Source organism: Theropithecus gelada, chromosome 8 (assembly GCF_003255815.1).
Source record: "Theropithecus gelada isolate Dixy chromosome 8, Tgel_1.0, whole genome shotgun sequence".
NCBI lineage: Eukaryota > Metazoa > Chordata > Mammalia > Primates > Cercopithecidae > Theropithecus > Theropithecus gelada.
In genome coordinates, this window is record NC_037676.1 from 22,217,060 (window position 1) to 22,361,238 (window position 144,179).

At 43.2% G+C, this 144,179-nt stretch overlaps 1 protein-coding gene and 1 pseudogene across 6 annotated transcripts; one reads left to right on the top strand and one right to left on the bottom strand.

Moving 5' to 3' along the window:
* Positions 1 to 4,021: 4,021 nt before the first annotated feature.
* SLC25A37 (solute carrier family 25 member 37) lies at positions 4,022 to 49,049 on the top strand. 6 transcript variants are annotated; one of them, XM_025393782.1, is made up of 5 exons: positions 4,080 to 4,440; positions 18,811 to 18,934; positions 42,652 to 42,880; positions 44,858 to 44,914; positions 47,837 to 49,049. In XM_025393782.1, exons 3-5 carry the CDS (start codon positions 42,658 to 42,660, stop codon positions 48,355 to 48,357), a joined length of 801 nt encoding a protein of 266 aa, XP_025249567.1. In that variant the 5' UTR covers positions 4,080 to 4,440; positions 18,811 to 18,934; positions 42,652 to 42,657; the 3' UTR covers positions 48,358 to 49,049. The 6 variants fall into 6 exon arrangements, with proteins under 6 accessions (XP_025249565.1, XP_025249566.1, XP_025249567.1 ...); XM_025393783.1 differs by lacking the exon at positions 18,811 to 18,934 and adding an exon at positions 12,563 to 12,633 and having other exon boundaries at positions 4,099 to 4,440; XM_025393780.1 differs by lacking the exon at positions 18,811 to 18,934 and having other exon boundaries at positions 4,022 to 4,440.
* LOC112630135 lies at positions 48,509 to 112,381 on the bottom strand (annotated as a pseudogene).
* Positions 112,382 to 144,179: the final 31,798 nt, after the last annotated feature.

Below are 144,179 nucleotides of genomic sequence, written 5' to 3' on the forward strand. Positions count from 1 at the left end.
ACACCTGTAATCCAACGACTTCGGGAAGCTGAGGCAGGAGGATTGCTTGAGTCCAGAAGGTTGAGATCAGCCAGGGCAATATACAGTGAGACCTCGTGTCTACAGAAAAATTAAAAAATTAGCTAGGTGTGCTGACAAATGCCTGTAGTTCCAGCTACTTGGGAGGCTGAGGCAGGAGGATTGCTTAAGCCCAGGAGTTCAAGGCTGCATGAGCAGTGATCGTACCACTGCACTCCAGCCAGGGTCATAGAGCGAGACTCTGTCTCAAAAACAAACACACAAACACAAACCAGAAAAACCCACAAAACACCAAAGATCAACAAAGCCTGAAAGCACACCACACCACACCACCAGGTGCCCTAGTTGACATAATGCTAGCTGCAGTTGCTTTGTGGCCAGGAGTCTTCTCTCTGGCACAAAGCAGAGGAGTGCTGGGACCCAGGGAGAGACCCAGCACTGGCTAAATTACAACTAGGGTAGTAATGTACCTGTGTGTTGCACGGAGCAGATGGATGTCAGGGCTAGAGTAATTCTTATGAAAAAAAACCAGGATTTGGGAGAAAGCCTGAACCTCCTCCTTCTGCACCCCTCATTTTCTGTCCTCTTTTCTCCCAACTCTCCACAATTATATCTAAACCTCACCATGAGCTTCCATGGTGAAGTATATATAATTCAGATACATCCTCTTCCAAATACTGAGTCTATTTTCTCTATATTTGGTTCACCATGTGGTAGGAATGACCAAAATCTACAGAGGAGGAAGCTTGCCAGAAGCAGGCCAGAGCCACTCAGCTAGCGAACACTGGAAGCAGAGCTTGCACAGGTCCACACCTCCAAGTCAGGTGCTTCTTGCCCTGCACATTCTACAGCTTCCTCTTTCTAAGTGGAGCTTGGCTTCCAGTTAGACCAGGGCTGCATGAGGACATCTTCAGAACTACAACGTTCAGGAACTTTACGAAAGACTCTGATAGAAGTGACGAGTCATTCTGAGCTTCCTGGCCTGCCCCATGGGAGAGGACCAAATGAGCTGCCACTCCTCTGCTCCTGGTCACCATGTTCTTGCCTTTCAAAGACAGAGCTGCTCCCTTCCTGATGGCAGTGTGGCCCAAGCACTGGGTTATTCTGTCTGGGATGTTACCCTCTCCCAGCATGCCTTCCCTAGAGGTCTGGGAGCTGGACCGGTTACTGCCTTCTGACATCCGGGATGGCTCCTTCGTTACTGTGCCCTTTCGCTGCTATACACAATACTGTGGGGAGGGGTTTGGCCTCAAAGGCAAGGAATCAGAAGGCCACCTACAAAGTCATGGTGCGGGGATCAGGAGGCTGCCACTATCACTGCTGCACCCCCTACTTCCATAAATACCTGTCAGCATCCATGAATCCGGTGACCAAACACTGCCATGCTGTTGCAGTAGGGAACCCACTGCCCACCCCAACTGTTCCTGCCTCAAGTGTCTCCAACCTTGCTAGGCAGTAGAAAACATCAAAGAGCAGGAAGGGAGCTTCATCTCACGTTCACTTTCCAGATCTTTCTAATTCATCTATTGGCAGAATATAATTCATGGCTAGACCCTTGGCTGAAAGAAAGTCTGAGAAACGTGGCTTTACATGTTCTGGCCACTGCAGTCCAAGGAGGAGCCTAAGATGCTAAGCGCCAAACCACCATATCTACCATATATGGGGAGAAAAAAATATGGAATTCTTTTAAATAATCAATATTCCAAAGATTTTCAACTATTTCTAATATTTATTTAATGAAATTCAACAAAAATCATGTCTGTGAAGATTATGGGCATATTCACATTTGCTAAGAATTCTCCTAACCATCAAAAGGCAACTTCTTTCCACTGGTTTTGCTATTGCAAAGTTCGGAGGGTTTCTCATCCATTAGGAGGCGTGTGTGTGTGTGCGCATATATATATAAAACATATCTTATACATATGTATTATATATAATATAGGTATACATATAATATACATACATATATAATACAGGTGTACATATGTAGATAGATGTATATATGTATACATAGGTGTATATATCATATATAATAGGTATATATTAAATATGTATAAAATGTATAGATATATGTATATATGTGTATATATGTATAGATATAAAATATGTTATATTTTATATATGAAATGTATACATTTATACATAAAATGTACATATATATACGCATGGATACGAATGCTGAGGCTAAGTAAAAAATACATTTTATATATACACATGTCTATATATTTTATATACACGCATCAACATATTTGAGATATGTACATATCTATATATTATATATCCTATTTATGTCTTCTATATGTAAATATCTATATCCTATATGTATATACTTCTATATATAGATATGTATATGTATGTGTATATATGGTATATATATCCTAAGAAGAATGATTTTTTATTTTTAAATTACAGAAATAATATAAGTATCATTTAAAGTCTGAAAAATAAAGTCAAAGCAGTTGCCTATAATCCTCCATCACTAGCACAGTAACCATGCGACTCTTTTCCTGTGCACATTTACATTACATTGTGAATGTAATGGTTATAGAATTTTGTTGTTTTTCCATTTAACATTACATTATAATCATCATCCATGTTGTGTAACGTAAATTCCACTTTTAAAGGCTGCATAATATTTCATTAATATTATGCATGCATCATAATTTCCTTAGTCATTCCCTTCTGGTTGAACATTTAGGTTGTTTCCAATGATTAATAAGGAATGCTCTGAAGAAGAGCTTCATGTGTATTTGGGTTTTTGTCACATTCCCAGAAGTGGGGCAATGGGTTCTCAGAGACTTAATGCTTAAAGGGCATCCACTTAAAAATAAGGATCAACAGCTTCTGATCAGTATTTCTTAAAAATGACCTTTGACAAAAGTAGAGTTTTCTCTAGCCATTACAGAGATGGCTAAGTAAAAACACAAAGCCTGTTTTTAGTTATCATATTCTTAGCACTCATCTTGCCAGCTACTATCTGCAGCTACCAAAACTGGGGAAACAGTGCCCTTGGCCCTGACGCCTCTATTGATCTCTACCTATGCTCACATTACTGTATCTCAAATCCCTAAGAGCTGCTTGGGATGCTGATCACGGTGAGGGCAGAGAGCAGGCTCAGCATCATCAGGGTCTTCCCCACCCTTTCATATCTCAGGGTCCAGCCTTCCTGACGAGAAGCCTTGTCTAGATAAGGCAGGGCCCTGGTGCCTAGAAGTTGATCAGCCCAAGTCATCTTAAGCCCTGGAACATGCAATTTAGATGGACACTTCCAGAGGCAGACAGGTCCCTCCCCTACTTTCTGATTTCTCCCTTTTCCCCCAAACTGGAGCAAAACAACATTAAAACAGCCTGGGTTACACTTTACTGAAGAGGCCAGCTTAGGACGACTTGAAGAACTAGGTGACTACAGTCTTAAGACAGGCAGGGGCAAGGCTGTAAGATTTTACTCTCAGCCAGTTCGCACTTCTACTGTGAGATCAGGCCTCTACAGACTTTACGGGCATATCAGATCCAAAGAAAATTTCTTGGAAGTGCCAACTCAGAGGGGCTCCCTCCTGGTCACTCCTTATAGTCTTGCTTGGTCCAGGGCAGGGTGGGTTCAGCCTCTCGGTGAGAACAAGAGGAAGAAACGTAGCTCTGCATTATGTATTTAGGTTGAGCGAAACAATTTCGAATGAGCGGCGGTCTCTCCAACAAAGCAATCTAGAATGGGACCCTGAGTTTTAACTTCAGGCCTTAGGAATGCCAAAGCTCGCTCAGCGATTCTGTTTGCAAACCCACCCGCCCCGGGGGCGGATTTTCCCCGAGACACTGTCACCCTTGCCTCCATCTCTGGGCATACCTCCCTGCGGCCCCTCCCCAGTGACCTCCCCTGCCCCTCGCGGACCAGCCCCATCCTCAAGATAGTACAACTTTCCGGGACACCCCACGTCTCCTCTCGCCCCCGTCCGGTTGCTTGGAAATTTGCACGGGACGGTGACGTCACACAGGGAGGCGGGTCCCCACTGTCCCGCACACCAATGGCGCGGCGGCCCCCGGCCTCTTGGTTCCCGGCGATTGGTGTCTCGGGCCGCCGCGCTCCACCCCAGCCCGCCATGGCGTCAGGCGCCGCGGCCCCGGGGAGGTGGCTCCCACTTTAAGAAGTGAAGTTTTGCGCCCCCTCCCCCTCCCTGCCCACCTCCTGCAGCCTCCTGCGCCCCGCGGAGCTGGCGGATGGAGCTGCGCAGCGGGAGCGTGGGCAGCCAGGCGGTGGCGCGGAGGATGGATGGGGACAGCCGAGATGGCGGCGGCGGCAAGGACGCCACCGGGTCGGAGGACTACGAGAACCTGCCGACCAGCGCCTCCGTGTCCACCCACATGACAGCCGGAGCGATGGCCGGGATCCTGGAGCACTCGGTCATGTACCCGGTGGACTCGGTGAAGGTGAGGCGCTGGGGGACTTCGGGGACGCAAAGAGCGGAGGAGGAGCGCGCGCGCGTTTGCATCCCGCGCGCCGACAGCCTCGGGGCAGAGTCCTGAAACCGCGCTCTCCCCAGGACTGCGGCGGGCCGGGGTATCCCCGGGAGCAGCTGTGCGCAGCCTGGGCGCCGCGCCTTCCGCCGACCCAGTGAGGGTGCCCGGTCCTTGCCCCGCACCGCCCGCTGCTCCCGCTGCGTGCCGGGCCCCGGCTGCTGGCGGGGGAGGCGGAGTGGCGAGCACCGCTGGCTTCGGCGACGACGGGGCTCCCGGGGGACGCGATCGCTGCAGCTCTGCACAGTCTTACCACGCTGGCCGTTCGGGCTGGCTGGGGCCGCCCACACGTGCGCGGTTTCCGAGGGAGCTCCCCGCAGGGGAAGCCCTCACCACGCTGGCGCTGAGAAACGTGTGGCCCTGGCCGGGCCGCGCGCCCCAGGACTTGATGTGTGTGGCTGCTCCTCCCAGGTTATTTCGGGGACTTGGGGCCGGCAAGACTTCTCTCGACTCGTAGCAGCTCTTTACCGGTTCGGCATCGGCCCGTGGGATCTTTCTGAGGGTTCCTGCACTTCTTGCCCCTACTTTGGGTCGCCGAGCCGCCGGGAGGCAATGACGTTTGCCTTCTTTTGCTTGCGGGGAGGTGGATGGGCTTGTGCCTTACAGCCCTTGCTGTGGATTGTGTGATAGGCACTCAGTTTCCTTTAAACCCTGTCTGTCACTTGCCCCGGTAGTTTTAACTGCATTTCTCTGAACAGGCAGCGTTAGTAGGTGGGTTTTGCCTGGTAGACTGAGAGTTGCCCTCTGTCAGCCCGCCCAGAACACCCCAGGACCAGGATAGAATGGTGCAGGAAGTAATGCCAGTATTGACTGTTACACATTGCACTTTTATAGGCATAACTCATCTAATTCATGCAACAGCCCCGGGGGTTAACAGATGAAGAAACTGAGGCGCAGAGAGGCGAACCCAGGCTCCTACACCACCTCCAGTCCTCTGGCTGCAGCTGCAGTGTGTTTTGGGGGATTCAGAGGCCTCTCTAGGTGGCAATTATTTTGCAAGGCAGGTCCCACAGAGGCACCCCCAGCAGCTGTATCTTGTTGCTGATGCTGGTTCTGCATGAGCAGGTATGAAGGCCAGAAAGTATAACTCAGAGGGTTTTCTCGGCTCCGGGAGCCGGCAGTCAGTGTCTGGACAGGCACAAGTCCAGTGAGGAAAGACATGGACTTCCAAGGTGCTGCTGGACCTAAACCTGAGCCATCACCCATCTGTCCCTCCAGTGTTCTAGTGGGGAGTTAGAGGAATGGTTCTCATCTCCAGGAAAGACACCGGACTGATACCAGGAGGCATTTGTGTAGGAAAGAATTCCTCAAATGTAATAAAATTCTCCATGATTGGAGCTGTTGTCTCAAGTGCCCTGGGCAGAGCCTGGGGAAAGTTAGGAGCAGGGAGGTGTTATTTGAGCAGGCCTTAGTCCTGCTGGTGTCTTGAGATGACTGTTCCGTTCGGGAACCCCACTGTGAATTCACTTCAGAGCATCATTTTAGCTTATTTTTAGGATTAGAAATAATTAGTTGTGCCTTCTGAGCACCCTTTGACACTCTCAAGAGACGTTTCTCACTTGTTTAAATTGTGTAATCTGTGTTTAGTTTCTCCCTGCCCCATAGATGTTGATATGTTTTGGATTAGATGTCACCTGTGTACTTAGTATTACTTTCCATAGCAGTTTACATCTGTGGACAGGTTAACATGGTGTGAGTGATAGAAGGAGCCGGTCTGGTTTTCCTAGATAAGTCCGTAAAACAAGGCGTGGGTTAGCTAATCAGTAAAGTCTTTTAGGTTCTGGGATTCTAACTGACCCCAAAACATGACCCTTAGGGGCCCTTCCATGCTGAAGTGTGCAGGGTTGGTTTTGAGGCTGCCGCTGAGTGCCAGGATCTGCCAACATCAGCACAGCTGTCTGCCGAGCGTGAGGAGTCAGGGATGTATGCTCCATCATAGAAAGGCTTGGGGAGATCACCCTGTGTCGCTCTTAAGTATTTTGGATGATGGCAGAGACCGGGAGTAACTGAGTCAGGAGACCTGGGTTGGGCTTCAAGCTGTGCTCCTCAGTGGCTTCACACCTCGGGCACTGTTCTGTGCCTTAGTTTTGTCACCATAAAGTGGGGACAGTGGACCTATTCAGTCCCTCTCCACATTTTTAACTGATGCCCCGTTTCTCTGAACACAAAACGCCCATCGTCCTCTTTTGTTACTTGAAATAACAAAAGAATTATTACAGCTGAAAACAAATCTATGTAAATAGGACCTTGAAAGAGAGAAAGCTTTCTCCAATTTTGAAAGGCACCATTTTTAACTTCGATCTTGTAATGACAAATAAGAATGTTGAATTGGCTGGTTTTTTTTCTATCCTAGGTAGTATGGACTGTGGAACTCTGTGCTGGTCACTTGCAACCCTGAACCTGATGCTACTTATTTTGCAGTTCTAAGTGCAAAGTCGGCCTGGTGGATACTTCCCATTATAATATTAAATTTGCTTGCTCATGAAGTCACACCTCACCTCCCCAGTGTCACTTTAATAACTGGTGTATTTTACATGGTGGGCCATGACCCATTAGTGGGCTCTGCATTAAAAAAAAAAAAAAAAAAAAAAAGAAGTTATTAGTGAGAGTATAAAATACGAGTGTGCCTGACATGCAGTAGGAGAAATGTTGAAATTCTGTTTGGGTTGTGTGTGTGTGTCCCCGGATGCATTTTACAGAAGTGTAAAATGTACTTCTGGCTAGGAGTTCTGATCAAAAAAATATGAAAACCACTGAACCTGGGGAAATGTCTCTGGAGCCCCAGCAGGCGACACTGAGATTATGAAGTGGGTATTTGGAAGACCTTTGGCAATTTTCCTGCTGCTTCCTGTGTCTTCCTCTTTCACTTGGTCCTCCCACGGTGGGATGTGAGTGCTCCTTCATCCATAAAGGGCCGCTCTACTGGGACCTTTGGCTGCCCCCGTGATGACAGTGAGCAGCGAAGTGATACCCAGGGAGGGAGTATAGGGTCTCTGCAGGGCTCTCGCCAAATGGTGGCAATGACTGAGTCCTCTCCGGCGGGGCCTGGTGGCAGGTTTTCCATGAGCCTCTTTCTGGTGTTCCAGAGTGGCAAGGGGCACTTGGGGTGGACACAAGAACCCCTGGTCTGGTCAGGAGAGCTCAAGACTTGAGGAGCATGCCAGGTGGGTGGAGGAGGAAATTCCAACCAGATTAGGCACACCACTCGGAGACCATGCCGAGTCCCGCCTGGGGAAAGCAGGGGCAGAAGGAAACAGGAAAGATTTGAAGCCGGGGGACTTCCACTGACCCTTTCACAGCCCTTCTTTTGCTTTGCTTGTTGGGGGAAACCCTGCCTGTGACTCTCCTAGGATGAGCCCTCCTTCCCAGGTGGGTGCACCCCTGAGTGTTCACTCTAGGAGCCTCCTGGCTGACCTCATGGCGTGCACAGCCAGCCTGCCCAGCTCAGCACAGCATTACCTCAACTTCTGACTTCTCTCCTGAGTTTTCTCCTGGCTGCAGGAGGACTGGTAGGAAGGGTGGTGGGGGGCAGTGCAGCAGCTGCCAGAGTCCCCTCCCACCCACTTTAGCGCTTTCCAAACAAAGTGCACTTAGGTCCATGCCATTCAGCTTCAGAAGGGCGTGAAATCCCAAATTGCTCTAGTTCCTGGGACAAAATTATAATGATTTTTCTCTCTCCCTTCTTGTCTCCTCTCCTTCACATCCCCCTGCTCCCTTCTTTTCTGTCCTTTGATGAGAGGTGATTTTCTTAAAAGGTGAATTAGGAGTGAGGAATCAAAAAAGGGGATTTGTGAACTGCAGTCCTGTTCCTTGTTTCATGAACCCCCAGGCTGTGTGCCGATACCCACAGCCATGGCCTGCACCCCTCAGGCCTACCCCGCCCGAGGAGGGTGAAAACCTCATCCACTTTTCTCTGCCCTCAATTGGGGAGGGGCAGGCTGGAGCGTGGTGGTTTGAGGGCCAGGCTGGGGTGTGGTTTGAGGGCCAGGCTGGGGTGTGGTTTGGAGGCGGGTGCCCAGGAGTACTGTGAACAGCAAAGGGGGCCTCAGCTTTTTAGTAGGGAGAGGTATTTGGGGTTGAATGGGAGGATTTAATCAGCTGCTTTGCTTAAACTATACAAGGGTGTGCACCTGGGGTGGGGGATGTGTGTGTCACCTGGAAGGGAGGAATGTGCTTCCCAAACCTTTTCCTGGCTTCCACTTGGGCACATTTCAGCTGCATGTGGCCATCTCATTAAAGATGACTTTTGTCCCATCTTGGAGCAGTGACTAGTCTTGGGGAATCAGTCCCACTTTCTCCGTTTTTCAGTCTTGGGCTCCTGACCCCCTCTGACTTCAGGGAGTTTCCTTCCTCTGACTCATAGGATGAACTCACCTGCTGGTGTGGAAGCCTTCAGCACCTTTCTTGAACCCTAGAACTTTGTGGCTCTTTTGCTGTCTCCACTAGTACTGAACCTTTTCTTGTCAAAGAATTTGTGTTTTTGTTTTTGTTTTTAATCTGAAATACCAGCTGTCATGTCCCATCCGTGCTGGCAACAGACATACCCCTGTGATCATGGTGTTGGTTGGCCCACGCCAGGAGGCATGGCTTTGCCACTCCCATGCCCACCTTGAATGTTTGTGTCTGACGTTTGTCATAGGAGGGGTATATCCAATCTCTTTCTCTTTTTTTTTCTCTCTCTCTCTCTTTTTTTTTGAGACAGGGTCTCGTTCTGTCACCCAGGTTGGAGTGCAATGGTATGATCGCAGCTCACTGTAGCCTTGACCTCCCAGGGCTTGAGTGATCCTCCCAGCTCAGCCTCCTGAGTAGCTGGGACTACAGGCACATGCCACCATGCCCGGCTAATTTTTTGTATTTTTTATAGAGCTGGGGGTCTCAATTTGTTGCCAAGACTGGTCTTGAACTCCTGGGCTCAAGCGATCCTCCCACCTTGGCCTCCCAAAGTGCTGGGATTACAGGCATGAACCACCATGCCCAGCCTCTTTCTTTTTGTTGAACTGGAAATCTTCCCCCAAGTTCCCTTAACCTTCCCTCAAGTTCCCACTGAGATGGATTTCCCACCCTTAGAGAACTATCTTGGGGTTCAAATTCCAGTCTTTGACTTACTGGTTGGGCAGGACACTTAGCTTCTTCATGTCCTTACCTGTAAAATGGGGATCCTATTTTCTTCCTGCTTTCTCTTTCCTGACCCAGCTTTCCATTGCTTCTTTCCCTCTTCTCTCATTTTTCCAGTGGGCCTTGTGGAAGTTCCTTGTTAACAAGGTCCCTTACATCTTCCCCTTTTACCGAATGTTTCTTCCACTTCCCCCTTCTGATGGAAATCCAGCTCCTCTGGCTAAGGGTTGGGCTCCTGGACCCTTGAGTCCAAATCCCTGGGACCGGGTCCCATTTCCCAGTTAGGTGTGACCTTGGGCAAGTTTCTTAACCTCTCTGTGCTATTTCCTTATCTGTAAAAAGGAGAAGAGATGGTACTGATCGCCCAGGGTGGTTGTGAGGGTTAAGCCCTCGCTGCACTTCACGTACCTGGTACACGCACAGAACAGTGGATACTCTCTGATGTCTGCTCTCATCTTTATCTTCATCATTATCAGCATGCTTGCTGTCACTTTCCCTCATTCCCTGAGGACTTTGGCATCTGATGCACAGACTTCACCTCCACAGATCCTGTCCTCACCCTGAGGATGGCCCCTCTTTGTCCCCACCCGACTCAAGTCCAAATCACTCTATTCCTTACATCTCTGAGTCAATGGCCTTCACCTCCATGGTGTCTTGACCTAACTCAGAACCGTCCGCCTCTGAGATCTTAAATTCAGATGTCTGATAGCCTGGACCCCAAGATTGACTACTGCAGCTGCTGGGGCGTTCAGTTTCTCTGCCTATGGTTTTTCCAACCCTAGCTTGCCCCACCTGGGTCCTGGACAGCCCATCTGTCCCTTGGGCAGCCAAGCCCTTCAGGAACATTCACACTGCCTCCAATGCGCATGCTCCCTGGCCTCAGTTCCACGTGTCTGGGTAGCTGCTTGCATCCTTCACAGGGGTCCTGTTGCTCCTCAGCCCCCACCCTATTGTTGTCAGCCTCAGCCTGGCATCTTGCTTCCATGTCATAAGGAAACCAGTACCTCGATCAAACCCATCTTCCTGTCACCGTCCTTCCAAACTCTCTTGCCTTCCACCCCCACTGTAAGGGAACAGGTGTCTTCATTCCTTTAAGGTACATCAATGTATCAGAGAAGGGAGATGTATACAAACCACTCTGACACTTGGATATGAATCCTGGCTGCACACCTGGACACATTACCTAACCTCTCTAAGCTCAGGTTCCTTCTCTGCAAAGTGGGGATATGAATACTGTATTAGTCTGTTTTCATGCTGCTGATAAAGACATACCCGAGACTGTGTAATTGATACAGAAAGAGAGGTTTAACGGACTCACAGTTCCATGTGGCTGGTGAGGCGTCACAATCATGGTGGAAGGCAAAAGGCACATCTTACATGGTAACAGACGAGAGAGAATGAGAGAACCCAGTGAAAGGGGTTTTCCCTTTATAAAATCTTCAGATCTCGTGAGACTTATTCACTACCATGAGAACAGCGTGGGGGTAACCGCCCCCATGATTCAATTACCTCCCGCTGGGTCTCTCCCACAACACGTGGGGATTATGGGAGCTACAATTCAAGATGAGATTTAGGTGAGGACACAGCCAAACCATATCAAATGCCAAGAGCTGTTTTATAGGGTTGTTGTAAGAATTAAGAAGGAATGCCCTGAAGAGGGACACTGATTTCCTCAACTGAATTTAAAATTATTACATGTAGACGTTTTTAAAGGACATCCTTAAACTTCCACCACAAGAGGAATATAAAGAGGTCCCTCCTGCACCAGAAAGATCTGCAGATCTTTTTCATTGTTCTTGGAGGTATGGGGTGTGAGAACTTGATCAGTGTGTGTCAGCCACCTTGTTCTCTAAAGGGAAAGCCCCTCAAACCATTTTGTATTCTGTATTACACTTCAGAAAGTGTGGAAGCAAAGGCCATTTAATCTTTAAAAGCTCTTAATGTGATCCTGAAGACTTTAGTTCTACAAAATGTGAACTTCTTATGGACCATGAAATTGGGGGAGCAATCTCCTGATTTTTGTCTAACAACCCTACCTCTGATGCAGGATAATTTTTTTGTCTTTTCAAAGCTGTTGTTCTTCCTATATCTCTATGATAAAAGATATTAAAGAGGAAAAATAAAAAAGAATTAAATGATGCAACATATGTAAAGTTCTTGCCGCGGTACATGGTGCGTACGTTGTCAATAAATGGTGATGGTGATGTCATTTTTGTCCCCTCACTCAAGTGACTCAATTCCGGGATCTTTAGCCTTCCTGCGCCATTGAGTTTTCCTCAAAAATGTTTCTACAGATCCAAGCCCATCCTGTCTTAAACAAACCCGAGACTTCTCACCTTGACCCCAAATTTCTTCCCATAAACAAACTGTTGCCCCTTTTTTTGCTCCTTAAAACAACAAATGTTGTGAAAGAACTATTGACACTGGTCTCTGCTTCCTCACCTGCCACCCCTGCTTCCTGGCTTTTGCACTGGCCAGCTGCAGCCTCACCGAGGCTCCTGGCTACCCACCATCTTCCTCGCCCACCCTGCTGCCTCTGTCCCTGCCAACGGCACCTCCGAGAGGGGGTTGGCCCTGTGATACTCAGTTTTCCTCTTTGGGCATGGCTTTTCCTCAGGAGTGTGCCCTTCCACCTCATTTCTCCCCAGCACACATGCCTCAGTTTCCTCCTGGGACCTGATGGCTCCCAGATCACTATCTTGGGCCCAGACTTTCTGGAGCTGAATCTCCAGCTGCCTCAGAGCCTCCTCAGACTCAGTGTGGCCAGAATGGTGGTCCTGGCTTCCCCTCGGGCCCTCCTTCTGCACCCTGGAGTGATCGTCAGCTTTTCTCCCGCCACTACCCTCTATGCAGGGAAGGCCTGCCCGTGGCTGCATCTGTAATACTTCTTGAATGTGTTTCCTTCTCTCCCTCCCCACAGCTACTTACTGCCTTGGTTCAGGGACCTGGATGTCTCCTCTTCTTTGAGATCCCAGACTGCCCCAGTTAAAAGTGAGTTTAGGCCGAGCTCAGTGGCTCACGCCTGTAATCCCAATACCTTGAGAGGCCGAGGTGGGAGGATCACTTGAGGCCAGGAGTTGGAGACCAGCCTGGGCAACGTAGCGAGACCCCATATGTACAAAAAATAAAAACATTAGCTTGGCATAGTGGCATATGCCAGTGGTCTCAGCGTCTTGGTCTCGCTTGAGCCTGGGAGGTTGAGGCTGTAGTGAGCTATGATTGGACCACTGCACTCCAGCCTGGGCAACACAGCAAGACCCTGTCTCAAAAAGAAAAAAAAAAAAAGTGAGTTTACTCTCCCCTGCCTCACATTTCCCTTTTGCCCATCTCTACTTTGTTTTTCTCCCCAGCAGTTGTTACTTCCTAACACACACCATCGTTTATTTATATTGTTTACATATTTTACTTATATTTATAATATTATTTTATTGTTTATGGTCTCTCTTCCCTCATCAGAATGTAGGCTCCAAGTGGGCAGGGATGTATGCTCCTCTGTTCACCACTGTATTCCCATTGCCAGAAGCACAGTAGGTGCTCAGTAAGTATTTGATGGAGGAGCTTCTGCAGTTCATTCTGCACGTCAGTCATGGCGGGTCCTGCTCTTCAGTCTCCAAGCCCAGCAGCTTCCTGGTGGGCTGCAGTTTTCTCATCGGAAATAGAGAAGAGTAGCAGTGCCGATTGTGCCTCCCTTGTAGGTCTTTTTAGTGCATCTAGTTGGAAAATACAGGCAGGTTTGCAGGGGAACACAGTTTTCAAAGTATAAAGCTCAGTGCAGGTGCTAGGTCATGGTGTTTATTGTCACACTGGGATCCTGCAGGAGAGATAAGGTTAGCTGATGGGAGTGGAAGATCCAGCCCATTCTTCATGGTGCTGCAGAGCCTGCAAGCCTGCAGAAAGATGGGGAGTAGCCACGTCTTTCTGTAGTTCACGCCTTTGTCTCTTCCCACCTGATAATCCCTTAGCACTTCTGTTTGCCTTGCATTTAAAGCCCGACCTTTGCATGGCGGGCACACAGACTGAAACTCTTCCCTCCTCCAGCCTTTCTCAGACTCATCCACAGAATGACACAGAAGTATTCTGTGAATATTGGTTGAATGAAGGAAGGCACAGCTTTTTAAAAGAGATGCAAAAAAAAAATTATGAAAATCTTTAAAACTTGTTAATGGCTGGGTGTGGTGGCTCACTCCTGTAATTTCAGCACTTTGGGAGGCCGAGGCGGGCAGATCACCTGAGGTCAGGAGATTGAGACCAGCCTGGCCAACATGGTGAAACCCCGTCTCTACTAAAAATACAAAAATTAGCTGGGCACAGTGGCAGGCGCCTGTAATCCCAGCTGCTTGGGAGGCTGAGGCAGGAGAGAATCACTTGAACCTGGGAGGCGGAGGGTGCAGTGAGCCGAGATTGCGCCACTGCACTCCACCCTGAATGACAGAGCGAGACTTTGTCTCAAAGGAAAAAATAAAAGAGAGAGAGAGAAAAAACTTGCTGTTAAATGAATTCCAGTTTTGATTTTTTGTTTTGCATTGGTTTTGAATCCATGCATATTATGGCCACAAAGAAGACTTTCTTGGCTCCGTTGTTTGTGTTGTGTGTGTGTGTGTGTGTGTGTGTGTGTGTAACCCAGCAAGCAGCAGCTGTACTCCAATGAGGCAATGTCTTCATTTGGCCACTCATGTCATTCCACGTTTCCTGAGTGCCCTCTTGGCTAGGCACTGTGCTAGACACTGGGCCACAAAAATAAGAATGCCTGGTCCGCCATTCTCAAAGTAAGCATGCTTCCTATAATTAGACCCTGAGCTAAGGCGACAGAAACAGCTCCCTTTCAAGAGAAGAGTTGCCTGTCTTGACGGACTTTCAAATGGGCTGGGAGAACAAGGTCTGGGGTATTTGGACTCTGGACTGCTCAAGCTGCTGTCGTCTTGCAGGTCTGGAGCCTACAGGGTAGCATCATTCTAGTTTATTTGCTGGGCGCTTCTGAAATTGGTTCCTTCTCCTGTGAGAGACAGTGGTCCTCAGTTGTGTTCCCTCCCCGCCATCCTCGCCCTCCCTCCCTTCCACGGTGGTTAGTCATTCTGGAGGCTCAAGCTGGCTCACAGGAGGTACTCTTGAAAACATCCCCCACCCTCCTCGTAACCCCAGACAGTCAGGAAGGGCCGTTGTCGGGTACTAAGAGGTGTTATGGTTTCACATTCGTGCTTTCTCTCTGAAGAGAAAACGAAACATGTTGAAATAGGGAGAAATCCCAGCAGCAGCTTGCTTGAAGCAAAGGTTGCATAACAGGTCTAGGAAACGTCTGGCCATGTGGGTCAAGTTGAGGGACTCCAGCCTTGTGTCACTGAGGGAACTCCTCCGGGTCCACCGAGCCTCTGGATCCATCAGGTGCATCCGGAGAGCCACTTGGAAGGCTCTGGGACCCTGAGGTCTGGCTGGCCACGTGGTCTGTGATGGCTGTCGCTGGTGAAAGAGAGACCCTGGCTGTTATTTAGCCAACAGTGTTTATTCCCTGGCGTGACCAGAAAGGGTGCATTTGAGACACTGCTGTGGGTGGGGGACCTGGAGGAGCGTTTGCGTGTCAGACTTACGCTGGTGTTGAGGCCCTAGAACGGTCACCAAACTGGGGCGGGGGTGCAGGCCCCATGAATTTAAGTCCTGATCCTGCCATTAACCAGCTTGGAAACCTTGGGCTAACCATTTCTCTGGGCTGGTTTTCTCCTTGTGAACCTAGACTAGTGTCATCTACTTTACCTTTTTGACAGGGCTGTTGGGAAGCTTAGGTGAGGTAGATTTGTGAATGGCTCTTGCAAACCTTAACGTGCAAAGCTAATGACAGATTGTATCAGAGGCAAATGTGCTTAATAATTAGAGCTGTTTAGGTTAACAGCACAACCTCAGGGGCCAGACTGCCTGGAGTGGCACCTGGTCAAGTTCCTGATACCTCTCTCTGCCTTATTTTTCTCATCTATAAAATGGGGCTAATAACAGTACCCATTTCAGTGTTGCTGTGAGAATTGAGATGATACACCTAGAATGTTAAGAATAGTTCCAGGCACAGGGCAAACATTCCATTAATATCAATCAGCTCCTCTTGTTATTTCTAAAAGCATTACTTGAATGCCTGGATATGTTTGTATATTGCTGTTGCAATTGTTAATTATATTATTTTTGTATTGTTTTAACTTTTATTTGGTCATTTGATCCTCTTAGCTCTCCTTTGAAGGTGAGAAAAGGCAGGTGTTCTTTCTCATTTCATATTCGAGAAAACTGAACTTCAGAAAAATTACATGCCCTAGAACTCGGGCTTTTTTCTGCTCCAGAGCGAAGAGCGAGAGGAGAGAGGAAGGGAATCAGGCTGGAGCAAGCCAGTGTAGGATGTTGGATGCAGACTCAGCTGTTAATGGCAGCAGAGCCCTTGAGCTGGGTTCTGGAATATGAGAAAGGGCTGGGATTGATGATGGGACCCAGCTGCATTGTTGGGATGGAGGAGCCAGAGTTGAGTCGAGAGACTAACTCCAGGAAATCATGGCACCCAGAAAGTGTGGCACAGAAAGCAGGGCTCTAATGTATAGTTAGGAGTTTTTTGGCCAAATACTCCAGCAAGCAAGGAAAAAGGATGATGGCATATGGTTATTGCCACAGGATATTTTTGGCTGTGTCTGGCTTCTCTCTCTGGAACAAATTGCAGCTGCTGTGACACCTTCTCATTTCAGCAGCGAATCGAAGTTGCACTCACTGTAGTGTTTTGAATTCGGACTCGTCTTGAGGATTCCTTGCCAGATCACAGTATATGTATATAAGTGACTTACTGGGAAGAGCACTACATCATAGTTCCGTGGTCCACTAGGGCTGCAGTTTTCTTATCTGAAATAAGGAATGCTAACGGTGCCCATCCTGCCTCCCCTGGCCGATCTGCCTATTCATGTAGTGAGAAAATAGAGGCAGGCTGGCAGGGAACACCACTTTAAAAGTATAAAACTCTGTGCAGGTGCTAGGTCATGGTATTTATTATCACACTGGGATCCTGTGGGAGGGGTAAGGTTAACTCATTGGCATGGAAAATCCAGGCTCTCATTCCAGCACTAAGACTCATGCAGCTGCCTGGCCTTGGGCACTTCACCTCTCTCCTTACAGTGTCTCCCATCTGTTGAGCCAAGACAGGGTGGCTGTCTGCTGCCGACCCTTTGGCTGGCTAATGAGGAAGAGCCAGTGCTGCTCAGAGCATGCTCATTTCGTGGTAATGTAGACAGGGGATAGTAGTGGCTGCGCGTAGCAGAAACCGGCAGGGTAGGACAGGATGAGCCCACCTTCCGGGAGGTGTACTCAGGGCTGTTAGGGTGAGGACGTCTGTGGTATTCTCATTTTATATCCTTACTCTTATTTTCCAAGAAAGTCTGTCCCTTTGAGCAGCAGGCAGATGAGTCTGGGGACACTGTGGGGAGGGGTCCCCCAGGAGCAGGAAGGTGACTAATGATCCCGGAAGAATGACTGTGTGTGTTTGCAGATGCCTGGGCTCTTCCCCACTTTGGCTTTTCCCGTCACTGTTTTCCTCACTTGCTTAAGAGGAGAAGGAGGTAACACACAAGTGCCTTTGTCTCAGGGTCCCCATGGTGCCCATGTTGAGGGTTTTGTGGACGCCTTGCATTGCCCAAGGCCTGGCTTTAGAAGCAGAACATGGAGAGAGAGGTTGCAGCCTGCAGGAAGCTGGCCAGCCAGACCTGCCGGGCAGCGGGACCCGCGGGCACTGCCTCTGACTCACAGCGTGTCCTTGATGCGCAGTGCTCCTCTCCACACTTTCTCTGCCCTCCTGTGGATCACGGGTGTCCTAGCGCTGTTGGGAGCCTGGGTTAAAGTTGGCTGAGTGGCCGGCTGATAATCAGATCCAGGGAGTCAGACCAGAGATGGGGGGACATCTTTTCAAAGACAAGAAGATGCTGCCAGTGCATGTATATACATATGAGAGTGGAAGGGGTAAACCCAGGGTGTGTCTTTAACTGAAGAATCAAGAAAGCTGCTTTCCTTAGTCACCCATCTCTGTGGTTCATTTGCTAAACATTGGCTTGCGTTAGCCTGATTCACAGTAATGTGGCTCCCTAGGAAGATTCAAGTGGCGTTTGTGAACATGTAGCTTCACCCACGGCCCTTCGTTGAATGGCTGCGTTACAGTCAGCACCACATAATGATGTTTCGGTCAACTATGGACTCCATATGTGACGACAGTGATCCCATAGATTATAATGGAGCTGAAAAATTCCTATTACCCAGGGGCATCACAACACACTGCATTTCGCCCGTGTTTGGGCTGATGCTGGTGTAAACCTACTATGCTGCCAGTCATGTAAGAGCATAGCACACACAATTAGTAGGTAATGCTTGCAAATAATAATGAAAGACTCTACTACTGGTTTATGTATTTACTATACTATACTTTTTGTTATTACTTTAGAGTGTACTCCTACTTTTTTTATTTTTTGAGATGGAGTTTTGCTCTTGGCGCGTAGGCTGGAGTGCGGTGGCGCGATCTCTGCTCACTGCAACCTCCACCTCCTGGGTTCAAGCGATTCTCCTGCCTCAGCCTCCCGAGTAGCTGAGATTACAGGCATGCACCACCATGCCCGGCTAATTTTGTATTTTTGGTAGACAGGGTTTCACCGTGTTGGCCAGGTTGGTCACCAACTCCCGACCTCAGGTGACCCACACTCCTCAGCCTCCCAGAGTGCTGGGATTACAGGTGTGAGCCACTGCCCCTGGCCTTTTCTTTTTTTTAAGTTAACTGTAAAACAGGCTCAGGCAGGTCCTTCAGGAGGGATTCCAGAAGATGACATTGTGATCACAGGAGGTGCCAGCTGTATTGGGACAAGATGTAGAGGTGGAAGACAGTGATATTGATGATCCTGACCCTCTGTAAGCCTAGGCTAATGTGTGTGTTTAAGAAAAAAGTTTAAAAAGTAAAAAAAAAAAAAAAAAAGTTAAAAGGAAAAGCTTATAGAATATGGATATAGAGAAAAAATATTTTTGTACAGCTGTACAATGTGTTTTGTGTTTTAAGCCAAGTGTTATTATAAGAGTCAAAAAGTCAAAAAATTGAAATTTATAAAATAAAAACATTACAGTAAACTAAATTTAATTAATTTATGTATGTATGTATGTATGTATGTATGTATTTATTTTTAGAGACAGGGCCTTGCTTTGTCGCCTAGGCTGGAGTGCAGTGTTGCGATCATAGTTTACTGCAGCCTCGAACTCCTGGGTACAAGGAATCCTCCCTCCTCAGTCTCCTGAGTAGCTGGGATTACAGGTGTGCACGACCACACAGCTAATTTTTAAATTGTTGTAGAGATGGAGTTTCACAGTGTTGGCCAGGTGATCTCAAGCTCTTGGCCTCAATCAGTCCTCCTGCCTCGACCTCCCAAAGTGCTAGGATTACAGGTATGAGTCACCATGCCCAACCTTGAAATTTAATTTATTATTGAAGAAAGCAAAAGTTTAAAAAATAAATTTAGTGTAGCCTAAGTGAACAGTGTTTATAAAGTCTACAGTAGTGCACAGTAATGTCCTAGGCCTTCATATTCACTCACCACCACTCACTCAAACTCACCCAGAGCAACTTCCAGTTCTGTAAGCTCCATTCATGGTAAATGCCCTACACAGGTGTACCATTAAAAAAATCTTTTGGCTGGGTGCAGTGGCTCACGCCTGTAATCCCAGCACTTTGGGAGGCCAGGGCGGGCAGATCCCCTGAGGTCAGGAGTTCAAGACCAGCCTGGCCAACACGGAGAAACCCCATCTCTACTAAAAATACAAAATTAGCTGGGCATGGTGGCACATGCCTGTAATCCCAGCTACTCGGGAGGCTGAGGCAGGAGAATCACTTGAACCTGGGAGTTGGAGGTTGCGGTGAGCCGAGATCATGCCACTGCACTCCAACCTGGTCAATAAGAGTGAGACTCCGTCTCAAAAAAAAAAAGAATCGTCTCGGCTTCCCAAGGTGCTGGGGTTACAGGCGTGAGCCACCGTGCCTGGCAAAGAACAAACTTTTATATGGTATTTTCACTGTACTTTTTTTTTGAGATGGAGTTTCACTTTTGTTGCCCAGGCTGGAGTGCAGTGGTGCAGTCTTGGCTCACTGCAGCCTCTGCCTTCTGGGTTCAAGCAATTCTCCTGCCTCAGCCTCCCGAGTAGCTGGGATTACAGGTGTGCGCCACCACGCCCGGCTAGTTTTGTATTTTTAGTAGAGACTGGGTTTCACCTTGTTGGCCAGGCTGGACTCAAACTCCCAACTTCAGGTGATCCACCCGCCCCGGCCTCCCAAAGTGCTGGGATTACAGGCGTGAGCCACCACGCCCAGCCTTCACTGTACTTTTGCTATATTTAGATTGATTTAGATAACACATACCCATGGTATTCCAGTCGCCTGCAGTATTCAGTACAGAGCATACTGTACAGGTTTGTCACCTAGAAGCAACACGCTATAGCGTACAGCCTAGGTGTGCAGTAGCTATCCCCTCTCAGTTTGTGTAAGTACACTCTGTGATGTTCACACAAGGATGAAGTCACCTAACAATGCATATCTCAGAACATATCTCCATCATTTGCGATGCGTGACTGTAATTAAGGAATGGGGCTTATGGGGTATGACCGTAGGTGCTGGGCACTAGGGAGGCGGAGGCTTGACTCAACCCAGGCATTCCCCATGGGAGCCCCGATGTGGCAGGAAGGACAGATGTCCAATGAATCATTCCTTTCAGGAGTGATGAACTGTCTTCAGGGATCCTGAACCTCATGGGGAGGAAAGTGCCCCCGAGGAAGGAATATCTCAGTATCTCTCTCTAGACCTGAAGGAGATGTGGATGTTACAACTAAACTGTATGATTCTCTCTGTCCCTAAGAACGTCACGGCCTGTTCCCAAGGTGCCTGGGAATGCCATCTCCAGGATGCCTACATCCCGCTGACACTCTAATCTGGGGTTCTGCTCTGAGCTGAGAAAGTGTCTGTGGTTTGGGGTCATCAGGGGGCAGCTCTTCTCCTCTCTGTTCTGAAATCTTAATTCCCTGTTTGACTGCCTGGTGGCTTTCGGAGAAGCCCTGCTTCCTCCCGGGTGGGAACTTTCACTGCTGAACTAAGGACCCGAGGAGGATGGAAACGGGAGGAAGGAAGGCTAAGCGGTCACATTAGAGGCATTTCTGCTCATCGTTGGCTCATAATGGGTGGCAGTAGTGGCTGGTGGAGCAGTGGCCAGGTAAGTTGCTAAAAATAAAACATGCTCATGTGATGTGTGCAGGTTTAGGGTTAGCCTGAGTGACCTTTCCTGGTCCAGGTCACAACTTGTAGGGCAGAGAGAGACTTGAGGATGGTGTAGGTGACAGCTGTGCCTTCCAAAGGTCAGAGATGGACCTGGGATCTTGTAGTGCCAGGGCCTGCTCTGGAAGCTCAGACTCGTGTGTCACTTCTCTCTTTTGAAAGGTAACTAGAGAGCTGGACACTTTCCTGTCCTCTCTCTTTCCTTGTGGCCTTCCTCTGTCAGAGGTGGCCTGCTATCAAATGCCAAGGGCACAGTCAGCTGGGCTTGGTAAAGGGCCTGAGATGAGAGCTTGGGGACTTTCCCACTGGAGTCCATGATAGTCCAGGTTGTAGACGGAAGCTCTTGGATCTTGCAGCTTTGGAAACCGAGTCCTGTTTCTCCAACAGGCCGGTGCGGTGACAGGGGCACAGACCTGCTATCCTCTCTATTTGTGTCCACAGATTCCCCGGCACAGGGGTCTTTGTTACAGAATCTCTTTGCTGGGTGCTTTGAAGGAGCACGTGTGTGGGCCATTTTCAGAGTCGTTAGACAGTGCCAAGCTGTCACTCAGAAGAAATGGTCAGGATAGAAGCATAGAAAATGCCCTGTGGAAATGTAGATGAGTGTACTGGCTCACACCTGTAATCCCAGCTACTCAGGAGGCTGAGGCCAGGGGCATTGCTGGCAGACAGCAGTTCAAGACCAGTCTCAGCAACAGAGCAAGACCCTGCCTCTAAAAATAAAAATAAAGAAATGGGCCAGGCGCGGTGGCTCACGCCTGTAATTCTAGCACTTTGTGAGGCCGAGATGTGCGGATCATGAGGTCAGGAGTTCGAGACCAGCCTGGCCAACATGGTGAAATCCCGTCTCTACTAAAAATACAAAAATTAGCCAGGTGTGGTGGCGGATGCCCGTAATCTCAGCTACTCGGGAGGCTGAGGCAGGAGAATCGCTTGAACCCGGGAGGCAGAGGTTGCATTGAGCTAAGATCGTGCCATTGCACTCCAGGCTAGGCAACAAGAGCAAGACTCTGTCTCAAAAAAAAAAAAAAAAAACAAAAAAATTGGCTTTGCGTGGTGGTGCACACCTGTAGTCCCAGCTACTCAGGAGGCTGAGGTGAGAAGATCGCTTGAGCCCAGGAGTTTGAGGCTGCAGTGAGCCGTGATCATGCCACTGTACTCTAGCCTGGGTGACAGAGCAAGACCCCGTCTCTAAAAAAAAATTAAAATAAATAAATAAAAGAACAGAAAATGCCCTCTGTGGGGAGAAGGGTTATCTGTGAAAGGAGTTAGAAACCTCAAGTGTATGTAAGATTGGAGATCTCTCTGTTAATGAAATTGTGCTTAAAATGTTTTTTTCTTGAACCTTGGCTTCTCAGGCAATAACTGAATTTTAATGTGTGTGTGTGTATATGTATATGTGTGTGGATATATATGTTTGTGTGTATATATATGTATGTGTATATGTATTTGTGTATATTTATATATTTGGGCCAGGAAGGGTGAAGTGTTAAATTGCCTTACTTATAAAATTAAGGTAGATTTGTATTTAGCCCTTAGAGCTTCAAAAATATCAGCTCAGAAATGACTTTTAATTGTGCAGGTGATAAAATCACAAGAAAAAAATTCATCTACAAGTTGGAATGACTCTTAGCTACTTATTTGTTTTAATTTTTATTTTTTTTCAAATTTCGGAAGGAAGTAGAGAAGGAGTTAGAACTGCAGTTTGCAATTATGGGGGTTGGGGTGCGGTGTGTATTAGTACAATGTTAGGTTCCGGCAGGTTCCATTTATCCTTGGAATTAGCACTGCTCGCCCCACAGACTTCTAGGAGTTGGGAGCCGGCTGGTTGGTGACGCTTTGCCTGACCTTGGATAAGAATTCTTGTTTTCAAATTCCCTTGAGGTCTCTTCTAAGAATCTTTTGCACTTTTTCTGATAAATCAATCATAAGGAAGTTTCTGAAATTCTCTTTCAGATCCTACAACCCAAAAGTTACTGCAAAACTGGGTTTCTACCAGAAGTGACTTAAAATTGAAAACAGATTTCAGATATCACCTGAGCAGCTCGAGTGTAAGGAAGGGACTGGGAGAGCCACGGAGAACATTTGTCAATCCAGAACCGGCCATTCATGGTGTTGCTTGACTGGAGGGCAAGGAAGGCAAGGACTAGAAGCAAGGCAAAAGCAGATCTTTCTGTAGATATACACATAGAAGACTTGGATTTGCATTTTAGGGTGAATTGTAATTAGCTTGAGATGACCAGGGGCCCACCAATCAAACGACTCTGGGAAAAACACCTGTCTACATCTTAATTTCTTTGTCTATAAAATGGCAAGATTGAACTAACACTACATGGTTCTCTTGGAAACTCACCAGTTCTAAAATTTCCACTCCTTATTTTCACCGGGCAGTATAACTTTAACTCCCTGTTTCAACTTTGGGTGTAAAATATAGGCTCACAAGCACTTTTGCTTTGCAGCGGAAGCTGGGAAGACCCTCCCATGGAATTTTGCAGGGGGGCTGAGCAGTGGTGGGAAGGACCAGCGGCCCATGTACCATGTTGGGCCCCTGCATTCCAAATTGCCTGCCTAGAAATAAATGATAGTTTATTTAACCTACTTGGAACTTCCAACGACAACGCTTCAAGACTGCAAATCATCCATCTGGGCAATTACAGAAATGCTGAATGGCCACAGCCCCGCCCTGGAATCAAGGGGAGAAGTGTGGTAGATGCTTCTGGAAGGCTCTGTTTACAGCTCTCTGACTCCTTCCTGCCAGAACCTTTCACAAGTTCACTACCAGGAAGCTGAGTCATCCAGGGGTCAGCCAGCATGGCCAAGGTCACCCCGCACTGCCAGCAGCACAGATGGGGTTAGCCCATCATTCCAGGGGAGCATCCGTGGGAATGACGGGGCTGGGGAGCTGGGGAGCCTCCCTGCGGGGTCTCCCTGCCATGGTGTTTTGCACTTCCTGTAGATTTTGCAGTAAGGAACTGCCTCCTCTTATATTTACTTCATTTCTTCTTCTCTCTTTCTTTCTTTTTGTTTTTTGAGATGGAGTCTTTGTCACCAGGCTGGACTGCAGTGGCGTGATCTAGGCTCACTGCAACCTCCCTGCCTCCTGGGTTCAAGTGATTCTTCTGCCTTAGCCTCCCGAGTAGCTGGGACTACAGGCACGCGCCATCACACCCAGCTAAGTTTTTTAGTAGAGATTGGGTTTTACCACGTTGGTCAGGATGGTCTCGATCTCCTGACCTCGTGATCCACCTGCCTCGGCCTCCCAAAGTGCTGGGTTTATAGGCGTGAGCCACCATGCCTGGCCTTTTTTTTTTTTTTTGACCCGGAGTCTTGCTCTGTCGCCCAGGCTGGAGTGCAGTGGCCGGATCTCAGCTCACTGCAAGCTCCGCCTCCGGGGTTTAGGCCATTCTCCTGCCTCAGCCTCCCGAGTAGCTGGGACTACAGGCGCCTGCCACCACGCCCGGCTAATTTTTTATATTTTTAGTAGAGACGGGGTTTCACCATGTCAGCCAGGATGGTCTCGATCTCCTGACCTCGTGATCCACCCACCTCGGCCTCCCAAAGTGCTGGGATTACAGGCGTGAGCCACTGCGCCTGGTGCAGCTTTTTCTTTTTAGATGGAGGTTTGCTCTTGTTGCCCCTCCAGGCTGGAGTGCAGTGGCGCAATCTTGACTCACTGCAACCTCCACCTTCTGGGTTCAAGCGGTTCTCCTGCCTCGGCCTCCCAAGTAGCTGGGATTCCAGGCATGCACCACCACACCCGGCTGATTTTGTATTTTTAGTAGAGATGGGGTTTCTCCATGTTGGTCAGGCTGGTCTCAAACTCCCGACCTCAGGTGATCCGCCTGCCTCAGCCTCCCAAAGTGCTGGGATTATAGGCGTGAGCCACCGCGCCTGGCCAAAGGCAAGAGATGAGGACCACATAGATGGAAACACAGCATTAAGGGTAAAATACCCTCCCCCTGCTCTGTCTGGTGTTCAGGGCCCAGCATGGGCTGTATATCCTACACTTCGTTCCAGGCTCATCTCCTGGTACTCAGCAGGCTTCAGGTGACACCAGCCTTCTCGGAGCCTCTGTTCACATTCCACCTGTTGCTCCTTCTACCCTAGCTTCACCTTCAGTGGTCACTGCCAGGACCCCTCCCCAAACCTAAATGAAGTCCCCCTGCATTTGCCCTCATTGCACCATCTGCTTTTGCTTCATGGCATTTAGAGTTTGGGATTTTTTATCGATAGGATTTTTAGTACTTTTTCTCTCCTCTACTAGACTATAAACTCCTTGAAGGCAGAGATGACACCTGCTCCCTCAGGTCCAGCAGTCCCTAGCACTGCGCTGACATTTAGGTAGTGGCATCGTTTTCTTGCAGAACGATCCTGTAGTTTTACCAGCTGAGACTTCTGTGGTCCGAGGAGTCATTCATCTCTGGTCCCCGCTTCCTCCTCTCACTTTTGGAAACCCTTCTGGTCAGATGGCTTTGGTTTAAATTATATGCCGGAGCTCTTGGTTTCCAGGGAGAGGGTTTTAGCGTAAGAATCTCACCCATGAAGGTTCCTGCTATTACCTTTTGCATCCAGTACAACTTGAAGTGACTCCTCCAAAAGCTTCAGAAGTAATTTGTTCATATTGTCTGGCATAAATTCAGCAAGTGAGTCCCGGAGGTTGAAAGTCGAGTCTTGCGGTTGTTTCCTCTGGTGTTTCTCCCTGAGACCCTTCGAACAGCGAGCCTGGTACATCTGCTGTCCTGCCATCTTTCTCTGTGATTGTCATCAGTGTGAAAGGTGTGTGGAGAAAGAACATCCCTTCGAGCTGTGGCTTAGAGCTGTGACTTGCACCATGTGGTTAGTCGCTATCAAGTTAGTAGCCTTTGTGCGAAATCTGGCTTTGGTAGGATCTGGGAAATTTGGACCCCTCATTTGCCCCCTGGCACCCCTAAATTCCAGAGCCCAGCTTTGATGGGGCTTACATCCCCAGCTGTTAACCTGTGGGGTGGGCCCCAGACTGTGGCCAGGTGCGTTGTGCTAGGGGAGACAGATCCACAGCAGGCAGAATTTGAGGAGGACTTAAAATACCTGCTTTGGGAGGCCGAGGCGGGCAGATCACCTAAGTTCGGGAGTTTGAGACCAGCCTGACCAACATGGAGAAACCCTGTCTCTACTAAAAATACAAAATTAGTCGGGTGTGGTGGTGCATGCCTGTAATCCCAGCTACTTGGGAGGCCGAGGCAGGAGGATCTCTTGAACCTGGGAGGCGGAGGTTGCGGTGAGCCGAGATCGAGCCATTGCCCTCTAGCCTGGGCAACAAGAGTGAAACTCCGTCTCAAAAAAAAAAAAAAAAAGAAAAAACCACAAACCACAAAAAGCGAGAAAACCAAAACCTGCTTTGTTACCTGCCTGTGGGTGGAATTGAGTTCATCTCTGCATCCTTGGTCATCATTTATTGAGCGTGTGTTTTAGCGAGCATGGCACTGGCTCAGAGATGACAGTGCTGCCGCCCTCCTTCACGTTTCTCTGCACCTTTCCTGGGAGTCACGCAGACGCATCACTTGGCGTAATTATACATGAAGGAATGAGCAAGAGGAGACTGGCGACAGGGCTGCTTTAAAAATCCTTTTTTTCTGTGGATAATAGGCTAATAGCGGGGTGTGCTTTAGAAGGTGTGGCCTCCGCCAAGGGTGTGGGAACTGGATTTGTAGAAGCTAGAAGCTGGCAGGACCACACCTGGCTTGGAAGACAGCATGGGCTTCTGAGGTGCCTGGCTCCCTGGCCTGTGCAGTGTGGACAACTGACGCCCAACTAGGTGAAATGATTGCGTAGTTGCTCAGGGATTGGGTGGCAGAGCGGGACAGAATTTAGATCTTCTAACTTGGAACAGGGCTCTGTCCATCTTACCTAGGTGTACAGTGTGGGGAGCACTGATGTTTGGTCTAGTGAGACACACTCGGTGTAAATATCTGTGCCCTGTAGCACCCAGATTCCAAGGGACCAGAGAACGTGCCCGCACCCACGGGCTGGGGGGAGCCCAGGTCCTCCAGGGCTACTGTCGAGCATGGGCTTCTTGGTGCCCAGTCCTGTAGCTGAACTTGGCTGTTGCCCCCAGGGCTGGTCTCCCTATAGTTCAGAGGCTAGCAAGCTCTCAGCAACAGGGAGGGCCTTTTCCCTAGTATGAACTTGGCCACACCAGACCAGTCAGCAGTGTTGGGAATCTTGGCCCTCAAGGTCCCTGCCTAGCCCTGGCCCTGGACTTCAGCACTGGTCAAAGGTCCCCAGAGCTGCCCTTGGCTCTGAGCAGGTGAGTGAGCTTCCCAGAGCACTTTTTTCTGGGCCTCTGTGCCAGTGTAAACTGATACTAGTGATTTCCCTCCCCCACCTCTCTGCCAGCTATCTAAGTTTTCTTTGTTATGTAATCAGGCTTAATTTAAGCAGGCTAGTCCATCCATTTAGAAATGATTAGTGAAGAAAGGTGAATGGGGAGGGATCAGAGTCCCTTAGGTGGCCACCGTGTGCGAGTCCCCTCCCCTCGCTCTTTGGGGTCTTGGTTTCCCTTCCGTGAGTTGGGGCAGCTGAAGGGAAGGGCTGCTCAGGTGGTCCTGTCACATCCTAGTGTCGTGTGTAGTCAGTACAGGTGAGAGTGCTCCCAACCAGGGCAGATCCTGCTCCTAGGCAGCGTGTCTTAGGAAGGAATTGGTAAAAATGATGTCATTGCTAAGAATGACGTCTTTTTTGCTGTTTATCCAAAGCGGGGGAAAAAAAGGCAGAAATAAAAGCAGCAGGCAGCTGTCCACCAGACCCCATGCAAAGGGCTTTTCCTCGAATCCTCACGGAGACTTTAGGCAGTAGGGGCCATTAGGAGCCTCACTTACAGATAAAAAAAGGGGGCGGAGAACTGAAGTGAGTTGCCCAAGGACACATGGAAGAGGAAGCCGCAGAGCTGGGATTTAGATACAGAGGGGTCTCCAAGCCTGTCCCTCCAGGTTTGAGGTCCTGGGGCTGTAGATTCCATCGAAACTGAAAGGTGTGCTGGGGAGACCTAGGGTCAGGATGGGGTTTTATTTCTGTCCCTTCCTCGTGATGCTGCAGGGACTGTGACCTGGATTTCCCAACGCCAGTGCCCTATGACTGGTAGCCTCCACCTGGGACTCCAGGATCTATTGTTTGATTCAGTCATTTTCTTCTGTAGTCTGATAGGAGGGATTCAGTTCAAACCTGCAGTGCTGTTCTTTGGGCCAAATGGCCATTTATCAGCAAGTAGAGAAAAACACCCAGGCCTTCTAGCAAGATTAAGCTAAGTGCTGTGGTTCTTAATGACAATTCAAGCCATTTTGATTAACCTAGGTGGTGGTTTTCTCCTTACCAGGTAGGGAATATACTGGAGTCTTTCTAAAAATAGTTCCGGTGAAGATAAACATTTATTGAGTACCTACTGTACTCCACTAGATGAATAAATGGATTTCTCGTTCATCTCAGGAAGCATGGTTAGGGGATTTTACAGATGAGGGAACTGAAGTTCAGAGAAGTTAAGTTACTTATCCAAGTTCATATAGCTGAAAAATAGAAAAGGATTTCTACCTTGTGGTAGGTGGGGATGGGGTCGTCTTTGTGCTCTGAGGAATGTGGCTGGAGTGGAGTAGAAGCTCTCTATATAATGGTTGAGTGACTGGATGAACTTCAAAGCTGGTCCTTCTGGCTTTTCCTGCTGCCCAGGCCACATGCCCAGAAGGAACGCTGTCTTACCTGGGAGGTCTTTATTGACTGTTTGACACCCTTCCCATCCTATCCCAACCCTGTCCCCATGGCACCTAGTGTCCCCAACCAGAACATATGTTTCTTATGGGCAGAGACGGTCTTTGAGCATTGGGTGGGTGGTTGAAGTCGGTTTCTTTGAGATTTTGTGATTGGGATTTTCAGCAAAATATGGTAGCAGGCTGGTCAGAGGGGCGAGTCTGGCAGTGGGAGCCTGGGCAAGTCTAACTGTTTGCTCACTGGCAGAACGAAGTTGGGGAGGTTGGAGGGGTAGGGGAACTCTGAAAGCAAAAGAAAGCTCACAGGGAGCCCCATCGTGTAAAACCGATGATGGCAGAGCTGCCGGGCTGCAGCGGGGAGCCTGGCGGGAGCCTTGTGTGGAGTCTGTGAACATATTCTAGGTGCCTGGATACTCCTCTTATCTCCCCGCACATGGGTTGATGTGCATCTATGGTGTTTTGATGTGGACATTGTGTTAAATTTGTTTTTCTGTGCAGCCTTGTGACGCTTCAGTGAGTGTGTCTATATACAAAAGGAAAACAATTTTGGCTGGGTGCGGTGGCTCACGCCTGTAATCCCAGCACTTTGGGAGGCCAAAGTGGGTGGATCACCTGAGGTCAGGAGTTTGAGACCAACCTGGGCAACATGGTAAAACCCAGTCTCCACCAAAAAACACAAAAATTAGCTGTGCGTGGTGGCGGGCGCCTGTAATCCCAGCTACTCAGGAGGCTGAGGCAGGAGATCGCTTGAACCCGGGAGGTGGAGGTTGCAGTGAGCCGAGATCAGGCCATTGCACTCCAGCCTGGGCAACAGAGTGAGACTCCATCTCACAAAAGAAAAAAACCCGAAAAACAAAAAAACTAAACAATTTTGAGGATGAGGCATTTTTTCCTTCCTTATGAGTGGGATGTTTATGGACCAGTGACATTGACAAGGCTGGCAGCGTCAAGGAAAGGCCCTGGTTAGTCCAGCTTACTAGCAGTGAATTCAATTCTCTCTTGAAAGCAACCTGACGGTTGGAATATTTCAACCTTAGCCTTTGAATACTGACGGAGTGCCAGGCTTTCATCTGTCAAGATGCCCCTCTGTGACCTCAGCTAGTTAATATCTCAAGCGCTTCTTTAGGAGACAGAATGGGTTTGTATTGAACCAACCACTATTGCCCAGTCTCGTGATGACCAGGGTTGTGGAACAGATAAGTTGTGTGACCTCCGCGGGTCAGGGCTGTTGACTTTGCCTGTAAGTTACACTCTTGCAGCTGGGCATAGACAGAGCCCCCAGGGGCTCTGTGGACATGAACAGGTGAGGATTTAGGTGACTCTGACACAGGGTCTTCCCCAAGGTCAGGCACATAGGCGGTTTCCCCAAGGTCAGGCACATAGGAGGTGACATCCGTGGGACTTAGCGTGTTGCAGAAACAGAGCATATTGGGACAGAGGGGAAGTTGAAGATCACCTGGGATCCTTTAGCGTCCATCCCTTTGTGAGAGGTAGGATAGCCTAGTGGTTAACAGCATGACTCTGGCCGACCGCCTGGCTTCTTTCTAACCTTGCTTCTGTACTTTGTGACCTTGAGGCAAGTCATTTGGTCTCTCTGTGCCTCAGTTTCCCCATTTGTAGAATGGGGATAACTGGTTGCTAATATTGCTGTTTTTATTGTTATAATTATTTTGTACATAGAAGGGTTGGAGGCTCAGAGAAGCAAGTTCATTGACCTGAGGCCATACAGTGTATCAGTGCCAGATGCAGGATGAGAAAGAACTGTGACTCAGGCCCTGTCCCTCTTACCAGGGCAGGGCAGGGCAGCTGGGCAGGAGAGACTGGCAGCTCTGTTCCTCCTCCAATCCAGGATTGTCCCTTCCCTTTCCGTCTCCCAAGGTCACCAGTTGCACCCATGAAATCTTAGTCCTGTTAATCTGGCATCTTTGGAATTTGCCCCACCTGTAGGGCAGAGATAACTTAATCCTTTTGGGTGGGCCACATATGGGATATTCTGAGTGTGTTCTCGGTACGCTGGGCATGGGCCAGGCACAGACCCTTCCGTCTCACCCTCCTTCCATTGGAGGCTTTTCTGGGGAAGGGGTGGAGATCAGATTGGGCTCCTAGGGTCAGGGGATGTGGGATTGGCACCCTCGGAACCACAGGCAAGGCCAGGAGCTGCTGCCCATGGGCGGATAGGGAAATCTAACTGGTATGTGATGTTAATGGTGACCTGGCAAGCAGCTGCAGCTTTGGAGAGAGTGGCCAGCCCATCCAGGGCCCCAGTGGGAGGGCTTCTGTTGAATGGCTTGTTGCTTTCTCTCAGATATTGAAGAGCCCATCTGTCTTGCTTCCCGCATGACTTTTCATAGCTCCCATCATATTGCTGTTGGGTGCAATGCGTAGCCATGGAAGACACCTGATCATAAAGTAAATTCCACACACTCCAGCAAGATACTCAGGGCCTTGCATGGTCTAGTCCCATCCTGCCTTTCTTCCAGCAAACATTAATTGATCATCTAGGGTTGCAGCTGCTCTCCTAAGTCTGAGGCTGCCTCTCAACCCTTACCTGACTGCTGTCTTCTCTGCACACCAGACCGTGCAGCCACAGGTCCTCACTGCCCAGATGTACCAGCATGTTCACTTCCTCCTGCAGCGAGAATTGTTTTCTTCCTCTCCATGCCAAATCTGCCCTTTTCTTTTCCAGTCAAAGTAACATATGTACACAGTCACAAAATGAAATAGTGTAGGAGAGATTGTAACGACAGCTCTGATGCTTACAGCTTGACACACTCTTCCTTTTTTCTAGGTGGCTGTTCAAATGGCTTCCTTCTGGCCACCTTCTCCAGGTTGGATGTGATCTGGAGTCTGGATCTCTACCCTATAGCATGCCCTGCTGTGACCTATTCCAAGGAGAAGGGGGGTTTGGTGCTGTGGCTTCTCTCCTGGGAGGCTGAGGAACTTGGTTATTGCTGTCTTAGCAGAATTGTTATTTTCTACCAAATGTGCAACGAAAACTCTTCACTGAGTCTTTTGTCCCTAGCAACAGCAGTGCCTCCTGACGCCCCAGTACACCCCGAGTGTTTCAGGACTGTGTCTGGAGAGCATCAGTGACAGGTGGCGTGAATCCACTGTGGTCCACTTCAGAGGCGGCAGATGTCCAGGAGGTCAGACTGCGGCTGGTCTTTTCAGAGGGACAAATGTGACCCTTCTGAAAACTGGGATCATTCGGGGACATAGGTGGAAAGACAGAGGAGCCTTTATGGTTTGTTCTCACACATATGAACCCACTTTCTCCCCTCTCCAACATCAGGGTGACCTGAATGCTAAAGGAAGTCTAGGCCTTCCTGTAGGTGAGGGAGGGAAAGCCACGTAGACCTGATGTAGTTGGACAAGTGTTTTCCACCAGGTCTCAACTCTTCATTTTGTCTTGGTATAGCTTTTCTGGCTGACTTTCTAGCAAGCTGGTTGGGCTCTTTGCTTGTTCCAAAATGGTGGTTTTCACCAGAGACTCTTCAGATGAGCAGGAAGCGTTTTTCGGAATGTATGTTCCTCTAACTTTGCTTGAGTCCCCCGCCATGTGATTCTGATAGGTAATTGTTTTCCCACCCCACTCCCCCTTTTTTGAGGTGGGGGCAATGACTACTTTGAGGGGAATCATTTTTCTCTTGCTGGTTTCAAAACATTAAGAGCACCATTTTTTTTTTTTTTTTTTTTGGCGACAGTCTTTTTCTCTCACTCATGCTGAAGTGTGGTGACATGATCATAGCTCACTGCAGCCTCAGTCTCCTGGGCTCAAGTGATCCTCCCACTTTAGCCTCCCAAGTAGCTAAAGTGGCACCCACCATGCCTGGCTAATTTTTTTAAAAAATTATTTTTTGAAGAGATAGGGTCTTGCTATGTTGTCCAGACTGGCCTTGAATTCCAGGCAGCAAGTGATCCATCTGCCTTGACCTTCCAAAGTGAAAGTGCTGGGATTACAGGTGTGAGCCACTGCACCCAGCTCAAATTTTCCTTTTCATTAAAAACATACATATGTGTATATGTATGTATCTATGTATATACATATATATTCATGTATATATATGTGTGTCTATGTATATATGTGTATATATATGTGTGTTTATTTGTGTGTGTATATGTGTATACATTATATGTATATTCTCTTTGTGTATTCATTTTTGCCAGTTTGGGAGACGTTAGAAAAAGACATGATTTGGAATCTTGAAATTAGGCGTATTTCTAATTTGTGCTCTGAGAGCTGCAGTTAAAGGATTGTTTGTGCTGCTCTGCTCTTGCCTGCGGTGTGTGGGAATGATGCTGAGTGATGTCCTCCTGCTTTATTTTGCATGATTTTTTTTTTTTTTTTTGAGACAGAGTCTTGCTCTGTCACTCAGGCTGGAGTACAATGGTGCGATCTTGGCTCACTGCAACCTCTGCCTCCCGAGTTCAGGCGATTCTCCTGCCTCAGCCTCCTGAGTAGCTGGGATTACAGGCGTGTGCCATGACACCCGGCTAATTTTTATGTTTTTAGTAGAGATGGGGTTTTGCCATGTTGGCTAGGCTGGTCTCGAACTCCTGACCTCAGGTAATCCGCCTGCCTTGGCCTCCCGAAGTGCTGGAATTACAGGTGTGAGCCACCACACCTGGCCAATTTTGCATGATTTTTACATGACTTTTCAAAGGGCCAGGGTGTGACCATCCAAAGCCCTGTGAAGAGTCCCTCTTCTGTAAAGGAGCCTAGGAAGGGAGGAGGTTCGAGTGAGGAAGGCTGGTGGTTTTGGACGAGGAGCAGGTGGTTTTGGACGGGGAGTGCCGGTGGTTTTAGTGTGCGTGGTGCTCTTTGATGTGGTTTGGGTTTCTGCATTTGTAGTGTGTGCCTCCTAAGGATGCTGGAAGGTGAGACAGGGCTTTCCAAGGCATAGATGGGGTTTGTGGCTTTACTTAGGAAGACAATCCTTTCCATAAAGCACAATGCCAAAAAGGTCTTTTCCTCCTGGGCCTCGCATTGTGATTGATTTGTGGCGTGGAGTTTCAGTGAGGGAGGGCTCTGCAGGAACCAGCTCCTTGGTCTGATCCTTTCTGGACAATTGTGGATGGGAGTTGGCTTCTTGGTGTCTTGAGAGTGTCCTCAGCAGACCCCAGTAAAGCAGGAGCATGGAGCTCTGGATGGGCTCATGGTGGACATGGGAGAGCTGCTGGCCAGGGGACTGCAGGGTGAGGCTTGGAAAACAGGGAGGGCGCTGGGCTTGGCCCCACATTTTACTGTGGTTCATTTAGTGAATGTCAGTGCTAGCTGGGAACAGTTGACAGACAAGAGAAAAAACTTACCGGTTCGATTTTGAATTCTGAAGCAGACATTGGGCAGCAGAGGCTAACATTTGGCATTTATCCTAACACTTTCGAGGTGCCCGAGCCTTGTTTCGTTTCTCTGGAAGAAAGTCTGCAATAGAGATGGTGCAGAGCAGCCTCTAGGGCTCAGCCCTGCCCCCCCTCGCCAGAGTTGTGCTGCTCATGGTATCACAGCGCTTGTTTGTTTCCTGTCTGTATCCCCATTGCACCTGGCTCAAGGGAGGTGTGAAGCAAATGCTTTAGAACGGGCGAGTACTCGTAGATTTCACATGATTATTTCCTCAGTCCTAGAAATGCCACGTGAACTTCGAACATGGAAAGTTTTTTATTTTCGAGAAATTGGAGAGGTGGGAGTCACAGGCTGTCACCAGGTCAGGCAGGGAGTCAGTGGCTGCGTTTCTGATGCTACAGGGGACTGGCTTGGGTGGTATGACCTCTGCAGGACCCACAGAAGGGCCTGAGGCCCCCTACCAGGCTCAACTTGCCCCCTTCTCTTTTCTCTTTTGTCTTTTGGTCCTGGGCCTGGATCAGAGGCTCCTTACCCACAGGATCTTGGACAAGTCATTTTCCTTCTTGGGCTCCAGTTTCCCATCTGAAAAGGTGGGGGCTGGGCTGGATGCGGTCTCCCAAGGGCATTGTAGCTCCTGTTACATGATTCCGCCAGCTCACCTGGGACAGAATGTGCATTTTCCACTCTCCCTCCTCCCCACAGTGAGAGAACAGGCCAGTGAGACAGGCCTTTCCTGTTTTGTCATCTTAGGGGAGAATTGGTGTCAGGGGCTGACCCTTCACTTCGTTCTAGCCTTGCTAGGAGTTTGTGGAGCCAGTGGATGCAGAGACAGAGTTCACATCACTGGGAGTTTCACTGTCCTGGAGCAGTTAGTTCTGGGGCTGGAGGGCACTTGCTCAGGTCACACTGGGAGTGGCAGTGTCAGGCCAGAGACCCTTGTCTCTTGATTCCCCGGGCAGGACACATTTCTTCATTCTGCAGGCCGGTGCAGAGGAGGAATGCATGTTCACAGGCAGCACGCGAGGGCTCCTCTCAGCTGCTTATTTGGCACTCCCTGTCCCCTCCAGGGGCCAGCCACACAACCGCCTGTCTCGGCCCGCTCCCCACACAGTTGCCAGTGGGGTCTTTCTGACTCTCTCTGACACCTGGATGTTCTCCGTACTTGCTGCTTCAAGGGCTCAGGTTCCCATTGGCTACAGTTATTTTTTCACACGTGTGTTCGGTCAGGTGTCTCTGGTTATTAAATGAGACAAGGCTTGCCTTGCTAAAGACAGAGGTTTAGGAAGTGCCTTGGAAAACCAGGAGAAATGGGTTTCTTTCCTGAAGGATTTCCCAGAGGCTTTAGTATGCTAATGTGCTTATGAATTTCCAAGAGAGGAGAACTGAAATGCAAACATGGAAACTGATTTTACTGAACGGGAGACCGGCAGCTAGGTCTTGGGCAGGAACTGAAACCTGGACAGGAAAAGAGATTTGTGAAATTCTCTGTCTCCGGTTGTGTGTGTGTGTGTGTGTGTGTGTGTGTGCGTGTGTGTGTGTGTTTATTTTTAATCTCTGCCCTGTCTCTATGCATCCTGATTCATTCATTTCCTTTTTCCTCCTCTCCACCCTCACTTCCTTTTTTTGTATTTTTAAAAATTGTAGTAAAATATACATAACAAAATTTCTCATCTTACCCATTTGTAAGCATACAGTTAGTTCAGTGGCATTAAGTACATTCCATATTATTATGCAACCATCGTCATCATCCATCCACAGAACTCTCCTCATCTTGCAAAACTCAAACGCCTGTGCCCATAAAACAAGACCTCTCTGTCGTGTTCCCTCCTCACCCCAGCCCCTGGCTACCCCCATTCCACTTTTAGTCTACAAATTTGACTACTCTAGGCACCTCATATCAGTGGAATCATACAGTATTTGTCTTTTCGTGACTGGCTCATTTCACTTAGCATGTTGTTGTCAAGAACTATCTATGTTGTAGCCTGTGTCAGAATTTTCTTTCCTTTTTTAAGGCTGAATAATCTTCCACTGTATGGATCTATTACATTGTGTTTATGCTTTCATCCGATGATGGACACTTGAGTTGCTTCCACTCACTCCCAGACTTTTTTTCCCCTCTCTGATCCTCAGGGAATAGAAAATGCCCAGCCTTCATTTTTACGTTTTACGGGTAGTGGAGCTTTAAAAAAGAGAGTACTTTGGGAGGCCCAGATAGGAGCATCACTTGAGCCTGGGAGTTTGAGACCAGCCTGGGCAACATAGTAAGACCCAGTCTCTACAAAAATCAGCTGGGCGTGGTGGTGCGCACCTCTAGTCTGAGCTATTCAGGAGGCTGAGGTGGGAGGATTGCTTGAGCCCAGGAGGCTGAGGCTGCAGTGAGCTGTGATCGCACCACTGCACTCTAGCTTGGGTGACAGGGTGAGACCCTGTCTTAAAAAAATAAAAATAAAAAATAAGAGACTAAATTGATTATTGTCTCTCTGGCTGTGGCCACTTTGGCCTGCCTTCCTAGCCGCCTGCCTTCTGCCTCTCTTGCCTCTCCTGAGGCTGCTGCAGGGTTGATCCCTCCTGGCCTCTTGCCCTACACTACTTCGAGGCATCCTTGTGGTTCGTTTCCTCCTCCTCTTATCACACACTTACCTTGTTTTTCCCCATCGTTTTTTTCTCCTCTGTATCCTGGTGTCAAGCTCAGTGGGTGCTCCCTGCAGGCAGGTGGAAGAAATGATGGTGCTGCAGGATGAATGAGGCTCTGGCCCTAAACTTGGCTGCTGTGGCTGCAGTGGTCCCAGCAGGGGCCTGACCAGGCCCATCTCTGCACTCGTGGACCACTTGCCTCTGTCTGGGGCTTGTGTCATTAACTGTGGCCTGCCCTTGAGTAAACGACTCTGAGGGCAGAGAAGTCCACTGAGGTGTGGTGACTGAGGCAGATCTCAATCTTTTGGAGGTTTATTCTGTCAAGGTGGAGGATGCACCAGGAAAAAGAAACACAAGTTACAGTAGGATCTGTGTCCTGTGCTTTTTCCAAAGAGGGCTTTGGGAACATCAGTATTTAAAGGGGAAAAAGCAAGCAGGAGGGAGAGAAGAAAAATAAAAGGAGGAAGGGTAGGCATTGAGGCAAGTGGTACCATTCTTGTGAGGCTCTGATTAGCACTCAGTGAATCTGCATTTTACGTGTGAAAAGAAGGAAGTTAGGGAAAGTCAATCATGGTCTTGCACTGAGTAAATCTATGTTTTACATAAGATAAAGTAAGCTTATGAAATTACAGCTGTCTGTTTGGGAACAAAAAGAAGGTCAGGTTTGCATGACTCACTTCCCAAGCTTAACTTTCTTTTCCTTTGACATAGTGAGTTTGGGGCCCTGAGGTTTTATTTTTCTTTCACAGCACAAAGATACCCAGTTGACCTTTTTGTTTCATAAGAGAATGATGCATTTTGGTTCAGTAGTGTTTACTCCAACTGCCCTACCCCTAATTTAAAAAGGGGAGGGGGTGAGAAATCAGTTCCAAATGTCCCTGTAAGTCTTGGTGTGATGCCAGCCTCTAACTGGCTGACATGAGCAGTTTTTTAAAGGGGAGACCCTCTTGATGGCTTCACGTTATCACGGGGTGGGATGGGGACAGTCACTGTTGACAGCCAGCCTGTGCCGGGTGTTTCCCAGCAGCTCTGTGGGAGATTATTCCAGCCAAGGATGGCTGTGCCCTAAGGTTAAGGAACCTGCTTGAGGTCCCAGAGCTGGAATTAAGATTGACAACCTCGAACTGGGTGACTGTAAAGCCCGGGCACCCTCTGTGCCCCCTGCCTTCTCTCAGCCACTCCCTCCAGAGGTAACCAGAGGTAATTCCCTACTGCCCAGGCAGGGGGCTGGGGCTGGAAGCGGTCTAGATGGTCACTTAGTGGTTCCCCAAGCTGAGTGCTGATCGAAATCGTCTGGGAGAACTTTAAAAAGAAAAAGAAGACTTGAATCAGTGCGTGCTGGGGTGGTGTCTACGGATGGATATTTTCAAACATTTCCCGGGTAATTCTGATCATCAGTCCCTGCTCTGATCCTCCCTTTCATTTTCCAGCCAAGGACACTGGGGACCAGAGAGATGAGATGCCATGGCCAAGGCCACTGGGCTGTAGCCAGAGCCAGCATCAGGTCCAAAGTGCAATCTCAGTAGCCAGTTCTCCGTGCTCTGTGTTTGCTCAGACTGCCACCCCTGCTCAGAGGGCTCTGGAACCCAAGGAAGGCCTTTGACCATAGGCTGGGCTTGCAAAACCTTGGTAGGACCTTGCCCTAGGCTGGAAACCTCAGGGCTCCAGTCAGGGCTCATCCCCAAGAAGATGCACTGCCATTCCCAAGGTATGGGAGCCTCTCCCCTGAAGGGCACTGCCTGGAGCCACCTCTTGTTCACAGGCCCACGTTAGTCCCCCCGGGACAGGTTGCCTCTGCTCCACATGTGGTTCTGCAGATCACACCTAGGTTTGAGAAATGCAGTGACACGTGAGGTCCAAATTAAAGGTGATGGCAAGGATGGCTAAGTCCAAGAAATTGTGGCTCCTATTTAGGGGCGGTGGGCTAAGAGACAAGACACAGTACCCTTTCACCCTGGTGGGAATGAGAGACAAGACACAGTACCCTTTCACCCCGGTGGGTATTCTAAGTTGAGTTTGTTTGTTCATCAATCATTCATTCAACAAATATTTATTGGGCTCCCAATAAATCATCTTACTGGTCCTTGGAGATCTGCTGTGAACAAGACAAACACAACCCACCTCTGTGGCCTGCACAACCCTGGAAGGTCACACACTAGAACCCTATCACTTGGCTTCTGCATGAATCCCATCATGTAGCCCCTTGACAGGGGACTCTTGTGTTATTACTGACAATAATGATGGTTTTAGACACGTATTATCCCATGTAATTTTCCCAACCATTCTCTCAAGTGGGGAAACTCAAACTTAGAGAGTTTTATGACCTTGCCCAGGGTCACACCGTGAGTGATGGAATCTGAATTCAGCCCCAGTTCTCTCTGATTCAAAGCTGGGGTTCTTGACAGCCACATTGTACCACCTGGTACCCTCGCTTTTTGTCAGGGGCAAGTATAAGAAGAAGCCAGGTGACATGCGAAGCTTTGTTTGCTCTAAAACTTGAGCGATTTCATGTGTCCTAAAGGAGGAGTTTTGTCTCTTCCTTCCCAGCATGAGCACTTGGCGTGGTGTGTACTTCATTTGGTCTGGCCAACAGGCCACTCGGGAGCTGAATGAGGGGTTGTGACCGTGACCTGGGTATTCTCTTGGTTCAGATACCTTCTTGGTTGGCACATTCCCTTGCTTGTCCTTCCCTTGGTCTTTCTTGCTTATAATGTATCCCTTTTTTAATTCTTATTTTTTTTTTTTTAAGACAGGATCTCGTCTGTCACCCAGGCTAGAGTGCAGTAGCACAAACATAGCTTACTGCAGCCTCAAACTCCTGGGCTCAAGCAATTCTCCCACCTTAGCCTCCCAAATAGCCAAGACTACAGAGGTGTGCTACCATGCCTGGCTAATTTCTCTTTTTTTTTTTGTTGAAATGAGGTCTCATTATATTGTCCAGGTTGGTCTCAAACTCCTGGCCTCAAGCGATCCTCCTGCCTTGGCCTCCCAAAGTGCCAGGATTACAGGTGTGAGCCATCACACCTAGCCTAATGTATCATCTTATTAAATCAGATCAAATCCTTTTTGAAACAACTTAAAATTGAAATCACTTTAAAAAACCAAAGGGTGCAGGGCCACCCTCCTCAGGACCCTGGGGCCCAGGTGTCTTGGCAGCTGCCTTGGACTGGGCCAGAAGTTGTTTTCACCACTCTGTGGTAGGAAAAAGGGAGCAGAGTAGCGAGTTTTCAATAAAGCTAAATATGGCCGGGTGCAGAGGCTCACGCCTGTAATCCCAGCACTTTGGGAGGCCGAGGCAAGTGGATCTCGAGGTCACGAGTTTGAGACCAGCCTGGCCAACATAGTGAAACCCCATCTCTACTAAAAATATAAAAAATTAGCTGGGCATGGTGGAGGGTGCCTGTAATCCTAGCTACTCAGGAGGCTGAGGCAGGAGAATCGCTTGAACCTGGGAGGTGGAGGTTGCAGTGAGCTAAGATGGCACCACTGCGCTCCAGCCTGGGCAACAGTGTGAGACTCCGTATCAAAGAAAAAAATAAAAAATAAAGCTAAATCTAATTTAAGGTACCATTTTATAATCAGAGGTAGTCTTCCTTTTTTTTTTTTTGAGATGGAGTTTCGCTCCGTCGCCCAGGTTGAAGTGCAGTGGCGCAATCTCGGCTCATTGCAAGCTCCACCCCCTGGGTTCACGCCATTCTCCTGCCTCAGCCTCCCGACTACAGGTGCCCACCACCACGCCCAGCTAATTTTTTTTTTTTTTGTATTTTTAGTAGAGACGGGGTTTCACCGTGTTAGCCAGGATGGTCTCGATCTCCTGACCTTGTGATCCACCCGCCTCGGCCTCCCAAAGTGCTGGGATTACAGGCGTGAGCCACCGGGCCCGGCCCCTTACTTTTTTTCAAGCATTAAAAATGCCCTTTTAGGAAATGATGTTTGCGGTAGAGGGCGGTGGTGATTGTTGCTTATATTGTTATTGTTTTTGTGTCCTTTCTGGGCAAAATAAAAAGTTGGCCTTGGTGTGTCCATTTCCTTTGTGGTTTTAATAGCTGGTGAAATCTGAACTCTGAAAATGACCACTAATTCAGGTGATTGGTTTTCACTGTTCCTCCGAGCCCTGGGGTACCTGGGGCTGTCTGTCTTGGGTAGTGACAGGGAGCCCCAGAGAGTCCTTTGCCCGTCTTCAATCAGAGACGCCCTCCTTTTTTATATATAGGATTAGATTTTTTGTATGATTTTGTTTGGAGATAAAAGGATACCCCTGCCAAAAGTTGAAAAGCTTCTCCTCTAGGATGTGTGTGTGGGGGGGGAGTGGGGAGGGAAGGAGTGGGGGAGGGAGGGAGGAAGGAAGGGTGGGAGGAAGGAAAGGAGGGAGGCAGGAAAGAAGGAAGGGAGGAAGGGAGGGAGGGAGGAAGAGAGGGAGCGGGGAGGAAGAGAGGGAGGGTGGAAGAAGGAAGGAAGGAATGTGGTTACTTTGGTGGGACTGAGCCATGGTGATCTTCCACTTGGCGAGTATTTCTTACCTACTGTACTAGTCAGAGTTCTCCAGAGAAACAGATACTAGGATGTGTAAAGTCTACTTGGGTTTATAAGACCAGCCTTTGGTTGAAGACCTTCCCTAGGTCCTAGCAGACAGAAACCAGGAGAGGCAGAGACATCTATATCTGGCTACATAGAGAGGTTATCTAACTCTCTGCCTGTTCTCTGTCTATCTCTGTCTGTCTGTCTGTCTGTCTATCTATCTATCTATCTGTCTACCTACCTATCTAATCTCCCTACCTACCTACCTATCTAATCCACCTACCTACCTACCTACCTAATCTACCTACCTACCTACCTACCTAGAAATCGAGAGATTTACTTTGAGGATTGGCTCACATGATTGTGGGGACTAGCAAGTCCAAAATCTGCAGGCTGTAGATTTAGGGAGAGCTGATGTTACAGTTTGAGTCTGAAGGCAGTCTGGAGGCAGAATTTCTTCCTTGAGAGAGACCCAGTTTTTTTCTCATGAGCCCTTCAGCTGATTAAATGGGGTGTATGTACCCATGGTATACAGGTTAATCTACTTTATTCAGTGTCTATTGATTTAAATGTTAATCTCATTTAGAAAATCCCTTCGTACATACATCTAAACTAGTGTTAGAGCAAATATCTGGGTACTGTGGCTCATTCAGGCTGACCCATAAAATTAACCATCACACCTGTGCAAGCGCCTTTCCCTCCTGGGTGGTGTCCTAGGGATGACAGAGGAGGGGAAAGCCAGGTCTCTGCTTCAAGGACACAAAATTGTGCATGCAAAAAAATTAAGAATGCTGCTCTGTCTGGAGTAGCCATTCTTTTATTCCTTTACTTTCTTAACAAACTTGCTTTCACTTAAAAAAAAGAAATTAAGAACAAGACCATTTATATTTAAGTGCCAACTTATAAAAATGAAATGTAAAAAGGTATTTAGAGGTGACAAGGTAAGTGAGGGCTGGAGGATTCGGAGAGATTTCATGGTGTAGGGACTGAATAGAAGCTTCCAGAACACGGAGGTTTCAGATAAGTGAGGACATAGAAGTCTTCACAACCAGAGTAGGCACCACAGGACAATTCTACATCTATCTAGGACTCTGAGTTTTTGAAGGGTTTCCATATGCATTGTTTGGTTTGCTGCTTGCAACAACTCTGTTATTTTAATTGAAGGTCTTAAAGCCCAGAGAAGTTAAGGGATTCCCCAAAGGCCACACAACTTGCCAGTGGCAGGGGAAGGTCTTCCTCTTCCACAACCTTCTCTCTCTTTCTCCCTTTGTGGGGCATGATGAAATCTACATGCACACATTCATGTAGATTTCATGATGTCCATGTAGAATTCATTTTAATTTCAAACGTTTCCTTCCCAGAGAAATCCGGTGATACTATGAACATTGTTTTCTCCCTCTCTCCTTCTCCAGGTCTTATTTTCCTTCTTTACCATCCTGATTAACTGTATTTTTTGTTTGTTTTCTCTTCTTGCCTACTCTCAGACACGAATGCAGAGTTTGAGTCCAGATCCCAAAGCCCGGTACACAAGTATCTACGGAGCCCTCCAGAAAATCATGCGGACTGAAGGCTTCTGGAGGCCCTTGCGGGGCGTCAACGTCATGGTCATGGGTGCAGGGCCGGCCCACGCCATGTATTTTGCCTGCTATGAAAACATGAAAAGGACTTTAAATGACGTTTTCCACCACCAAGGAAACAGCCACCTAGCCAACGGTATTTTGAAAGCGTTTGTCTGGAGTTAGAAAGTTCTCTTCTTCAACACGTCCCTCCCCAGGGTGTTCCTCCCTGTGACCCAGCCGCCTCGACCTCGGCCCGCTTGCTCATGAATAAAGAACTCAGAGTTGTGTGTGCAACGCACACCCAGACACACGCACACACACGCGCGCGCGCACACACATGCTTTTTTCTGTTCCCCTCCGCTTTCTGAAGCCTGGGGAGAAATCAGTGACAGAGGGGGTTTTGGTTTTATTGTTATGTGGGTTTTCTTTTTTTGTTATTTTTGTTTTGTTTTGTTTTTAAACATTCAAAAGCAATTAATGATCAGACATAGGAGAAACCCTGAATAGAAACAAAACTTTTGAATGCTGGATTCAAAAAAAAAAAAAAGTTATCTGGACAGCTTCTTTGAGACTATTTAAAAACTGGTACAACAGGTCTCTACAACGCCAAGATCTAACTAAGCTTTAAAAGGTCAAGAAGTTTTATGGCTGACAAAGGACTCGCAACGCAGAAGGCCTTTCCCACCTTAAGCTTCCGGGGATTTGCGAATTTTACCCCCATTCTCTTCTGTTTGTCTGAGTCTCGTCTCTCTGCAAGCAAGGGCTGAAATCATTTTGTTTGGTTGTTTGGAGGGAGAGAGGCGGGGTGGGGGGTGCAAATCTGTCAGCAGCTCTTACATAAGGCATGTTTTATTGGGGAGGGCTGAGCTTTTATTTTCCTCTCTCTGGTGGGGTTGGCTTTTGTTGTTTTCTGTTTGGGTTTGGAATGGAAATATGGATAGCAGCATAAAGTACCTTTATTTTGACAAAATTCATTTTTTTCAACAATGGAGACATAGATATGGCCAGCAATAACTTCTGCCCCTCTCTTTTTACTCTGCTCAAAAAGCATCTCTCCTCCCATTAGCCAACCTTGGTCATAAGCGTGCCTGGCTGGTTTGCAGATACTTGTTTTGCTTTGTAAAAATTGGCCATTAGTGCATTTATTGAGACGGTCACTAAAGAGCCATGCCCTGACCTACCCCTGATTCTATGACATTGGGGCCCTTTTGCTGAAACTGCCTTCTGTAAGGGTTTCTCTCCTTGAAAGAGATTTGACGGAATCCATTTGATGCCAAGTGCTGCCCTGCACTGTTTCTGCAACGTGTGGTGTATGCTGTGGTGATCTGGCTAGGAATGATTATAAGTGTGTGTGTGGTGGGGGAGTGGGTATTACATGCATTGCTGAAGAGTCATCCTGGTGTTCCTCATTCCTCCCACCTTCCCGTGGTCATTTTAATTACGGGGCAGTGTCACCGCAAAGGGAGGAAACTCAAAGCCAAAAGCAAAATTCCAGGCCTGATTCTGGCTTTTGAGGTTCCTGGTTCTTGAAGCCAGGCCTGACCTGACTCTCAGATAGGGTCAGTCCCGTTGCTTTGCAGACCGACCCTGGAAGTCTACCAAATGCAGATTCTCCTGATTTCCTCTTCTCTTGCCCAGTTTTCTTCTTCTTCTTTTTTTTTTTAAAGCCTGGATTTTAACCAGATTTGCTTTTTTCCCCCTTCTCAGCTGTATATATGATATTATCTCCTTTCAGGGCCCCAGCTTAAGGGCAAAGTGAGTTAATGTGTAGACAAAGGCAAGGGACAAGAGAGAGTTAACATCTAGACAGTGGAAAAAGCCGTGATGTGTGGTTTCTGGGAACCACTAACACTTGCAGGTTTTGCTTTTTCCCAGGGTTGACTACAAGAAAGAAAACGAGGTTTTTGCAAGATTAAAATGTGGGTGAATGTGCCTAAATTAGCCACCCCCATTTTTATCGTATTTCCACCATCACTTTAGGGTTCTAAGAGTCAATGCTCACCTGGGTGGAGCTGGTAGTACATTTTGCTTCTTAGAAAGCTAAGTCCTGGGTTCCGTCTGATTTTAGGTTCCGGGAACTTCCTGAGAACACCCGATCGCAGAGGGTAATTTTCTGGAGTTTGTTTTGCAGGGATAGCTGGGAGTATGGCCACCCTGCTCCACGATGCGGTAATGAATCCAGCAGAAGGTAATGTCATGGTCCCAGGGAGGGGCAGTAGGGGATGCACAAAAGGGCACAAAAAATGGTGGGGGAGTGGAGAGGACTGAAGGTGGGCAGGGAGGCTCCTAGTCTCCAGTCAGAGCAGACAGGAGAATTGAATTTTTTACTGCGTTATCAAAGGCCTCAAGAAGGGACACGAACATTTGAGTTTTATGGTATTCCTGTGCTCAGAGCTACTCAAAGCGTGTTCTACAGACCAGCAGCATCAGACCTCTTGAGGGTGTTGGAAATGCTAATTCTGAGGCTGGGTGCAGTGGCTCATGCCTGTAATCCCAGCACTTTGGGAGGTCAAGGTGGGCAGATCACTTGAGGTCAGGAGTTCGAGACCAGCCTGGCCAACATGGAGAAACCCCATCTCTACTAAAAATACAAAAATTAGCCAAGTGTGGTGTGTGCACCTGTAATCTCAGCTACTGGGGTGGCCGAGGCAGGAGAATTGCTTGAACCCAGCAGGCAGAGGTTGCAGTGCACCGAGAGCACGCCACTGTACTCCAGCCTGGGTGACAGAGCCAGACTCCATCTCAAAAGGGAAAAAAAAAAAAAAAAAAAAAAAAGGGAAAGAAATGCTAATTCTGGCTGGCATGGTGGTTTAAAACTGTAATCCCAGCACTTTGAGAGGCCAAGGCAGGCAGATCTCTTGAACCCAGGAGTTCAAGACCAGCGTGGGCAGCATAATGAGACCCTGTCTCTACGAAAAATACAAAAATTAGGTGTGGTGGTGCGTGCTTGTAGTCCAGCTGTTTGGGAGGCTGAGGCGGAAGAACTGCTTGAGTCTGGGAGGTTGAGGCTGCAGTGAGTCCATGATTGCACCACTGCACTCAGCCAGGATGACAGCAAGACTGTGCCTCAAAACAAAAAGAAACAAATGCAAATTCTCAGGCTCTACACAGCACCTACTGGATCAGAATCCCTGGAGCTAGGTACCAGAATCTGTTTCCTGGTGACTCTGTTGCATGCTTTTGCACTATTCTAAAATCTATGTGTGCATACACACACACACACACTCTCTTAGCCCTTTTTAACACTTACTGATCCTAGACAAATGTATGGGGAACCCATCAGAGGCTCTTAGGGCTAGTGTTCAATTTGACTGTTTTTAATATGAAAGATTATGGATTACATTTCAAACAGATGCGAACGTGGAGAGAATAGTATGATGAACCCCAATGTGTCCATCACCGTGCTTCAGAAATTAACATTGGGTCATTTGTTTTAGCCATCTCTTTCCACATTATCTTCTTTTTGTTCTTTTATATTTTGGGGGTATTATGAAGCGAGCCTCAGCTGGGCAGACCAGAGTCTGTTCCCTTTTTATATATCCTGCTGTCTTAGCCAGCTCGGGTCTGAATAGTGACTATGTTTTGGGCCTGGCACCGGGCAGACCTTCCGCTGGGTCATTCTCTACCTGGTGATGGCTTTGGGTGAGCTGTGGAGCTCTTTTCACCTTTTTGCCTCATCTGAAAATAGTTTCTGGCCAGAAGGGAGAATTGGAGAGAAAAGTTTCAACATTTTAAGTCTTATGCTATAAGTTTGCCTATCTTTTGTCTTTTAAGGTGAAGCTATTAAATTTGCTCTCAGCTACCCGCCATGTCCTAGCAGATAGAGGACTTGGTCTGACCTTCAGAGTTGTGATGGGGCAGGTTGGGAGGTGGGCGGGGAGTCTCTGTGGTCTGGGTACTGAGGTTGAGCCAATGGGCAGGTGAAGAAAATCACCTTCTCCATTCCCATTGATTTCTTTATCGTGTGCTGCATGAGGCATGCTGGAGGGACACACACCTTTTCCCCTTTTTATTTACAAAGTAGACAGCTGAGAAAGACAGCTCGTGTTCTGTTTTGTTTTATACACATTATCTTTCTCAAGAGATGGGATGCCCTTAAGTAAACTGACCTGCCTTCATGGCTTGTCCTGTAATGAATGTGTTCAAGACAGAGTGTTTTCGGGGCAGGACAGAGGCATTCTTAGGTAAGCGGCGGTGGGGGGAGGAGACCCTTCCAGGAAGTAGTTCAATGAAAAACCTAAAAATGCCCAAATCAATATTCGCTTACATATTGTATATCTTGGGCTGCTTTTTAGGGCAGTTCATTCGGGGACCCGGTCAGTAAACAGGTAGTTAATTTCGTGTAACCAAGCAAGGGTTTTGTTTATCTTTTTTAAAGGAGAAAAAAGTGAGGTTCAAACTGTCTCTTTCTCCTTGTCATAACCATTGATTTACAGTCTTTATTTCTTTAAAAGTAAAGCACATTGTGTGTATTTATTTGGCAATACATGAGGCCATTAAAACCCTGAGCCTAAGGTACCACAGTTAGTCTCATTTGCCTCTTGTCCTGTGAACTCCAGTTAGAATGTCATTGAACTTGGGCAGACATAATTCTAGTGTCTGTTTCAAACGCACTGTGTCACAGAAGCTAGAATTACCGTTAGAGGCACAAACCCCTGTGAATACACGAGGGGACACGCTTCCAGTAGATGTGTTGGGGAAGGAGGAGGGCAGGGGGGTAGGGGACAGGGTTCAGCTTTGTGGTGGGTCCTGAGGGTTCCTACCAGGAGCAGCCAGGATCTGGGGAAATAGATCAGCGACTCTAGTCTGAAGTGGCTGCCTGGTTTGAGGGCTGCCTTCAGCAAGATTCAGGCAGGAGAAACTTAAGGAAATAGCCACCTTCCAGGCATGAGTCCTGGAAATAGAAATGGATTGTAACCCAGGACTGCCAGGGGCTGGCCCTCCGCGGCTGCTCAGACTAGGGCTGTGTGTGCTGGCTCTCGCCTGTTTCCGGTGTCTAACTGGCTTGTTTCTCTTTATGGCTTGGCTTCATTCCGACCTGGGGTGGGGCCACCTCCAACCCACTGCCCACTGGCTGTCCGTCTGGCCTGCCCCGCGGTTCCAACCACAGTGGTGAAGCAGCGCTTGCAGATGTACAACTCGCAGCACCGGTCAGCTCTCAGCTGCATCCGGACGGTGTGGAGGACCGAGGGGTTGGGGGCCTTCTACCGGAGCTACACCACGCAGCTGACCATGAACATCCCCTTCCAGTCCATCCACTTCATCACCTACGAGTTCCTGCAGGAGCAGGTCAACCCCCACCGGACCTACAACCCGCAGTCCCACATCATCTCAGGCGGGCTGGCCGGGGCCCTCGCCGCGGCCGCCACGACCCCCCTGGACGTCTGTAAGACCCTTCTCAACACTCAGGAGAACGTGGCCCTCTCGCTGGCCAACATCAGCGGCCGGCTGTCGGGCATGGCCAATGCCTTCCGGACGGTGTACCAGCTCAACGGCCTGGCCGGCTACTTCAAAGGCATCCAGGCGCGTGTGGTCTACCAGATGCCCTCCACCGCCATTTCTTGGTCTGTCTATGAGTTCTTCAAGTACTTCCTCACCAAGCGCCAGCTGGAAAATCGAGCTCCATACTAAAGGAACAGGCTGTGGGAAGGGATCATAGAATCTTTTCTTCTTAAGTCATTCTCTGCCTGCATCTAGCCCCTTGCCCTCTCTTCACAGCTAGATCATTTTTTTTTTTTTTTTCCGCAGGGTGCTGCCTATGGGCCCTCTGCTCCCCAATGCCTTACAGAGAGGAGGGGACGGGACAGCCGCTCACCGGAAGGCTGTCTGCAGGGACATCCGAGGTGGTGGTGGACAGGAAAGACTTTGGAAGGGGAGCGAGAAATTGCTTTTTCTCTTCCTCCCCGGGCAGAATGTAGCTTTTCTGCTTCACTGTGGCAGCCTCCTCCCTGGATCCTTAGATCCCAGAGGAGGGAAGAAAATTTGCAGTGACTGAAAACAGTAAACAAAAAAAATTTTTTATGTATATAAAAGTTCCATTACACAGTACAAAATAGATGGATAATGTTTATCCTTTATTTTTCTATGTAGAAGTTTTTGAATTTGTGTGTGTGCTTGTGCGTGTCTACACCTAGTATTGCAGCTGGGACTCTCCAGCTGTTTTTGTTGTTGTTTTGTTTTTAAATGAGAGGGTTGAATTCTTCCATCAGGTGAACGAAAAAGGCACCAAAGTAATAAATCACTGAATGTGACCTGCAGCTGTGTTTAGCCCCGCCAGATGGAAGTTTCACTTGAATGTAAAATAATAAAGTTTATATTTTGAATTTCTCTTTTCATGGGGGAAAAAAAGGTACGTTAAAAAAAATCAAAATAATGATATGTCACTTGCAGCTACCTTTTTTTTTTTCTTTTAAATTCAATCAGCCACCTTCATGTGCCTTTTTCCTTTGTCTTTCCCCAAAATTCCAGGACCAGAGATCTGGCCCTGGCCCTGGCCCATTTTCTCTTGCTGTGTATACACCTGCATACATGCCGGGTGGCAGGATCTCGCCCGCTGGAGGGTGGTGGAGCCCAGCAGAATTAGGGTGACTGGACATAAACCTGCTGAGACCGCTTCCTCCCCTTGTGAGTGATGTGAATGCCTGCCTTCCCGGGCCAGCACTTAGAAGCCCTTGATAGGCAGCATTTGGCGGCTTGTGGCGCAGGTGTTTGGGGTAAATCCTGCCTTCATCCTAGGACTTATTTCTGCATCAGCCTTTTAACTCAGTCACTTCAGGTAACGTGATCTGTGTGTGTTTTGACTGAATCTCATCTCCTGTGTTTCCCTGTGCAGTCTAGGGAAACATGTTTCCGGTCTTTGTCTGTCCCCCTGTCTTGTCCCAACCATTAATTCCAATGTCACAGCTTCTCATCGCATGTGACAAGAGCCAGGCCTATCTGCTAGGCCCCTGTGGCTGAGGTCTCACCTGGACCCTCATGCCCGAGTCGGAAGACCTCTCTCCAGAAGCCATTCTGCATCCTCGTCCGCTCTGTGTCACCCGAGAACACAGGCCTCGCGGCCTCGCTTTCTGAAATGGTGTGTGCCGAGTCAGATTGCCGCCCAGAGAAAATACAAGTTTTCCCTAGCTGTGCCATTTGTTGCTCTGCCAGGCTGCCGTGCAAGGGGATACTGATGAGACGAGCTGCACTGTCTCCGATTTGGAGCCCGCACCAGAGCTTGTCTTTGAAAATGAGCAGGAAGCTCATGTGTGTTTGCATTTCAGTGAGCCGGGTCCTGACCTGCCGCCACCCACCACGGTCAGTGTGGTGCATCTCACTGAGGAGGTGCAGGCCTGGATTCTTTTGAGTGGTGCTGCTGCCTAGAAAGTAACTGCCTAGGAAGTAACGTGGAGAATTTCCATCTTGGGACCATGCACACAGTGCCTTGGGGAGTAGCTTTTGCCCTAATAGCGATGAGGAATTTTATCAGTCAGTTGACTGACTTTTTCAGATCAGGGATGGGAAAGAGCCAAACTGGGTACCTCCCAGGTGTGCCCCATCAACACTCCCTTGCAACTGGGTTGTGGGGCTTGGCTGTTGTCTGGACCCATTTGGGGGTTAACACCTCCTCTCTCCTCTGCCCCCTATACCCCAAAACCAGTTGCAGCCTCAGTCCACATGAGGATGCAGAAAACCGTAGAGTCCACGATGCTTCTGAAAATGTTTACATCTGTGCTTTCAACCTGCCTTGGGTTCGTGTTAAATGGTGTTAAATTCTGCAAATGGAGGGGAAAAAATCAAATTCTAAATTTCAAAGTGGAATTTAAAGCAAATTGTAAAAAGTTTATCCTACCACCTCTTTTGGTCCACTTAAGATATGCCACACTGAAGCAGGGTATTTCCTACTGGATTTTGGTTTCACTGGTGTTCAGAAAAGAAACTTGATTTGTCTAGGAGCACTCCTTTGGTTAGGGGGATGCAAGAAGGAGAGGTGAAGGCCAGGTGCAGTGGCTCACGCCTGTAATCCCAGCACTTTGGGGAGGCCGAGGCAGGCGGATCACTTGAGGCCAGCAGTTTGAGACCAGCCTGGCCAACATGGTGAAACCTCATCTCTACTAAAAATACAAAAATACAAAAAATTAGCTGGGCATGGTGGCAGGCATCTGTAATCCCAGTTACTTGGGAGACTGAGGCAGGAGAATTGCTTGAACCCAGGAGCTGGAGGTTGCAGTGAGCTGAGATTGTGCCACTGCACTTCAGCCTGGGCGACAGAGTGAGACTCTGTCTCAAAAAAATAAATGAATAAATTAAAAAAAAATAGAAGAAAAGGCGAAAACCGGAACCTGGAGCTCTGTGGGCCCCGGTTGCAGGCCCCTCCCTGTGTGATGAGGGATGGGTCAGCTGGGGGAACCACATGGCCAGCCTGCATGCCTGGTCATCAGGAGGTTGAGGAAAGCCTTGAAAGTTGTGAAGCACTAAGCAGATACAAGTGTTCATTAATTTTGTAGAAATGAACTTTCCTCTCTGGCCTTTATCTCCAAAGTCGGTATTGTTGCCCCGTGCAGACTGCAGTTTGGTTTTTGATTGTGACTTTGACATTGCAAAGTGCGAAATAGTAAGTGGTCTCCCCACCCTGCCATCCCACCCTGGTGACCAGCTCAGTATAATCATGGCACGTACTCAGTCATTGGTGTCTTTGGAGTGACCTCTGCAGCCAGTCAGTGTCACCTGGGTACAGCACCCGTACTTTTATGTGGTGTGTGTGTGAGTAGCTCTTCTGCCCAAATCATGATTTGAGGTTCAACTACCTGTAGATTAAAGCTTTATACAATAAACTGATTTTTTCCAGATGGGTGAAATCTTTCCCCTTGATATGTTTTCTTAACTTTGCATTGAATCTATTTACTGGGTTACATTCTATGTGTAGTTTGTTTTTTTCAGTTTTTTTCTTTTAAAATGCTCATGTCTTATTCTAAGCATCTTCCTCCAAAGTCCCCATAAAGCTGCATCTCCAACACATTGTTATGCCAGTAAGGTTTTATTTAACTTTATTTAAGGATGATTGTGTCTTCGAATGACAAATGTACTGCTGCTTGCTCCCTGCAAGACGCACAATGTATGTTTTTAAGGGTGAGCAAGTGTTATTTCTTAAATTTCTCAAATGCCTGTAGTAACTATTGTTTCTGCCTCTCAATTGTTGCCAGCTCTTTGAAGAAGGGGAGAATTGTGTGTTTTTGTGTGGGGATGTTTCTGATATGCTGCTACAGTTGCAACACTGGAGCTAGAGAAAATAAAGTACTGATTTTCGAAGTGTTGTGGGCTCTGTGGTGGGAATCCTGAAATGAGAGGGGAGTGGATGGCAAGAGGGGATGTCCTTCACGGGGTCTATGCCTGTTCCTCTTGAGCACTAAGGACCAAGGTCTGCAGCTTTGGTAGGAACTGCCCCTGCAACCCCGTTTCCTCAGGGCAAGCAGATTGATGGTGGTGTTTGCATTGTCTTGCTGGGCAGGAGCGGGAGCCCTCCCACTGGCGTGGCTCACCGTGCTGGGGAGGGTGGCAATTTTCTTTCTCATTGTGAGAGCCTGGATGTGGCAGGCTGCAAGTGGTTCTTTGGAACATGCTGTGCTCATGCCTATTTTCTCTGTCTTAAACCTCAGCTTAAGCCAGAGAACGTGACCTCTTTTGGAGGTGGGAGGAGGGAAGGTTTGGACCCCCTTGAGAAGCCAGGGATGACTCTGACTCTTCCCACAATTTTGAAAGTCTGAGCACCCACCTTCAGTATGACCACTGGAGCCCTTGGCCTGCCAGGATGCAGGGTCAGAATTGAGGTCAGGTCTGAGAACTGGCCAATGCAGGGGTGCCCAGAGGTGGGAAGCGGTGATGGTTAGTGGATGGTGAGCACTGGGATAAACTCCCTGTTTTGTAATTTACCTATGGCCAATGCTGTGCTACTCCAACTTGTGGTTGCTTCCCGTCCTCTGGGGTGGGCGGCACAGATGATCTGCTTCCAGTAGATACGGATTCATTCAACAGATATCCTCCCTTTCCCTCCACCACAGAATCAATCAGCCAACAAATTGGCTGTGCCTCCCGTGAGCAAAGCCTCATGCAGGTGCTGGGGACAGAGTGAAGTGTAAGATGTGGTCCCTGTCCTCGAAGGCCTTACAGCCTAGTAGAAGAGTACAAGGGGAGATGCAAACTCCTTAAGACAATCAGATCTTGACCTACCAAGATGGTAGCAAAGTTGGCCATGGAAGCAAAACAGTAGCTTTGTGCCCATTAGACCAAGCTCCATGAGACAGTGGCCTTGTCTGTCTTATTTGCTTCTTTATCCCCAGCCAGTGGTGTGCTGGTGCTGGCACTGCACCAGCTCTCTAGGTTGTACAGCGCACATTCCTTCCCAGCTTCACATTCCATATTACCACGTTGGTAGCTTGAAATCGGCAACAGTGGGAATATTTACACCACAGAAATTGTCAAGCGCTGCTTATCAAGGCCTTTGCTTTTCTAAGGGCTAGTTTACCAGCATACCACTGCTGGTACATAGCACAGTGCTTGGTATGTGCTAGGTGTCTGGTGAAGATTTGCTGAGAGGAAGATAAGAAAAGTAGAACCCAGCATCAACCTGGGGGGCCCTTCTGTGGTGCCCCTCTTAGTTTGCCACCTGCCTCCTCATGGGGGCATCTTTCTATCTTTCTATCACTCAGGAGCCCTCTCCAGCATGACCACATTCAAATTCCAGCCCTAAAAAGACCATGAAATGAAGGTATACCCTTTCCTCTGGGGACAAGGTCTCCTTACTGAGTCCCATGTTTTCTAGTTTTCAGCTACCTCTTCCAGGAGAGACCTCTGCTCCTATCCAAGGAGGGGCCTTAGTGTGACAAACATCTCAGAGAAGAAGTAATGAGCCTAGTCTTGTACAAGAGAGACACATAGCCAACTGGGCAGATGTGGAGGTGGGTTATGATTGCTTGCAAGGGAACAAAGCATTGCGTCTGGACTAAGTCTGAACGCAGCGAGTGGCCTAAGAGAAATAAGAGCAATTAGGGAGAAAAGAGCTTGGTTTGCATCCATAAGGGCTTTGTAGGAGACACCCTCATGGTAAGTAAGCTGCACATAAGAGCTTTGACTGCCATTGTAAGAAGTTTGACCTTTAAGCAGTAGGTAATGGGGAGTCACCAAGAGTCTTTGAGCAGGGGACACCATGATTGGAGCTTGGTTCTAGGGAAACTCATCTGGCTAAAGTGTACAGGACTGAGTTAAGAACAAATATGGAGGGCACCAGGAGATGGTCAGTTCTGTGTCACAGTGAAATTGTCCAGAAGAGGGATGACTAAGAGAAAGGTGAGGAAGACTGGAAGAATGAGTGGGACTGGATCGATGAGAGTATAGAGGTGAAGTCAACAGAGGCCTGGGGGTGCAGGACTCTAGGTCATGCTGGGAACAGGCTGGACTGTCTGAGAGGAGGAGGAAGACCTGGCGGAGAGGACTAATACATGGCAGAGAAGATCCCCCATCTCAAGTCCATGGGTCTCTCCTTAGTCCTCCTCCTCTTTGGGCGTAGATGCCACATCTCTAAGTCCATGGGTCCCTCCCTAGTCTTTCTCCTTGAGCATGCAGAACACTTGAGGGCTCTCTCTTTAGCTCCCCTACTTGACTTCCATTTCCCTGCTTCCTCCTGGTCTCCCACCTCTGTGAGTACCTTCTCTGGCCCCTCATCAACTTCAGCTCCTTTCTGGGCCACCTAAGTGTGGCTGCTTGGAAAGGTTCTGCTGCTGGGGATCCTGTCTCTGCACACCCCCTTGGTGCTGATCTGCCCTCCTCTGGGAAGATAATTCTTAGATGTGGGGCTGTAGCACCCCGATTCTTCTCCTGAACTCCAGATTTAAATGTCCAGTGGCCTGCTGGAGATCTCTTGGATCTCAACTTGTCCCCCATTCTCAAGAGACTGTCCCCCCTTGCTGCCAGAGGCTCACCATGTTACTCAGTTGCTCAAGACCTTCAAGGTCTCCTCATTGCTGATTGAATTTAATAGGCTTTCCTGCCTATGGCAGTTCCCAGTTTAGCTTCGTGTTTAAGGTAATGACCAGAGAAAAACAGAATAGGTCAGCAGGATGGTTGTGTAAGACCCTGAGGTCTTAATATCCTTAACAGGCTGGTGCTGTGCTCTTTCCAGAACTTTCTTCCCATTGGAATGTCTTCCTCCCTCTCCTGCCACCTCCTCTCTGCTCATTCAAGTCCCATTTTTCAGGCTGCCTTGAAGATAGCATTTACTACCTCATTGTGGAGCTCCTACTAATTTGCCTATCTATGTGATCTCTCTCTCCTCTTTGTCAGTATCTACAGCCTCTTTGACAAGCCTCCAACCTTCCATGGCTGATCTCACTTTGCATTTTTGCTGCCTTCTGCCCAGAATTATGTGCCCAGTGAGGGCAGAGACTGATTTCTTCACTCCTGTTTTCTCCATAGCCCTCCAGCCTACTGTTTCCCACATTCTGTATAAGAGTGACAGTCATTGTTCATTATATGTAACAAACTTTTGACATCCTGTTGAGTTTGAAACTGCTGTGGACATCCAGATGGAGACCCCCAGAGGGAAATGCAATATTGGTGGTCAGGAGAAAGACTGGAACTGGAACAAAGGACCTGGCAGATAGGCCAAGGGATGTGATGGCCAAAGCCATGGGCAGAGGAGAGTCCCTAGGGAGAAAAAGAATATCATGGAAGGCTTACATGTAATAGCGAAGAGAGAAATGGGAACCAGGAGAGTGGTCAGATTGTTATGAAGTAACCAAGAGCTCTGTGAGGCTTTTACAAAGGAGGGGTAGTCATCAGTTCTACAAGCTTAGGTGTGAAATATAAGCAACTAAAGCCACTTAAACAACAACAACAACAACAACGACCCTACTTTGTCTCTCCTTGCTCTTGTCTTCTTTGTTCCTGGTTTGTTTTTCCCTACCCTTACTCTCTTGCCTTTTTAGATTCCCCTTTAAACGTCACCTTCACCAAGTTCAGCTGCTTCCACCCCTGCCCCTCCCCTGACCCTCTGCACCTAGCACCATTACTACTGTATCTAGCTTAATATTTCAGAGGCTACCTAAAGGCAATAATTAAACAAACACTCAAAACTGCACATCCCAGGCTTGTTCATGAAAGTGAAAAGTTGGAAAACAAACTAGATATCTATCAAGAAGTGAAATGATTTATAGATCATCCTGGCTGTCCTGGTATTTTTGTAGAAAAGAAATTTCTTTAAGGGTTCCCAGCAGTCTTGGAATCTGTATTCCCAATACATTTATCAAATTTAGGATGCTTCTGAGCTTCCCCATTTCTCTGGCCTTGTCTCCTAAAGGTAATGTTACTTTGGTAAACACGTGACCTCCCTTTTGTGAAGCCACGGATATAACACAATTCTAGACTTCCAGGTTCCTGTTGCCATATTTTCTCTAAGAAGCTCTTCTTTGCTTATGCTCATATTTACCTATGGTAGCTTTGATGTTTCATTTTCCATAGTAAGTGAGACTCTGGGCAGAACCCCCAGCACTACTGCTAAGAGGACACGAGGGCCGCTTTAGCAGAGACAGACAGCCCAACCCCTGTCCACTGTCATCAGAAACTCGTCTGTGACAAGAAAAAGTATAAATCAAAATCATACCAGCGATGTTTTAGTCTTCAACCTGAGGCAGTTGAAGCTTGGGTATCGCCTTGAAGTCCTTGTGTATTGTGTATTGTTGTCGAGTACTCTCGACAATAATACAACAAGTCCTTGAAGTATTGTGTATTGTGTATTGTTGTCGAGTACTCTCAGTGTTGAAAGGGCACCCGACTGCAACCTCATGAAGCCCAGAGCTACAGAAAGAGGGATTGTGGACGTCTGACTTCTTCATTATTGTCATGCTGGCCCTTGGGGTGGCTGCCTTTAAGGGAAGAGGGGGTTTAAAAAGAACAAAGAGAGATATGTACCAGGGGTGTTTGTCCTCATCAGTATGTGAGTTCGTGGAAGGAGTTCTTGCTGCTTGCTGAACAGTGAAAATATTCTCTTGATGGACACCTTTAGCTTGCGTTGACAGGTGACAAATATATATCCCAAGATTTCTATGTTGAGCCTAATGCAACTAGCTGGTGAAATATACCAGCACATCCTCAATCTTTCCCCGATTGTGTCTGCATGAAGTTTAGAATAAATATAATGTGTGTATTAGTTCATTCTTGCACTGCTATAAAGAAATACCTGAGACTGGTAACTTATAAAGAAAAGAGGCACAGTACCACAGGCTGTACAGGAAGCATAGCCAGGGAGGCCTCAGGAAAGCTATAATCATGGCAAAAGGTGAAGGGGAAACAGGCTTGTCTTACATGGCCAGAGCAGGTGGAAGAAAGAACGAGGTGGGAGGCACTACACACTTTTAATCAACCAGATCTCGTGATATCTCACTATCATGAGAACAGCACCAAAAGGGAAATCTTCCCCTATGATCCAGTCAACTACCACCGGGCTCCACTTCCAGCATTGAGGATTATAATTTGACATGATATTTGGATGGGAACACAAATCCAAACCAAGTCTTTTTTTTCTCTTTTTTGTTGTTTTTGAGATGGAGTCTCACTCTGTTGCCTAGGCGGGAGTACAGTGGCATGATCTCGGCTCACTGCAACCTCTGCCTCCCGGGTTCAAGCAATTCTCCTGCCAAGTAGCTGGGACTACAGGTGTGTGCTACCATGCCCGGCTAATTTTTGTATTTTTGGTGGAGACGGGGTTTCACCATGTTGGTCAGGTTGGTCTGGAACTCCTGACCTCAAATGATCCTCCCGCCTCGGCCTCCCAAAGTGATGGGATTACAGGTGTGAGCTACCCCGCTCGGTCCCAAACCATATCAATGTGCAAATTTTAATGTTAATAATTATGGATATTCATAATGTCTTCTGTCTGTAGCTCTGGGCTTCATGAGACTTCAATGGGTGCTGCTTTCTATTAGCACTGTCAACATTAAGAGTCCTTGACCGCAACAGAAAAACCTGAGGACTCAAGGCCAATGCCCAAGCTTCAGCGGCTTTGGTCTAAGACTACAAAAACATCACCAGCCTGGAAACTGGTAATACCTACATGCTAGGATCTTCCTTGGGATTTTGTGTAGTCTCTAGCACATCCAGTGATCCATTCAGGGTTTCATGTATATCCATAACAATGGAACTCCATGGTCATTTCACAATTTTTAGGTAGGGTCCAAGGTCTGAGGGCAAATTGTCCTGCATGAATCCCTCTCACATTTCCCCTCAAGCTCACGAATGAGTAAAATCTGGACAAATTACACACGAAGGCGGTCATGATTAATGAGACTGAGAGGCAGTCACAGTGGGAAGAGCAGCCAGGAGAAAAGAATGTTCTAGATGGAAAGAATGAACCAAACCCTGGGCCTATTATTCATCATGGTAGAAAAAATTCCTTTACACAGAATGGAACATGAAGTTCTAAGCCTCCTGGTGTTCCAGCGAGCTTGGGTTGCCAAGAGCAGTCATTTAACAAATATCCTTAGACTCCTACTGTCACACTTAATCTGATCCAGCTTCCTATTTTGAAGAGATGATTTTTGCTGATTTTGACTTCCATCAAAATCTTTGTTTCTTGATGCTCTCTTGAATGTCCACCTTGGCTTCTATGACTCGTTTGTTTTTAAGATCAGCAAGTTTCTCAAAGCCACATTTGAAAAGCATACAGTTACCTTTGAGAGGATTCCAATGCAAGGATAATTTTCTTATTCGTTCATACAATGAAGTAATTTGTTTGCTCTGGTCCATTGTAATCATTGAGCATATAACAGATGGGTCAGTAGGTCCAGAGGCCTAGACGCTAGCCCTGCAGGTCACTAAACTGGTTGAGTGATCTTGGGTGATTTGGGGTATATCACTTAATCTCTCTGGTCTGCAGTTTCCTCAGCTACAAAATGAAAGGGTTGGGCCAGATGACGTGTAATAATAGCTCCTCTAGCTTCACTAGCCTGTAATAATGTCCACAGAGTACAGGCTCTATCTAGCCTCTAAGTCTGTGATTAAAATATGATTACAAGCTTTTTAGATGAAATTAGAAGGAAATTCTCACAGGACTTTTAACTTACCCACCATAAAGAATCATTCATTATCATTTTGCTTTACTTCTTCTCACTTCCCACTTCCTAAACTACTCTATAAATAAAGACTAAAATCCAGGAACTTGATATAGCAGAATGATGGATGTGACTATTTCACGTCCTTTTCTTTAATATGTTTTTTAATTGCTACATTTCTGTGCCCTTGCAAGGAAATAATTTATTTGCCTATATGTCTATCTGAACTCTGAGTGAGTACTGTTGGTCTCTGGTGCAGTCCAAGCCCTCCAGCCCAGTGCTTGAAACAAAATGGGTCTTATTGTGTGCCAGCAGCTCATGGAATGTGATGCCCTTATTTTCCCACAGTCCTTTACTATAGGAAGGCACACTGTATATTTTCCTTTTTTTTTTTTTTTTTTTGAGACAGAGTCTCGTTCTGTTGCCAGGCTGGAGTGCAATGGCGCAATCTTGGTTCACTGCAAATCTCCTGCCTCAACCTCCTGAGTAGCTGGGACTACAGGTGCACGCCACCATGTCCAGCTAATTTTTGTATTTTTAGTAGAGACGGGGTTTCACCATGTTGGCCAGGATGGTCTCGATCTCTTGACCTCGTGATCCGACTGCCTTGGCCTCCCAAAGTGCTGGGATTAGAGGCGTGAGCCACCGCGCCAGGCCTCCAAGATGTTTTTTATTGTAGGGTCTATGTGTCTTAAACTTCTTAAAAAAATAGACTTTATTGGCCTGCAGTCTTTCTTTCCTCCTTCCTGGTAGCCCCTGGCAACTACTGATCGTTTTATTGTTTCGATTGTTTGGCCTTTTCCAGACTGTCAGGTAGTTGGAAACATACAGTATGTATGTAGCCTTTTCAGATTGGCTTAACTTAGTAACATGCATTTAAAATTCCTCCATGTCCTTTCATGGCTTGATAGCTTATTTCTTTTTGGTGCTGAATAATGTTCCCTGGTCTGGATGTACTCCAGGTATTCATTCGCCTACTGAAGGACATCTTGGTTGCTTTCGAGTTTTGACAATTACAAATGAAGCTGCTATAAACATCCATGTGTAGCTCAAGTGTGAGCATAGATTCTCAACTCCTTTGGGAAATACTAAGGAGGGCAATTGCTGGATCATAGGTAAGAGTGTGCTTAGCTTCGTAAGAAACTGGCCGGGCTGGGTACAGTGGCTCATGCATGTAATCCTAGCACTTTGGGAGGCCATGGCAAGCGAATTGCCTGAGCCCATGAGTTCGAGACCAGCCTGGGCAACATGGCCAAACCCCGTCTCTATTAAAAATCAGCCAGGCATGGTGGTGCACGCCTGTAATCCCAGCTACTCGGGAGACTGAGGCATGAGAATTGTTTGAACCCGGGAGGCGGGGGTTGCAGTGAGCCGAGATTGCGCCACTGCACTCCAGCCTGGGTGATAGAGTGAGACTCTGTCTCAAACAAACAAAAAAAACCCCAAAACCTGCCAAAACTGTCTTCCAAAATGACTGTGTCATTTTGTTTTCCCATCAACAGTGAATGGGAGTTCCTGTTGTTCCACATCCTCGCCGGCATTTGGTATCATCAGTATTCTGGATTGTGGCCATCTAATAGGTTTGTACTGGGATCTCATTATTCTATTTGTATTTCCCTGAGGACATATGATGTGCAGCGTCTGTTCATATGTGTATTTGCCACTTGTACATCTTCATCATGAGGTGTCTGCTAAAGTCTTTGGCCCATTTTTTAATTGAGTTGTTTGTTTTTTTACTGTTGGGTTTTAAAGGTTCTTTGTATATTTTGGATAGTAGTCCTTTATCAAATATGTTTTTGCAAATATTTTCTCCCAGTCTATGGCTTGGTTTTCATTCTCTTAACAGTGTCTTTTTCAGAACAGAAATTTTTATTTTAATAAAGTCCAGCTTATCATTTCTTTCTTGGATCCTGCCTTTGGTTTTTATCTAAAAAGGCATTGCCAACCCCAAGGTCATCTACATTTTCTTCTATGTCATCTTCTAGGAATGTTGTAGTTTTTCGCATTACGTTTAGGACTGTGATCCATTTTGAGTTAATTTTTGTAAAGGGCGTAAGGTCTGTGACTAGAATGATTTTTTTTTTTTTTTTTTTTTTAGCTTGTGGATATCCAGTTGTTCCAGTACCATTTGTTGACAACACTATATTTTTTTTCTATTATATTGCCTTTGCTCCTTTGTCTGAGATCAGTTGGCTATAGAGTCATACCTCAAAGATATGGCAGGTTTGATTCCAGGCCACCATAATCAAGCAAATATTGCAATAAAGTGAGTCAAACAAATTTTTTGGTTTCCCAATACATATAAAAGGTATATTTATACTATACTGCAGTCTATTAGGTGCACAATAGCATGATGTCTAAAAACAATGTACACCCCTTAATTAAAAATATTTTATTGCTAAAAGTGTTGGTAATCATCTGAGTGTTCAGGGAGTCACAATCTTTGTGGAGGTGGAAAGTCTTGCTTTCATACCGATGGCTGCTGATTAATCAGGGTGGTGGTTGCTGAGGATTGGGATGGCTGTGTCAATTTCTAAAAAAAAAAAAATAAGACAACAATAGAGTTTGCTGCATCAACTGACTCTTCCTTTTATGAAAGATTTCTCTGTAGTAGGCAATGCTGTTTGATAGCATTTACCCACAAGCAGAACTTCTTTCACAATTGGGGTCAGTTCTCTCAAATCCTGCTGCTGCCTTATCAACTAAGTTTGTGTAAGATATCTAAATTCTTTGTTTTTATTTCAACAATGTTCACAGCATCTTTAACAGGAGTAGATTATTACATATCAAGAAACCACTTCCTTTGCTCATCCATAAGAAGCAACTTCTTGGCCGGGCATGGTGGCTCACACCTGTAATCCCAGCACTTTGGGAGGCTGAGGTGGGTGGGTCATGAGGTCAGGAGATGGAGACCCATCCTGGCTAACATGGTGAAACCCACTCTCTACTAAAAATACAAAAAATTAGCTGGATGTGGTGGCACACGCCTGTAGTCCCAGCTACTCAGGAGGCTGAGGCAGGAGAATCTCTCAAACCTGGGAGGCAGAGGTTGCAGTGAGCTGAGATCACACCATTGCACTCCAGCCTGGGTGACAGAGTGAGACTCCGTCTAAAAAAAAAAAAACAAAACCAACAAACAAACAAACAAAAACCAGAAGCAACTTCTCATCCAGTAAAGTTTTATCATGAGGTTGCTGCAATTCAGTTATATCTTTAGGCTCCACTTCCAATTCTAGCTCTCTTGCTGTTTCCATTATATCTGCAGTGACTTCCTCCACTGAAGTCTTGAACCCTTGAAGGTCATCCCTTGTGGAAGTGGAATCAACTTCTTGCAAACTCCTGTTCATACTGACATTTCAAACTCTTTTCATGAATCCTAAATGTTCTCAATGGTATTTAGAATGGTGAATCCTTTCTAGAAGGCTTTCAATTTACTTTGCCCAGATCCATCAGAGGAATTACTATCTATAGCAATTGCAGCCTTATGAAATGTATTTCTTAAATAATTAGACTTGAAAAAATGAAATTACATCTTAACCCATGGGCTGCAGAATGAATGTTGTATTAGCAGGCATAAAATATTAATACCCTTGTACACCTCCATCAGAGCTTTTGGGTGACTAGGTGCATTGTCAATGAGCAGTAATAGTTTGAAATAAATCTTTTTCTCCTGAGCAGTAGGTCTCAACAGTGGGCTTAAAACCTTCAGTAAACCATGCTATAAACAGATGTTTATAGCATGTTTTATCATTCAGGTTTTGTTGTCCCATTTATAGAGCACAGGCAGAGTACATGTAGCATAATTCTTAAGGACCCTAGAATTTTTGGAATTATAAATGAGCATTGACTTCAACTTAAAGACACCAGCTGCGTTAGCTCCTAACAAGAAAGTCAGGCTGTCTTTTGAAGGCTTTGAAGGCAGGCATTGACTCCTCTCTAGCTTTGAAAGTCCTAGGTGGCATCTTCTTCCACAAGAAGGCTGTTTCATCTACATTGAAAATCTGCTGTGTAGTGTAGTGACCTTCATCAATTATCTTAGCTAGATCTTCTGGATAACTTGCTGCAGCTTCTACATCAACACTGGTTGCTTTATCTTGCCCTTTTATGTTATGAAGATGGCTTCTTCTCTAAACCCCAGGAATCAACCTCTGCTAGCTTTAAGCTTTTCTTCTGCAGCTTCCCCACAATTTTAAGTCTTCATAAAATGGAAGAGAGTTACAGCCTTGCTCTGGATTAAGCTTTGATTTACGGGAATGGTGTTGCTGGTTTGATCTATCCAGACCACTAAAACTTCCTTCGCATCAGCAATAAGGCTGTTTTGCTTTCTTATCATTCGTGTGTTCACTTGAACAGCACTTTAAATTTCCTTCGAGGACTTTTCCTTTGCATTCACAACTTGGCTAACTGCTGGACACAAGAGGCCTAACTTTGGGCTTATCTTGGCGTTTGACATTCCTTTCTCACTAAGCTTAATCATTTCTATGTTTTGACTTAAAGTGGGAGATGTGCAACTCTTCTTTTCACTTCAACACTTATAGGCCTTTGTAGAGTTACTAACTGGTCTAATTTCAATATTGGTATATCTCAGGGAATAGGGAGGCCTGAGGAGAGGGAGACAGACTGGGGAACGACCGGTCAGTGAAGCAGTCAGAACACATGTAACATTTCTTAATTAAGTTTGCTGTCTTATATGGACGTAGTTCAATAATTACAATAGTAATAGCAAAGATCGCTGATCACAGCTCACCATAACAGCTATGATAATAACGAAAAAGTTTGAAATATTGTGAGAATTACCAAAATGTGACACGGAGACATAACTGTTGGGAAAATGACACTGGTAGACTTGCTTCATGCGAGGTTGCCACAAACCTTCAGTTATAAAAAACACAACCTCTGCAAAGCACAGTAAAGTGAAGTGCAATAAGACAGGGTCTGCCTGTATTTATGTGGATCTGTTTCTGGGCTCTATTCTGTTCCATTGATCTATTTGTTTATTCTTTCACTAATACCACTTGGTCAAAGAGTGCTTTTACTGCCCCTTTTTTTCTCTTTGAGACGGAGTCTCACTCTGTCACCCAGGCTGGAGTACAGTGGTGCGATCTCAGCTCACTGCAAGCTCCACCTCCCGGGTTCATGCCATTCTCCTGCCTCAGCCTCCCGAGTAGGTGGAACTACAGGCGCTCACCACCACGCCTGGCTAATTTTTTTTTTTTTGTATTTTTAGTAGAGACGGTGTTTCACCATGTTAGCCAGGATGGTCTCGATCTCCTGAACTTGTGATCCACCTGTCTTGGCTTCCCAAAGTGCTGGGATTACAGGCGTGAGCCACCGTGCCCAGCTGCTTTCATTCTCTTGATGACTGTAGCTTATTAATGACACTAGAATTCGGATCATGTCAGTCCTCTGACTTTGTTCTTTTCCTTCAATATTTCATTTTATTTTTTAACTTAATTTAACTTAATTTAATTTTTTTGAGACAAGCTGGAGTGCAGTGGCACAATCTCGGCTCACTGCAACCTCCACCTCCCGGGTTCAAGCGGTTCTCCTGCTTCAGCCTCCCGAGTAGCTGGAACTACCAGCATGTGCCACCACGCCCGGCTAATTTTTGTATTTTTAGTAGATACGGGGTTTCACCATGTTGGCCACAATGGTCTTGATCTCCGGACCTCGTGATCTGCCTGCCTTGGCTTCCCTAAGTGCTGAGATTACAGGCGTCAGCCACTGTGCCCAGCCTTTTTCCTTCAATATTTCAATATTGAGTTGGCTATTCTGGATCTTTATTCTCTCCACGTACACTTTAGAATCAGTTTGTTGACATCCACAAAATAACTTGCTGAGATTTTAATTGGAATTACACTGAATTTATAGATCAATTTGGGGAGAACTAACATCTTGACAATATAAAACATTCCTATCCAAGAACTTGAAATATCTCTTCATTTATATAGTTCCTTTTACATTTCTTTCATCAGAGTTTTGTAGTTCTCATTTAGATTTTGTATGTGTTTTGTTCGATTTATATCTAAGTATTTTATTTTGGCAGGTGCTAATGTAATGGTTTTGTGTTTTCAATTTCACGTTTTATTTGTTCGTTGCTGCTATACAGGAATATGCTTGACTTTTGTATATTAACCTTATGTCCTGCAACCTTGCTTTAATAACTTATTTATTCCAAGGTGTTTTTTTGTTGATTTTTTTAGATTTTCTACATCAACAATTATGTCATCTTTGAGCAGAGACAGTTTTATTTCTTCCTTCCCGATCAGTATAGTCTTTAGTTTTCTATTCTTTTCTTGTCTTATTGCATTCACTAGGACTTCCAGCCAACACAACGTTGAAAAGGAGTGGTAGGAGGGGACAGCCTTGCCTTGTTCCTGAATTTATTGGGAAAGCTTCTAGTTTCTCATCATTAAATATGATGTTAGCTGTAGGTTTTTTGTTGATTTTCTTTATCAAGTTGAGGAAGTTTTCCTCTATTACTAGTTTATTTAGAATGTTGATCATGAATGGGTATAATTTTGTTAAATGCTGTTTCTGTATCTATTGATATGATTATGTGATTTTTCTTCTTTAGCCTTTAATGTGCTGGATTACGTTAACTAACTTGTGAATGTTGAGCCAGCCTTGCATACCTGGGATAAATCCCACTTGTTTATGGTGCATATTCTTTTCATGTTGTTGGATTTGATTTGTTAGTATTTTGTTGAGGATTTTTGCATCTATATTCATGAAAGTATTGGTCTGTAGTTTCAAAAAAGTTTAGATATCTGTAATAAGGTATGATTATGTTTATTTTGATATTTTCTTTCTTTTTTTTGAGACAGAGTCTCACTCTGTCACCCAGGTTGGAGTACAGTGGCATGGTCTTGGCTCACTGCAACCTCCGCCTCCGAGGTTCACACCATTCTCCTGCCTCAGCCTCTGGAGTAGCTGGGACTACAGGCGCCTGTCACCATGCCCGGCTAGTTTTTTGTATTTTCAGTAGAAACGGGGTTTCACTGTGTTAGCCGGAATGGTCTCGATCTCCTGACCTTGTGACCCACCCGCCTCGGCCTCCCAAAGTGCTGGGATTACAGGCGTGAGCCACTGTGCCCGGCCTATTTTGATCTTTTCTATTCAGTAGCTGTTTGTGAGAAATCCTAAACTTCCCAGTACTGTCAAAATTGGTCACTTATATATGCCTATAAAATATTGGTTAAAAATGATTTCATATAGCCAACTTTTTGCAAAATATTCATTCCCTCGTCGCTGAGAGTTTATTTGCTCTTGAAAGAAAATTGTGTTTCACCCAATTTCCCTGAAAATATCTGTGATGTCATCTTTACTCTTTCAGGGATCAATATTTCCCTGAGAGTTTGTTGGGATAAATCAACACTGCATTGTAGCTGAGGTGACAACCCGTCCTATCAATTAGAGCAGGGGCTTTTGGAGGTTTTTGAGTGTAGTACGTGTTTGACTTAAGGATTATGGCTATAAGGAGGTCATAGATTACAGCAAAGAAGTTTTTTGAGGGGGGTAAATGTGGGTATATAGTTTCCTCACTGGGAAAATCTGTGTTCCTTGTGGAATGCAATTTTTTATTTGATAATCACAGCACTCAATTCTTTTCTCCAGTGAAATACCTGAATTTTGATTTCCGGCCACAAGGTGGCATCTGATTTTCATTAATACGGGAGCCACACCCCTTCATCTCCCACCTCTCAAGCTGGAAACTTCATCTGTCTCAGCTTCTGGACTCTTACTGTAACAGATATTTTGCCCCCATGGCCAGCAAAGGATCTAATGGAAATTACATTCACTTGTGTAAAGGGAATTACATTAACTTGTGTTTGTCTAGGGGCCTAGAACTAAACCTTCTTGTATTTGGTTAAGTCATGCTTGTGTCAAGGCATGCTCCTACTTTTTTTTTTTTTTTTTTTGAGATGGAGTCTCGCTGTGTTGCCCAGGCTGGAGTGCAGTGGCACGATCTCGGCTCACCCCAACCTCTGCCGCCCGGGTTCACGCCATTCTCCTGCCTCAGCCTCCTGAGTAGCTGGGACTACAGACGTCCGCCACCATGTCCGGCTAATTTTTTGTATTTTTAGTAGAGACGGGGTTTCATCGTGTTAGCCAGGATGGTCTCGATCTCCTGACCTCGTGATCCGCCCACCTTCGCCTCCCAAAGTGCTGGGATTACGGGCGTGAGCCCCCGCGCCCGGCCCAAGGCATGCTCCTACATTTTTAATGTTTTTAATTGATCATTGTGTGGAAAATTTATCATAGTCAGCGTTTCCCAAGTATTTCTTTGCCCGATAGCTGATAAGAGTGGATAGGCATAATACATATGCCTATCCTATGCTGCACGTTGTTTTGCTCGTGAGTAGGAAGGTGCAAAGGAGCCCTCTTCAAAGATCTAGCTTTTAAGTGGGGTAGACGCAAAGTGCATGCTTGAAATAGCCATAAAGGAAAAACTCACAGGCACATTGTCTAAGTCCCAGACTGGTATTATGAGTAAGGTATCTAGATCTGTGAGAAAAGGGATTAAGAGAGAGAGGTTCACCATTGTGCTCCTGCACCTTGCACAGCACTGGCACATACTAGGTACTCAAATATGTATATATGCCAGGCACAGTGGCTTGCATCTGTAATCGCAGCACTTTGGGAGGCCGAGGCAGGAGGGTGGCTTGAAGCCAGAAGTTTGAGACCAGTCTGGGCAATATAGTGAGACCCTGTCCCTACAAAAATAAAAAATATAATCAGCCAGGCGTGGTGATGCATGCCTGTAGTCCTAGCTACTCAGGAGGCTGAGGTGAGAGGATTGCGTGAGCCCAGGAGGTCGAGGCTACAGTGAGCTATGATTGTGCCACTGCATTTCAACCTGGGTGACAGAGGGAGACCCTGTCTCTAAAACAAAAACTTAAAAACAAACAAACAAACAAAAACCTACAGAATGAGTGTATGAAGAGGCCTAAGAAGGGTTTCATGGAAGAATGGGGTGAAACTAACTCTAAAATGATGAGTGTGAGTTGGATGGAGGAAGTCAAGGAAGAGGTGTTGCAACTTGGAGAGACCGGGTGCAGGAGGCACAGGAGCAGTGTGAGGCGGCCAGAGTGTAGGAGGAGGAGAGTGGTCTGGCCTGCACTGGGGTAGCCAGGTCTCCACCTGGGCAGGGCCCCGAGGTCATGCTGAGGTGCCTGTACTTTCCCCAGGGGAAGTTGAGAACCATTCTCATGGATTTTTTTTAAAAAGTGTGAGTCTAAAATTCAGCTGGAAAAAAAAAAAAAAAAGTGAAGCACAAAGCCCTGTGGTCGGTGGGGGACACTGAAAAACACACAAGGCACCTACATAAATAATAACCTGGGCAGCGTGGGACATGTGTCCTTAGGTGTTGTAAAATTTGAGCTGAATTTTTCAGAGAAGGAAGCAAGATCCTGTCCAGCTGGCACAGCATGGATTGCTGCAGGGCAAGTATCTGGGACCCAAACCTGCTATAATAATAGCTGACATTTGAATGTCTGTTTACAGTTTGCAAAGTCTTTTCAAACATTACCGTACGTGATGCTCACATTATCCCTGTGGTGTCAGCACAGTTACTGTCCCTGCTTTACACATGGGGACATTGAGGCTCAGAGAGGTTAAATGACTTGACTTCCCCAGGGTCAGTCTGGTCATTTGGGTCTGACCCTACTTCTTGAAGGACTGGCAAGATGGGGGCCAGCAAAGGATCTAATGGAAAAAGATGAGATTTCTCTCACTTTTCTTCTGAATTAAAGATGGTGATAGACACAGTTGCTGCTACAATGAACGAAGGCACAGCTTTTCCTGTATTATTTCCTTATATGATTTTGCCATATAATGTGCTATGATTTTGCCATATAATGTTACAATTTTGCCATATAATGCTTTGGTTTTGCCATATAATGCTATGGTTTTATTTCTCAGTGAGAACATAGGGGAAAGGGACTGATAAAATGCCATCAATTGAAAACAACCAAGAGAAAACTATCTCAAGGTTTTAGCCAAAATGATATCAGTCTACAGTTGAAGCCATCTGTCTGGTTTTCTTTCTCCTTTTATGATCTTTGTACTCTAGGAGCTTATGATCTGGTTGGCAAGAGAAAGCAGGTGCGTGCTCACTGCGGCAGATCTTGGGGTGACTTGTGGTGCACCAAACTGATTCCTGTGGATTTGCAGCTTCAGGGCTTTTTCTGAAACCCAAGAAGGTATGTCACACCAAAGAGGTGACATACTCCATTGTGTGAGTTGTGACCTGAAAGCACAAAAAGAGGGGCAAGATAAAGCCTCCAAGGGCATCACCAGCAATGAAGGCAAGACCATGGCCATATGCTCCAGCTGTCCGTCTTCAGTTAGGACAATTCCAAGACACGTTCTACTCAGTGGTTACTCAGAGGATTCCAATGGGGTTGAGGCCCAGTCGCTCAAGATGTAGACCGTTCATAATGCATCCTTGGTTGGTTCCTTCTTCCCTGTCTCACATCATATACTCTTCTGCTTTCTGACATCATCTTCCAAATAAATAATCTGTACTCAAGTCCTTGACTCATGTCCTTGACTCAGGCTCTCATTTTGGGGGAACTCAAACTAGAAACACAAGCACATTTACTCACTTGTGTTTCTAGAAAAGCTTGCTCTACAGTAGATGCATGCACCAAGTCTTCTATGATCTCAGTGGAGTGGGGCCTTCCAAGGTACTGGGGTGGATGCAGTAGGCTTTGTGCAGGAGGAGAGACTTGCCCAGTTGTCAAGTGCAGCCATACTGGCTTTGAGTGGGATATACCAAGGGGGGCCATTCTAGGTAAGATGGATGGACTGTTGTAAATAAAATCTAGGGGCTTTGGAAAGAGCTGAGAGAATGAAGAGGCCTGCTGGCCACAGTGGGTATTAGACTACGGGACAGGGAGATATGTTTTAGACTTGGACTGGTGGGCTAGCCTTGGTGATGTTACCTTGACAGCCCAGGTGTCTTTCTTTGCTTGCAATTTATTACAAGTAGTGGCTTTGCTTCTATTTTGAGCTATACTGTGGAAGGCATTCCTTTTCCACAGCAAGCATTTCCCCAGTGAATTGTTAAGCCCAGACTTACTAGGTGAAGCATCTGATTTTTCCCTTCCTGCCCCTTATCCTGGGCTTGGAGCCTCCTTCCCTCTCAGTCTCTCCCCAGCCTCAGCTTCCTCTAGAACTATTCATTGTGCTTTAGCCCATTCTACTCTCACAGCTTCTTCACCTTGACAATTTGGGGCTTTAAGAAAAGATTTGGCAAAGTGCCTTCTCCTTGTACCGGCATCTGTGCTTGCACCTTTGATGTTTTGTTAAGGTGAGTGCTGAGAGTAGTGTGCATATTTGAGTGCTGGCAATAGCTCTTGGTATATTCTAGATGTCCAGTGATCCAATGGTACCACTCGGGGTTGAGTTTTTTGAAGGGACCAGGAGATTTGCTGGCTCACAAGAGTGTCACTGCCTGATAATTTTTCCTTGCTCTCCTAGAAGGTTGACTGCCAAATCATCTGTCACATCAAATCTGACCCATTGCTTCAGGCACCTGCTGTGATCTTGAGAAGCCGAGTGCAGTATTGGTCCCTGTCATAGTTTATAAACTCCTTTGTTTGGCAGGAGACCCCAGTGACCTACTCCTCCCAATATCACTCAGCAATACTTTAGGCTAATAACCCTGTATAATTGCACAATATTACTAGATTGCAAAGCACTTACATGGACGTTGACTTGCTGTCTCATCTCTGTAATAATCCTGTGAGGTAAGCAGGACAACTATTGTTTCCATCTCATGAATAAAGAGACTGAGATGTTGGGTGACTTGCCCAAGATCACGTAACTGGCTAGCATCAGAGGGGGATCCGGAAACCAGGACCCATTTACTATTAGACCACAGTGCTAAGGGAGACAGCAAAAAGCGTAAGATCCAACCTTTGCTTGGAGGATCCCAGAGTGCTGTTTGAGAGAGACCAGATCAGCAGGAATGAAAAGGAGACATTGGGTTCCAAGTGCCAAGTGAATTCTACAGACAGCATGTGATCTAGCCGTAAAAAACAGAGATTGCTCGTGATAGGCAAGGCTAAGAAGGAACACAGAAAGTAGTTCAAAAAAAAAAAAAAAAAAAAAGCAAAATAAACAGCACTTACATGGGAGTACCTTTCCAGCTTAAATAAGGGCCATTTTGGGCAAGAAGACACAGACGTAAAAAGAATGAGTATCTCCTAAATGATACAAACAAATCTAAGAAAGGCAGAACATTAAGTAATCATTGAAACTGGCCAATATTTATCTAACTTTAATGTCAGGAAAGAGAGCTATGACTTTCTGCTGTACCTGCAGGAGTCATGACTAAGCTGAAGATGGTGGAATTTGGAGCCATGAGACCTGAGTTCAAAAGCCCACTTTCTAGAGATGGGACATTGGGCAAATTGCTGAGATCTTTTGTGGTTATATCCCGTTTGGAACATAAGGATACTAATTTCAAGCTCAAAAAGTGGTTGTGAATATGGAATGACTAATACAAGCGAAACTGACTGATGGTGTTAGAACTCTGGGTTCCTCCTCTCTTCAAATATTTTGGGCCATGCTTAGTAAAAGCATCTTGAGTTTGATGTACCATGGATTTGGCCCAGAGATGCCATTCCTGTTTCCCTCTGTGCAAGGCCATTGTATCCATTAAGCACAAGAGAATCAACTCCTTACATGTACCAGCTTTATAGGGGACAATGGGAATGTTTGAAAACCCAAAAGAAATGCATTGATCTCAAAACATGAAAGGAAAACAAAAGAAAACAAAAATTAATGAACACCCAGTTAGATGTCTACAAAACTGTATCAACTAGTTAATTGCTTCTAAGGCTTATATAGCCATGTATAAATTATATTTAATGTGACATGCTGGCAAATTTTATTTATTTTATTTTTTAGTGAGAATACAGAGATTTTTTGCAAAGTAAAAAGTACACACTTAAGAAAGTGGAGTGCAGATGTACTCAAGACAGAGTCTTGCAATGGGGTTTCTATCTTTATGGTTTTTTTAAACCAAGGGGTGGAATATTCATGAAAATTCCTGAAAGAAGATGAGGATTTGTTGAAACTGCGGTGACACCCATTTTTACGCCAAATATGGGTGTTCCTGGAACTGTCATGGTGCTAATGTGTGCAGGATTTTGTGTGTTAATGAGCATATAAAAAAGGTCCTACGTGAAACCTGGGTCAAATTCAGCACCATGTTGGGTCTAGTTGCTGCTCTTAGTCAGCTTGATCCACACCCTGGTTTTCAGGGTTTTATTAGCCTATAGCCTTTAATCATACAGGTGACCACCCTATATTATTTCTGTCTCATTTTCCCTCCCCACTTGCAGAGATTTCCATACCTTATTCTTAGGAATTGTTGAGGGAGGAAGTCAGTCTTCTGAATCTACTTCCTATTGATCAGGGGCATTGACCCTGCATAGTGAGGACATAGAAATTTCTGGCTGCCTGTCTAAGAGTCCCAAGGGTGGATCATCAGTCTGAATCCAAGGCAGGGACTGGCTGGAATCCTAGCATAACCATAGTTTTGACGTGGAACTGTTGCAAACTGGAAGACACACACTTTGCAAGGAGGTTAAACAAAGACCAAAGAGTAGCCATAATACGATAGCTATTAAAGGTCCTAGGAAAGGTGGATGCCGTGTCACACTTGGCAGATATCCTTTGATGGAATCCAGATACTTTGAGCAGTGGGGTTATTGAAATTATGAGGCCAGTAGCCTGTTGGTAAGTCTTTTGAACTAGCAGTTCAACTAATCCTGAATTGTTAATGTAAGAACACCATGTGTGGTTTATTACTATGCAAACCCCTCTGAGAGGTTCATGATCTAGCCCTGTCAGGGTCTCATACAGTGACTTAGAAATGAACCCAAATCCTAGGATTCAAATCCTGCAAAGTCCTTTCATACCCAGGAAGGCTCTGAATTATTTCTTTGTTTGTGGAGGTGTCACCTTTTAGACAACCTCCTTTCGTTTGATGGACAAGGTCTGATTTTCTGGGCAGAGGATGTACCTCAGATATTTTACCTCAGGTTTGGAAATCTGGGCCTTGGATGGAGAGATCCAATACTCTTTCTCCCAGGAACTCTAAGACTTGAATGCCATTCTTACCTGAGTCCTCTTTAGTGGGATTGCATACCAGGATGTCATTTACATATTGGAGTATTGGCTCCCCTGTCTCACTCCAGCTCCCTTAATTCTCATGCCAAGATGTTTCAGAACAAATGAGGGGTATCCATAAAGCCCTGAGGCAGTACCGTTCAAGTGTACTGCTGGGAAATACTAGTTTCAGAATAGGGTCACTCAAAAGCAAACAATTGAGAAAATATTGAGAGTTGGGGTGCGAAGGGATACAAAAGAAAGCATCCTTAAGATCTAATATCGTGAACCAATTGGTGTCTCCCAGTATTTGGGTAATTATAAGTATTAGACACTATATGATGTAAGGGAATTATGGTCTCATTAATGGCTCGTAAGTCTGGAACTAGATGATATTCTTTGGTTTCTGGACAGAGAAGACAGGAATATTGCAAGGAGACTGACATGGAACCAGGAGGCCTTATTTTAAAAACTTCTCAGTTGGGGCCTGGCTTTTGGTTTGAGGGGATATTGATGCTTCTATGGGAAATCATTTTTGTCTTTTAAAGAGGGGCTCACTGGCTGAACATGGGTTGCTTTCCCAGGGGTTTTTTGATCCCGTGCTTGTGGGGCTATTTGAGACCTTATTTTGAGGAGGTGGATCTCCTGCTTTTCTCAGGCTGGCTTAGAAACAACAGTCATCGCCAATAAGGCTCCCCAGGGCCTAATAAATGTAAAGTAGCTCCAAGGGTGGCTAGGAAATCTCATCCCAATAAAGGAGCTGGACATTCTGGCATAACTAGAAACACATGAGTAACCATATAGTTTTCTAGCCTGCAGCTCAAGAGTAAAGCAAAGCATTTTGATTTTGGTGTACTGGCAAATATTAAAATTTTGATTTGATATGGAATGAGAACTCCAAAAGTAGGAAAACCCCAGTCCTAAGACGTTCCTAAAATAATTCTGCTCCTATGGCTGGTACGGTCATGGAATCCTTAAGAAATGAGCCACAGCTTGGCATGCCAGGTGAGGCAGGGTTCGAGGGGTATTTATTGGTCCCCCTGACCTGTTACTCTCCTTTGATAGGTAGAAAATCAGATAGCATAGGATGAGTGTCTTTTTGGGCTGCTATAACAAAATGCCATAAACCGAGCAACTTATAAACAGTAGAAATTTATTTCTCACAGTTCTGGAGGTGGGCAAGTCCAAGAACAAGACACTTGCAGATTCAATGTCTGGTGGAGGCCAACTTTCTGGTTCATAGATGGTGGCTTCTTGCTGTGTCCTCACATGGTGGAAGAGGCAATAGGTCTCTTTCAGGCCTTTGTTATAAGGGCACTAATCCCATTCAAGAGGATTCCACCCTCATGACCTAATCAGCCCAGAGGCTGCACCTCCTAATATCATCAGGGTTAGGATTTTAACATAGGCAATTTGGGGAGATACAAACATTCAGGCCAGAGAAGGGAGCCTGGCAGAGACTGAGGGATGAACTGGACCAGGAGTCCATGAACTCTTTCTTGTTAGTGGATGCTCTTTGGCTTTTCAATAGTAAGACAATTAATGATTTAACTTTGATTTATGCTTAACTTTATTTTAAAAATTTAGCAGTATTCACTGATCCCCTCCAGTTGCAGCAAGAGCCCTAGAGAAAGAAAATGAACTTTTGTAGTATTTTGGCAATAGGAGAGGACATTTGTGTTACAACTTAACAATCTCTCTGTCTCTTTTTTTGAGACGGAGTCTCACTTTGTCTCCTGGGCTGGAGTGCAGTGGTCCTAGCTCAGCTCACTGCAACTTGTGTCTCCCAGGTTCAAGCAATTCACCTGCCTCAGCCTCCCTAGTAGCTGGGACTACAGGCATGTGCTGCCATGCCCGGGTAATTTTTGTATTTTTAGTAGAGACAGTGTTTCACTACTGTCTTGAACTCCTGAACTCAGGTGTCTTGAATTCAGGCTTGTCTTGAACTCCTGAACTCAGATGATCCACCTGCCTCAGCCTCCCTAAGTGCTGGAATTACAGACGTGAGTCATGGTGCTTGGCCCAATTTCTTCTTATTTACTAAATGCATACTTTATTTAAGTATATCATCCCCTTGTGTTGAGTTATGTATAGCACCATCTTCTTCTTCTGTGAAAGATGCATCCTGTCAATGGGGAGTGCTAGATAAAACAGTAGGGGGTGCTGGGTGGAAATGGAAAAAAAAAAAAAAAAAAAGAAAGAAACAGAAGCAGCCCCTGGTAAGGAAAGAAGAGGAAATGCTTCTGTTGGGAGTTTGAGGCTCCCAGAAGTGGTTTTCGATATCCAGCAATTCAGTTCAAGTTTATTCCTCTCAGAATCACTGGATGAAAGCATTTGTATTTTTAAAAGACTTGGGAGAATGACTGCTAGAATGCTCACCAGTCCAAAAAAAAAAAAAAAAAAAAGAAAACCACATTATGTCCAATGTGGATTTAGTAGCTAGAGAAATTGGCAAGTGTGTGTGTGTATACATGTGTGTGGCTCAGGAGGGAGATGGGATTTGGTTCTTTTCATAAGGAGACTTCAATTTGTAGAAGAAGCCACACTAGGCTTGCTTTATAAGAAACTTCCTTAGACATTTATTATGCTCCGTGATTGATAACAATGAGTTTTGCATCCATTGTTTCTTCAGGAAGTTACTGAGCAAAGATGTTCCTCACCTTCCTAGGAGGGGCAAGGCAGACTACTGAACCTGAAACACAGCTTAGGAAAGTGAGGCCTGTGGAAATGTGAGCAGGATGTGCAAACTCGCCGAATGGAGCACCTGAGCTAACTGCAGGGCTAGAAAGAAGCCAAGAACAAGGAGCGTAAAGTTTACCTGGCTTGTTGAACAGGTGTCATCTCTGACATACATCACTAAACACGAAGCTGAGACAAAGGCAACTTCCTCCTTCTCATGGTCTTGCTGTTTGCTCTTGACATCAGGGTATTCTTAGGCTGGCAGTGTGAGAGAGGGATGTGGCTGTGATCTGGCTCATGGGGACTCAGGCCCCAGTGACCTTCAGCTGTGAGCCCAATCTAAAAAAAGGCAAGTTACAACACACCTGGGTGTGCAAGCCCCATCTCCCAGTATCCTTTTCACTAAATCAGGGGAGGATGTTATGTTTCTCTGGTGGCAGGTGCTGAGGGACTTGAACTGCTCTGCAGGGCTCCCATTCTTTTTCTTCCAGCTGTGCCATCTCACTTTAAACAGACGATGAAATCCAAAATTCGACTTTACATAGACAGTAGCAGGTAACAGGTGCACTAACCAAGTTTTCTATGATTCTCTTAAAAGTTAAGCTCCCCTGGTGAATTTTTAAATATTTAGATTTACAAGAATTCAATTTCCATTCATCTTTTAGATACCGTATATATTGACTTAAGGGAGGGACACATGAAATTGAAAAGTTAACAGATGACAACATTTAAAAAAATGTCTAAAATTATGTAAAGAACAATTATTGTGTTGGTGTTGAGTTCTGAGTTTTGAGAAATGCATAGAGTCATGTAATCACCACAAGAATCAGGTTCAGAAGAGTTCCATTACCACTCCCCCAAATTTCCTCATGCTGGTTTTATTTTTTTATTTTATTTTATTTCATTTTTTAGATGGGGTCTTGCTCTGTTGCCAGGCTGGAGTGCAGTGGCATGATCTCGGCTCACTGCAACCTCCAACTCCCTGGTTCAAGCAATTCTCCTGCCTCAGCCTCCTGAGTAACTGGAATTACAGGCATGCACCACCACGCTCAGCTAATTTTGTTTTTAGTAGAAATGAGGTTTCATCATATTGGCCAGGATTGTCTCAATCTCCTGACCTCATGATCCACCCACCTCAGCCTCCCAAAGTGCTAGGATTACAGGCATGAGCCACCATGCCTGACCATGCTGCTCTTTTATAGTCACCTCTTCCCTCCATCCCTAACGCTGGACAAACAGTTCTCCATCTCTACAGTTTAGCCTTTTTCAGAGTGTCACATAAATTGTAGACTATTGTCTATTGTATGGATGTACCACAGTTTGTTTTATTCATTCAGCAACAAAGGTCATTTGGATCATTTCTAGTTTTTGGTGATTATGAATAAAGCTACTCTTGTTATCTGCACACAGATGTTTGTGTGAATGTAAAATTTTCGTTTCTGTAGGATTAATGTTTAAAAGTGGGATTGCTTCATTTCCCACTTCCTGCACAGTTTTGTCCTTTCTCCTTCCTGCCTTTGGGTGTGTTCTACATATGTGTGTATTTAACTTCATAATAAATGGCCAAATAGTTTTCTAGAATGTACTAATCTAGAAAATGGGAATGTGCCACTTTGCATTTCTACCAGAAATGCATAAGAATTTCAGTTGCTCTGCATATACACTGAAAATTCCACCAGACAATGTAAAATAATTCTTGTTTTCAATTAGCAATAACCAGCAATAATTGTACCTTGGATAAACCTCATTGGCTATGATACTGCCACTGAGCAAAGCTAAACAATTCTTGTTTTCAGCAATCATACATATTTGAAAAAACTTAAGAACAAAAAAGTCTGTTATTGTAATCCATTTAAAAATAACTTCTGTTGCTCTTCATTTTTAAAAGATTACTAAAGTTATAGGTTTCCCTTTGGTATCATTTTCCTTCAGTCTGAAGAACTTCGTTTAGTATTTCTTTTAGAGCAGACCATCTGGTGGCAAATTCTTAGTTCTCCTTCCTCTGAAAATGTCTCTATTTTTCATTCTTCAACAGCCTATCCAATGGCTATAGAAGTCTGGGTTGACAATTTTCTGTTAGCATGTTAGAGATCCTGTCCCATTGTCTTCTAGCCTCCATGGTTCCAGATGAGAAATCTGCAGTCATTTGAATTGATGTCTCCCACATGTAATGTGTCATTTTTCTGTGTCTGATTTCAAGATTTTTTTCCCCTTAATATTTGTTTTTTATCAGTTTGATTATGATTTGTTGGTTTTTGTTGAGTTTGTCTTGTTTGAGATTCACTGAGATTTTTAAATTTGTAAACCACTGTCTTTCACAAAATTTGAAAAATTTTCATCCTGTTTTAAAAAATATTGTTTCTGCACCAATCTCTTTCTTATTCTGGGACCAGTGACATGAAGGTTGGAATTTTTGATGAATGTTAGAATTTTTGATATCATCCCACAAATTCCTAAGACTCAGTTTGTTTGTTTTATAATCCATTTTTTTTTTCTCTTTTTCAGGTTAGAAATTTATGAGTGATCTATATTCAGATTCACTCACTCTTTCATCATCTTCAATCTGTTGTTGGGACCCTGCAATGAATTCTTTATTTCAGATATTATATTCTCAATTCTAAACTTTCCATTTTGAAAAAATAATTTTCCCTGATGAGTATGTTCATCTTTACATTTTTGTCTAAAGTGCTTATTTGTATTTCATGGTGTTTGGTTATGATACTGCTTTAAAGTCTTTGTCAGATCATTTGGATTATTCATATTTGGCATTTTTAATTGTCTTTTCTTGAGATTTGGTGACATTCTCCTGGTCGTTGGCATGTTAAGTAACTTTGGATGGTATCTAAACACTTTGAATATTATGTGATGAGAGTTTGAGTTATATTAAAACACTCTATAGAATATTTTTGTTTGTTTGTTTTAGCAGGCAATCAGCCTGATTGTGTTTGAACCATAAGTTCTGTTTCACCCTCTGGGGATGGGCCCAATGTCAGTTTAATTTTCAAAGTCTTTCTTATGCTGTGTAAATCTGCCCCATGCATGGCCCCTCAGAGTTTAGTTTGGACTTTTCAGTGGTTTGTATCATAGTTCAGTTCTCAAGCCTTTACTATGCTTCATTGGGTCTGTTCTATGCATGTGAGATTCAATGGTGAGCTTGGGATTTGTGCTAGTTCCTACACAGAATTATGGTATCTGCTTCTCCAGCTCTCTTCTCTACAGAATTTCCCACATATTATATGATCCTATGGGTTTCTTTCCTGATTCCTCTGGCCAGAAATATGGGTCTTTTTAAGAGTTTTAGCCCCTGTCCCCATCCTAGAGGAAAAGTGGTGAGAGAAAAGGGAGAGAAAAAATAGTAGAAAAAAATAGTAGGAATTGTCTCCACTCAGGCTCACAGGAGCTTTTCTTTTCTTTTTTCTTTTTGAGATGGAGTGTTGCTCTGCTCTGTTGTCCATGCTGGAGTGCAGTGGTGTGATCTCAGCTCACTGCAACCTCCTCCTCTTGAGTTCAAGCGATTCTCCTATCTCAGCCTCCTGAGTAGCTGGAATTATAGGTGCATGCCACCACACCTGGCTAATTTTTGTATTTTTAGTAGAGATGGGGTTTCACCATGTTGGCCAGGCTGGTCTTGAACTCCTGGCCTCAAGTGATTCACCTGCCTCACCCTCCCAAAGTGCTGGGATTACAGGTGTGAGCCAGCATGCCCAGCCAGGAGGTTTTCTCTTCAGTCTTATGTGCCCATGCCACTGCAGTGGCAGCACAGCTCTGCAACTGGGCTGGCCACGGTACAGAGTGCAGAGAGAAAAGAAAGGGGGAAAAAGGAAAAAGAATGGGAATTACTCCGATGCTTTCTGGCTCACAGGGCCCTTTTTCCTGGTCCTATGGCTGGAAAGAGGAGGTTTCTCCCAGTTTTTGCTAGCTGCATTAACCATACACCTCCAGTAATGTGATCTACCTTCAGGTCAAAGCTGGGAAGTAAAGGAGACAAACAAACAAAACCAAAGCAAAGCAAAAAACAAAGAAACTCACCATCATACTGATCATTCTTTTTTTTTTTTTTTGAGACAGAGTCTTGCTTAGTCACCCAGGCTGGAGTGCAGTGGCGCGATCTCAGCTCACTGCAACCTCTGTCTCCTGGGTTCAAGCAATTCTCCTACCTCAGCCTCCTGAGTAGCTGGGAATACAGGCACATGCCACCACGCCTGGCTAATTTTTGTATTTTTAGTGGAGACAGGGTTTCAGTGTGTTGGTCAGGCTGGTCTCAAACTCCTGACCTCGTGATCCGTCCTCCTCAGCCTCCCAAAGTGCTGAGATTACAGGCATGAGCCACTGCTCTCAGCCCCTAGTCATTCTTTAAATTTGATCTTTCCTCCCCAATCCACCTGCTATTATTTACTTTTTATAGCTCTCAGTAGTTGCTTTTTATATTCCTCAGAATTGTTGTAATTAATGGAAGATATAGGCTATAGTAAACCTACTCCATTTTAGCCAGCACTGGAAGTACTTAGACTGCTAAATTATAACATTTGCTGGTCTTATCACTTGTCTGCCCTCTGGCATTGGAACCCTCTTAGAAAGATAATCAACTCCCATTGTGGCAACTTCTCCCCACTGCCACAGTTGTTTGTGCTCTAGAGGACTCTGATACTGCTCCTTTTAGAAACTTTGAGAAACCAATAGGTCCATGTCTCGCACCCCTGTTATCCTTGATCAGGTTGCAGTCGTACACCTCGCTGGTCATCTATCTCTAAGACTCTCATGTCCATAAGCCTTGAAGCTGTCTCTCCATGTCCCACACTTCTATTTCTTGATTTACTCTAAATTGTTCCATTTTGCCCTCTGTGAACACACTCCCCACATCCTAGCCTCTTCTCCTAATGTTTTCTTTTTTACTTTCTTGTCTTGACTAAAATCTGGTTCTTATCCTGAGGACACTTATTCCTCTGCATTCCTCCCAAGAAGAGGGTGCTTCATTTCCCACTTCCTTGTACAGTTTTGTCCTTTCTCCTTCTTGCCTCAATGGAAAGGTACGTTTATCTCCCTTTCTAAAGTGAGGCCCCTCTGTTTGTGCCCTTGATTCCATCCTTTGCCCATCTCCTCAGTTCTGGCCAATGCAATAAAATAAGAAATTAAAACAAGAGCAAAACATATTTAAAAGGAGACAAAATTGTTCTTACTATAAAACATAATGCAAATATAATGATTTACCTAGAAATTCAAGAAAAGTCAGCTGAAAAACCAATGGAACATACAATGAATTTATTGAAATATTAAATTGTCCCCAAAGCACTAATATTTATAAGTCAGATCAATTTAATAGAATTGCCCTGACTCCTCTCCTGCTATGTACTCTGCCTTTACTGTATGCTAAATTTATATTCATACTTGAGGGGAAGAACTATTTAACAAAAGATACTATAATTGGGAACTTTCATTAACAACTTTTTTTTGTTTTGTTTTTGAGACGGAGTCTTGCTCTGTCACCAGGCTAGAGTGCAATGGTGCAATCTTGACTCACTGCAATCTCCGCCTCCTGGGTTCAAGTGATTCTCCTGCCTCAGCCTCCTGAGAAGCTGGGACTACAGGCATGCGCCACCATGCCCAGCTAATTTTTGTATTTTTAGTAGAGGTGGGGTTTCACTATGTTGGCCAGGATGGTCTCGATCTCTTGACCTCGTGATCTGCCCCTCTCAGCCTCCCAAAGTTCTGAGATTACAGGTGTAAGCCACCATGCCTGGCCAACAATTTTTAAAATTAAGTTACATTCCTACCTCATACCTTATACCATATACTGAAATCAATTCAGATGAATTAAATAATTAATGTAAAAGATAAACCCAAACCAAACTAAACAAAAAGAATGGATTTTTTTTCTGCAAAGGTAGAAACTACAAAGCAAAACATAAGTAGAGTGACTACATAAAAATGGCAAATGTCTGTATATCAAAAAAATGCAGTATCATAAGGTGTATATAGGAACTCTGGATTATGTTGGCAACATTTCTGTAAGTCTAAAATTCCTCCAAAACAAAAAATCATAAGCACACTTTCACATACACTCACATATACAGTATCTATAAATATTACAAAATTTATCCTTTCCACTTCTGGAGTTTATCTTCCAGATATACTTGCACGTGTGCAAAATGGCCATTTTGGTAACTTCTCCAGGCTCCACCCTTGCCAGATTATTTGAAATGGCAAAAACTATATAAAACCCAAATGACGATTACAAAGGACTGATAAAATATTATGGTATGTTCATATAATGGAATACCATCCAGTTGTTTAAATTACAAAGATACATCTAAAGAACTAAAGATAGAACTACCATTTGATCCAGCAATCCCACTACTGGGTATCTACCCAGAGAAAAAGAAGTCATTATACAAAAAAGATACTTGCATACCCATGTTTATAGCAGCACAATTCACAATTGCAAAAATGTGGAACAAACCCAAATGCCCATCAATCAATGAGTGGATAAAGAAACTGTGATACACACACACATACACACACGCACACACAATGGAATACAACTCAGCCATAAAAAGGAATGAATTAATGGCATTCATAGCAGCCTGGTTGGACTGGAGACTATTATTCTAAGTGAAGTAACTCAGGAATGGAAAACCAAACATCGTATGTTCTCACTTATAAGTGGAAGCTAAACTATGAGGTTACAAAGGCATAAGAATGACACAGTGGACTTTGGGGACCCGGGGAAATGGTAGGAAGAGGGTGAGAGATAAAAGACTACAAATTGGGTTCAGTGTATGCTGCTCAGGTGATGGGCACACCAAAATCTCACAAATCACCGCTAAATAACTTACCCATGTAACCAAACATCACCTGTTCCCCAATAACCTGTGGAAATGAAAATAAATTAATGAATCACAAGGAAACATCTGAGAGGTGTCAAACACACCTGTTTTTTCAGTAAAAAGAATTACTAAATTTTTTTTAAACTAAAAAACTCAGACAAATAAAAAACAAAAAATAAAACAGAGTGTTATAATATGCTATCTTTGGGTAAGATGGGATGAGAATATATATTTACATTGCTCATCCGTGCAAAAAGAAACCCTCAAAGGATACACAGAACCCTCACAACAATGGCTAGGGGAGGTTATGACAGCAATGGTGGTGAAGGTAAGGTGTGGAAGGGATACCGTGCATATATATATATATAAGTCAATTCTAAAGTTAGGTCTGTGACTTTTGAGTCATGTGAATGCAGTATGCAGTATCTTTTTTTTTTTTTTTTTTTTTTAAAGAAACAGGGTCTCGCTATGTTGCCCAGGCTGGCCTTGAACTCTTTGGCTCAAGTGATCCTTCTGCCTCAGCCTCCCAAAATACTGGGATTATAGATGTAAGCTACCAAAGCTGGCTGCAAAATCTATTTTAATACTTAAATTTAAAAACAAGCTCTTTCCCCAACAAAATCCTCCAAAGTGCCATGAACAGCACTGAAGGCAAACAGAGTGGGGCTGTCACGGCAGAACTTCAGGCATCTGTCAAAAGCATGCATGGAAGAGATTCTTTTTAAGTCCTGGGACTTTCCCTCAGCACTCAGAACCTCTGATTACATCAACAACCACTTAGTCAGCCTTCCTGAAGGTTCTGTTTTCACTTTTGCACCGGGCTGGTTATTCCACATGCCATCAAGACTGGAAACCCCAGGAAAGGAAAATCAATGAAATTCCTCTCCAAGTGTTGCAGAGGAGGGCTCCTCCGGTGAGCCTGCTGGCTACTTCTCTCCACTGCTCGGGAAAACACCCACAATATAAGTAGTCAGGAGTGGGATTTCCAGCTGTCCAGATGCAGCTATGTCCTCTTGGTGAACTCCATAAATACAGTCATCTGCACACACGCCCATGTTTCCCAGGAATAATCATCTGGTGTTGGGATGTACAACAGAGCCTGAATATTTGCAACAAACCAGTCTTTCTTTGGCTTAATTTCCTTCTCAAAACTTTGGGTATTCCAGCTCCTCACTCCTTCCTTTTGTCCTTCAGAGTTCCTGGGGTCTCCTATGGGCTCAGGAATGGCCATCTGAATTTGTCCATCTTGTCCTCCTCTGTGGTCCGATCTTATCAAGCAGCTTCCACTGTCTCTACAGTAATCCCCTCCCCAGAACCCTGCAGTGTTGCTGAGGCCCTATAGGAGGAGTTGCCAACAGTCTCTGCATTTCTGTGGCCTTTTGACACCTCCATTCTGTACTCCAGCAAGTAAATGCTAAAGTGTGGAAACTGCCTTCTACCTTCACAATCTTCCCTTGTGACAGGACTGCAAAGCTTTGAGCCCCGCCATGAGCACTGAGACTCCTGGCAATCTTAGGCCCCCAGCAGCAGTCACTGGAGACTGGCAGAGAGAATATTCCTAATGCACGCCTTGCTGTATTTAAAATGACCTTGCCCCACTGGTTCCAGCCATTTCCCCCAAATAGTGCTGTGATCCTCAGCCTCACCATGCCCCTGACCCTGATGAGTTCCTTTTTTATCCATTTACCTTTCCGGTGAGTAAAGGGGAGGCTTTCATTAGGGAAGGGTTAAGAGTCTTGGTCTTGGAAACTGGGAGTCAAGAAGGCATTAAAAAGCTTCCAGGATTGTCTGGACATCACTGGATTTTCAGTGAGAACACAACTTAGGCCTTTCTTCTGATGTTTCTCTACACACACACACGCACATAAACAACACACACACGCACAAAGCATGCAACAATCGTACACTTATGGAACGGGCAGAAATGCAAACAGCCTCAAACAGCTTTAGTAACAATCATGGGGTGAACTCATCCCTGACATCTCTAATATCTTTCTTATTTTTTCTCTCCTTACTGCATATCTCTAGATTTAAGACTTAATTGAGGCATGTGGACAGCCAAAGCAGGCTGATCACTTGTTGTCTTTTAAAACTAATGTTCTTCAAATTTTTTTTTTCAGTGTCTGTTTAGGGGAGTGGCTGATGGCTGCATGAAGTGGGGGACTCAGAGAATCAAAGAAGAATGGCAGTGGCAAGAGTAGCCCCCTGACTATTTAACATCCTCAGCCATCCAGCTCTCACCTAAACCTGCTTTTACCCAGCCCTGCCCTTTTAAAGGAAGTCAAGTGGCCATGTGTTGTTATTTGAGAATGTGTCTTTGGGGTTTCCTCCTCACTCCAATAGAATTATCAGAGTTTTATTTCCAGTTACATCCTTGAAAGAAATATGGGCACATGCTATCACACAATTATCTATTTGATTATGTTTCTAGTAACATTTTAGTGGCTTTTATAGATGGGCAGTCTACACAGCTATCAATATTTCCTTCTTCTCAATCTAGTCTTGGTTCTTTGTGATCTCATTCTTGCATCGTGGGATCTCATTCTTGCATTGGGTTTCTCTCTCCCTACTGTGTAGAAGACCCTTACTTAATTGCTACTTCCTTAGTGAAGCCTTTCCCAGGAACGAAACTCCATGGTGACTTTGTGTTGCTCTGAGCTCTGATAGCCCTTCTCATGAGTGCTAACTGTCATTTGTTTTCCATCTGTCCATCCATTCCACAGACAGTGACTACAACCTGGACTGCTGCTGGGCTCTGAAGACACTAAAAACAATGAGGCAGTGTGTCTACCTTCAAGAGGTTTATAGTCTATAATCTGTGCTATACTGTAATGATTTCTGTGGCTGCGTTTGATATTTCTAGCTAAACTGAGGCTTGAAATCATGGACCTTACCTTTTGTTTCTTCAGGCAGTGTTGCAAAGCTGGGTTCCCCGGAAGCAGAGGCTGCAATGGTTCATGTGCAGGAGGTTTGGGGATCAACCCTTAAAGAATTGGGGACCCACGTTTGGGTGAGGGAAAACTTGAGCTGCAATGCAGGCCCAACAGAAGCCATCACTGACCCTGTGGGGAGTCCTGAAACTAGGATGACCCTTCAGAGCCATCCTAAGTTGGGAATAACTGGTTTATCCTAAGTTGGAGGTAGCAGGGGCCGTTTCATATGTAGCTTTTCAAAAATTCACACTGAATGGAAATCCAGTCCATTGGGGCTCGCTTCTTGATGGCTGTAGTATGGGGTAAGAATAGTCTGAAAGTGCTGCTTCTTAGCCTCTCATTCACTCTGAGTCTACTCAGCTATAACAGGTACACTTTTAGGTGAATCTGTGTGCACACCACTCAGCTTTCTATCTGGGGCCTCTCAGCTCCAGAGAACAGCTGCAGCCACATTCCTGAATTCACATTTGGAAACCTCCTGTACGCTCTGTGCACGGCAGGTCAGAAAATCCACTTGTCAAGTCTGGGATGTTGGAATTATGTAATATTTTCTGCAACGGAATCTCTTAGTATTATCCCTAATATTACTATAATAATCCCCATTATTGTCTCTATTCTCTGCCTACTTAGACCATACTCATTTGTTAAGGTCCAGCTAAACTGCACTTTAATCGAATAACACTGAGCAACTACTGGGTGAATAGAACAAGAAGGTGGAGGAAGTTTGAATTTGCTCATCCTCATTAAAGTGGGTCGTCCATCCTTTTCTGCTCTCTGATATCAGTGCTTCTGATTCCCAGGCCTTTGGACTCAGACCAAGACTTACACTACTTACAAGGCCCAGACCCCCGCCAAGTTCTCAGGCCTTCAGACTTGGACTTGGGCTTAAACCATTGGCTCCCTGGGTTCTTGGGCGTTTGTCCTTGAATTGGAAATACACCAACTGCTTTCCTGGGCCCCCAGCTTGCAGATGACAGATCGTGGAATTTCTCAATCTCCATAACTGTGTAAGTCAATCCTTCACAATAAGTCGATTCTGTGTATCTCTCTATATTCCATTGGTTCTGTTTCTTTAGAGCACTCTGACTAATACAGATATCTTTTGTCTTAGTTCAAACTGCCATAACAAAATGCCATAGACCAGGTAGCTTAAACAACAGACATTTATTTCTTACAGTTCTGGAGGCTGGGAAGTCCAAGATGAAGGTGCTGACAGATTTTGTTCCTACTGAAGGTTCCCTTTCTCTGGTCTGTAGACAGCTGCTTCTCACTGTGTTCTCACATGGCCAAGAAGTGAGGGGAGAGAGTGAGCGAGCGAGCTCTGGTCTTTCTCTTCTTATGTTAGAACACTTAGGTTTCTTCTTCCTCTTCTTAGGTTAGAACAGTAAGCCCTTCAAGGTGCCTGCTGCATTTTGTGTGTGTCCCCTCCAAAATTCAGACAAGGCCAATGTAATAGTATTAAGAGGTGGGGTCTTTGAAAGATGATTAGGCCATGAGAGCTTATCCCTCATGAATTAGGTACCCTTATAAAAAGCCTTGACGGGGGAATTCTCCCCTTTTACCTTCCTGTCTTTGGGCATGTGAGGACACAGTGTTCCACCTCTTCAGAGGATAAAGTGTTCAAGGTGCCATTTTGGGAGCAGAGACCAAGCCTTTGCCAGACAACAAACCTACCGATGCCTTAATCTTGGCCTTCCCAGCCTCTAGAACTGTAAGAAAACACATTTCTACTCTTTATAAATAACACAGTCTCAGGTATTTTGTCAGAGAAGCATAAGTGCACTAAGACAGGGCCCCACCTTCATGACCTCACCTAAATCTAATCGTCTCCCCAAGGCCCTGCCTCCTAAGACCATCACATTGGGGCATAAGGCTTGAACATGTGGATTTTGAGGGGATGCAAAGATTCTTTCCGTAATACCTTAAAGCTCTTTTCTGCCTTATATCAACACTTGCTGGGAGGAGCCAGGCAGCAGAAATGATGGTTCTGGGGAGTGTCATGGTTTCCTCTATGCACTCTTTCCTTTACAAAGAACCCTAAACAGAATCATTAAAATTAATCCCCATCTTAAGTGTACCTCTTAATTGTACCAGAACACACTTTAAAATGGGCAAGTCTTCTCCCTGGAATGTACGTTTTGGATTAGGATCAGTTTTAGACATGTCATTTCTTTAGCTAAAGTGAAGGCAAAACAAATTTTTATTTAATCTTCCATAAGATCTTTCCTCAGTGTCTTTTACTTCTCCTGCCATCAGATTCTTACCTTGATTGAAAAGCCATATTAAGTGCAAGGCAAATTCTTTACTTCTTTGCACAGAGATTAACAACCTCTGGGTGATGGGAGCATTAAGTGATTTAGCTTTGTCACGAGTAGATGTGTGACGTTAGAAAACTTGCTGTCCTTTCTGGGTCTCAGTCCCTCAGCTCTGCAATTACAGGCCGTGTTCATTATTGGGTACAAATGGTACATAAAATTGAGAACACATGTCCAGATTAAAAAGGATGGTTAGTTTCTAAAAAAAAGAGAGAATGAATAAGATCTAGTACTTGATAGCACAACAGGGTGAATACAATCAATAATAATTTGATTGTACATTTGATAATAACTAAAAGCATAATTGGATTGTTTGTAACCCAAAGTGTAAATTCTTGAGGGGATGGATACCCCATCTTCCATGACGTGATTATTACTGATTGCATGTGTATGTCAAAATATCTCATGTGTGCCGTAAATATATACACCAACTAGGTATCCGCAAGGATAAAAAACAAAAAGATTAAAAAAACTAGTAATAAAGCAAAGGAGACTGTATTTTCAAGAGTTGTAAAATAAGTTATTATTTTGAATATAAAAATACATTTAAATTAAAACTGTTTTTTTCTTAGAATGAACAAAGAATAGCATCTATCTTCATTATTTTTTGGGGGGTGTGATTTTTCTGGCAAAAGTATATGCTGGCATTATACAGGAGCCTCCAGTTCTTGTTCGAGTTTCATACTCCAGTGATGATCATTTTTTGAAAAATATTTGAGAACTTCATCAATTTTCCCAAGGGCCTCTCCTAATTCCAGGATATCAGCCCATTCTTCTTTGAAGTAACTTATGTCACCATCCTTGCAATTTTCTCTTCTTCCGTTGACTGTTTTATTTCTAGCAGCCCTTCATTCATCAACAGCTTTCCATGTGATTGAACAGTGCTTCAACATCAGTGTGATTGGCTTTATGGATTCTTTTCATAAGATATTCAATTTTATTTTAAAAGTAATTGACATCGTGTTGATGTTTATTATGATTAGGGAATGACTGACCAACAAAGATGCTGACTCAAAGGGTGAAACTAAACACCAGTGCTGAGTGAGGTGGCATGTTTGAGAGGGTACAAATTTTAAAAAGTGAAAATTCATTTAGTGAACATTTTCATATTAAAAATGCATTGGCTTCCTTACCTAGGTTCATAGCTTGGACACTTGGATGGTGAGGATCTTTTTTAGTGGGCGGACTGAATAAAAGCTGCAGTGCCTTCCAATCCTTTTATTCCATGTTTTAGGATCCGAAGCACATTATGGCCATACTCCTTCAATTGAATTGGTTAACACAAAGTGGGAATGGTATGGATAGCAGATTTAATTTTTTTAACCAAAAAGTATTAAATATTAACTATTTATCATTTTTAAAAGATATACCTATGAGCAAGCTGCACCTACTTGAACATAAGCTCCTTGAGAAGGTTTTCCATCTTGGGAAATCCAGAGGCAAGAACATGGAAGTTCCTGATATAGAAACACTCAACAAATGTCAGTTGACTGCTCACAAACATGGTAGCCTGCTATAGAGAGATCCTTTCATTAATTAACTCTGTTGCCTTGATAATTGTTCACCTCTCAGAATCTCAACTGGACAATGAAGAAATGGGGCTGATTAATCTCCAAGACTCACGTGCAGCTCTAACATTCTATGATTCCATTTCATCCTAGGTATTTCAAGAGAACCACTTTTTAACACATTTTCTAGAATTCCAGAGTAAGTCATAATAGTTGTAATTTGGGAAAATATAAGATTTATTCCTAGGCCAGTGAATTAGCCACATTAGAGTGGACATTTATTAATTTGTTTATTCATTTTTGTACCTTGATTTTGAGTGATGACAATATATTTAAACTGCATGGAATTTGATTTTCAAAACTGGAAACCACAGGTGTAAATGGGACGATCCTGATGATGATAGATTCTTGTGCCTGGAACAAAAAGCACACCATCTCACCAAAAGAGAACACTGCACAGTATATAGGTGGTAACGCTTTTCATTCACTGTGGGGATTTGTTCTGCACAAATAAAATGCACATTTTAACAATTTATCAGCACAAATATGCATGACTGCTTGCTTTTCTTAGCCTGTCATTTGTTCTGGGGGAACGATGAGGACTTGATTGGCCGGGGTGTTTTAGTATCTGCTCAAGTTTTCAGGGCCAATGTCGAGTTTGTTTTGGCCAAGACTCTGCATTCGTGTCAGGCCATAACTAAGCGAGGGTGTGATAGGATTAAAGCTTCACAAAGCCCCCACCTCCCCATAACCCAGCTGATTTGAGGGTTTAGTTGCATCACGGTTCATGGCCTGAGAAGCCTTGTCTCCCACCTGGTCAGCGAGTATTACTAGAAACAGGAACATTTCCTCAATGCTTATCATTCAGCCAGCAGGTCACTGGAATAGAGGGTTTTGTTTTCTGGACAGTGTCTCATACTTTGGATATAGGTCCTGGAGGCGAACATTCTACAGGCTCTGTTTTCTTCTTTGTAAGTCCTCCATTTGGCACTGGATTACACGTGATCTCACTTTGCTGCCTAACAACTTCAAACGTGTGGCCTTGTCTACCCCCACCAGGATTTAAAAAACCTCCAGAGTAGGAACTGTGTTTTCTACCCAAGTACTGTACCCAATTAACACGTCTAAAGTATACACAAATGGTCTCATTGCGGTGGTGGAAATGTCAGTACTGTTTTCTTATTTTTTAAAAATTTTCCAAGATTAAAAATGTATTTTATTATTATATTTATACTAAGACAAACTAAGTAGATGCAATGCCTTTGTTGTTCCGTTGAATTCTATTATTTTGCCCCTGCTCCCAGCTCACATAGCCCCATGTTAGCTGTAATAAGAGGTATGCAACAATCTTGGCCTTTTCCAGAATTTTATGGAAGAGTTAATCACAAACGAATACTCTCTTTTTTTCCATTTGAAAATGTTTTGTTGTTGGAAAGCATCCAATGAAAACATTCTTTTGGAAGTGTCTGAATCTTTGAATCCCTGATTCACATTTCTTAAGATATTTTTAAGCACCTAATTGCCTGTGGGAAACTGCAAAAAATAATTGCAAAGACACCTTCTACCAAGACACTAAAAATATGTAATCTAAGACAATCACGGGGATGTGAACATAGAAGGAGAAAAGAGAAAATAAATGTAAATGTTAAACCAATTCTGTAAACTGTTGATGTCAAATATGAGTCAGAATTCAGAAAAATTTTGAGAGAGGGGAGCAACAGCATTTTGAGAAAAGAATAGGGATGAGGGTTGTGGGAGTTTGCAATCTACCCTTCATGAGATCAAAGAGAAGCCATCAGATCTTTTCAGGATAATCAGGATCGCCTTTGAGAATTTGTGGGGTTTTAGAAATTATTTTAATTATATAGAGAGAAGATTAGTCAATTTTTCAGAGAAAAAGGATGGCATCCATGTATATAACACAACTTTGAAGAAGACACAGGGATCCCTACATCAATAATAATTCAAGTCCTCCTTGAGCTGCACAACGCTTTGAGATCATTCATTTGACTGACACTAGTTAAGCATCAGCTCTGTGGGGCACATTAGTTGGGCACTATGCATGGGCCCTAGGCACTTTGGCCTTTAACCTAGACTGTGTTCATGTGAGGGTAGTGTCTTAGTCTCATGATACAGATGACTATGATTGTATGAAAGTTATAGAGAAGTACATGACCTGGTCTCAAGGAGCTTCTGTATAGTCAATAACAGAACATTTACACATATGAAATAGCTGCTAGGTAAAAGATACTATAGCAAACATCAGTTTTTCAGAACTGTCAAAGATTGAGTCATTCTGGAGAGTTCAGTTTTCTGGACATCTGAGAGACTGTCTCTTAAAACATAAGATCGTAGCATTAATAAAATTTGCAGTTGTACTTAGCTCCAATACAGTAGTTCACTGAGGACCTATTGAAGTGTATACATAAGATAATTTATTTTCTACACTAGAATTATTTATATTTTATTGTACTTGTATTTTATGATTTTTCTATCTCCTCCCTTGTAATTGGTTTGTGAATGTACCTTTTAATTTGCTGATAATTATCTATCATGGGCTTAAGAACAAACTAACTAATCTTGTAGGTTTGGATATAAAATTCCCAACAGATTAACTCTAAGTAAGTCCAAGGGTTTCTCCTTTTAGGCAAATGCTCACCCTGGTAGGTAGGCTATTCAGAATCCTTTATTCCTTCCTGTTTTAAAGTTGATTTTTGGATCCTAGATTGTACTCTAGAGAATTAAGATATCAAGAGACTTGATTGCTAGATGGATGCAGTATTGTTGTACTAAACGGAATATCACTGATCCCTAAAATATTACAGGCACAGTTTTTGAAGTTATGTGTGAAAAGTAGACAGACAATTTTGAGCAGCAGTATGAGAGAAGGGCAGCAGGTGTGGAGGAGTGTTTCCTCTGGAAAGTAAGGAATCAGATTTTATTGCAAGTACTTTAGGGATTATTGATCTTCATCTATGAAGGATGACATTGAAGCCAAGAGAGGTTAAGCTGGTTGTTCACTTCTTCAATCTCACGCAGAACCAATTCTAAAGACCTGGTCTTTTGACTCTTAAGTCCTGTACTTGATGTATTTATCATCACTGATAAATGAATAGATGTTTCTGAATGGAACCAAAGAAAGTATGTCAGGAGAGCCAGATTGAAACATTTATTTACATGACAAAAGAAGGAAAGGAAGGAGAGAGATGCCACCTTCACAACCAAAGTCTCCTTCACTCCCCTTCTCTACTGAGGAAGCTAAAGGCACTCATGCTCTGGTCTTCTCTTGTAGACTCTCCATTGAGAAAGTCAATTACTAACTCCCATTTCTGGCAGTGGCAGGCTAGAGCACTTGACCAGCCATCCAGAGCTGATATTGTGCTAAGGTATCACCAGGCTAACAAAGGAAGGGAAAAGAGGATCTATAGAACGAAAATGGTTGTGGAAGCTACTTTTGCCATGATGGCATTTGAGCCAAAAATTTTTTAAAAAATCAACTTTAAAGGTATAATTTGCGACCAATGGAAATCACCCATTTTAAGCGTTCAGTTTCATAAATTTTGACAAATGTCACAAAACTACTTTTACTCTCAAGAATTGTAATATTTCCATTAACCCCCAAGATTTTCTTGTCCTCCTTTGTAGCCAGTCTTCTTCCTCCATCCCAGGCCCAGACAGTCATTGATCTGCTTCTTGACACTCAAGTGTTGCCTTTTCTAGAATTTCACATAAATTGAACCATACAATATGGAATCTATGGTTTCTTTTATTAATGTGTTAATAAGGTGAATGACACAAATTGATTTTCAAAGGCAAAAAAAAACCATTGCCTTCCTAGGATAAACCACACTTGGTCATAATGGATTGTTATCCTTAAACTGATGGATTTGATTTGTGAATATTTTAAAATAATTTTTATTTATATTGAGGAAGGATATTGGTCTGCAGTGTCCTTTTCTTGTGATGTGTCTTTGGTTTTGATAGCAGGGTAATGCTGGCCCCATAGCATTTGAATTAGGAAGTATTTCCTCCTCTTCTGTTTTCTGGAAGACTTTATGTAGACTTGGGTTTATTTCCTCCTTAAGTATTTTTGTGGAATTCATTAAAATATCCTGAGTCTGTTTTTTTTTTTTTTTCTTTTTGGAATGGTTTCTGATACTGAATTACATTTATTTAATAGATGTAAGGCTATCCATGTTATGATGAATGCTATAGTGTTAAAAGCTAGATTTTGTTGTATTACTTTCAAGAGTACTGGGCCTCAGCCAGTAATCCCAGCACTTTGGGAGGCCCAGGTGGGCAGATCACTTGAGGTCAGGAGTTCAAGACTAGTCTGGCCAACATGGCGAAAACCTGTCTCTACTAAAAATACAAAAATTAGCCAGGTATGGTGGTGCATGCCTGTGGTTTCAGCTACTCGGGAGGCTCAGACATGAGAATTGCTTGAACCCAAGAGGAGGAGGTTGCAGTGAGCCAAGATCATGCCACTGCACTCCGGGCTGGGTGACAGAGCAAGACTCTGTCTTAAAAAAAAAAAAAAAAAAAAAAAAAGGTGTTGGGCCTTCATTGAAGTTATGTTGCTTATAGATGAGTTTGACCCTTTTGAGGCTTGCTTTTGGGCTTTTTTTAGGGTGTGGGTTCAGTGTAGCTTTTGTTCTAGGATTAATTTATCCTTACTACTAAAGCATGATTCTTCTAAAGACTACCCAGTACCTAGTGGTGTACTGGTAAATGTTTAACAACTGGTTCTCTGGGAAAAAATAAAAATCTATTTGTAACATTTGCTGATTTTCTATCATGGCCAGTCTCCATCTACCAATGTGACATCAAACAACTCTCAAAATTCCTGAAAGCTTAGCAATCAGCTGTCTCAAACAAGGATAAACCTGCCCCAATACCTCACTGCCAATGCCTACATAGTATGAGGTCTCTCCTCCCTGTCTGCCCTGTCTGGTCAAAACATGAAATGTTCCTAGCTTTTCATAAACTCTGGAAGTTGTTTCATCTGCTGCTGCTTTCTGGTGGTTCCTTCTGCAGCCTCATGGAGTTTTACTCCACATGTGTGCAACTAAGGGAGCAGCCATAGGCTCAAGTAGAAACCTCTGAATACCCGCAGGGCACTATTCTAACATCTGACATCTTCACCATTCTGACATCTGAAAATGGTTGTCCAATATCTAAAAAACGGTTGTCCAATATCTGAAAGCAGTTGTCTAATATCTGAAAACAGTTGTCTAATATCTGAAAGCGATTGTCCCATATCTAAAAACGGTTGTCCAGTATCGGAAAATGGTTGTCCAGTATCTGAAAACGGTTGTCCAGTGTCTGAAAACAGTTGTGCAATATCTGAAACAGTTGTTTCACGTGTTTGGTCCAGTATTCTGATTATTTTTGGTAGAAAGCCAATTCTTATAGCAGTTAATCTTCAATTTGGGCAGATTTAAACTTTGGTATCAGCTGGGCGTGGTGGCTCATGACTGTAATCCCAGCAATTTGGGAGGCTGAGGTGGGTGGATCACCTGAGGTCATAAGTTCGAGACCAGTGTAGCCAACATAGTGAAATGCCGTCTCTACTGAAAACACAAAAAATTAGCTGGATGTGGTGGCAGGCACCCGTAATCCCAGCTACCAGGGAGTCTGAGGCAGGAGAATTGCTTGAACCCTGGAGGCGGAGGTTGCAGTGAGCCGAGATGACACAAGTGCACTCCAGCCTGGGCAACAAGGTCAAGGTCTCAAAACAAGGTCACTCCGTCTCAAAAATAAATAAATGAGTAAATAAATAAAAATAAATAAACTTTGGTATTGATGACCTCCCTTCGATAGGTTACCAAAGACAGGTTAACAAGGAAAGCAAGATTGTCCAGTGTCTCCTACCTTCTATCCTTCTATCTTTGTCAGGGACAATGATCTTCCTACATAAACTTTAAGAGGAATTAAAATTAAAGAAGAGGAGGAAATATGAGATACCTTCTCTTAATGACTGCAGATCTTCTAGCCTAAAAAATGACGTCGTGTGCCACGTAGAAAACTTGTGGCTGAACGTGTCCAGCTCTTGTTGCTGGTGATATTTGAAGGACCATAGACAATGAGAATGGTATCAGAAGTTTAGAGATAGACAGCTGTGGTTCTAGATTTTGAAACAATAAAGAAGACATGTTGATCCCATTATAGACCAATGAAGTTGACATTGAACTTAGAAAGGTTCTAAAGTACTAGGCTCTGAATAAATTATTAGAGGAATTATTCCTAAGAACCTAAAAAAGGAATTATCCATACTAGGCATCAGCTTATGACCAAAGACATAAGTCATATCAGGCTGAATATATGTGTAATGTCTGTCACATGATAGAAACTCAGAAGATACTGATAAAATGGGTGAATAAATGAATAACCAAATTCCTTTCTTTTGATGGACTACAAAATTCATAGTTCAGGAAAGTGCAGCAGAGAGTATACCTGGCTTTTGACAAAACACTGGATAATTCAGTAAATGACCTCTCTGAAGAAGCTAGACCATAACAGAATGGTTCAATGGATCACCTGTAGTGGACCAGCCATTCTGCCAGTTTCAGGAGTTGCAAACAGAACTAGTACATGGTCCATACAATTTAGATTTAGACTTAGATCTAGAAACTGCTAATATCAATATGATGTGTGGTTGATAATGGTAGAAGAACACAGAGGCTGCACTGAGAACTCAAACAACAGGAAAAGAGGCACCTGGGTCAGCTTGAGGGGTTACAGAACGCTTTTTAGAGGAGGTGACCCCTAAAATGAGACTTGAATGGTGATGACTATGTCTGTAGTATTCATTCTGCTGTTTACTTCTTCCTGAGTGGATTCCAATTTTGGTGCTTTACATTTTAAGTTCTGTATCATGTTGGGTAGTTTTTCCCTTCATGTCTGCTCCAACCACTTTATCTTGTGGAAATTCCTCCCCAATTTGGGTATTAACGTACCAATCAGCATGCAGTTTTCATTTTCATACTTTTCTGAATCTCCTCGGACATTTTAACGGAAATTGAGAGAGACAGAATCAGAGACTTAGCAATTGCTTAGCAATCCCCCTTAGTGGGGGAGTCACTTGACCTCAGAAGTTCAAGACCAACCTGGGTAGCATAGTGAGACTTGTCTCTACAAAAATAATAATAATAAAAAATCATCAGGTATGGTGGCACACACCTGTACTCCTAGCTACTTGGGAGGCTGAGGAAGGAGTATCACTTGAGCCCAGGAGTTTGAGGTTGCGGTGAGCTATGATGGTGCCACTGCACCCTAGCCCGGGCAACAGAGCAAGAGCCTGTCTCTGAAAAAGAAAAAAGAAAGATGACAGTGTCTCACAGGACTGGATTCTCTGGATATTCTTTCATGGTTTGGATACTGTGTCAGCATGAGAATCAGTAAAAACAAGCAAGAGAATCTTAAAAAAAAAAAAGAAGAAAAAATGATCTCCAGCATTGTCACCACCAATGACCCCTTCTATTTTATCCCTTGCATAAATCAGGCTTTATGAGATATCTTATAAATACATAATATTTAATAATTAATAAGAATTGATTTGAGACACATGCCATTGCAAAGCAGAGTTTCTGGCTAGCATAAAATATCTGGTTGGAATTCATAAAATTTAGCTAAAAGCAAAAAGTCTTAATAAGCATTTCTTGGGAACTTACTATCTGTCAGGCACTACCCTAAGTGCCTTCCCTGCATCAAATCAGGTGAACCTCAGAAGCAGCCTATGCAGTAGGTACTGTTATCACCCCTGTTTTACTCATGAGGAAACAGGTTCAGGGAGGTTAAGTAAACTGGACAAGGTTTTACACCTGGTGAATTGTGATGCTGAATTGAAATTCAGACAGTCTGGCTCTAGACTCTTAACTTTGTAATGCACAATTGACCCTTGAATTAGACCTTGTTGTGGTTTGAGTGCAAATGAATAATTTCTGATACTTTCTGAAACAATAAAAATAGCACACAGACATCAATTACTACCTTTGGGGGCACCCAAGTAGACGCCTCTGCTCTAAAACCAGAATACTGATTTGTGTCCTGAGCCCTGCCTTGAATGAATGTTACATGCTCCCCATCATTATTAGAGAGCCCAAGAATTGCTAAGACATTATCAGATACAACCATGATATATTAATCGACAATACATAGAGATGGGGCAGTGCTATATAGCGGGCTTGTAGCTCAACCAGAGTTTCATTTTTAAAAGCTGGGCCTATTGAAAGAGAAACACCTCTTCCAATAGACTATTATCCTGCAAATATGTATTTAGGGACATTTGAAATTGTTCTATTTACCTAATCATCTCTAATGGCTACTTTGGATCTATGACAGCTGTATGTGTAAATATGGCTCTTAGATCTTTCTCAATGTATGATACTGGTCCAATAGACCATAACAACTTCTTCAGGGAACAGGATTTCCTTGAAGCAGAATCTATGGAGTATCAAACAGGGCTCACAGTGCTTTAGGAGTTGCTTCCGAGGTCATTTCAGAATGCTCTCCTCAGAACTCCTTGTCAAAAATTATTAGGACATTTGGGTATATACCACTAAGATCTGAATATCAATAAACGTGAAAGCCAAACATAGATTTTTTTTTTTTTAATGAGAACAGAGTCAGGATGATTCTTCATGGGCAATAAACAGATAATAGGCAAGGAGAAGTAATGAAAAAAGAGTTTGTGCAGCCAAACCAAATATATTAAGCAACAAAGCTATGATAATAATACTGGTTACTATATAGTTAAGTAGAAATTGCTGATTTTAGACAGAGGGAACACAGATATTATTCCAATATATTCTAGCATATTGAGAAATGATTAACTTGACTGGTGAAGTTCACCCCTCCCTGTGATATAACAGGACATGAATAATTGCCTCTCCTCAGCTGTGCCTATGGGACTATGGCATAGCTTTACAAGACCCTGCTCAACTTTTATGTTAGTTTCCTGTGGTTGCTGTAACAGAGTATTACAAACTGGGTGGCTAAAAACAACAGAAATGTATTCTATTGCCATTCTGGAAGCCAGGAGTCAGAAATCAAGGTGTCCACAGGGCCGTCCACACTCCTCTAAAACCTGTATGAGAGTCTGGGCCTGTGGCTCACGCCTACAATCCCAGCACTTTGGGAGGCCAAGGTGGGTGGATGACTTGAGGTCAGGAGTTTGAGACCAGCCTGGACAACATGGTAAAACTTCTACTAAAAATACAAAAATTAGCTGGGTGTTGTGGCATGCACCTGTAGTCCCAGCTAATCAGGAGGCTAAGGCAGGAGAATTGCTTGAACCTGGGAAGTTGAGGTTGCAGTGAGCCGAGATCATGCCACTGCACTCCAGTCTGGGCAACAGAGTGAGACTCCATTACAAAGCAAAAAACAAAAAACAAACCAACAAACCCTGTATTGGAGGATCCCTGCAGCCTTTTCCTGGCTTCTGGTGATTTGTTGGTTACCCGTTACCTTTCTTGGTTTGCAGGTGCACAGTTTAAGTCTCTCTTCCTTTTATCCTATGTCATTCTCAGCGTGTATGTCTTCTCTTGGCATTCTCTTCCTTGTCTCTCTCTTTCCCCTTCTGGTAAGGACAGCAATTACATTGGATTAAACACCCACCCAAATCCAGTAGGGTTTTTATCTTAACTACATCTGCAGGACCCTATTTTCCAAATAAGGTTGCCTTCTGAGGTACTGGGGGTTGAGTCTCTAACATATCTTTTTGGGAGTCATATGCAATCTGAAACAGCCCCCATCCCTTCAATATCACTCTTCACTCTGCATTTGTGTAGTTGGCAGGTTTCTAGCCTCCGACTTGCGCCTGCACCATCCTGACCCTTACCATAGGCCACCTGATACTGTCATCTGTTCTGCACTGTGTCATCTGCTGTATGTCTTGCCCTCTGATTGTATTGTAACTCTTTGGTAAAGAATTCTTACTCAAACTTATTTCTCACAAAGCACTTAAAACAGTGATTTGCTATCAATAGCACCTTCTACTCTTAGAGCAACTTTATACTTTTAAAAATTCTTTCACATACATTATCTGGCATGCTTCTTTTAACCTTCCTGTGTGGTAGATTGGATTGATGGTATTATCCTAATTTTATGTCAAAGGGGATTAAGATCCAGAGAGGCGAAGTGACATGCCAAAATACTGAGACAGGTGGCTTGGGCTAGTCTCAGCACCTTGTATTAAAAAACTTCTTCTTCTCATTCTGTATAATCTGATTTGTAATGAACCAAGAGTCCTTCTGGGAAAACAAAACAAAACAAAACAACATAAAACTCCTTACTCTCAGGGCGAAGCGCCTGCAACGAATGAGAGGAGGGAGGGGACAATGGCTGAATCTAAAGTCTGTCTTTTCTGTGAGTGCAAGCAGGCTGGAAGAAAGTTGCAAAACCACACAGCCTTCCTGTTTCCTCAATCAGGCCTTGCTTTTTTCCTCCAGCATAGCAATGAAAAACCTTGACTTTTCTTAAATTTCTGACCCCATGACCTATTCCCACAGTCTGAGATGGCTGTTTCTCTGCCTTTTTTTTTTTTTTTTTTAAATAAAAAGTATCCAGTGTAAACTCCTTCAACATCCTTCCACCTACCTGAAAAAAGTCTAGAAGTGGGGAGGAGAGGAGAAAGGGTGAGTGTGAACGGGGACAGAAGTTAATGGTATCTGACTAAAGGTCAGTTGACTAGAGCTGCATTAGCTGGAAGGACTGTGCAGCCTCTTTGGGCACAGCCTAGCCCCAGGGAGCTGCGCAGGGATAGGAGGCAGCCTGCTTTGAGCACGAAGGTGGCAGAGGAAGGAGCCCCTGTTTGAGAAGAAGCTCTCATGCTGTGAACATCTCCTTTCACTTTTCCACTTCTTTCTCTCTTTACTGGAACTCATGAAGGAGAACTTGGAAAATCATAATTAGCTTGGAGAAGATAAAAGAGGTCCTCCTTGGTGGGAGGGTGAGGAGAGCGATGGAGAGGGAGAATGAGACTTTAGACAGTGAGGGAGAGGAGGAGGAGGAGGAGGAGAAGGAGGAGGAGGAGGAGAAGGAGGAGGAGGAGGAGGAGGAGGAGAGAGAGAGACCAACCGCTGGCACACAGAGTAAAAGACATAGATAGTACTAAGGAGAAAAACTTAGCAGCTTTTCTCTGACCACGATAAGCTGCTAGTTACAGTGTGAGGTGATGCTTGCTACTCCAAAAGGATGTATTGTAACCAGGCTTTTATACTGTGAATTCTCTCCTTGATACTTTTGCTTCCAGACTTTCTCTCTATTCCTATAGGCTGAGTACCATCTAGCAGGGACTAGGAAGGTGGTTTCACAATTAAATTGAGAGAGGAGAAGCGGGGAGAGTGAGAGAGATCATATCAACTATCATGGAAAAACTTAAGTTGAAAGGCACTCCAAGTTTAGACATACAATCTGTTTGCATAAATGAGGAATGCAAAGAAAATTTGGGGACAGATTCTTCGAGAGTGTATGACAAGCTAAGCTGTGGTTTGGGCTCTTAGAAGAATGCTAAAACCCCAAATGAAAAGCCAAGCAGAAGAAGAGCAAGGCTTGCATGCAAGATATTTCTATCTACTCTACATACCCACCCTCTCCTCATGCCTGTGTGCACTCTGTGACACACACACACTTGCCCTCATGCACACACATACACACACCAGTCTTCTCTAACACTCCTAGACCTGAATTTTAGCCAGAATCTAAGGACTGGAGCTCTGAGCAGGGGCAGGGTTACCTCCACTGTCCTAGTTCAGCTGTAATCCAACGATCCTCATTCACAAGTGAACTAGGGGGTCTTGAAAATATATGTCACAAGTCTTGAGGGTTCCAGGAGCCTCAGGACTCTAAAAGCAATGAGGGATTCAGGCCATGTGTCCATGTGCTATGATGACGAAATAGACCAAGGGTAATGAAAGGTTATTAGCATGGAATAAAAGTTGAAGCTTGGAACTCAGGAGGCCTGATTGCAACCTGTACCTCTTCTCTAAGCAAAGTGCTATCTTCTGTATCCGTTTCCCCTTCTGCAAAGAAATGTATTTTCCTGTGTTTTAGCCAGTGTTTCTCAAACTGTAATGGGCATACAAGGCACCAGGGATATTGCTAATGGGAAGATCCTGATTCAGCAGTTCTGGGGTAGGCCTTGGGGGTCTACGTTTATAATAAGACCCCGAGCTGCCAGTAACCTACATAACACCTTTGCCTGAATTAGAAAAGGTGTCTCCCTCTGGGCAGATGCAGTCCAGTGGGTGCCTTTGTAAAAGGAATTCTTTTCCTGTGCAGTTTTACTAGTGATGTGCAGGATGTATTTCAGTCCCTGCATTTCTTAGGACAGTGCCTTTGAGCAGTGCACAAGTTGCCCATCTGCACATGGCAGTCCTCACCACGTAGACAGATGTCTCCTGGACTACTGCGAAGACAGCCTTGCTTCTGATCCACCTGAGATGTTCTGCTACTCTCCTTCCTTCACAGCACAACTCAGCCGAGCCCATCAAGGCATTTATTCTAACTCTCATTCTTTTAGAAATACCTGTTTTGTTTTGCTTTGTTTTCCAGAGACTGCCAGAATGACATGTAGGAATGAACTTATTCCTTCTCTACTTAAAGAAGAGAGCTTGGGTCTTGGTTCCTCACCCTCCAACGTACCCCTACTTAGCCTAGCGCTCTCTCTAAGGGCTACATGGCTGATCCCCTCCACTGCTTTTGCTGGAGTTCTTGCCTCTAGGGTTTTGTATCTCACATCATTTATTAATTCAGGATCTAAACAACTAAGCTCCTGTACCTGGTCTCAGTACGTGATTATTATGTGGTTTTCTCAGATCTTTTGTTTTTCATCAAATATTACCCCTCCTTTACATGGGATCAGACATAAAGGCAAATAGCCAATTGCTTGAGATTTCACTAAGCTTGGTGTTTACCTTGGATGGCAGCGTTCAGCGAGGTGTCCAACTCTGAAAGGTTTTCTTAGCCACACCCCTGCCTGGGCTGCCTTGTTCTGTCCTGTCTATCACTGGGGAGAAATTTAAAAATATGTATTTGTCTCCCCAGCGTTGCTGGATTCTTTTCCTTTATAGGAGCTTAAGGTCAAGGCTGGGAGAACAATGGACCCAGTTAGGAGAAGCACCCACAGCAAAACTTTGAGGTCAGCTGTCCTGGGCTTTCTTTGAAGGGTTTAGTGCTACGTATTCACATATCTCTTGAAAAGAAACTTTCTGCCAAGGACAGAAAATTCTGATTTCTCTTAAGTAGCAGATTGAAAGGAGCAACAAAGTGGCACAGGAAGATCACCGTGCTGAATCTGGAGGGTTAGGTTCTATTAACTCTGGCTACTGGCTCGAATTTTCTGTTATATCTATATAATGATGCAATAGAATTAATAACTTTAAAGGTAGCTTCTAGTTTTAAAGTTGTAATACTCTATGAAATTTGTTGGCTTTAACAATGTATTTTCTGTGAAGCTAAATTTATGGGGCTAAAAAAAACCCTGCATTTTGAAACAGTGGACTAATTTGTAATCTAATTTATTTAACCGAGGATAACTTTGAAAAAGTTAGTTACATTATATTTTAGTTCAGAAATAATGGATTTGGGGCTTTAAGAAGTTCTAATTTCATTGCTATTTGGCCCCAGAGTTCAGAAGTTGAATTCCTACCAATAATAAAAGACCATGGTGCTAGAGTAGGGTATATGAACAATTGTGTTTGACACAAAGTGATCAAGTTATTTTTAATTTAGTTTACTTACTGGAAACAAGTCAGTCATTTAAATAATATTCAAATGTGTATAAATCAAACTGATGTAAACAAAAAAATGATCTCTCTTAAAGACCAAAACCAAATAGAAAAAAGATATTAACAGAGTGGACTGCACACAGAAAGGAATATACAAATGGTTCTTGAACACACGAATAGATGTTCAATTTCACTCATCATAAGATAAATGCAGGCCGGGCGCAGTGGCTCACGCCTGTAACCCCAGCGCTTTGGGAGGCCGAGGTGGGTGGATCACAAGGTCAGGAGATCGAGACCACCCTGGTTAACATGGTGAAACCCCATCTCTACTAAATATACAAAAAAACTAGCCGGATGAGGTGGTGGGCGCCTGTAGTCCCAGCTACTCAGGAGGCTGAGGCAGGAGAATGGCGTGAACCCAGGAGGCAAGAGCTTCCTGTGAGCCAAGATTGTGCCACCGCACTCCAGCCTGGGCAACAGAGCGAGACTCTGTCTCAAAAAAAAAAAAAAAAGATAATGCAAAATAAAACTATCTCAGGTTACCGCTTATCACCTATAAGGTTAGCAAGGATCAGAAAGTTTGATAACACAGCCTAAATTATCTACCAGTAAGAGTGTGTTTAAATAAATTATGATATATCAATACAATGAAATAATATTCAGATGTAAACAAAAAAGTAAAAATTAAAAAAAAAACACCCCCAAAATAAGAAAGCTTTTCTATGTACTGATAACAGGAAAGTTTCCAAAACGAGATTGAAATATAGGACAAGAAAGTAATGGTGTGTACAGCATGTCATCGTTTGTTTGGTTTGTATAACTAGTTGGGATGGGTTTCTTCTTTAGTTACACACATCTGTTTTCTCTCTGGCTTCTTGCTGAGGGTGATAGTTGTGATCAACCATGATGTACTTCACAGTGTGAATGAGATGCAGGCACAACGAGGAAGGCTGTTCTCTGGTGTGTTGGACATTTGTGTGTTTTCTTCCTTGAAGGAGATCCTCCTTTCTTTTTTCCTCCATGTCTGCTGCAGCAGGTGGTATAGACTAGAGTCCCTTTCAATGCTACTCTGATGCTCCGTTAGTCTCTCCCACCTACTGCTTTTAGAGTGCAGTTACATCTTGGGCATACAGGATGCCCAGAGGGATGGAAGTGGGGCTGGGGGTGGGAAGAGCTTAACTGGCACAGTTATTCCAGGAAGAGCTCCAGAGCTAGATTTTCCAATCAAAGGGGCGTAGAGTTATTGCAAGAAAAATATATGTCACTGATGGAAACACAGGGAAATATATTACAATTTGTAATTTGAAAATAATTACAAATTTGGCTTCCTGTGAGCCAAATTTCAGAACTTTCTGGATCAATTGAAATCAAGAAAATAGTTAATTCTCTTTCATTACGTGCCCCATAATCACTCCCAGTGGCTCACAATTTTTCTTCCTATTTGCCCCAAGCTTGGATCTTCTCTGATACTCTCTAGGAAGGAGTTGCATTTGCTTCTGGTATTTTGTTTTGTGACGTTCCTGCTTCGCTTTCTCTGACCATGCAATCTCATTTTAAAAATTTTCCAGCACCGTCATTGTTCTGATCTTTTAAAAATATATTTTCTGACCTTTCAGTAGGGACTTGGGAGGGAGGGGGGTTATGACTGAGAGAACTCTTTCTGGCATAATGGTACATCTTGAGGGTTTGAAGTGTGGGGGCCAGAGGAACACAAGGTTGAGATATTACTTTCCCTGGCACCTTCTCTGCCAGGTTGCCCACACCTTTGTAAATAGCTCCTTTACTAAACTCTCACACTACCCATTTTGAGAGTGCTTCTTGCAGGGCCCCTGATTGATATGAACCCCATTTATAAGACAAAGAATAGTTGACAGCTGTCAACATTTGTAAGATTTTTGGTTCATGTGGTTTTCTTAAAGTCCAGCTTATATACAGTATTACCCAGACTATAGAGAGTATGGAGAAAAATTTTACTTTTGTCTGGCTACTATGAGCTAGAGGTTAGGCAGTGTATTAGTCAGCGTTCTCCAGAGAAACAGAACCAATAGGATCTTTATAGACACATAGATATTGGCCAGTTGTGGTGGCTTATGCCTGTAATCCCAGCACTTTGGAAGGCCAAGGCAGGTGGATCACTTGAGGTCAGGAGTTGGAGACCAGCCTGGTGAACATGGCAAAACCCCGTCTCTACTAAAAATGCAAAACTTAGCTGGACATGGAGGTGTGTACCTGTAGTCTCAGTTACTTGGGAGGCTGAGGCAGGAGAATTGCTTGAATCCAGGAGGCGGAGGTTGCAGTGAGCCAAGATCATGCCACTGCACTCCAACCTGGGTGACAGAGAGAGACTCTGTCTCAAAAAAAAATCTATCTATATATTATCTATCTATCTATCTATCTATCTATCTATCTATCTATCTATCTATCTTTATATGAAGGACTGGTTCAAGCAATTGTGGAGGCTGAGAAGTCTCTTGATATGCCATCCGTCTATAAGCTGGCAGCCCAGGAAAACCAGTGGCATTGTTCCAATTCAAGCTCAAAGGCCTTAGAGTCAGGGGAGCCAATAGGGTCAATTCCAGTCTGAGTCTGAAGGTCCACGTAACCAGCAATGTTGATGTTGGAGGGCAGGAGAAGATGGATGTCCCAGCTCAAAAAGACACAGCAAATTCCTTCTGCCTCTGCCTTTTTGTTCAATCCTTGACACATTGGTAAGGGTGGATCTTCTTAACTCAGTCTATTGATTCAAATGCTAATCTCTTCCATAAACATTGTCAGGGACACACCCAGAAATAATGTTTTACCACCTATCTGGACATGCCATGGCCCAGTTGAGTTAATACATGAAATTCACCATCACAGGGAGATTCAAAGTCATTCATTCACACATTCACTCTGCTAAGCCCTTATTTGGCTCCTGTCACATCATAAACTCTGGTTAGACCACAAGGAATATATAAAAGAAGGAGTGTATGGGATCTCTGCCCACAATGTGTTTCAAGCTGTTGATGAAAGCAAGACACTCACAAAAGAAAGAAACACAGGGTAATATAGGAGATGTGATTATAAAAATGGTTTATTAAAAGAAATTCTAGCACACAAAAGCTCAAAGAGTCATCAAGTATGGTTTTCATATTGGCAGAGAAGGTCCCAGAAGTTAAGTGACTAGTCTGGGGTTGGAATCAGAGCTGATACCTTGAGCCCAAGTCTTCCATCGTGTTCTTTCAGCTGCCACCTCCCTACCCTACACTGACTACCTCCCCTTTAACAAATATTCTGTTTACATGGGTGGCGTCATATTCCATGAAGTTAATCTAAGGCAGGATTATGGCTAACTGAAACTTCTAACAAGTACACAAGAACTTGTACATATGTGAATTATGGTAGTTTATATGTAATTTTAAAATATTGCAGCCACAGTTACTTTATAATCACAGGTGTGATATCCAGTGTAATTAGGGTGGATCAAGAACCAAAGAGAGGGAGAGGTTTGGTCTTCTGACAGCCAGGGGAATCCCTCACCACAACTCTTGCATGGGGCAACCCTTTTTCTGGCGTTATGTTCAGGCATTACTGGTGGTTATGTATATTGGCGTGACCTCTAAGAAGTGCAACCACTCTTGTTGTATGGATGCATCATCAAGGAGATCCTGTTCCCCACGGGAGCTTCAGAAATATACGTGTCTTTTAGAGCAAGAGGGCAGGAGCACGAAGGACCAACGCCCTCCTGAAGGTCCCAGTCACTGCTGACTTCCCAGTCTCCCTTGTGGTAGGATTTCTAATTAGACTCCACAGCCCTTCTCTGATCTTCAGAGAACTCCTGTTATTTCTTGGTAGAATTTCCAATGACTCTTGGCCTTTCAGACATTAACAACCCTAAACACCGATATCCAGGAAGAAAGTGGTGTTTGGAGATCCTGTATGGCCTCAACTGTGACTGGTACCAGGTGAGCTGATAGTGCAGCTCTTAGAGGACACCCTCTATCTCTGTGCCCCTATGTACACGTGGAGACAACTTCTGTCATCCACTAACACCTCGACAGGACACCTCAGGGCTTCACTCGTGGGATCTGATAGCAGATATTTATGCAGATAAAAGTACAGCAGATTCCTTCTGCCTCTGCCTTTTTGTTCAATCCTTGACACATTGGTGCCAAGGATAAAAGCAGAAATACTTCTGCTCCCTAACTGAGGAGAAATAGACACAGATATAAAAATATTTATGTGTGACTATTTCTATTTTCCTTGATATGGAACACCATATTTAAAAATGTGATCATAACTTTGTAATCAAGGATATAATAAATAAGATAAAAGGAGTGAAAAACATAACTAAATATGATTTATCACAGGAGTGTTGGAATTGTTTAACATTAAAAGATTCTCCAGTGAAATTGACCATAGTAGCATATGGAAAAGACAAAAGAACATACAATTATTTTTATAGATTCTGATCAAACCTTTGGTATAAAAGTTGATATCATACATGATGAAAGCAAACACAAAATCAAAATAGTTTTTTCCCAATTATGAATAAAAAGTAATTTGATAAAATATTTTAAACAAAATGTCAGAGTAAACCTCATAATGAATGGCCAAACACTAAAAATATTTCTGTATAATTGGAAACAAGTCAAGGATATCCCCAGTTGCTACTTTTATTGATCATTTTACTGAAGGTCCTACCAACTTAATGAGATAAAGAGTATAAGTAAAGGGAATATAGACTGGAAAGGAAAAAATAAGATTGTCAACGCAGACAGTATGACTATACACAAAACATTCCAGTGACTCCCACACACTGTTAGAAAGAATAATAATTATTGAATGTTTTGTCAATTGCCCCCAAATACACAGCATTCTGTACACCAGCAACACAGAAGTAGAAAAATGCAACTTGAAAAAAGATACCATTTTGAAGCATAACAAAAAACAATAAGGTACCTGGGAATAAATTGAACAAAAGATGTTAAAAAATCTTATGAAGAAAAGGATAAAATATTCTGGAAGGAAATAAGTTAAATGCAAGTAAATTAAGTAAAAATGACAATCCTCCCCTAAACAAATCCCCAAATGCAATGTAATTTCCTTTTTATTTTATCTTGTTTTTTTATTTCCATAGGTTTTTGAGACTAGGTGGTATTTGGCTACATAAGTTCTTTAGTGGTGATTTATGAGATTTTGGTCCACGTATCACCCGAGCAGTATACACTGAACCCAATTTGTAGTCTTTTATCCCTCACCTGCTTCCCATCCTTTCCCCCCAAGTCCCCAAAGTCCATTTTATCATTCTTACGCCGTTGCATCCTCGTAGCTTAGCTCCTACTTATGAGTGAGAACATACAATGTTTGGTTTTCCATTCCTGAGTTACTTCACTTGGAATAATAGTCTCCAAGCTCATCCAGGTGTCTGTGAATACCATTAATTCATTCCTTTTTATGGCTGAGTAGTATTTCATCATATATATATCTCTTATATATATTATATATATATATCACAGTTTCTTTTTTTTTCTTTTATTTATTTATTTATTATTGTTATTATACTTTAAGTTCTAGGGTACATGTGCATAACGTGCAGGTTTGTTACATATGTATACTTGTGCCATGTTGCTGTGCTGCACCCATCAACTCGTCAGCACCCATCAACTTGTCATTTACATCAGGTATAACTCCCAATGCAATCCCTCCCCCCTCCCCATGATAGGCCCCGGTGTGTGATGTCCCCCTTCCCGAGTCCAAGTGATCTCATTATCACAGTTTCTTTATCCACTCGTTGATTGATGGGCATTTGGGTTTGCTCCACATTTTTGCGATTGTGAATTGTGCTGCTATAAACATGGGTGTGCAATGAAATGTTTTCATATAATGACTTCTCGTCCTCTGGGTAGATACCCAGGAGTGGGATTACTGGATCAAATGGCAGTTCTACTTTTAGTTCTTTAAGGAATCTCCACACTGTTTTCCATAGTGATTGTACTAGTTTACATTCCCACCAGCAGTGTAGAAGTGTTCCCTTTTCACCACATCCACATCAACATCTATTATTTTTTTATTATGGCCATTCTCGCAGGAGTAAGGTGGTATCCCATTGTGGTTTTGATTGGCACCCAAATGCAATGTAATTGCAATCAAAGGTTTTATTGAGGGTTGTATGGCATATGCCTAACAGAGAAGGTAAAGTCCTAGCTCCCAGGATCTGTGAATGTGACCTTATTTGGACATAGAGTCTTCACAGATGTAATTAAGTTAAGATGAGATCATATTAGATCTCGCCCTAATCTTTATAGGAAGGCCACATGAAGACACAGAGACACACACTAGGAAGAAGGCTGGGTGATGTTGGCTGTGTGAGGATGGACACAGAGATTGGAGTGATACAGTTACAAGCCAAAGAACGCCAACCACTGCTAGAAACCACCAGAAGCTCAGGGAGAAGCATGGAACAGATTCCCTGCTCCCAGTCCCCAGAAGGAACCAACCTGCTGATACACCCTTTCGGACTTCTGGCCTCCAGAAGTGTGAAAGAACAAATTTCTGTATTTTTAAAAAAGTTTATAATAAGACTAGACTTATTCAATTCCGTAGTAAAAGTTTTGATTATAAGTAGCCAACAGTATAAAAAGTACAATATAGGTCTGTAGATTTATAATATATTAATACAAAGTGCACGACTGCATATAGTACATATAATACATCCCACAGGCGAAGAGAGGTGGAAGAGGAAGAAGAAGACCGTGGCTGAGGTCTAGTAATAAACAAATAAATACAGGAGTAGAGATGATCCATAGTATAGTATATTCTACCCCTAATACTGCAGCCAACATATACAAAAAAAATTTCAGAATAACTCAGGAGGATGATAATGGCTGGACTTTTGTAATTTGCCTCAAAGACTAGGGGAGAGACGACCCAGCTCACTGTATAGTCTGTGCATATGGTGGCTTGTAGCATGTAAGTTTTTCCCAAAAGAAGGAAATATAGAATGTTTAGATTCAGAACTATAAAACTACAGGGTACCCATAAAAGGTGGCTCACTCCTTATTGTTATACTATCCGATATTTAAAATGCAGTTTAAAAAATAAGCACGGAGTCTTGTTACTACAAGGTAGGCAAGTGCTTCTCCCTCATTATGAAAAGACTGAACTGGTGATACTTTTTCCTGAACATTCAGAAAAGAGGCAGTAAGAGTGCTTTGGTTTGGGTTCGAGTGAGAGGCTTTTCCTGAGGCTTTTAGGATTGAAGAGCTCTAAGTTCAGGTTATCTCAATGTTCAGAAAGCCTGAATAAAAGGAGCCAAACCAAAACCAACCCACTTAACATGAACACAAATCTCTTTTCTTTTAGTAAAATTTGCTTTTAATACAGAGTGAAAGAAAATAAAAACCTAATAGGCTGGAACAAGTCAAACACTCACTCTACACAGATAAAAGCCTTCACAAAGGTCAACTGAAGTAATCCAGAGCTGAAACTGAATTGTGCAGACTTTCAATGAAGTCATCAAAGTCATGTAACACAAGCAAAAGTCGATTATTTACAAACTCAGCAAGCCCTCTAAGAAATGTGCCCCAGGTAGCATTAACCTTTGTTTTGTGCCATCCTGAAGACTTGCACATTGTATTTTTTGGATAGTTTAACATTTTTAATGGGGTGTGTTCTCTACCATGTGGTAATGCTTTGGCCCTATTCCTGCAGGGTCTCACCTGTCTTGCCATTTCCCCAAGAGAAGCTTTGATTCTGCTTTAGAAGTTTCACGTACACTAAAATCTTTATCAAATGTTAATATGAAGGGAGATAGCACAGGATGCAACATATAGCATCAAGTTATCTGTCTATATATTGAGAAATTACTTTCTCCTCCGAGGTATTTGGAACAGAAAGCTCAGTCTGTCCTGCTTGATAATCAGTAGTACAGGTTGAATCACCAGAACCTAGGCAAGACCTTAATATTTCAAAATTATAAACAGCTACCTCTAGGGGCAAGTCCATGTTACTGAGTTATGACAAATTTATTTTCATAAGGGAAAACAAGTGTAGTCGGCCATCTTAAAAAATGCCCCAACCACTGGTTCTCAATACAGAAAGATTAAAAACTACAGTTTATCATAAACAAATTCCATCTTTGTCCCCTGAAACTCCCCTAGTTTCATTCATTAGAAGGGGATTAAAAAAAAAGAGTTAAAGAGTACTTTACAGCAGCATTCAGCTTTCCTATGAAATAGTCAGCGTCTTAAATATTATATACAACTCTTTTTTTAGTGAGCTAGACACTGGCTTCAAAGTTGGTGGGACTGAGGGAAAATCAACCCATTGAAAACTATTCTAGACGTTGTCTTTTGGCAGAATAGCAGGTATCCAAGTTAAAAATAGGAGGGTCAGTTTGTTGCTTTGTGGTCTTTTCAAAATTTAGATTTTTTTTTTGTTCCCCTTTTACATGAAAACCTCAGTCTCCAGTCCTGAGTGGGGATGGGCAGAGGCCCTGGCCCCTGTTCCTCTGGCTTCTGGCTTCTCAGCAGATGCTTTTTTCTTTTTTCCTTTTTTTTGGAGACAGGGTCTCACTCTGTCACCCAGGCTGGAGTGAGTGAGGTGGCATAATCTCAGCTCACTGCAACCTCCGCCTCCCGGGTTCAAGTGATTCTCCTGCCTCAGCCTCCTGAGTAGCTGGGATTACAGGTGCACCACTACGCCCGGCTAATTTTTGTATTTTTAGAAGAGACGGAGTTTCACCATGTTGATCAGGCTGGTCTCGAACTCCTGACCTTAGGCAATCTGCCTACCTTGGCCACTCAAAGTGCTGGAATTATGGGCATGAGACACAGTGCCTGGCCCAGCTTCTTTCTTTTGACTGCAGCAAGGCTTGAAGAGATGTGTGTAGATGAGGACTTCCCCAAAACAGTCTTTATAGATGACCTCACAACGTCTCTTCTGTCTTTTCCAGTATGTGAGCTCTAAAAAGGAAAAAAACTGGCATTCTGTCAGAACCAGAAACCACCTCTCTATCTGAGCTGTCATCTAACTGGTTACTGTTACAAGGAGATTGAGTTGGGGACGCATTTGAGGTGGTATTGTGAGCATCAGAATTAGGACGTTCAAATTTCTTCTGCAGTTTACTGATCTGGATGCTTTTTATCCTGTTCCCAGATAGAGTTTTCACTTTCTTTGGTTTCAATGCACTCTTTATACTGGGTCCAGGCCTTGTAACTACCACATAACTCTAGTTTTTTTTTTTTTTTTTTTAAATCCTGCTGGCACCTTCTTCCATCATTTTACAAGCAGGACACAGGCATTGCAGATGTCTCCTGAATAAGTCTCATAATCCAAAATGGCTCTGGAAGTCCTTTTCATAGCATTTACTGTCAGTGAATCAAGAACTGGAGGACTTAGCTTTGTAGATACAGCAGCCCCCTATATGCTGGTACATCTTTGGCTTATGAAAATCAAACATCTTTTCTTCTGGGCAATAGTCTTCCAAAAGCAGCTGTTCCACGAGCCATAACATCCCCAAGGTGAGGAGTGCACACTGGGCCAGCCCCGCCTCAAGCACCCCCTCCTCCTCAACTGCCTTGTCTAGCCAAATTTCTGTAGTTTTTAAGCCACCCAGTTTGCGACGCTTTGTTGCAGCCATTCTAGGAAACTAGTACAGGTTTCAAACTTGACAAGCTGATTATAAATCCTATTGAAGAGTAAAAGACTAAAAATAAACAAGAGGGAGGAAATGGAGGAGAACTTGCTCTATCAAGTATCAAGACTTGCTGTAAAGCTATGGTTATTGGAACAGTATTGATATTGACACACGGTTTCTAGGACAAATGACCTAAGCACAGGTCATTTGTCCACTTACTCATAAGTGGACACTTGAAATATGACAGACGAGACATCGAAATGAATGGAAAAGGATGAATTAGTCAATAATAGTGTTGAAACATTGGTTGTAAGTGGATCTATAAAACCAGATCCTTATATCCTACACAAAAGGAAACTATAAATGGATTAAATACTTAAATGTGAAAAGCAAACTCTAAACCATGTAGGAGAAAATAGAGAAAATCTTTAACTTCAGGTAGATCAAAACAGAAAAGATTCGACTATAAACAAAAAACAAAATGCCTTTAGTAAATTTTGTGCATGCAAAAAGAAAAAAGATTTGACTATAATGGCAAAAAGAATAAATTAGGCTATATTAAAATTTAAATGTCTTCAACAAAGGACATCATAAATAAAGTGCAAAGAAAGAAAATCCACTGATCAGGAGAAGAAATTTGTAATCCATATTCCTAGGATCCACAGAGAATGACTAAAAATAGAAAAGGCAAAGCAAAAAAATCTAATAGAAAAATAGACAAATGACATGAAGAGGCATGACATGAAGAGGAATCCCTAATGGCTAATACATTTATAAAATTATTCTCAACCTCACAACAATCTGGAATAAGAAAATAAGAATAACAGTGAGAACGATTTTATTCCTGTAACATTGGGAAAATGAAAGTCTAATTACACAAAGTGTTAGGGAGGATGTATGGAAAAAGGAACTTTCATCCTTTGCTGGTGGGTGGGTGAACTGAAAGAACCACTTTGGAGAAGAATTTGGCAACACCTAATACAGTTGAATAATGAGCATCCTCTCGGACTCAGCACTTCCATTTCTTGGTATGTATCTTAAGAAACTTATAAATGTGCACATATGCAAGGATGGCCATCCCTTTTGTAGGGGAATGAATATGCAACATAATGGGATTCTACTGGGTAGTTAAAAATTACTGAAGTGGATCTCTTTATTTACAGATACATCTTAAAAACATAATACTGAATGAGGAAAAAAGAAGTTGCGAAGGTAGATGAACAGTGTGATTTCACTGGAAACTCACCTGGGGCTGGATGGTCTAGGATGGCTTATTCCCAGATCTAGTGGTTGCTGCTGGCTGTTGCCTGGCTGATCCGTAGGGTCTCACTGGAACAACCCATCTCCGCTCCATTTGGTCTCGCATCCTCTAGATCAGGATGGAGTATCAGGGAAGCTTTCCAAGGTAGTGGGAGTAGAGGCTATTGAGGCTTAGGCTTGAAAGTCACCTAGTGTCACCTCTGCCACATTCTCTTGGTCAAAGCAAGTCACAAGAGTCTTCCAGATTCAAGAGATGGAGAAATAGCCGTCACCTCTTCATGGCATGAGCAGTAAAACCACATTGCAAAGAGGCCTGCATAGAGGGATGAGAAAAAAAATTGTGGTCATTTTTTGCAATCTCCCTCAATGTACAAAACAGAACTCCTAAACTTCCCCCTAAAAATGTGCTGTCCCTGTTCATCCCCATCTAAATTGATGGGATTTTGAGCTTTCTGGTTGCTCAAGTGAAAAACTTTGGATTTGTTCTTAATTTTTCTCTTTCTTTCAAATCCCACACCCTACCTATTATGAGATAATGTTCACACTGTATCAGAAATATATCCAGTGTCCTACCACCTCTAACTACCCCCACTGCTATGGGTTTGATGGGAGCCACCATAAACTCTCACTTGGATGATTGAAATAGCTCCCTAATTGCTTTTCTTACTTCCACCCTTGCAAAATCCCTTTGAGAAAAATATTCAGTTGGGTGTGGTGACTCATGCCTGTAATCCCAGCTACCTGGGAGGTGAAGGTGGGAAGATTGCTTGAGCCAAGGAGTTCAAGACCAACCTGGGCAACACAGCAAGACCCCATCTCAAAAAAAAAAAAAAAAAAGAAAAAAAAGAAAAGAAAAGAAAAAATTCAATTACGTTCCTTGCAGTAGGTTGAAACATGTCCCTGTCTCCCAGATATCCACATCCTAATCCTTGGAACCTGTGAATATGTTGCTTATATGGCAAAAGGGGCTTTGCAGATGGGGAGTGTATCTAAGTAGACCCACAAGGGCCCATATAAGAGGCAAGCAGTAGACAGATGCTGAGAGAGAGGACAAATTCATGACGAAAACAGAGAGAGGCTTGAAGATACAACATAGCTGGTTTTAAAGATGGAAGAAGGGGACCGGGCGTGGTGGTTCACACCTGTAATCTCTGCACTTTGGGAGGCCGAGGTGGGTGGATCACCTGAGGTCAGGAGTTCGAGACCAGCATGGCCAACATGGTGAAATCCCATCTCTACTAAAAATATCAAAAATTAGCTAGGCATAGTGGCAAGCACCTGTAATCCCAGCTACTCAGGAGGCTGAGGCAGGAGAATTGCTTGAACCCGGGAGGCGGAGGTTGCAGTGAGCCAAGATTGCACCATTACACTCCAGCCTGGGCAACAAGAGTGAAACTCTGTCTCAAAGAAAAAGAAAAAAGAAAAAAGAAAAAAGAAAAACAAAATAAAAAAAGATGGAGGAAGGAACCCTGAGATAAGGCATGAGGACTGACTTGAGAAGGCGGAAAAGGCAAGAAAGCAGATTCTCCCCTGCAGCCTCCAGAGAGACTGATTTTGAACATCTGACCTCTAGAACTATAAGATAATAAATCCAAATTTCTTAGAACCACTGTTTGTGGTAATTTGTTGCAGCAGCAATGGGAAATTTATATATCATTCTTTTGCTCAAAATCCATACATAATCTGTAGTCCCACTTCTCCTCCTCCTCCCCCTTCTTCTCCCCCTCCATCCAGTACCGCCCTGAGCACATGTTCTAGTCGGAGCAAAGAGGGGAACTCTTTGCTCACTTGACCTCAACCACACAAGCTTCCTAGCTGTTCTTTATACTACAAGATGTCTTTCGGTCGTAGAGCCTTTGCTTGGCTCTAACTTTTTACCTAGGTTACTCGCCTCCCAGATGCTTTCTTGGTAAAACTGCCCATCGCACCCTACCATTCTCATTTACCTGGCTCAATATTTTCCTTTTTTTTTTTTTATAGCACTTACCACATTTTAACATGTTATATGGCTTGCTTGCTGTTACGTTTATTGTTTATCGTTTGTGATGATACGCCACTGCCCTCCAGCTGGCAGGTAAGCAGGGAAGGACTTCATTGGTTTCATTCACCGGTGTATCCTAAGCCCCTAGAACAGTGCTGGAGCCATAGTAGTGACTCAATATATATTTGTTGAATGAATGCTTATTTTTTTAATTGCCGTAACTTAACATAAACTAGATGCACAATAATATATAGATATAAATATCATTACAATAAGTACTGTGTCCACTAACTAGTTTACTAAAAAATAACGTAACTATCACCTTTGAAGACCTCTGCATACCTCCCTCAATTATATCCTGTTTTCTTGCTACTCAGAGAGGAACCTTGATCATTTCTTTGCTTTTCTTCAGTTTTACCAAATATGTTAGCATTACTAAACAATATAATATTCAGATTTATGTTTATTTGGTATATACGTAGTATATATGTATATTTGTGTATATGTACATCATTACATGATACTATAGGCATTCTTTTTAGATTTGCTTTTCTTTTTTAACATTAAATTCTCTCTTTTATTATTATTTTTATTCTATTGTGGTAAGAACACTTAATGTGAGATGTGCCCTCTTAACAGATTTTTGAAGTATGCAATACAGTTTGGTTAACTATTGGTCCAATAGCATACAGTGGAGCTCAGAACGTATTTATCTTGCATAACTGAAACTTCATACCTATTGATTAGCAACTCCTTATTTCTTCGTCCTTCCTACCCCCAGCAACTATAATTCTATTCTTGACTTGCTTAATATTATGTTCCCCAAAATTCAACCTTGTTGTGGCATGTAACTGTAATTGAACTGCTTCTCTGCAATGAAGTATTTCATTATAAGAAAATCACATATAATAATATTTTAATTAATACCATTGTTGAGGGAGACGTGTTATTTCTGCTTTGTTGCTCTGACAGCTGGCTCCTATGCCGTTCTTTCCTATGCGTCCCTGGGTTATGTGAGCATGAGTTTCTCCAGGGTATAGCCCTAGGAGTGAAACTGCTGAGCCATATAGTGTGAACATCTTTAGCTTTACCAATAATGCCACGTTGTTTTCCAAAGTAACTGTACCAGTTTACCCACCTTTCAGTGTTCTGGTTGTTCATATCTTTGTAGAAACTTGATGCTGAAAGACTTACATTTTTGCTTGTCTTGTGGGTGAGAAATCTCTGTCGTCAAAGTTTAAATGTTCATTTCTCTGATTACTAATGAAATTAAGATTATCTTTTCTCTTATGTTTATTGACTACTTGGTTTTTCTCTTCCTTGAACTACCTGCTTGTGTCTTTTGCCCATTTTTATTTTGTATCATGTATGCTTTTTCTTTAAGTGGTAGGAATTTCTTAAGTATTCTTGATATATATGTTGAAAGTATCTTGGCTTGGTTTGTGGTTTGCCTTTTAATGATTTTTTGTAATTAGAGTTTTAAATTTTAATGTAGTCTTTTATAGTTTGTAGTTTTTCTTTCTTGTGTAAGAAATCCTTTCCTACCCCAAGATAATAAATATATTAGCCTATATGAACCTCTGAAAGTTATAGTTTTGCCCTTCACATCTAAGTTTTTAATCTACCTGGAATTGAGTTTTGTGAATTGTGTGCAATAGGGGTACAAGTTCAGTTTTTCTATATGGATATCCAATTTTCTATCCAGTCCCCATTGATCTGCAGGGCCAGTTCTGATATAAATCAAGTTTTCATTATTCTGTTCTCTTTGTTGATTTATTTATCCACTGCCTTAAATATTATAGCTCTATATTAATTCTTGACATCTAAGAATTAGGAGTAGAGGTAACTTCTACTTTGTTCTTCTTCAAGAGTTTGCTGGTTATTATTGGTTCTTTGCTCACCCATTGATGTTTTAGAATCATTTCATTAAATTTGAAGATAGCTAGCACTTTTGTAAGATTAACTCTTTTTCTCCACAAGTGTAGTATATCTCTCTACTAATGTAGGCCTTCTTTATTATCTATCAATAATATTTTTATATTTTTCTTTACAAAAGAATGGACATCTTTTGTAGATTTATTCATAGGTATATCTTTATATTTTTTGGGCTATGGTAAATGTTATCTCTTTTAAAAAATTATATCTCCTATCTGTTTGCTGCTGATATGTAGAGCTATAGTTATTTTCTGCTCAAAGATTTGGGTTGTATAACTGATTTATTAGTTGGACTTTATTTTTTAGAGCAGTTTTAGGCTCACAGCAAAATTAAGCAGACGATACAGTGAGTTCCTTTCTACCCCTGTCCCTACACAAGCACAGCCTCTGCCACCGTCAACATCCCCAACCAGAATGGTCCCTTTGTCACAGTCAATGAACCTACATCAACACATTATTACCACCCAAAATCCATAGTTTACATTAGAGTTTACTCTTGGTGTTGCACATTCTATAGGTTGGACAAATGCATATTGATATGTGTTCATTATTATAGCATCATATAGAGTAGTTTCACTGCCCTAAAAATCCCCTGGGCTTCCCCTATTTATTCCTCCCTCTCCATATCCCCTGGCAATCAGATTTTTTTTTTTTTTTTAACTGTCTGCCTCCACGTGTGCCTTTTTGAGAATGTCATATAATTGGAATTATACAATATGTAGCCATTTCAGATTGGCTTCTTTCACTCAGTAATATGCACCTAAGGTTTCTCCATGTCTTTTCATGGCTTGTTAGCTCATTTCTTTCCAGCACTGAATAATATTCCATTGTCTGGATGCACCACAGTGTATTTATCCATTCACTTACTGAAGAGCATCTTGGTTGCTTCTACATTTAGACAATTATAAATAAAGTTGCTATAAGCATTCACATGCAGGTTTTTGTGTGGATGGGTGTAATTGATTTTTGAACGCTGACTTAGTATCCAACAACATTACTAAATTCTCCATTATTCTAATGATTTGTCTGTACATTAGGGTTTTCTACATATATAAGCATATTGTCTATGGAAAACATGTTTTTTATAATGCAGTTTGAAAAATTTAAAATTTTAACTGAAGGATTTATTCCTTTTATATTTATTGAAATTACTAATACATTTGAATTTAAATCTACTATATTATTTTGTGCTTTCTATGTCTTACATTTTTTGTTCTTTTATATTTTAAATGTATCCCCCTCCATATTAGTTCTCTTTCTCTCTCTCTCACTCTCTGTCTCCCCACCCCTTCATTATTTGGAAGCTGTATACTATTTCCGTTTTTTTTAGATAATACCCTATAAAACTAAGATGTATAATATAACTTGCACAGTCTAAAGTTAATCAATATTTGCCATCCTCCACATCAATATAAGAACCTTAGAACGTTCGTTCATTTAACTTCAATCCTGACTAGTAAGTCATTATTGTCTTTATTTTACTATTTTGTTTAAAGCCCACTGACATCATTATTACTGTCTTAATCAGTGGTATGATTTACCCACATGATTGCATTCTTTACTCATCATTCTTTTTGCATCTCAGAATTTCTATTTGGGATTTCTTTCTGCCTGAATTACACCCTTTAGAACTATTTTTATGAAGAAAGTGTTGTATTCCCCTTAGCATATTAAAGGTAGTCATTCATTGGCTTTGCACTCCTATTTTTGTTGAGAAATCAGCTGTCAACTTTCTTTGAAGGCAATGAAGGCAATCTGCTTTCCACTTTATTCTTTTTCTGGCTGCTTTTATAATCTTCTCTTTGTCTTTGGTTTCTGCAGTTCGCTCATGTTGTACTTGGGTGTAGATTTCTTTTTATTTTTTCTGATTCTTTTTTATCCTGAATTATTTGGACTAGGGCCTTTGTATAAGTTCTGAAAAATTCTTAGACTTTATTCCTTCAGATACTGTCTCTCTCTCATTATCTCTGTCCTCTTCTCTTTGAACTCTGATGATACATCTGTTAAATCTTCACACTTCTTCCTCCATGTCTTTTGATCTCTCTTTTGTATTGTCCATCCCTTTGACTCCTTGTGCTGTATTTGGATAATTTTTAAGATCTAAGTTAGATCTAACTTAGATCTTCAGTTGCTTTCAATATGTTGTAATCTGATTTATTAAATTTTAATTTTAAGTCATGACATTTTTATTTCTTGAAGTTGTAGTTGGTTCCTTTTCAACTCTCACAATTGGTTCAGATCTGATTTAGCTGTGTGTTGTGCGTGCTTGATGTCACTTACGATTCCTTATTTTCTTGTGTGTTTTGTAATTTTGATTGTCATATTGATTGTCATGAGCTCAGTTCATTCTTTGGAATTTTATCTTGGAGAATTTCTACACTACAAATTAAAGTTGCCCAGTTTTCCTTCTTGAAGGATTCCCCTTTGACTTGGATTTCAGAAGTTTATCATTAGAACTTTATTCCTTTGGCATAAATCAAATGACTTTGTGTTGAGTTAAATACCTGGTAGAGCTCATGTATAGAATCATTATCAGTCATTTATATGTTAAAGTAAATGAGTGTCTTTTTCTATGGGAGAGTTTTGTCAAAGGGATTATAAAGGAAGAAGCGGGGATATAAAGAATCTGAAATCTTCCTCCCCTCAAATAAATTGGATCAAAAGCCTGAACATGAGTAAGTTCAGGAGAAAAGACAAAAAGGGCAGATAAAAAAAGGCGAATTTTCCCCACCTCACAATTTTGTTAGGCTTGGCTTGGATTTTGCCCAAGACACTTTTCTTATTGACTTTTAGGCCATACTGTGCTGCCTGAGTTTACTCACAGAAGACGAACAAGGTTTCAAGCAGAAATCACGAGCCCAGTTCATCAGTAAAGCCAATCTGGGAGACTGGGAAAGAGCATCTAGGGATTTGGGAGGGAGGTGATGGGTTCAAAAATACATGAGGCTATATTGGGTAAGTAAGCAAGTTTGCTCAGGAAGTGTCTAAGAGAGTGGATAAACAGAGGGGATCAAGATGACCTCGATATGACAGGTTCAACCCTTGGGCTTGGGCATGTGTTCTTAGCAAAAGAAGTTTTGCTGGCGCTCAGCTAGGAGGGAGGCACTTGCCAGGTATTGGAGGGCTTGGCCCTCTTCCCACCCTCCCCATCTTCTCTGGCCTTGGCAGTCTCCCACAGCGTTGATAGTAACCAGTGAGCCAGCTCATCTCATCTTCTGCCATGCAGGGGAATGTTGTATTGAAGACTATGAGTTTGGAGTCAGAGAAATTGGTCTCTAACCCCACCTCTATCATTTGCTTATCCACCAGTGACTTTGGGAAAATTATATTAATAAAAACTCTCTCTTGGGTACAATGATTGGGCATGCTATTCGGGTGACAGGTACATGAAAAGCCCAGACTTCACCAGACTATTCATATATGTAGCCAAAACCACTTATACACCTAAAGCTGTTGAAATAAAAAGTTAAAAATAATAAATACAATAAAATGGGTTTTTTTGTTCTATTTGTTTTTATTTCCCTCACAAGAAAAATAATGGACTAAATCTTTATTTGCTTTACATTTTTAATAGAAGAGTAATTAACAAATTGGTCTTTCTTACCTATATTTACTGTTATCCCAATCAGACGAGCTTATTGTTTTTGTTTAGCTAACTTTGTACTTTAATTAGAGACTATTAAATCATTAATAATGTTTTGAATTATAAAAGCCTGTCAAACCAGGAAGCTAAGTTTAATCCACACATTCAGTGGAAACATCTCTGGCTAAGATAATAAAGCATAATTAATTATTTTTATTTTTGAACTTTTACTTTCAGGAGCACATGGCAGATTGTTACATAGGTAAACTGGTGTCATGGGAGTTTGTTGTTCAGATTATTTCATCATCCAGATATTAAGCCTAGTACCCATGAGTTATTTTTTCTGATCCTCTCCCTCCTCCCACCTTCCACTCTCTGATAGGCCCCAATGTGTATTGTTCCCTTCTATGTGTCCATGTGATAAAATGCTTAAAAAAATAAAAATAAAAATAAAAACTCTCTAGGACTCAGTGTTTGTATCTATAAAAACATGAGTCATAATGGTTCTAGGGTACTCTGTCTACCAAGTGGGGCTGTGAGGACAACTCAGGTGACTCTTTTAAAGTGTTAAACACAATGCTTAGAACATAGACTGTGCCTTGTAAACATTAATTAGATTATTGTACTTGGTTTCTCTGTGGCCTTATCTACTCCCATGCCTCTAGGCACAGGACACCAAGATCTTTAACTGTGGCTCCAGCTTTCCTCCAGAGAACTAGAATCCTCTATCTCCGCACTGGACTTCTAGGACATTCGAATGCCACTTTCAACTCAGTAGATCCCCAATCAAACTTCCAAATCTTCCCAACTTCTTATTTCTGGAGAAATCCTGGTGCTACTTTCGAGTCTAGAGGCTTTTGCCTTGTTGCCTACATCCAGTGAGTTACTAAATTCTCTTAGTTTTTCATTTTTTACTGTCCCATACCAGATCATTGCAATAGCTCCCCACTCAAAGACTTCCTCTCAGTGAGTCCTTTCCCTCCTGCCTTTTTATTTTTAAGATAGAGTCTCGCTCTGTCACCCAGGCTGGAGTGCAGTGGCACAATCTTGGCTCACTGCAACCTCAGCCTCCCAAGTTCAAGCGATTCTCCTGCCTCAGCCTCCCTAGGAGCTGGGATAACAGGCGTGCACCATCACACCCAGCTAATTTTTTGTATTTTTAGTAAAGACAGGCTTTCCCCATGTTGGCCAGGCTGGTCTGACCTCAGGCAATCCACCCACCTTGGCCTCCCAAAGTGCTGGGATTACAGGTGTGAGCCACCACACCCCACCCTTTTCCCTTTTAACCACCTCTAATCCAGCCCCAAATAGCTATTTGAAGACTTTCCTAATTACTCCAACTTCAAGAGATTTGTGTTTCTTTTAAACCCCTGTAGTGCTGATTTTCTGCCCCCACCCCCCAATTTAGTATTCCACTTTATCTTTTAGTTATCTTTTGTAAATGTGTGGTTTGGTTTCCAAATAAGCTGTGAACAGGAACTGAGTCTTAGGCTTGTTATATCTCCCCCAGTACCTAGATCTCTGGTGAACATATACTAGTTGCTCAGTAAATAGGTATTGGTTGATTGAATGTGAATCCATCCCATCAGGGTTTGCTGCCTTTCTTGAGACTGTGTGAGGGGGCTGTGTTCTGATTTTAGGGACCGTGCATAAAGCTCTGCTTGGCCTGCAGGTGTGGGTAATGAGTCAGTTTCTTTTTCATTAGGGCATTACTCTCAACGCAGAATTTTCTATATTTAAGCCCCAATTTTCTGTATTAAAGGTCTCACCTTACCACTTAGCCTTTGACAATGGTCGTCATATGCAGTGCCTCAGCACAGATTTGTTTACTATCCCTGGACCTTTAGGGCTCTGGATAGTGGAGCTGAGCATCCTGGAAACAGCACATTGGAAACATCAATCAAATACTGGTCTTTTGACTTCATGACCAATCATGCTCTTCTCTTCTCTTCTCTTCTCTTCTCTTCTCTTCTCTTCTCTTCTCTTCTCTTCTCTTCTCTTCTCCTCTCCTCCCTTCTCCTCCTCTCCTCTCTCTCTCCCTTCCTTTCTTTCTTCCTTCCTTCCTTTCTTCCTTTCTTTCTTTCTTTCTTTCTTTCTTTCTTTCTTTCTTTCTTTCTTTCTTTCTTTCTTTCTTTCTTTCTTTCTTCTTTCTCTCTTTCTCTCTTTCTTTCTTTCTCTCTTTCTTTTTCTTTTTGTGGGTGACTTTGGGTAATTTACTTGACGTCTATGTCTGTAAAATTTAAATTAAAATGTCTATTTTAAATTAACCAAGTAGGATGTTGGAAAGTCTTATTACAGTGCCTAGCACACAGTAGCCATTCAAGAATGGTGGTTGAACCTGAGTTAGGGAGGCTATGAACTCAACTCCTAGGAAGGGCTGGGGGTGACTTCACCGGGAAATCTCCTCCCTGCTGTCTTTGAATAGGTCCTCCACTAATGCCTGAAACTCCACTTTCAGAAGAATGAAGATTCTGAAGATTCATTCCTCTGATCTATCATTGCCGTCTTCAATTTGCATTTTTAAAAATGCTCCTTATTAATAACTTAAAAATGTGAAGAGTTACATATTGAGTCCTAACACCATAATACGTACTCATTTATAGGGAAACAGCAGTCAGCCCAATCTTATTTATGCGCTGGGCAATTGTGGATATTGGATATGGGGGAAAAAAGGAAGGAGAAAGGAGTTGGGGGATGTGGGAAGCAGACTCCCAAGTGAGCAAATTTGTAAGTCAGTATGTGCATGGCCTACTGGCACCCCTGTACTTTAGTGTGTTAGAAGAAAGTCAAGAAGATGGCAATGAATTACAAACATCTGATCTTCCGTTGACGTTTTTCGTGAATGTTAGACAGTGTGACTTTCTTTTCTTTTTTTTTTCTTTTGAGACAGAGTCAAAAAGACAACTCTTGTTGTCCAGGCTGGAGTGCAATGGCACAATCTCGGCTCACTGCAGCCTTTGCCTCCCAGGTTCAAGCAATTCTCCTGCCTCAGCCTCCTGAGTAGCTGGGATTACAGGCATGTGCCACCATGCCCGGCTAATTTTTCTATTTTAGTAGAGACGGGGTTTCACCATGGTGGCCAGGCTGGTCTCGAACTCCTGACCTCAGGTGATCTGCCCACCTCGGCCTCCCAAAGTGCTGGGATTACAGGCATGAGCCACCGCACCCGGCCGATAGTGTGACTTTGAGTTTCCAGATGGAGGTGGGACTCCTTCAGATGATGAGTCTGCTCTGGTAGGTCTTCCAGGAACCACAGAGAGGTCCCATTCTCATTCTCTCCCATAGAAAACGAAGTACTTAGAGGAAGGTGTGTCCCTAAAGAAATAATAAGAGCAGTTTTTATTGCAGTTTATGTGTTCCAAGTCGCAGTTCCAGCCAGTTGCATATGATTCAGTATCATCTCTCATTGTGAGCTTATTTTCGTTCTATTTGAAGTCCTCCTCTCCTGTGTTTCTTTGAAAAGGGGTTTATGTGAACAGGGCTACGCTTTCAATGCCCTAGGTCTGCCATGCAAATAAGACACTTCCATCTCAGTGTGTTCACCTAGAGAAAGATTTTATTAGGTAAACAAAGCAGTAAGTCACCTTTACATCAGAATAAATACAAAGACATCCAGCCTTTTGTCCTTTTCTCCTCCTTTGCCAAAGGAAACGACCCACTCACGTCACCGAATTGTTCCTCATGTGGGTTCATGGGACACAAAATGTTTTTAGCAGGAGATGAGGTATTTGCTTGACAAGAACATTTCTGAGCTGAGGCTTCTTGTTTTAACTTTGTCAACCAGCAGGCAGCATTTCTCTGACTGTAAATCTGAGTTAATTTACAGACATGCTCCTAAGGAAGGAAAAACTGAATCAGTACCCTTGGTCTTGACACAGAGAGATGGCCGCTGAATTGAGAAAGTCACCACCAGGAGAAAAAGAAAAAAAAAGATCTCAGGTTTCAATGAGACAATAAACTTGTAACCACCTGAATAGATCAATGAGGTAAAGTTAATGGTCTGTCTTTTCTTACTTTTACAGATACCTCTTGAGCTGTGTGTTTTGATTATGTTTCCCCCTTTAAACTTACCTGGAAGCTCATTGAACCTGGATTCCCTTAAATAAAAACATTGTGGAGGTGAAGGATCAGAGAGCAACGGGACATGATTTGCTTCTGACCCTTGGAGTCTCTTAGAACAGGCTTGGGCCCTGGGGACACACAGGACAGGCTGGGATGGGAAAGACAGAAAAGAAAGCAAATGTCTGCTCTGGCTCCCTGCTCCTTCCGTTGAGATGAGAGCCAATGGGGGAAAATGAAGTCTCTTCTCAATGTAGGCGGCTGACATAGAAGACTGATGTGAAGATGTCTTGTCTGATTGTCTCTGAAGTGAGTCTCTGAATCACAAGAACAGTGGTCTAAGAGAAAAAGAAAGTGTTGGAAAACAGTGGGCCTAGAGAGGAGCTGTATAATCACCTATTGTTCTTCCCCTCAATTCCAGCAGTTGGCTGCCCCGTCAAGCTGACTTGGCAGTAAGGGGCAGGGGGAATGTTGTGTCTGTGGAATGCCACTCAAAGCCTGACCAATTTCTCACAAAGGTGACAGAACTCCAAAGAACACCCATAATTTCCAATAGCCAAGCCACTGGCAAGAAAAAAAAACTGTTGCTGGTTTATCCTGGTTGCTTTTCTCACTAAATGTTGCCTCTTTTTTTGTTTCAAAAGTACAAACATGACCACTCCTTTCTTCCTTATAGCCTGCAAAGGGATGGTGTCATTGAGAAGAGATTACTGTTTGGAGCAGGGGTCAGGAGACCGTTTCTGGAAAGGGTCAGACGTTAAGTATTTTAGGCTATGCAGGCCATATAGTCTCCTGCCACTACAGTCTGAAAGCCATGCCTGTGGCTGTGCTCCAATAAAATTTTATTATTATTTGAACGACATGTATTTTTTGTGTCATGAAATAATATCTTTCTTTTGCCTTTTTTTTTTTCTCTGCCATTAAAACATATGAAAACCATTCTTAGCTCACAAGTCATCCAGGTGGCAGGCTGGATTTGCCCTGTGGTACAGAGTTTCTTGACCTCTCTGGTCTAGGGTAAAGAAAGTCAAAATGAGTAAGAAAAACACTTTCGAAGTCAACTGTATTGAGGTATAATTTGCATACAATAAAATGTACTCATTTAAAATATACAGTTTAGTAAATATTGACAAGTAATGCAGTCATGTAACCACCTCCACAATAAAAATGGAGAGCATTTCCATCACCCCAGAAAGCTCCCTTGTGCCTCTTCTCAATCAATCTCACCTCCACCGCAGCCAAGGACAAGAATGGCCTGATTTCTGCCACTTAACAGGCCATACCCTCTTTTCTAGACCCTGATAGAATTACATAGCATGTCCTCTGTTGTGTCTGGCTTCTTTTGCCTCGCATGATTTTCTAGATTTGTCTATGTTGCTACATGAATCAACAGTTCGTTTCTTTTTCGTGCTGAATACTCTTCCATTGTGTGAATATACCACAATTTATTTATCCATTTACCTCCTGATGGACTTCTATTTTTTTTCTGTTACAAACAAAACTTCTAATGACCTTTCATACACAAATCTTTGTGTGAACATGGTTTTCCTATATCTCAAGAAAATGCCTAAGAATGGAATTGCTGCATCATATGTAAGGGTATATTTAACTTCATAAGAAACTGTGAGATTTTCCAAAGTGGTTGTACCACTGCTGGTGAGTGCTTATGCATTCTTACCAGCAGTGTCTGAGAGTTCTGCTTACTCCTCGTCCTCACTAACACTAGTGCATATGTGGTGGCATCTTACTACACTTTCAATTTGTTTTTCTCAGATGACTAGCTATATTGGACATCTTTCCATGAACTTACTAGCCATTTGTACATCTTCTATCTATTGGCATCTTCTGCCGATTTTTAATTGGGTTATTTTTCTCCTCTTGAGTTATGAGTTCTCTGTGTATTTTGTATATAAGTTTTTTGGTTAGATAGGTGTATTGCAAATATCATCTCCCAGTCTGTAGTTAGGCTTCTCCATTTCTTAATAGGGTATTTTGATGAGCAGGTGTTTTAAATGTGATAAAGACCAATTCATCAATTTTGTTTTTCATGGCTCATAGAAAAAGACTCTTTTAACTTTTAAAACTTCATGGACCCTCATGTGATGGTGGGTATTAATTCTGTATCTAAGTTTGAGAAAATTACATAACACAAAAGCCACTGTTAACGTTTCTTAACAGGTTTTTTGAGATATAATTCACACGCCATACAAACATGTGAAATAAAATAAATAAAAACATCGTGGAGGTGAAGGATCAGAGAGCAACGGGACATGATTTGCTTCTGACCCTTGGATTCTCTTGGAACAGGCTTGGGCCCTGGGGATGCACAGGGCAGACTGGGATGGGGAAGAGAGAAAAGAAAGCAAATCTCTGCTCTGGCTCCCTGCTCCTTTTGTTAAGACGAGAGCTGATGGGGGTCACCTATTTAAAGTGTAGAATCCAGTGGTGTTCAGTGTAATCAGAGAGCCATGTAACAATCACTGTGGTCAACTCTAAAACATTTTATTTACCTCAAAAAGAAACCCTGTACCCTTTAGCTATCACTCCTCTCTTTCCATTCTCCCCACTGCCCCGGACCTATGCAAACAGTGATTTACTTTCTGTCTCTATGGGTTACCCTATTCTGACATTTCATGTAGATGAAATTGTGGTCTTTTGTGACTGGTCTCCTTCAATTCACATAAACATTTTAAGGTTTATCCATGTTGTAGCTTTCATGAATACTTCGTTTCTTATTTATAGCTGAATAATAGTCTGTTGATGGATATATCACATTTTGTTTATCCGTTCGTCAGTTGACAAACATTTGAGTTCTTTCCACTTTTCGTTATTATGAAAAATCCTGCTACAAACATCTGGGTACAAACTTTTGTACAGACATATGTTTTCACTCCTCTTGGATATTTGCCTAGGAGTGGAATTGCCGGTTCATATGGTAACTGTATGTATACTTGTTTGAGAAACTGTCAGACTGCTTTCCACAGAGGCTGCATCATTTTATGTTTAATATAAAATCAGAGGGTTTTCTGATTTCTCTATATCCACATCGAGACTTATTCTCTGACTTTTTGATTCTGGCCATCCTAATGGAGATAAAGTAGCATCTTAATGTGAATTTGATTTGCTTTTCCCTGATACTATACAATCTTTCTTGGAGAAATGTCTATGTAGGTTCTTTGGTGATTTTAAAACTTATGTTGTCTTTTTATTATTGATTTAGGAGAGTACTTAAAATATTCTGGAAAAAAGTCCCTTATCAGATTTATGATTTGCCAATATATTCTCCCGTTTTGTGTGTTGTCTTTTCACTTTCTTGATGAAGTCCTTTGACACACAGAAGCTTTACATTTTTATTGTGTCCAGTGTATTTATTATAGATACATAGTAGTTGTACATTTTCTGCTTATGCTTTTGGCATCATATCCAAGAATCCTTTATTAGTGTGAGGTCATGAAGACTTAGCCTTATATTTTCTCCTAAGAGTTCTAAGAGTTTTCTAGTTTTAGTTTTTATGTTTAAGTCTTTGTCCTATTTTAAGTTACTCTTTATATGGTATGAGGAAGAGGACCAACTCTTCTCTTTTGCACATGACTATCCCGTTGTCCTGGCATCATTTGTCAAAAAGGCTATTCTTTCCCCCATTGAGTAGTCTTGATGCTCTTGTAAAAAAAAAAAATCAGTTGACTAGAGAGATATGAAGTTACTTCTGTACTCTCAATGATATGCAATTGATTTATATGTCTATTTTTGTGCCAACACCACACTATCTTGATGTCAATTGCTTTGCAGTGAGTTTTAGAACCCGGAAGTGTGAGTCCTCCTACTTTGTTTCTTCTCTTTGAAGATTGTTTCAGCTATTTATGGTCCCTTATCATTTCATATGAATTTTAGAGTCAGCTTGTGAATTTCTTCAAAGACATCAGCTAGGATTTTGATAGAGATTGTGTTGAATCTGTAGATCAATTTAGAAAGTATCAACATCTTAACATGTTAAGTCTTCCATTCCATGAACATGGGATGTTTTCCCATTTGCTTCCCATTGCATGTATATGGAAATACAATTGATTTTTGTATATTAGTCTTGTATCCCACAAACTTGCCAAACTTGTTTAGTACTTCTAATACTTTTTAGTGGATTATTTGGGGTTTCCTATATATAAGATCATGTCATCTGCAAATAGAGGTAATTATATTTTTTTTCCAACTTAGATGACTTTTACTGCTTTTTCTGGTCTAATTACTCTAAAACTTCCCAGAGCAACACTGAATGGAAGTGCTGAGAGTAGACATCCTTGTCTCTTCCTAATAATAGGGGGAAGACATCCAGTCTTTCACCATTAAGTATAATGTTACCTGTGGGTTTTTCATATATGCCCTTTAATGGATTGAGGATGTTTCCTTCTAGTCCTATTTATTTTTTGTATGTGTGTTTTTTTTTTAAAATCATGAAAGGGTGTAGAATTTTGTCAAATGCTTTTTCTGTATCTATTGAAATGATCATGTAATTTTTGGGTTTTGCTAAATTTTTAATAACTTTGTGTTATTAATTACAATGACACATACTCAAGAGACTATTTGTCATTAATTCAGACTGCTTGATTCACAATGGAGTTCTTGGTTATTTGAAAAAGATACTGTAAACCTCAAGTGTCTATAATCTCAAGTTCAGAACCATTGGTCTGGCAACTTGCTATCTACATAATAAGTGGAGTGTTCGCTACTTTACTCTGTGAAATGGGTTCTAGTGTAATAGAATCCTAGCATTAGGAGTGGCTTGATTGTGTAAGTAGTCTGGTCTTCTGCCCAATGTGAGAGTCTCCTCCACAGTATCTCCAATAGGTGGTCATCAGCTTGGAATCCACTCAGGAATTAAAGTAGGCCTTTTGGAAAAGGTGCAAGGGCACTGTGTTATAAAGTTTCAGTATCATTTTTTACAAAAACACAGACTGGATTTTCTGTATTTATTTATTTACTAGACTAAGGGTCAGGAACCCAGGGTTTCAGTACTGGTTTCAATCCTGACTTGTTATGTAAACCTAGCCAAGTTTCTGCTCCACTGATCCTTAATTTCCTTCTCTGTTAAATGGCAACAATAATAATAACAATGCCTTATAAATTTTATTTGTCCTAGCTTCTTCACAGATGCTAGAAGGCTCAAAAAATGAATTACATGAAGACAACTAAAAAATAATTTCATAAATTTAACTTATTAATATCAGACAACCTTGGTATTATTTGTAACTCAAGTAATAAGAGTTAATGCCTTAAAAAGAGTAGGTGGGCCAGGTATGAGGCTCACACCTATAATCACAACATTTTGGAAGGTTGATGTAGGCGGATCACTTGAGCCCAGGAGTTCAAGACCAGCCAAAGCAACATAGTGACAGTCTGTACCTATAAGAAAATTTTGAAAATACAGCCAGCATGGTGATGCACACCTGTAGTTCCAGGTACTCAAGAGGCTGAGGTGGAAGGATCACTTGAGTCTGGGAATTTGAGGCTACAATGAGCTGTGATCACACTACTGCACTCCAGCCTGGGTACATAGTGAGATCTTGTCTCGGAAAAAAAAAAAAAAAGTAAATAAATAAACAAAGAGTAGATATTCATTATTTACATTAGTTCCTTAAAATTTCAGAAAAGCAGAGCTCACGGATTTTGTCTGTTGGTGTAGATGAAAAGTTGAGTAGATAACTTGCTTTGGAGTTGAAACTCAACTAAGCTGGTTGCACAGGTGTTAACTGAAGAGCTTAAAGGTAAGAGAGTCATATAGAACAGACACAAGACCCCAAACTCTATTCCAGGGTAGAGTTAATCTGTAAAATTCAGATTCTGCATTCTTCACTCCCAATGTGAAGTAATATACTAAGAAGAAATCCTGTCCACAAAACACTCACATTGGCAACATTACATAATCTTGAAGGAAGATGATAAATAACAGCCTGACACTAATAGAGAATGGTTTTGGAGACCAGCTGTATGGCTAGATACTTTAGAGAATATTTATCTCTTTACTGACCTTCTCAAGAAGTGGAAACAGAATGGAGATAGAACCCTCTCCTCCCAGAGCCTGAGGCTTTGGAATTCTCTGGCTCTTCTATATCTGAGGTCTTCTGTGTTGGCAACTTCTCTGAAAGAAGTGTGAATTACTGCAATGTTTGTGTTTCAGAAAACAGACTCTGAGCCTCCAAGACATTTGTTTCTTCAGTCCTCTTTCCCCTCTATTCAGTAGAATCCCAAATCTGAGTACTCATGGGCTCTAAAAAGGTGAAAGTTTTTTTCTACGGAACACTTCTGACTATGCGCCTCTCATCATCAAATGTGTGGGTTTTTCTGCACCAAGCAATTGCTCAGTTTTCTGAAGACACCAACTGGGTGTCCTATAATTCAATTCATTTCTGACACCATTTATCTGGGGTTAGTGCCGACTCCACAGGGCAAGGGCTCAGTCCCAAAGACTGCCTCCACTTCAGATGCCAATTGCAAGTCCCAGGTTAATACCTGTGCTTCTGCCTGAGCTGGCTGTAAAATGAGTTCTCATGACTCCCTCTTCAGGTTCAATAATTTGTTACAGTGGCTCACAGAGCTCAGGGAAACGTTTTCCTTACTATTAACAGTTTTATAAAGCAGCAGTTCCCAACCTTTTTGGCACCAGGGACTGGTATCATGGAAGACAATCTTTCCACAGACGGTGGGGGGATGGTTTCAGGATGAAACTGTTCCACCTCAGATCATCAGGCATTAGATTCTCATAAGCAGTGTGCAACCTAGATCCCTCGCATTGGAGTTCACAACAGGGTTCATGCTCCTATGAGAATCTAATGCAGCTGCTGACCTGACAGGAGGCGGAGCTCAGGTGGTAATAGGAGTGACGGGGAGCAGCTGTAAATACAGATGAAGTTTGTCTTCTCACCTGAGGTTCACCTCCTACTGTGCAACCCAGTGGCAGGGAGGTGGGGCGTGGGGGCAGGGGTTGAGGACCCTTGTTATAAAGGACACAACTTAGAAACGGCCAAATGGAGGAGATGTAGAGGGCAAGGGATGGGGAAGGGACATGGCTTCACTGGGCGTGCCATCTTATTCAAGCCTATTCACTGACCTAGGAACTCCGTGAATCTCATAGTTCAGAGTTTCTATAGAGGCTTCATTATGTAAGTATACTTGATGAGGTCATTGGCCACTGGTGACTGAACTCAAACCCCAGCCCTTCTCTCCTCCCCAGAATTCCAAGGTGGGGGTGAAAGTTCCAGTGCTCTAATCACATGGTTCCTCTGGGGTCCATACCCCATCATCCAAGAGTCACTTCATTTGCATAAACTCAGGTATAATTGAAAGGGGCTTATTATGAATAACAAAAGACGCTCCTCTCATCACCACTCAGGAAATTCCAAAGGTTTTAAGAATCCCAGGCAGAGACCAAATATGTATTTCATAGTATATCCCAATATTACATGCTTTCACCCAATTTAGACCTTGGGGATCTGTCTGTGCAGCCATGGAAATATTGGAGCTAAAATCTCCCAGGCAGAACTGAACATCCTTGCCAGAATTCACTTGGTTTCCCCTTTCAGGTACTGTATTTTGATTTGAATAGCATCAGAAACCAGATGTGAAGTTCTTCCTGAAAACTACTCTTCTGTTCCATGGCAGAAGGAAGTTTAATGGGAGCCATTTTCCTGCCCTGGAAAATGACTTCTTTGGGGAGAGGATGACAGCAGAGGGTCCATCTCCTTGACCCATGGCAACAGGCCCTGGATTGGAAAAAAGCAAGACAACAAGGAACTGTTGCTGAACTGGTCATATCAGCTGGAACCCCTGCTCCCTTAAGGAGCTGAGGCTAGCAGTTGTGTTTGTTACTCTGTTGCTACTGGGGATGGCTGTAGCACAGTCTAGCATTATAATGAACTGGGTGTGTGGGAGCTGAGAGCTCTTGACCAGCTCTGTAATTAAAAGGGGACATGCATTAAAAGCAGAGCACATCCTGCACATCCCTGGTCCTTTGCCAGGGGCCACAGATTGCATTGTCTGCACTTTGCTTCTTCACTCTGATGGGGTTTGGCAGTCTCTGGGGCACTGGGAGGTGCAGAGCCTCATAAATACAGTGTTTGCTTGGAAGTCCAAAGTTCCTAGGTTCTATTTCTGCTTTGGCTCCATTTAGGAACCAAACTGGAAATGGTGGCTTGATTTCCTTTCTCCAATACTTGGGAGGCCATGAGGACTCTTGAGACAGTGTATGTACCAAAGGCTTGCTAGAATCTCCTGTTCTGACTGGTTAGCTCAGCTGGTTGACAGTGGGCATTAACCAAAGCTGAAGTGTGGGTCCTTTTCCTTTGTGGGCATGTGAGCTTTTTTTCTATTTCATGGCCATGGGCTGCATCTCTAGCTCCAATCAGGCAAAATTTCCTGGGTGAATTGATGTAGATTAAATGCCTTGCCTAGGATACAACTTGGTAGGTATTTAATCTGTGTTTGCCCAGTGAATGAATGCAAATCATTCAGAGAATCACAGAATGACAATAAAAAATGTTTTTAGAGACCATCTGCTGCATCCCTTTACAATATTATTTGTCAGAGAAAAACAATTCTGAGTCTCATTTGACTATTTACAGTTACTATGTAATTTTTCTCAATTGGAGGGATAGAATTGCATTTTATTTATGCAATCCTTTATGTCCTCTCCAGCACCTAGGGCCTTGCCTGGCAATTAGCTGAAACTCAGATGGCAGTGCCCAGCGACCCTCAGCTCTGACAATGGCCCTTCCCAAGTGGGCTCCCTGTCCAACCACCACACTGGGTATAAAGGCTATCACAATTACAGAGCTTTGAGTACAGAAACCTGTAATCTAGGGAAGAATTCACCCAGAGCAGTTCCTCCTACACCAGGAACAGAGCCTACAGCAAGCAGTGTAGAGACCTCGGTGCTCTACGAAGGCCTGGCCTCTGGGGCTGCTGCTGAGAAGCTATTTGGGGGCCTTGGAGCAGACTTGGGGCTGCTGAAGGCTGTGCAAGAGGAATGACCACCGCAACTTGTTAGCGAACAGAGGGGAGAACTGAAGACAAGCCTCTCTGCCTTTGCTTAGGCCCAGGACCGAAGGAAATAAATAGCTGTATAGTTGAATGACACCACTTTAGATGACATGGGAGGAGAAGGCCATGTGACTTGATAGGAAAATCGACTTCATATAGCCACACAAATTAACCAAAGACTTTCTCCAGGGAAAGATCTTTGGGATGCCGTAAGGAACCACGTTTGACTCTAAATTGCAGAGGAGTGGTCTTTGGGATGCATATAGGAAATTGTTTTGTAAAGAGACAGAATCCAGGTTTGGAATCTGAGAGGTGCAGCAGAAGTCAGAGTGGAGACTTGGTGGCTCTAATGTAGCGGAGAAGGAGTAATTACGTGATGGAAGGCTAATGCCCACTCTCATAAACCTGGGCTGGAAATGTGGGTCTCTGCCGAGCAGGTGTACTGCTTACGAGGCCCCCCAGGGGCGCATGTCCTTGTGCCACTCTCCTTCGTGTAGCTCTTCAAGGAATTCCAGTGGCTAGGATTTTTTTTTTTTTTTAACTTTGATTTTTTGGAGGTATTTGTGGGTTTCCAGAGGGGATGCCTGTCCTTCCATGTTGGTGCAATAGAAAGGCATGAGTGTGACTCCCAAAGCAGCTGGATGGAGCCGTGGTAGAGGCTCCCCAGCTCTGGATTTGAGAAGACCCAGCAGGGCTGGGAGAAGTGCTACACAGGAGGCCAGGGGTAAAGCTCGCCTCTGTTCTCTGGAGGACTTGGCCACACCAGCCTTCCAGCTCTTGCTCACAGACTTCTCTCCACTGTAAATGTTCTCCTTCCATCTTTCCACTCATCTTAGTCCTTCCAGCCTTCAGAGTTCAGCTCAAATCCCTATGCTACCACAAAAACTGGCTGGCCCTCCAGAGAAGACAGCTTCTGTCTCTGTAACTCCTTTAAGCTGTTATACACTAACTTTGTCATCAGAGAGGCTGAATTCAAATCCTGGCTCTGCCATTTGTCATCCATATGACTTGGCAAGTTACTTAACCTCTTTGAGCCTCGGCTTCCTTATCTGTAAAACAGAGATAATTATAATGGCAATAATCCTAGCACCTCTTCTGGAGGCTATTGTGAGCATTAAATGAGATAACACACGTGAAGTTTTAGTAAATACATGGTAAGCATTTAATAAAGGTTACTTGTTGTTACCAACTATTTGACACTCAGATCGGACAGCCTTATATTACTAACATTTTCACATATGATGTTCTCTCTTTTTGTGCAGAATGTAATTTCCTTGATGCCATATACATTGTCGTTTTACTGTTCAATAAGTATTTGTTGTGTGTCATACTGTATATTATTTTATTTATACATTTTATTTGATAGATAATGATGTATACATTATTGTATTTATGAGGTACAGTGTGATGTTTTGCTATATGTTTGCATTGTAGAATAATTAAATCAAGGTAATTAACAAATCTATCACTTATATACTTTTTTTTTTTTTGAGATGAAGTCTTGCTCTGTCACCCAGGTTGGGGTGCAGTGGTGTGATCTTGGCTCACTGCAACCTCCACCTCCTGGGTTCAAGCAATTCTCCTGTCTCAGCCTCCTGAGTAGCTGGGACTACAGGCACACGCCACCACACCAGACTAATTTTTGTATTTTTAGTAGAGATGGTGTTTTACTGTGTTGGCCAGGCTGGTCTCGAACTCCGGACCTCAAGTGATCTGCCCACTTTGGCCTCCCAAAGTGCTGGGATTATAGGCATGAGCCACTGTGCCCAGCCTGCTCATACACTTGTTTTTTTTTTTTTTTAATGGTGAATATACCGTACATTTTTAAATAGACTTTAATTTTCGAAAAGTTTTAGATTTTCAGAAAAATCGCATAGATAGTACAGAGAGTACTATATGCCCCAGAGAACTCCCATCCACCCTCTCCAGTTTCCCTATTATGAACCTCTTACACTACTAGGACTTATTTATTACAACAAATGAACTGATATTGATACATTATTAATAACTGACATCTACTGGCATATTTTTTCAGGTTTCATTAGTATTTACCTAATGTCATCTTCCTGTTTGAGGACCCCATCTGGGATACCACAGTACATTTGGTCATGTTTCCTGAGGCTCCTCTTGGCTGTGAGTTTCTCAGACTTTCCTCATTCTTGATGACCTTGAGAGTTTTGAGAAGTATTGGTCAGGTATATTGCAGGATGCCTTTTATTGAAATGTGTCTGATGCTTTCCCACGATTAGACTGGATTAATGGGTTTGGGGGAGGAAGGTCAGAGAGGTCAAGTGCCATTTTCACCATGTTATATTTAGAGTACGTGTTCTCAACTGACCTTGATCATATGGATGAAATGGTGTTTGTCAATGTTTCTCCACAGCAAAATTTTCCCGTTTTCCCCCTTTCCAAGCTGCACTCTTTGGAAGGAAGTCATTATTTGCAGCCCATCTTAAGGAGTGAAGAGCAAAGTATTCCACCCTCCTTGTTGAGGGTGGAATATCTACATAAATTATTCTGAATTCTTCTGCACAGGATTTTGTTTCTTCTCATTCATTCATTCATTCATTCAGTTATTTATTGTTACTAGAATGCGCTTATGTGTATTTATTTTATGCTTTGGGTTATAATCCATTATTCCTTTATTTATTTTATTACTTAAATAATTTCATATTTGGCCACTGGGATCTCTTTCAGTTGGTTCCTGTGTCCTTTTGATATACCCCCATCATTGTGTGTGTGTGTGTGTGTGTGTGTGTGTTTAATGCTTTCTTACTTTCTGAAACTATAAGATGTTCTAGGCTCATTTTGTGTATTTCCTGTAGAAATGGGGTTTTGCTATGTTGCCCAGGCTGGTCTTGAACTTCTGAGCTCAGGCAATCCAACTGCCTCGGCCTCCCAAAGTGTTGTGACTACAGACGTGAGCCACTGGACCCAGCGCACTAAGTGAGTTTTAAAAAATTTACATAGATTAAGCATCCCTCTTTGTGAGGTAAAGTTCTGTGGGTTTTGATAAATGCGTCGTGTCATGTATCCACTCTTACAATGTTACATAGAAGTTTCACTGCCTTAAAAATCCCCTGTGCTCCACCTATTCATACTTCCCCTACTCCCCCAAATTGCTGGCAACCACTGATTTTTTTTTAAAAAAGCTATTTCTATAGTTTTGCTTTTTCCAGAATGTATAATTAGAATCATTTAGTATATAGCATTACCGTGCTGACCTCTTTCACTTATTAATATGGATTTAAAATTCCTCCATGTCTTTTCATAGCTTGATAGCTCATTTTTTATCATTAATACTGTTCCATTGTATGGAGGTACCACAGTTTGTTTATTCTTTCATATATTCAAGGACATTTTGGTTGCTTCCACTTTTTGGCAATTATGAATAAAGCTTCAATAGACTTTCATGTGCATGTTTTGTGTGAACATAGTTTTCAAATCAAGTGGCTAGAAACCTAGGAGCACAATTGCAGAGTCATGGGGTCAGACTATGTCTAGCATTCTAAGAAACAACTGTCTTTCAAGGTGACTGTACCAGTTTTCATTTCCACTAGCAATTAATGAAAGTTCCTACTGCTCCAAATCCCCACCAGCATTTGACATTGCCATTTTTTTTTTATTTTTCATTTCAGCAATTCTAATATGCGTGTGGTGTTATCTCGTTGTTTTACATTGCAATTCTCTAATTGCAAATAATGTCTAGCATCTTTTTATAGGCTTATTTGCCATCTGTATATCTTTGGTGAGATGCCTGTTCAAATGTTTTGTCCATTTTAAAATAGGGTTGTTTGTTTCCTTATTGCTAAATTTTAAGGATTATCTGTATATTTTGGAGATGAATCCTTCATCAGATAGGTGATTGCAAATATTTTCTTTCAGTCTATGACTTGTCTTTTCATTCTCTTAAATGTGTCTTTCAAAGAGCACAAGTTTCTAATTTTAGTGAGATCTAACATCAGTTTTTTCTTTCATTGAAATCATTCATGGATTATTCTTTTGGTGTTGTATTTAAAAACTCATCACAAACCCAAAGCCGCATATATTTTCTGTGTTCTCTTCTAGAAGTGTTATAGCATTGTATGTTTTATTTAGGTCTATATATGATCCACTTTGAGTTGACTTTTGTGGAAAGTATTAGGTCTGTGCCTACATTATTGTTATTATTTTTTGCCTACGGATATCTAATTGTTCCAGCCCTATTTGTTAAAAAGACTATGATTTCCCCCATTAAATTTCATTTACTGCTCTTTAGTCAAAGATCCCTTGACTATATTTACATGGGTCTGTTTCTAGGCTCTCTATTCTGTTGCATTGATCTATGTCTCCTTTAACTAATGACCACACTGCCTTGGTTACTGTAGCTTATAGTAAGTCTTGAGGTCAGATAGTGTCAGTCCTTCAACTTCTTTCTTCTTTTTCAGTGTGCTGGGTATTCTGGGTCTTTTGCCTTCATATTGCATTTTAAGCTTCATTGATTCATCAAGGTCTAGCTTAGAGCCTTGCTTAATTACAGGCTCTAAACTAATTGTCCACTGTTTGCTTACCTCTGAGTACAACTCAAGTCATTTTTTAAGACTACTGGAAAATAAGTTACCTTAGCTTTTTCATCTGAAAATTTTTCTATGGTTATAAATTGTATATTTATATAGTACCATTATGATGAGTAATAAATTATTACCATAATGGTGGTAATGTATTACCATAATTTACCACTTTATGGTAACAATTTATAACCATAAAATTTTCAGACGAAAAAGCTAAGGTAACTTAAAATATTTTAGGCACCAGAATTCTTCTTAGGGAAAAATACCATTGTTTGGAAAAAACATTTTGGTAAGTTACTAAGAAAAGAAGGTAAATTTTGCAAAGGCATAAGTCAAGACAATAACCAACAAAAAATAGTGCCCTGCTTGAACCAAAGAGAGGGTGCTCTGTGTTCCCAAGAGGGAGGATACAGAAGACAGGAAAGGAAAGATTAAGAAAGGAGATTGGAGGAATGAGCAGATGAAATAAAGCTGAGATCCACATGCAATGAAGCAACCATTAGAAATTCCACCACATAAGATTAGGGATGCCTGATGTTGAATTTGAAAATCTTCCTGTTGCTGTGATATGACACTCGGTTTTGTCCTTAACCACTTCATCTCACCCTTACTAAACTCTATCACACTCATGAGTGCTTTGTGTGAAAGTTTTGTTTTGTTTTTTAGGAATTCAAGAAAGAACTCGAGTTCTACTGTTGCAGTGAAGAACAGAGAACACCTGAGGAAGCTGAGAATGAAATGAGACCACCAGGACTTAGCAACCGTCTTGCTGAGGTTTGGATTTTGACAGGGCATGAATGGTGGTTGGAGATAAGCTTATCTGGTTCTCCAGGGGCCAGGAGACCTCAGCTAGGTTAGCATATGCATTGCACATATTACAGTAAGGATGCCTGTATAGTTATCAAATTACTCTAACAGCATTATTTCCTTTGACTCTGTTTCACAGTCATGTGAAGCAAACTCTTTCTGTAGATTGTGCAAATTTAACTCAATCTGTATTGGGCTGGACATTGTGACAAATTACTAGGGATCTACTTGAATGACACTTTATATGCAAACTTTATCTTTACATTTTAATGTATTCAAACTTATATGGTTAGGAGAAGAGTCTGACAGCTTCAAAAATAGAAGAAAAATCATTAAATGTTGACTGGTAGAGCTGGAAGAGATCTCAGCACTACTTTATAGATGAGGAAACTAAGATATAGAGAAGTGGGTAACTTTCCAACATCATACAGCCTTTGAACAGTAGATTCATTGCAACAATTCAAAGAGAAAGTCTTCTTTCCCTGCTAGGGGAATTTCTGCCATGAACCACTCCTCCCGTAGTACTCAAAGGTCTAACTTGGCTATGGAAAAGCCTCCATCTCAAGAATGTTTATGTCTTTGGATCCTTTCCTCTCTTTTACAAAAGAATGCTGGAGAAAATAAAAAGAAAGGTCCACATGGTCATAAAACACTGAACTTCAGCTTTTTCTGAAGCCACCTTTTGTCCAAATTTTGGGGACTTTACGTGGATGGGAGCAAGCAGTTTACTTGGGCTTGTTCCTACTTCCTACCTCTCCCAGGACTGGGAGAGTCAACTGAAAACCAATCAATATATGTTTCATTTTTGTTTTCTGTATAAATAGTTGTCTTATCTGAAATGACCTTTTTCCAAGAGCTAATAGCCATAAATTTTTGCAGCCGGGCATGTTTAGAAATGCCTCTTAGCTATTTTTGTTGATTTATTTTCTTTGTCTGTATTTGTGCAATCCAGCTTTGGTCATAGAAGCAACAGCTCTGGTTTCTGGTCCTCTACCTCTAATGATTTAAATTCAGGGGATGTAGTTCTTTTTCTGTGGGAATGGTCCTATATGGGATTCCATGGAGTCATATCTCAGCCCAAGAGATATTACTCTATCTTGGAGACTCACATTGAATTCTTTTGTGGCAACTTTTTCTGCATTTTCTGCTTTTCTTTCTGAGTTTGCTTTGAAATGTTTTTATCTATCTACCTGCCTACCTACCTACTTCCAATTTCCATGTCCAATAATATGGTTATATATTACAGAGTATTAACTCACTGGCATATTAAGTGACCACAAAAAATACAAATGAAAATATCATCTGCTGTGTAGCTTCATGGAACAGCACATCTGAAACATATTAAGTGACCATTTCATATATTTAATTATAGTCTAAAAACTTATGTAACACGTGGATAATTTTAGACATTTTCTCAAAAAGAAGCAAGTGAACTGGCAGTTCTTAATGGCCTAATATATGCTGGATTTATCTCATTTAACCCTTAGAACAATCCTGTAGATTAGGCATCTATTTGAAGACGTAGAACCTGAGTCTCAATGGATTAAATAACTTGTCTAAAGTCACACAGCTAATATTAATATAAAGGTATAGCCAGAGTTCCAGGTTGGTTCTAAAGCTGGAATCTCTGCTCTTTTCATTATGCCATGCTACATCTAGAGAAATCTAAACAATGATAGACTTAGGTAAAGGTCTTAGAATTGTAGCATTTTGGGTTAAAAATAAAAATAAAAGTAAATATAAAAATATTTTTGTCTCCCTTCATCTACACTGTATTAATAATTTCTGAGTTGGAGGAAAGGACACGTGACTGACACAATAGAGAGAAATCATCATTCCTGTCTGTCCTTTTGCTTCTAGAAGAATGTTGTTCCCTCTCTCTCTCTGGATATCCATTTTCCAGGCCACAATATGTATGTTCTGAGGTCTGAAGTCAAAAGATTCCAAGAAAATAAGGCAATAGCTTAAGCCCAGAATGTAAGACTAAGCAATAAAACAATCAGAATTATCTGACTTATAAGCAGTGCTAAACTTAGATGAAATTTAGAAATAGAAATATAAGTTTATCTTTTTCTTCTCAAGCCTCCACTATGCTTTCCCTTCTCTTTTATACAAATTTGTTTTCTGTATCACATGGTGCTGTGTTGATATTAGGAAAATTATTCATATTAGGAATAAATGATTCATTATGTTTAATTCATTACTTCTCCCATGAATATTCATATTTTAATTGGAAATAAATTCTTAAGGTTCAAGAATGAATCCCTACAGGTGGAATTTCAGATATTAATCAGCAGGTATCAATCAATCAGTAGATCTTCACTGTCCTTGAAATCACACAATTGGTTTCCTTATGAATCAAAGATGGGACCTGCAGAGCTGATTTGATTCAATTAACCACCAGGAGAATTAATTTCTACATTTAACAGAGGAGTAGCTGAAACTCACAGAAGTTGGGTGATTTATCTACATGTCACAATTAGTAGGTGGCAGATGAGTTACAACCAGATACTTCTCTCTAGAGCAATAGAACCAGAGTGTTGGCAAGGATCTTAGAGTAGCACCATGCTGTTCATCCTTCTCAAGACCTCCTTACCAAATATTATTTTTAAGAAACTTCCCCAATGACACAGAACACACATCAGCCCAATATTTTTGCAGGTGTTGCTGATCTCAGTCCTATGTCACCTTGAAGACTGCACCTACGACAACACAGAAAAAGTCTAGTCCTTCTTCTCTTCCTTGAACCCCATGCCTTCCCCACCCTCAGCACCGACTTTTCTTTTTCAGGATAAATATTCCTAGTTTCTCCTACTTTTCTTCATGTGACATGTTTATACTCTTGCATCCTCCCAGTTATACTCTTCTGAACTTGCTATAGTTTTCCTCAAAGTATGGTGTGTAGAACTGAACCTAGTACTCCAGGCGAGGTCTGAACTCACTCATTCATTTATTCATTCATTCAACATATATTTGATCAGTGTCAAACCTCTGTCTGATCAGTGCAGAGAAGGGAGGGGACACTTAGCTCCATTGCTCGAGATGCCATACATTGTTGGTTGTAGCCTAAGATCAAATTAATTCTGGTTTTTAGGGGTTCATTTTCAATGAGTTCTCTGGAGATTTTCCCGATGACCTACTATGTAGTGTGCCTTGTTCTTCACCAAGCTGCTTTTCTGTGTGTGAAGCTGGCCGTTTTTGTATGGGGTGTGTGTGCCTGCACAGGATTTTATAAAACCTATTTGGGTTATAATGAGAACACCTTTCCTCAGATCCCAGTCCAGCTTTTGTTCCTTCCTGATGCCAAAGTTGACATGTCCCCGGTCTGTCTCTGTAATAAAATCTAATCTCCAGGATGTGGAGCCATCTCTCTGCTCAGGGGTCAATCAGGAGCCAACGAGAGGGGTTGTGAGCTCATATGTGTACAAAGATGCTTCTGTAGCCCATGGAAAACTACCCATCCGGTTCTTCCCCCTTGCTTTGGACTCTTCACGGTCTCTCCTCCTTCTCTTTTGCTCTTCCCGTGCAGTTGAACTGGCCCAAAGCAAAGAAAGGCAACAACCCAGTAACAGGGCACACAACTGAAGTCAAGGCCTGAGAGACATTTCTGAAGTCGGGATTCTGCAGATAGGAGGCTGAAGAATTCTGAAATCTACACTTTGGGTGTCTTTAATGTGTCTTTTCTTGCCCATGCTATTATCCTTCACCCTGTTCACTTTTTTTTTAATCTAAAGAATTACTTCCACCAGAATTTCTTGATGCAGTTTGCAATTTACAGAGTCTTGTCTATGCACTTTACAGACAAGGAAAACTAAAAACCCAGATAAATCCTTTGTAGGAGTCACATTGTGGACCCCAGGACCTTTGTCCTAAACTTTGATGATCAATTTACTGTGGTAATTTGTGTGTTTTGCTAACGGAGCAACTAAAGAAAAATCCGTACCCTCTGTAAGTCTCTCTAATGTAATCCAAGTCTCTCATGCTGTTATTTTTCCCCCCACAGGAAGGAGATGGTGGAACATCTAAGTAGAGCTCTGCTAAAGCTAATTAAGCACCTTCTCATGTATCTTTATTCACTGCAATCCTCCGTGCTCACTCCACATAGTCACCTACCATCCAAGTCTTTGAAAAGCAGGGGAACCTACACATATTAGCCTTTCGTGAGTCAGATCTTCCTTGAAGGGAAAAAAATATAAAGGATCTAAGTATAAACCAGCTCTCAGGATGGAGTGAGGGAGAGATCCAAACTTTTCCATGATAGGATGCCATCTCCTCCCTGCTCTCAAGTTCGTGTTGTGAATATTGCCTGCATTCTTCTTAATAAAAGAACTAACTCATTTCCATCCCTCTTGTTTGCAGATGCTGTTTAGGTCAAGTTTAAGCTTTTCTGGCTTTAGGGTGGAGTTCTAAGGCCAACTCTGCATTTATTGCAAGCAA

Coding starts and splice junctions, on each gene's coding strand:
- SLC25A37 (XM_025393780.1), top strand. CDS start 4,231: ATGGAGCTGCGCAGCGGGAGCGTGGGCAGCCAGGCGGTGGCGCGGAGG. Junction 4,441..42,651: donor ACCCGGTGGACTCGGTGAAG/GTGAGGCGCTGG, acceptor GCCTACTCTCAG/ACACGAATGCAGAGTTTGAG. Junction 44,915..47,836: donor GGTAATGAATCCAGCAGAAG/GTAATGTCATGG, acceptor TTCCAACCACAG/TGGTGAAGCAGCGCTTGCAG.